The sequence below is a fragment of the Oryctolagus cuniculus genome, chromosome 21 (assembly GCF_051225735.1).
Source record: "Oryctolagus cuniculus isolate XC-2025 breed Fujian yellow rabbit chromosome 21, ASM5122573v1, whole genome shotgun sequence".
Taxonomy (NCBI): Eukaryota; Metazoa; Chordata; class Mammalia; order Lagomorpha; family Leporidae; genus Oryctolagus; species Oryctolagus cuniculus.
In genome coordinates, this window is record NC_142887.1 from 20322918 (window position 1) to 20461801 (window position 138884).

Here is a 138884-nt window from a genome sequence, read left to right on the forward strand (position 1 = left end):
CTTATCCATGGAAAAATTCAGAGAGGGGTTGAATGATTCGCCCAATTCTCACCCAGCAGATACTGGTTTCAGAAATGCAATCTAGGATTACAGGATCCCTTTCAAACTCTATCTCCTTCTCAAAGTGCTTCTCCAAGTCTGTTCCTTTCCAAGGACATCCTGGCTTTGATGAAACAAATAAGTAACATCTCCAATGGTAACACCAATGTAACAGTTTATCATGAAGTTATTTGAAAATGACACAGATACATATTCAGTGACATGGGAAAATATCCATAGAACACAGTGGTGTGAAAAAGCACATTTACAAGTGTAGCATAAACCTACTGAATCCAGGGGCCACCGCTGTGGTATAGCGGGTAAAGCTGCCACCTGCAGTGCCAGCATCCCATATGGGCACTGGTTCGAGACCCGGCTGTTACACTTCCAATACAGCTCTCTGCCATGGCCTGGGAAAGCAGCAGCAGATGGCCCAAGACCTTGGGCCCCTGCACCCACGTGGGAGACCTGGAAGAAGCTCCTGGCTCCTGGCTTTGGATCAGCCCAGCTCCAGCCATTGTAGCCATTTGGGGAGTAAACCAGCAGATGGAAGACTTTCTTACTTTCTTTCTGTTTCTCTCTGTAACTCTGCCTTTCAAATGAATAAATAAATCTTAAAAAAAAAAAAAAAAAAAAAAAACCTCCAGGAGGAAGGATTAAAAAAAATTGAATCCAACATAGACTTAACCAAGTCATTATCTTTGGTTGAATCAAAGGTCGTTTTCACTTCTAAGCTCACTGTGAAGAGGCCAGGGTTCAGATTCCCACTCAACGTGCTCCTCTTGCGGAGCCTTCCAGACGAGAGGAAACTGAGGTCCCGGCTTGATGTGGAACACAGCTGTACAGCCAGATCCAGGGGCTTTGAATATGACAATATAACAAAGGGGAGACACGCACCACCAGGACATGACCACCAGGAGGCAGTAGAGACCCACCCCAACTGTGAGACCGCACCTTCCACTCGCCAGCGGCTCCTGTCGAGGGTCCTCCAGGCCAGGGGTGGGCATGTTAGCTGCACACAGGGAGTGTGCAGAGCCGAGGTCTGGGATCACAGCCTGGTCCTGGCTCTGCTCTCGCACAGCAGGCTGCCTGTGCTTGTCAGCTCTCTTGGGAATTCTTTCAGCTGGTCACTCGCAGGTCTAGGTAAAGATGCCCTCAGGGAACCTAGTGAAAGCACCTATGGGTGGGGCCTGCTCCTATAACTGCTCCCCAGCCTCCTGTCACCATCTTCCCAGGAGACAGCAAAACTCTCACAGGGGCCAGGAAAGACCTGTGACATCCCCAGGGCTTCTGGCTTCAGATAAGGGAATGTCAATTATTTACCGGCAATCTGGTGGTCCTTGGCTCTGGGGAGGGTTTGGTCTCTGCTGGGGCCCCAAGAAATGGCACTTACACAGGTTGAAAATAATGGCAAACTTTATTGGCATACATCACAAGAATTGAAATGGGAAAAGCCAGATTAGAAGTTTACACAGGATAAAAAGATTGAAGTCAAATCATCAGGTAACCATTGACTCGGGGTGGGGGGGATAGAGCACAGAAGCCCCAGCCCCTCTCGGGGAAGGGCCCAGGATGGGTCACTGTAAACAGAGCGTAAGGCCCGCGGGTGGAAGTGGAGACAGCCGACCTTTGGGGGAACCAAGCTCACCTCCCCACACCTCGGCCACAAAGGAGGCAGTGTCTCCCGAGACCCCCGTGCACTCAGCCTCTGCTCGAGACTCATGGTTTGGTCTGCATCTCCCCACTGTAGACCCTCCGGGGTCTCTTTCCTTTGACCAAGAAGCCTGGGCCTGGCTGCTCCTGCTTCAGCTGTGGGAAGGACAGCTCTGGGGGCTTTCTGTGCCTCCAGTGGGGTCCTTTCCCTCTGCCCCAAATCCCATCAGGCCCCTGTGCAACAACTACCTGGGACCTGCTCCTCAGACCGACCAGCTGAGAGCCGGCCTCACCTGTAAAAGGGGAGAAACCCCTACCCAGACTCCAGGGAGGGAAGCCCCAGTGGAACCAAGACCCAAGAGAGCCTTGTGATCTTTAAAGTCAAAATCAGACTCCAGCTCTGCTGAGGACGCACAAGAGCCCAGAGGTGGTGAGGGGGCCGGGAGTGACTGCTGGGGGTTCTCCTTGCGGCCACAGCATCCATGGGGGAGCGGATGCTCCTCGCGGCTTACTCGCACAGGGAGCAGCCCACCAGGGTGTGCCTCCCTTCCCTTCCCCCAGGAATAGGACAGATGAGGTTCAGAAGTTCAGGTCCCAAAGGGCCAGGCACCCTGAGGCCAGCTTTAGCCAAGAGCTCACTGGCCCGGGCAGTTACAGAAAGGGTTTCAAAATACAGCAGTTTATAAAACAGTCCTGGTGAGCTGTGAAGGCAAAGAAGGGGAGGTGCAGAGCTGCTCCCAAGTTCACCTGCTTGTGCTAAGAAAAAATAAAATACAAACTGCTTCCCCACCCCAAGCCCTCAGTACAAAGCAAACTCCCAATCCAGAGCCCCGGTGCCGACGGGCCCAGTGGCGGTGGACAAGGAGGAGACTACAAAAGGGAACATCTTTAAAATCTCTTCAAAATCATTTTGTATAGAGAAGTAAAAGCAACTCGGGAGATTAAGAATTCAAACCTCAGTGTAGAAATCTATCAAAGTCGGCAGATACAGTGTCCAGGACTGCCGGTGCTCCCACCTCACGCCGGCCGTCCCAGGACAGAGGGAGTGGCTATAAAATGTTATTATTGCTGGACAGGCCTTTCTCAGTAGGACCAGAGCAGTTACAAAAGGGCACAGGGAGGTGGGGAGCAGTCACCCCGGCCTGGGGAGACAGAAGGGCGGGAAGGACACGAGGAACCTCCCGTGGCTCCGTGGGCGCTTCCAGCCCTGGAGGGATGGATCGATGCTGGCATTGTCTGGAGAGAGCTGGGGATCCCCCAACACTCTCACCAGGATAGTCAGGTTGGGGTGAGGGGCAGACAAGGATAAAGAGATGCCCCATCTGACCCTGCCTGCCACCCCCTGCTCCAACTCCACTACCAAAATACAAGTAAGAGATGGCTCCAGTGTGGGGTGCTGGCCTAGCCAGGCCGGTCCATGGGGACGGCATGTGGTGTAGGATGGGCCCCAACCTCCACCTCCGGGAGGGGTGCAGGGTGGGCACCTGGGGAGCTCCACAGGAGGAAGAAGGAGGCCCAGAGGTCCCGGCAGGGGCAAGGAGAGGCAGGCAGGCGCCCTCCTGGCTCCTCCCATCCTGCCCCAGCTGAGGATGAGCGTTCCAGTTCCAGTCACGGTCGTTCGCCCCTCACCCCTGGGCGAGGTCTCTGGGTCACAGTAGCAGTCGGGGATGCTGGGCTGGGGGCGATGGCCAGGCGGGCCTAGCAGAAGAGCTTGAGGAAGCAGTTCTGACAGTAGGGCTTGTCGTTCTGCTCCTTGAAGGTGCCCTTGTTGAGCTGCTTGAGGCAGAAGGCACAGACGAAGTGCTCGGGGTGGAACTTCTTGGCCATGGCGGTGATGCAGCGGCCCGTGATGGGCTTCTGGCAGCCGGAGCACAGCGAGCCGCGCCGCTCGTGGTAGTGCACCTCACAGTACGGCTGCCCGTCGTGCTCAAAGAAGCTGCCGTTGACAAACGGCGTGAAGCACTCCTGCCAGGCAGAAGACAGGGGCGGGGGCTCAGGGGCTGTCCATCCTGGCTGGGGCCCTGGCCGGCAGGACAGGGGCAAGAGACGGTCCTGGCTGTCCCACTCGCAGTGACTCCCACTTGCTAATCAGCCCCTGGGTGCCGAGTGCTGTGCTATGTGCTCATTTAGTTCTTCCAACACAGATGGCAACTGAGGCGTACCAGTGAGGTTGCCCTGGGTCACCCGGCTCCTGAACTGCACAGCCTGGGCTCACATGTGAGTCTGACTTCTGGGCACCTACCCAGGTGGCTGTGACAGTGCTCCCGGAATCCCTGACACTGAAAACAAGGGTCTGTACTCAGCTCCCGCTGCTAGATTTGCACTTGGAGATTTGCATCCATGTTTAGGACTAAAAAGTTCTGAGAAGTCCCGCACGGAACAGTGTTTCCCCAGCGAACCCAGTCCAGAGAGCCCGCTGCAGAGTCTGTGGGCTTCACTGCCCACCAAGATGCACTTTGCAAACTGCCTGCCCAATACCTACGCTGTCTCACACGACTCACACTCGGGCCCAGGCCCTCGGCACTGGACTACGACAGATGACATGTCTGCCTGGCTCCTAGTCTGTCTCAGCATCAGTACGAGCCCTGCTCAGGACCTGCTGGACTTGGGGAATGTACCTCCTGCTGGTCACCTCTCGGGGGCCTCCACACTGGACGCGAAGAGTACCACAAGGGAGACGCTTCTCCCGCACTGACTGCTCCAGCCCTCCCCCAACCCAGACGCAGAGGAGGCTCCTTACCCGGCACACAAAGCACTCGGGGTGCCACAGGGTGTTGAGGGCCGAGATGTAGTTCTCCAGGATGGCCCGGGCGCAGCCGCCGCACTTGGGCGCAAACATGTCGAAGTAATCCTTCCGGCAGTAGGCCTTGCCGTCTTTCTCGTGGAACCCTGAGCAAAGGGAGTTCAGGGGCAGAGTGAGGGCCTACAACCTCAGCAGGGCCTCCCAGCCCTGCCTCCCAGCCCGCCCCCAGGAGCTTGAGTCAGCCCACCGGTCAGTACCTTCAGGACCAAAGAAAGCTCCACACTGGGCACAGAAGAAGTGCTCAGGGTGCCACGTCCGGTCAAGGGCTGTCACCACTTTCTGTGAAAGCAAAGTGTGGGGTCATGGCCAAGACTCACAGGCAGGCTGTCCTCCCCACCCCTCCCCAGGCTCACAGCCAAGGAAAGAGAAAAGCACTCTCAAGACCAGGGCCTCTCCCAACAGCTATGCATATCATGAAACCCTCAGATTCACTGGAGGATACAACATGCTAGACTCTCTCGCCTTTACTCTTCACATGGGGTCGAGAGCATAGGTTCCATGTGACTCCAGTTTTCTAAGAGAAGGAACACGGGCTCAGAGAGGCTGGCACTTCCCTAACATCACACAGCAGGAGGGTGAGACAGCCAGCATTTGACTCCATCTATCTGTGGACCGGGCCCTCTGACTCCCAACCCGCTGCTTCCCGGCAGTGAGACTTCGGCATGGGACATGACCGCTTCAAGCCTCCCAAGGCAGCACCTGCACCCTCCGAGAGCTACCACGCAGATGGAAGAGCCAGTGTGGGAGCAGGGCCTGCACTACGGATGCCACCGCTGTCCCTGGGTGCTGCAGGGCGGGCACTCACATCCAGGATGGGCCCGTTGCAGTAGTAGCAGCGTGGGGAGAAGAGGTTGTGATAGTCCTTTTCACAGTAGGGCTGTCCGTCCCGCTCAAAGAAGTTCCGGGATCCGATCTCCTCCTGGCAGTGAGTGCAGACGAAGTGCTCGGGGTGCCACGTCTTCCCCATGGCGGTCACAACCTGAGGAGGAAGACAGAAGGTGGCTTAGGGCTGTGGCCTACCACGGAGCCCACCACCCAGAGGGGCAAAAGTCCCCGGCCTACTGCCCACTCCCTCCTCTTTCTCTCCCCGTCATCACCTGCCCGGCAATAGGCTTCTTGCAGGCCCCGCAGACCCCTTTGGCAACTGTGGCAACGCCCAGCTTGTTCAAGTCAGACTGCAGGCTCCCCAGCATGCTGTCCAGCTGGCTCCCGGGCTTTGGGGGTCCCCCAGGGGGTGAGCTGCTCCCCGTCTTTCCCTGGGCCATGAACTGTGGAAACAGGGACAAGTCAGGACTTCTGAGGCTTGGGGTAGCCCATTTCGTTTACCAGATGAGTGACTATAGCAAAAAGGACTTGACTCTGGGGGACTGGAGAGCCTTCCCTTAAGGCAGGAATGACATTGGCAGGGCATCCTAATGGTTGGGGGGCTCCCAGAAGTCAAAGGGCTGATGGCACCAGGCTGCACCGTCCAGGGGAATACAACAAGCAGAAAACTGAGTGCCCAGCCCTGTCACTGACCCCTCCCTCGTCTTGCCCTTCCGGACTGCTCTGCCGGCCGTTCGGAGGCCAACTGGCCGCCCAGCACAGCTCTCCGTCCACTCTTTGTTCCAGGCCTTGGATCTTAGATAGGGGAGGAGATAAGAAGAAATTTAATTAAACAGGAAAGAACAGGACCTTGTCATTGGGCTGTTGCACACGAGGGGATTCAGGATAGGTAAGAAGATGTTTCCCCCACTGGCAGAACTAAAACCAGGAGGAAAGATCTAGAGTGAAACAGCCCCGAGAGAGAGAGAGAGAGAGAGAGACAGACAGACAGACAGACAGACAGACCGACCAACCCAGGGCGAGATGCAGTCAGGGAGGGAGGTAAAGCCCACCGCAGGCCTGGGACCCCCAGAAGGGGAGGTGAGTGGAGTCAGTAAAGTCAGCAAGTACTGGGCTGCCAGGGGAGAGCGTGAGTTTCTGATTTCCTTTCTGGGAGCCTCTCAGATGACAGCCTGACGCAGGTCCCAGACAGTGGGGGAAGGGCAGGCAGAGGGGAGGCCCCACTAAAGCAAGGGGGCAGCTGGATTCCCAAGGGCTGGGGCCTGGACATCAGATTCAATGGGGTCCAGGGTCAAGTCCTAAGGGACTCTGGCTACTTCATCAGGGCTGTGGGCTCAGAGACAATGTCTGTGTGTGTGTTTCTGTGTGTGTACATTGAGTGGGGGCATAGCCCAGGCATCAGGACAAGGGACAAACAGGTACACCTGGAGCTGGGGACCCCGGGAGGCCTGCCTGCATCGGGGGGAAGAGCGGGTCCTCATCGGTCTGGCAGCCCACGGACCTCACACTGTGAGGTGCAGGCGTGGGGGGGCTGGGGCCCTGCACATCGCCCTGGGGCTCTGCCCTTGCACTCTGGACCCCAGGAGAACCATAGGTACAGGCGGAGAGCCCCAGAGGGGAAGGAGGAGGCAGGCTGGGCAGGGGAGAAGAGCTGCAGGCCGAGGTGTCTTGGTGATGCTGGTGCAAAGGGACAGAAGGAGGAGAAGCCAGGACAGAGGTGGTTCTTCTCAGGGGGATGGGAGAGCCAGGAGGGAAGACAACCTAGGAAGGAGAAAGAAGGGAGAGATGAGGAAGAGGGAAGCAGCTCGGCGAGCACAGGGGGCAGAAAGGTGACGTCCCCAGGCTCTCCCTGGCCCTTCCCACTCTCGCACCACCGTACAAGGCCGCATGATGCAGGAGCCCGCCCTAGTCACCCCCAGTGTCCCTTCCAGCCAGCACTGGGGCTGGGGAACACTGCCGCCCCAGCCTGGTCTAGCCCTCAGCATCTCCTGGCTACCTTCTCTACAAGCTGCCCCCCAGCCTGCCTCCCGCGTGGCTGCACGGTGATGACGATGCCCTCAGTCAGCCAGTCCTGGGCGGGGGCCCCTGCTGCCTCCTCTGCCTCCGGCTGGATGCCCAGCCGACCCTGCAGCTCTGCGATGAGACGCTCCTGGGATGGGGTCCTGCTCAGGGTCGCAGGGTCCAGCCGGCGGCGAGGGGAAGGCTCCCGGGACATGGGGTGTGCGTGGCCTGTCTCCCGGCTCCTCCTGATCACAGAACGGATCTGGGGGGGAAGGGAAGCTGTCACAGTCCCACTCTGGGCTTGGGCACAGCGCTGCTCAGCCCACACTCAGGCACCAAGGGAGAAGGGCAAGGAAGAGCTAAGCTGAGCAGGTGGAGGCAGAGAGCGGCCAAACTGGCCCAGGAGCTCAGGCTACAAGAGATACCTCTGGCCCAGCATTCATCGCCAAGTCAGCTCCCAGCCCCAGGAAACTTAACTTCCAGGGGTCTCAGCTTCTGCATCTGTAAAATGGGGTAACAGTTATCTTCTTGGCTTTCCTCACAAGGTTATTCCAAGAATTACCACAGAGGATAATAGGTAGGTGCTCTAGACAGGACAACAGAATTCTCCCTTGCTTGTATTATAACCTACTTGTTCACACTGTTTTTTCTTTTCTGTTGCTTTGCTTATGTTAAAGGCATAAAGTTTTGATCAAGCAAAAACCAAGCAATAACATCAGATGTGGCTTACTGAGGAGCCAAGTGCTGTGCCCTAAAAATTTTCCAGAAAATCATCTCATTTAATCTTCTAGACAACCTTGGAGGAAAATGGGCCATTACTACCCCAGTTTAAAGATGGGAAAACTGAGGCTGGGAAGGTTCTCCAAGATCACACAGGTAGCAAGTGCTGGAGGTGTGGCTTGTGTCTGGTTCCAAAATCCATGCTTTGAACCATTCATTTCACACACAGACTGTGCTAGGCAGCTCATCTCGAGGGAAAAGGCTTCAAGAAGCAGGAGATGGGTGGTCACAGAGAGAACACTAGGGTCCAGGGAGCTCTGCGGGCCCCAGAGGAACCACTGCCAAGTGCTGGTCATCAGGGTTGCAGGCCATGGTTATCGGAGCATTTTCTGTCCAAGCAGACGTGGGCGGAGTGAGAGGCTGCATGCAGTTAGCAAGGAGTGGCCTACACTCAACCCGCACGGGGCCATGCCTAGCAGCTGTGCGAGCTGGCGCCTGCCTGGCCAGAGGTGGAAATCCTCCCCGTGGCGCTGGGTGTGCCCAGGACCGTGGCGTGTGGAAGCTCCGATTGATCCTTCCTGGCCTCAGCAGTCTCTCCAGTGGTGCCCTTTGGGATCCTTGGGGTCTCAGGTTCCTGGGATGGTCCAACCAGGCTTACCCACTTGGGCACCTTGCCACCCAACTGCTCCTCGTCGACAGGGGGAGGGCAGCTGCTCCCCAGCCCCCTGGGTTGTGTCCTCACCCTCTGCTTCTGTTGGCCACACTCCTCTGTGAGACTCCAGGTGTCTGGGAAGATGGCCTGTCGGTCCATGGCCACAACAGCTGGCTCAGTTACTTCCTGGAAGCTGCAAGCAGCTCCGCGGGTGGTCTTGGGCCTAGACATCTCCAAAGCCCATGGCCACACCCCACTGGCATCCATGGCCTTCTCTGGACACACAGGGTTAGCCAGTGGCCCCCGGGGGTCTCCAAACTCCAGGGAATCTGCACTCCTAGCAGTGGGTGGAGTGTGGCAGGACAGAGCCCCACAGAGCTCATGTGTGGGTTTCAATAGGTCCCTCCTGACTCGAACTTGGCTCTCGGCACCAAACGGCCCCAGGGATCCCTCTGCAGAGGGAGGCCTTGAGTTGGGGGAATCAGGAGTTACCCCAAGGCCAGCCAAATCAAGCCAGCTGGGAGCCCCAGAAGGCAGATGGCCCCGACCGTGTTGCTCAGTGCAGAGGACCTCCTGGGTGTGGTCCTGGCCTGGGAAGGAGGATCTGGAGGCAGATGGCACAGGAAGAGGAGAAGGAGTAGGGGGAAGGGTATGGTGTGAGGACGGAGCTGAGCTGGGCCCCAGGGAGCTCAGGGCCACAGTGGAGGAGCTGGTCTGCAGGAAGAGGAAGACAAAGGCAGAGGGGCGAGGAGAGAGAAAGGGGGAGAAGTGAGGCAGGATGTTCCCAGCAAGGGGCGGGCTCGGCCTTAGGCTCTGAGAGCCACCATTTACACTGACCCAGGTGGCTGCAAAGCTGAAGCCTGGGGACTGACCCCTGAAGAACAGCCAGACCCCAAAAGAGGCCTTTCTGGGCTTCCCATCCATGGGCCTCATGAAACCCAAGTAACAGAAAGCAGCCACTAAGCCACACTTGCGGGCGCTCTCGGTAGGTAAGGGAGAAGAGCCTAAGGTGAGGTGGACAAGAGTGTAACAGTTCAAGTTCCGGCTGCTCCACTTCCTACCCAGCTCCCTCCTAATGAGACAAGGAAAGCAGAAGAAGATGGTCCAAGTACTTGGGCCTCTGTAACCCACGTGGGAGATCTGGATGGAGTTCTGGGTCCCCAGCTACCCCAGCCATTGCAGCCATTTGGGGAATGAACTAGTGGATGGAAGATCTCTGTGTGTCCCTTTGTCACTGTTTTTCAAATAAATAAATCTTAAAAAAATAATAATAATCCAGAAAGCAGCTATAGCCTTTACAGCCCTAGGCCAATGCCTAAATCCAATTTACTTGCTTCTGACTGCGGCTGCCCAGAACCGCTGGCTTAGAGCTGGAGCCTCAGCACTAAGGTCGTGAGCCCAGGCTCCACCTCCTACTCTCAGCCACTGTCCCGCCCACCGTGAACCCCAAGCCGAAGGGAGGCATCAGGGCCGAGAATGCACCGCTGCTCGCTGCCTTTCTCATGTTCCCCAGGTCGTGCCTCAGAGTCTCCAGCTGACCACGTGGAAGGGTAGAGTCAGCAACTGCAGGAGAGGCCTGTCAATATCAATCCCCACCAAGGCTCCACATGCTCTAAATAAAACATCACAGCCTGGCAGGCCCAGAAAGGCCCGCAAGGCGGGGGGAAGGGGCACCTCAGGCAGGGCTGGCCCACTGAGTGGCCTGACCGGTTAGGTTTCCCACACAGTGCGCCTGTGGGAATGCTGAGGAAGAGGGAGAAAGGCTGGAGGCAATCTAGTGAGGGAGGCCAGAGGCAGAAAGAAAGATGTGTTGAAGACGGCCAGCGGCCAGCGTGGGAGGAGATGGGACTCTAGGGCCAGTGACCTCTCAGACACGGGCTCCCATGGCCTAGCAGAGCACACCCTCCCCCACCAAACAGCCACCAACAACAGGGCCCTTTGTCCAGAATCCCAGCCTCCTGATCCCCTGGACCTGGGTGCCTGGGAGTGCATAGGGAGGAAGGAATGTCCCAGCTGAGTGCTTCTCTGCCTTCACTGTCGGCCACAGCCACTCACAGCCACTCCAACCCCCCCCCCCCCCCCAACAACACACACAGACTGGCCTGGCCTCCCTGCCCTGCATCCTGGAATCCTGGCAAGGCCAGGGCATTGCAGGGGCCCCGGCTCAGGGACGAGGCACCTGAACACTGAGGCACTCTCATCCTGAGGTAAGGGAGAAGATTGGGGGGAGGGCAGTTTAGGGCAGGAAGGTGGAGGGGTCCACTTGGCACCTTAAAATCCGACAAGGAGGCCATCAGCTCGTCCAGCTCCCTGGTGGCAGAGGAGGCCGAGATGCGTGTCTGCTGCTGGCTGGACGTGACTCGCTGCGGGCTGCTCATCTCCCCCTGGTTCACAGTGATGGCAGGGCTGCAGGGCAGGCATGGCATCAGTGAGGGACCGAGCCCAGCCACAGGCTTCACAGGAGCTCAGCCCAACACCTGAGCTCGGGCACTGGGGTCCTGCTGCCTCCAACCCTGGGGAAGCCCACGCTGCCTAATCTTCCCTGGAGACTCATCACTGGGAAGGGGCTGTAAGCCAAGGGGCCAGCACCCCAAGAAGAGCTGACTTGGGAGAAAGGACAGAGGTTTCAATGGCCCCTTTCCCAGGAATCCTCCTCCGGCCTCCTGGCCCAGGTGAGAGCTCACCTGTCAAACAGCCCAAGCACCCTATGTGTGTCCTCCTCCACGTTGCGTGCAGGTGTGAGACTGTTACAGCAACACAACAGCTCCAGTGAGAGCTGGACTTCACTAAGCACTGCGTGTGCACCGGGTGCCATGAGCCAGAAACCAAGCTCTTTCCATGTGATGTAGTCTCACCCCTACTGGGAAGATGGTCTTATCCCCATAATCCCATTTCCCCAGACCCCATAACTAAGACTTTAGAGTTTGGCAGAGTCAAGATTTGAACACCATTACATGGCTCCAAAGGCTGTGCTAACCACCAATGAGTTATCGGCAACCAGGTCTGTCTTTTTCCAACTGACAGTGGCTGGCTGAAGGCAGGGATGGTGTCTGTGTGGATCTATACTATACTACACTATATACTTCTATACTAAAAGATAGGCATTTGCAGGAATGGGTGACAGCAGGGCTAAGATGATGGACACTGGAGGCCATGGACTGTCAAGGCAAGACCCTCCCCTCCCCAGGCTGGGCAGAGCCCCATGAACACTCACACGGGGCTGGGCACGGAGCTCTCCAGTTCATCCAAGAGGCTCTCCACACTGGGCCTCACATCCTCCAGGCCCCGGTTCCCATTCCGTTTAGGTTTTTCCTTTGTCATCGGCCCGGCTTTGCCCCCCAGAGGGCTGTTGTTCTCCGGGATGCCATAGTGGGGACTCAGGGCCCCGGGCAATGGAGGGCTGGAGTTGGTCTCATCTTGAGGAGAGAGAAAGAAAAAGACCACTTAGTCCCAGAGCCCTCTGGGGATACAGAAGCTAACAGGTGGGCTGTAGGGTCTGACAGACCCCTGCCCCGGGGCCCCAGTCCTACCTGCAGGAAAGCCTGGGGGGTTATGCTGCACAGCATTCAGTTCCAGCAGCAAGCGGTCAAGTTCAGAAAGGTTGCTGCCCAAGGAGGAGCTCATCACAGTGGGTGAAGGCTCAGCCGACTTCTGCTTGTTGGGGAAGCTTTGGGAAGCAAAGACAAGACAGTGACAGATACACCGTGGCCTTGCACTGGCTTGAAGGTCCCCAAATTCTCAAGGAGAATAAGGGAGGAAGTAAAGTCTCCCCCACCAAGAGGACAGAGGATAGGGAAGGGATGTGGTAAGAAGAGAGGAGGAAGGAAGTCTTGCTCCAGTTCCTCCACTACTCCAGTTCCTGCCTGGGCAGGACACAGAGATGGCAGTGACAAGGTAGACAGGCCAGGCAACAGGCGCATGAGCTGGCCAGGAGCCTTAAGGCCATCTGCGGGTTTAACCAATGCCCTGGAGGCAAAACCCTGGGAGGCCAGCACTGGCCAGGGACCTGAGTTCCAGAGCCGGAGGAGAGGTGCTGGGGAGGGGCTGAGGCTGTACCTGTAGACGTGTTCCTCTTCACCTACTCGAGAACACGGGGAACCAACGCCGTCCTGGGGGTTGGAGGCACCAGAAGTTTTGGCACTGGAGCCGTACACGGGCGATGGGGATGGCGGCTGCAGGAACAAGAATGCTCAGAGGGGACAGGAGCAGCCCGAGTCACTCCCAGGAAGCTCCTGCTCTCAGCAGTCTCACCAGGGAATTTCCACAGTCTGACTGGGATACTGGTGATTAATACTTGGTCACTGCCCCCTTCACGTGGTGGGTGGGAAGAGCAGCATCTGGTTGGCGACAGCCTGGTGCTGATCCTACTCCTCCATGGGCACCCCACACCCTTGCCAAACAAACTCCTGTTGCCCCCAGACCCCAGGAGGCTTCCTGGCCCCTGGCCCCACCTTACCTGCTGGTGGATGAATCGGGAGCCGCTGGGCTGCCACTGGTCTAAGGGGTCAAGGACTGCACCATTGAGGGCCTCGCTGGACGGGGGTGGGGGGACAGGGGGCGGCACAGCAATCTCCTGGTAGGTATGGTTTCCAGTTGGGTAGGAGTAAGGGGGCTCCTCGGACAGGAACACAGGCCGTTTGGAGATGTGGGAGGTGGTAGACTCCAAGTCTGCTAGCAGGGCGTCTGCAGAGAAAGCACAGGAAGCAGGTAAGAGCCGAGGATCCTGGGAACTCTGCTGGCAGTGCCCCGCCTGCCCGCGCCACAGGAGTTAATGTCTTCTGAGCACCTGCCCCACCCAGGAGAGAAATGACCGGCCTCAGGACAGGAAACTGCCAGCCCAGCCCAGCCCCGACAAGAATGGCTCCCAAAGCTGACCTCTTCTCTGCAGCCCAAGACAGGAGGCGCTGGGAGGCTTACCTCTGGGCTGCCCCTTGGAACTTGCCTACCTCCGGGTGGCAGGCGCCTGGCCCCCTGCTCCCTCCCGACACGGCTGTGCAGCTGGCTGGCGTGAGTGAGAAATGCCTGCCTGGAACTCTGACTCCTCAGGGCACGGAGGAGAGAGTGGGAGGGAGGGGCCCCACGTCATGGGGAGGGGACGGGCAGTGCCAGGCCCTTACTTAGCTTCCAAGAATTCACACTTTCTCAGCCCTGGGACCGGAGGGAACACCTGGGGTGGGACCTGCCATCCTGAGCAGGTGGGAGCACAACCCGAGGCTGCGGGCTCTTTGCTAGGTTCCAGGCTATGGAGTGAGGTGTGTGGGGAGGTAGGGGCTGGAATATGGCTGGCATAGTGGCCAGGGGCAAGACTGCTCTGCTCGCTGTTTCTGCTGCAGCCTGGCAAGCAGCCCGGCCCCACAGGCTCGTAGGCTCCTATTCTGCTTTTAACAGCAGCAAGGGAACGGAACTGGCCCTCGAGTGTAAGCTTCCATTACCCAGGCAGCCAGCAGCCAAGTAGGGGCCCGGAGTTTCCCTAGATGGGTACAGCCAGAGGGCCCGGGTGGAACCATTGACCCCTCCCCCCTCCCTTCCTGGGACCCTCAACAGAACTACAGCGCTGACAGCCTGGCCCCAGATGCCACGCCCTCATTCCTGCCATGCTCCCAAACTTGCTCACTCGCAGCTCCCCACGATGTCCTGGCCTTTGGGATCGTAATCATCCAAAGAGGATGGCTATGTTTAGTACCATTCAAGGCATCATACGAAGCGCGTTGCATACGTGGTCTCAGTGCATCCTAACTGTGACCCACCCTTTAGAGAAGAGGAAGGTGGGCTTGGAGAGGAAGGGGACTTGCCCCAGGTAGCAAAGCCAGTGAGTGGCAGGACTTCTGTCTCCTTAAAAGCCCCGAACCCCCAAAACCCAGCCTGCAAGAGGCTATTGTGTCCCAAAGGTGATCCTGTATTTTAAAAGTTCAACTTCTTGAATGTTGGAGGTGCAAGCCTTAAAGCTGCTGGTCGGATCCTTCCTCATGGCCCACACCCTCACTCCCTGGAAGGAAGAGGGAGGCAAAGCCCCCACCCAGGCCTCCATTCACGGGGCCAGACCTTCTCCCAGCTGCCTGCCCTGATCCCTCCCGCCAGGCCTCCACACCTACCCCAGGCTCCTGGTCAGATGGTCAGAGGGAAAGCCTGTTCTGATCTCTGGAACCCAAGGTCCCGGTCTGACTTCCAAGGAAATTCCTGACTTCCGAGGAAGGTCGCTTCCTGCAGCACCCTCCCACTCCAGGTCCTGTGGCGGAGGTCTGGCTTCCTGCCTCCAGCAAACAGGAACCAGAGGGAGTTGATATGTGTCTAGGTAACTGCGGAAAAGGAACCAGTGTCCACAGCCAATCCCAGTGGCCCTTGCAGGGCCACACCTGCTGCTTGGTTTCACACAGCTTCCCTTTTCCCTCCGGGCCCAGCCCAGCAGGGGCGAGGTGCCCTCTTCTCCACTCTGGGTAGAGCCAGCTGGGAAAAACCACAGGAAATGCCCCCCAAAGCAGGCAACTAGCGCAATTCTGGAAGGGATGGCAGGAGCAGCAGCTAAGCCCGAATGCCTACCAGGTACTGCGAGCTTCCCCTGCACTACTGCATGCCTCCTTAGAATACCAGACAGACAGTAAAACTCAGATTCAGAGTCCTTCCCCACAGCCAAGGCCAGCTGCAGTAACCAAGCTGGGCTCTGAGCTCAGGCCTCTCTGGCTACCAACATTCAGTGAGACAAATGGTTAATCTTCCCTGCCCACTCCATCGGACAACCTCCGCCCTCACCCATGTGCGAGTCCAAGTTTGGCTGATTGGCTGACAGACTGGATTCTATTTTATGACTGCAATTTGTTTTTTAATTTTTAATTTACTGGGGCTAGCACTGTGGCATAGCAGGTAAAAGCTGCTGCCAGCTATGCCAGCATCCCAGCTGCTCCATTTCCTATCCAGCTCCCTACTAACGTGCCTGGGAAAGCAGTGGAACATGGCTCAGATCCTTGGGTCCCTGCACCCATGTGGGAGACCTGGAAGAAGCTCCTGGCTCCTGGCTTCAGCCTGGCCGAGGCATGACTATTGCAGCCATTTAGGGAGTGAAACAGCAGATGGAAGAATATATCACTCGCTCTCACACTCTTGCTCACTCTCTCTCTGCCTCTCCTCTCCTCTGTAACTCTTTCAAAGAAATAAATAAATCAATCCTAAAAACAAACAAACAAAAATCCAGAAAAAGATCTTCCTCCAAAGAGGACAGGGTAGGATCCAAAGCCTGAGTTTTCCTCCTAAATCTTTCTGGGTGGATTCTAGGCTAGACATGAAAAGGACAACCTTGAGGAGAAAAGTAAAGCAATAAAGTTAACAAGCATAGCATGGGTAGCTGTTAGGGATAAGACACACTACTTTCCCCCCAGTTTTCCACAAACTGTTGTCAGAGAGAGAGAAGAACCCCAACAAATACCTACAGAAGCTACAGTGTCTCCCTACCCTTCTTCATCCTTGCCTGGTGACTGGGACGTGTTTTGGTGACACTATCCCCCGAAACACCTTCTCGCAAACTCCTCAAGGAAGAGAGCCAGGGACACGGGAGGCAGCCCAGGAGCAGGCTCCGAGCTCTGCTTCAGACTCCGACGGCTGCAAACACCTGCTGTTTCCCCACAGGCTGCACAATGGTTAAGGGCCAAAGTCTCCCCGCAAGCTGACAAACTCCTCCCCTGGCCAAGTACACCCAGCCCAGGGTTATACAAAGGAGTCCACGAGCAGGGAGGGCTCTATTCCATCCGGTTCCCCCAGTTTTCAGATACAGCAATGGCCTTTCACCTTGCTCAAAATACCCCAGGAGCAGAGATTCCCTCTGTTGTACCCCCCAAGGAAGGTGCCCCTCTTCAGAGAAAAATGTATTCACTTGTACCCTGCAAACCAGGAACAATCCTCCGTTCCCACCTGCCAGGAGGTCAGATTCCAGATACTCTGCCTGGAAGAATCCAGGAGTGAGCCCTCATTCGAGCAAAGGAAGCCCTCAAACTTCTTCACATCACTCCGTTAAGGTTCTGGCTCCACCCTCAGACCCAAGTCACCCTATGGGAGGAAGCTCCCCCTGGCCCTCCCATCCCCTTTCTGCACTCCGCAGACTTGGTGCCTTTCTGGGCTAGCTGACCCAGGCCCAGGCACTGGCATTCAGACAGGGACAGCAAGAGTCCCTGGGAGAGCCCATGCTACATGGGGGGGGGGGGGGCTCTCTAGAGGCTGAGGCCAAAGTCCCCAGCAAGCCAGGGACAAAGGCCACAGAGGTGGCCCTGGTAAGGAAGGGGTGCAGAGGTGCAGACTGCCTGTCGCTGTCCACTAGAGGGCACCATTGACCCGACAGCCGCCTGCCACTGAAGAGAAACCACAGGCAACCTCAAGCCAGCAATTTTCCAGAGAGCTGGGGAAGACCTGGGAGCCCCCAGGCCCTGTGCAGTAGTTTCAATTCCTAGAGAACCTGGCTGAGCTGGAAGGATGGAGCAGGCTGCTTAGAAAGAGCGTGAGGTGGCATGGGTGCCAAGACCCTGGGACTGTGCCTGAACTGTCATTTGGAGATGTGACTCAAGCAGCTCACAGGGCCCTGGAGACCACAACCAATGCACATCCTCCCATTCAGTACCCTCTCTGCAAACAAAGCACCCCTGGGTGCCCCTGTCTCAACCCTGCAGCTGCAATAGATCAGGCAGCAGTGACTTTAGGTTGGGAAGAAACCCCAATGCAGGTGGCTGGGCAGCTACAGTACATGGGGGCTGGACCAGGAGGGTGAGATCCTTCCCTGGGCCCCAGCTATTAAACTAGAATAATCCTTAGGTCTGCCATCCAAGAAGGTGGGGCCTGAGGGGCCAGCCCATCTGCATTCCAGAGCACAGGTGGCAGCTGAACCCCTCAGGTTCCCAGCCCACAGGCATAGGGGAGGGGGAGCTTGTTCCCCAGGCCACACCCTGGCGAGCCAGGCTGACACGTGGCACAACAATGAGTTAAAGAAAATTAACCAAATCCTTCCACCCCCACGTACAGTGGAGAAACAACTCAAGGCTCCTTCACAAACCTGGCCACGTCTCACTATGTGATAAGGACTGTCAAGACCAGAGGCTGCAGCTGGACGGGCGCCAAGAGCCATGAGATAAAGGTCCATCCAGGGCGGTGCAAGTGTGCATGTGTGAGAGGAGGACCCAGGCTGCTCCAGTCTCTCATCTCAGGCTCCGCAGACTCTGGCTGCTACTTCTTGCACAGGGAATTCTGACTTGCAAGACTCAGAACTGCCCAGCAGACTGCTTCACTTCTCTTCTGCCTCAGTTTCCTTGTTGCCCATTGGGAACCCCACCATTTTATTCAGAGGATTAGGATTAAATGATGAACAGATACAAAGTGCTTCCGGAGCAAGGTGGAACAGAGCGCCTGGCCAGTAAACTGGAGTTGCAAAGCAGTCAGGGGCTCCCTTCCAGAGAAAACGCCTCCCACTCCATCCTACCCCAGGGCAAAGGAGCTGCAGCCTCGCCCCCAACTGGCAGAAGGGGCACCATTCTGGCAAAAAGAAAGCTGGTGGGAGAAACTTCCCCACCAGGACTTCACTGCCAGATCCACAGGTGGGACGAAGGGGGTCACTGAGGCAGCTTTCTTGTCCCTCCCCAGAGCCCACAGACTCCCCTGCCTGGGTCCCTCGCCACCATGCCCTGGGGCCCAGGAAAACTCCACCTGGACCTGCCTGGTATTCTGCGGCCTGGCTGAAAAGAGGCCCACAGCAAGCACAAGCTCTGTGCAAGGCAGCTCTCCCCCTTCCCGCGGCAGGCCACCTTCACTCAGCTCTGCTCGCCCCAGGCCAGGGCTGGCCGGCTTCCCTAGGAACCACCAGGCACGAGGAAGAAGCTGCGATCACAGCCCTGGAGGCTCTGGCACAGGCAACAGGGTGCTGCCACAGGGGCAGCCGTCCCTGTCTGCCATCTAATACACGTACCCCAGGGAAAACACCAGCTCCACCAGCCCCTGAACCAAGAGGGTCCAGAGAAGCCTGGCTTTGTGGCCAATCTAATCCTCTTGGGCACAGAGGTTTCAGGTCCCTGCTGGCAACCTGAGCAGCCTTGGTGGCCCAGAGTGTCAAACAGGCTGGTAGGCTCAGAGATGCAAGTGGAGAGCAGGGCTCAGCCCTTCCTAAAGAAGGAGCTATATAAACATCGGGACCTGCTCAGCGATGGTCTCATCTCAGCCCCTTCGGTGAGACGCTTCTCAATCAGGAAGGGGAGGACCGAGAGGGTGGGTCTCCCCTTCCCAGGGCTCCAAGTCCCCATCCCCTCCCCCAGGCTGGAGCACGAGAGCAGTTAGAGCAGAGGTAATCTAATCCGCAGCGGGGTGCTTTTCCTTGGTGAGTAACTCCCCAGGAATGGGGAGCCGGGTATATTTATCCTGATAACAGTCCTTGTCCTCAGAGGAAAGGAAGATCCTGGCCAGTAAGAGCCAATCCACAATCAGGCCAGGCCTGCCCTGCCCCCACCCAGCCCAGGGACCTGGACACGGGCTAGGAACTCAGTCTCCTACAGGCCCTCCCTGCCAATCCCGGTTCTAGTCAACTGTCTCCTCAGCTCAGAGGACAGGGGCCTTGCTCCAGGCCATGTCCTCAGCAGCTAGAATGAAAAGTGGTGGCAGAAGGGCTATGGAAGAAGGCAGGGAAGGGCTAAGCGGGCAGAGCAAACAGCCCGTGTGAGCAGGACTCCAGATGCCGAGATTCCAGGCCTGGTAGCTAGGTGCCATCAACGGAGGGAACGCGTAACCTCTCTGGATGTCTTCTCCGTCAGTAAAATGGGCAAAACTCAGATTGTCCCCATTCCTGACAGTGAGCTCCAAGGAGGAAATAAGACAACTGTGGGGCAGATTTATACAGCCCTCTGAGTTCTTGGGGAGTTTGTCTAAATCCAAGACACTACTATTATCCGAATCCCAGGCAGGAACTGCTCTCCCCAAGGGGATGGACGCCAAGTGATCAATACCATAGTGTCATTTAAATATTTAACAGCCATGCCTGGAGGGCATGAACACTCAGCCACCAAATCTCCTTCCGCTGACTCATGCCTCGCCCAACAGGAACTGCCATTTTACTCTCCCAGCCCTAAAGGAAGTGTGAGCTGGGGGCACACACAGAACACCAGGAGGGAAGGGCCCAGAGTTTCCTAATCTGCCCATGGAGGGGAGGAGGTGATCCTTTGGATAGGGCGGGTCTTCCCTGGGCTTCCTGCCAGCCGCTGGAGCCTGTTTCCTGTTTGTCCGGGAGCCCTTCCTTGCAGAGAGTGTGTAGATAGGTTCACTTTCCACCGTATTGGGTGTCTGGCTTTTGCCCAAGGTCACAGAGCACAGGTAACTGGAGATCGGAGAGAATAAAAGCTGAAAGGCAATTCCGGAGGTCACCCTGAGCTCCAGGCAAAAGCCCAACTGTGCTAGGCCCCGTCTGCACTATGCACTCAGCACTCAGGCTGGACCCACTGGCCTCTGGCTGCTGCAGCTCCCCCACCTTCCCAACCCCAACACCCCATCAGGCTCTAGGAAGCCACAGCAGTAGCAGGTGAGAAGAGGTGGTGCCTTTGCTCATGCTGCCGGCCCCAAGAACACATTTCACTCATCAGATCTCATCCCCCAGAGACTCTGGACCTTTTAAGGTCAAGTCTAGGGCCCCACTCCAGGCCCATCCCACAGAAAACACAGATCCACGTACAAAGACAGCCCGACCCCAGGAGACTCATGTGCTGGAAATGCCCTTCCTCAGCTGTTCCAAATCCACTCCACTCCGATCCACTCCACTGCTGCAATCTCAGCTCTTCCAGGCAAGTGGATCTGCTGGAGAGCAGGGCGGCTCCTGGCCTCTCACCCCGCTAATCACCAACAGAGGTTAGGAGGGGCTCAGAGTGAGTCATCTGTCCCACAGAGACCCGAACCAAAAGTTCAAAAGTTTGCCTGGTCCCGGGATGAGCTGCAGCATTTGCACAATGTCTAGGGGTTCCAGGGCACTAGTTATCCGATCCGAATGAGCACCGTCCAGCCCCAGAGGCCCGCAGGAGGGGCCAGCACTTCCCCTTTTCTCAGGCAGCTGGGGCCATTTCCCCAGTCAGCTCTCGCCTGCCCAGCTTCCCCATTCTCCTTCCGCCAGCACCTACAGCAGCTCGGCCCTCTCCTAGCTCCCACATGTTAATAGGTCACCAAGCCGCATCAGTTCCTCCTTCTCCGGGACTCTCCCCATCCTCATATGCCTGTCTTCTCACCACACGCAAACAACAGTGCCAACTGGCATCCAGAGCTTCTTGGACTCACTCACAGCTGTTTGCTCTGCACTGTCACAATCTAGCCCTTCTCAGCGACACCCTCAGCTTGTGTGCACCACTCCCACTGGACTTCAGGCTCTCTATGGGAGGGACTTCCCACAGTCCCCTGCAGACCTCTCATGGAGGACCTGGATGAGTGACAGCCGAGCTGGGGCAGAGTCACGGTATCACCCTCAACGGCTTCTCTCTGCCTACCAGCCTAAGGGTGGCACTATGGTCTTCAGACTCTCAGAACATGGCCCCAAACCAGACTTTACCACCTCCTCAGCCACTCTCTGTATCCCGCCTCTCCAGTCAAATGAAACCCCTCCCCTCCTTCCCCCAGCTGTGAGCCATTCACAGCACGGAATGTGCCATCATCTTGGTGGTGGTGGGAGGGAATAATGGCCTTACCCCCAGGGGACAGATGGAGCCAGGGGTTCAGGAAGCCACCTGGGGATAAACCCCAAATACCTTCCCAGGACCACATTTACTGAAGAGCAAGAAACTTACATCAGTGCCTTAAATCAAAACAAGCAAGGCTACATAATGGAGTCAAACGCGAGATCCAAGTGAATGGTGAGATAAAGAGATTCAGAGACTTTTCCCACAGGCACTTGGGGACTCTGGTGGGCGATTTTAAGCAGCACCACAAAGCCCCCACTGTCCACACATAAAGCCACCCCTGTCCACACCGCAGATTTGGCTGCTCTGGTGTCACTGGGGGCTGGGACACTTGCTCAGCTCTTTGTGCAGCCCCTGGCATAGCAGTGTGGTGGTGTGAAAAGAACGAGCCTCCCAACAGAGGCAGATGGGTTCAAGCCCACCACTCACTAGCCCAAGTGACAAACTGCTAGATCACACTGGGCTTCAGTTTACACAGAGCACATGGTGAGGAATGGTCGAGAAAACATGTGAAAGCCATCATGCAGGCTGGGGATAAAATAAACGTGGGCCTCCCACTCTGACACAGAGGACACACTCAGTAAATAAATCCGCATCACTGATTTTCACCTCCCTTGAGGACGGGAAGGGGAGGAGCCAGAGCCAGGGACCACAGCCAGGGATCCTGGGAGCTGTGACAGGTCGTCACCGACTCTGGCCTTCTTGCTGAGCAAACCACTGACCTCACCCCCTGTGCCTCGGGTTCATTCCAAGTCCTCCTTGGAGAACATCAGCTGAGCCCAGAAGCCTCAATTCACTGCCTAGCAAGGGCAGAGCACGCACGCGAGAAGCTCCCGGCTTCCCCCGTCCCTGTGCTTGCCGGGAAATCACAGCTCAGAGCTCTGTGGCCATGAACCCAGGTTCGTGACAAGAGAAGCAACGGCTCAGGCTCCACAGAAACTCCCAGAGGAACAGGCCAGGCAAGCGCAGCCTCTGCTCCTGCCACAGGGGCCCTGGGCCCAGCAGAAAGCCAGAAAGGGACTAGAGTCAGGGCTGCAGGGCCAGGAAAGCTCAGGGTGGGAGTGGAGTAAGGAGAAGTGTGAAATAACCCTTCTGGGCCATCTGCTATGAGTCCAGCCTCACAACCCCACGGTACAGGTTAGGATTCAGAGGCCCATAACCACACAGTGATCACACCCCACAGGCAGGCTGAGTTCCCCACACGGACAGCAAAATCACCCATGCTCTTCCCAGGACATCCCACGGGGAGAGCAACAATTGCTTTCAGCAGCCACCCCTCACCCCACCTGTCACCACCCTTCGCTTCCATGGTGCCAGTCCCCAGAGCCCCTGCAGGAATCCAAACAGGAAGGCCGCTGGGGTGCCACTGAACCACTGATGAGCTCCGGAATTCGGCGGGCTGCCAAGCCCCTGCACCTTACTGCTGTACAAAGGCAACTTCCCCCTGTGCTGTGTTCACAGTCATCCCTCGGTATCCACAGGGGGCTGGTGCCAGGACCCCCGAGGACACCAAAATATGAGAGCATGGTATCTGCATAGAACCTATACACATCTTCCCACACGCATCACACCAATTCTCAATGACTAACATGACGTACATGTTCTGTTAATGTTGTGATACTGTATTGTTTAGGGAATGACGACAAGGAAAAAGGTGTACATGTTCAGTACAGACACAGCCACTGCAGGGCTAACTACGTGGTGCACAATCTGCAGTTGGTGGAATCCATGGAGCCAGAACCCACAGAGCCAGTGGGCCAACTCTGTAGTATTGATGGTCCCATCAGAGCATCAGGGTGCGAGAAGGGGCTGGCCCAGGCACTGACCCCTGACCTCACTGGTGCAGTTTTTTTTTCTTAAAGGTTTATTTAGTTATTTGAAAGTCAGAGTTAGAGAGGCTGAGACAGACAGAGAGATCGTCCATTTGCTGGTTCACTCCCTAAAAAGCTGCAACGGCCGGAGTTGGGCCAGTCTGAGGCCAGCAGCCAGGAGCCAAGAGCTTTCTCCAGGTCTCCTACGTGGATGCAGGGGGCCCAAGAACTTGGGCCATCCTCCGCTGCTTTCCCAGGGGCATTAGCAGGGAGCTGGATTGGAAGCAGAGCAGCTGGGACTTGAACTGGTACCTATATGGGATGCTGGCACTGCAGATCACAGCACTGGCCCACATACAGTCGTCTTCTTTTTTTTTCTTTTAAAGATTTATTTATTTGAAAGTCAGAGTTACACAGACCGATGAGAGGCAGAGAGAGGTCTTCCATCCAATGGTTCACTCCCCAATCGGCCGCAATGGCCGGAGCTGCAATGATCTGAAGCCAGGAGCTTCCTCCAGGTCTCCCACGCGGGTTGCAGGGCCCCAAGGACTTGGGACATTCTTCACTGCCTTCCTAGGCCACAGCAGAGAGCTGGATCGGAAGCAGAGCAGCCTGGTCTTGAATCGGCGCCTATATGGGATGCCGGCGCTTCAGGCCAGGGCATTAACGGGTTGAGCCACAGCGCCCTGCCGGCCCCTTATCTGGACAAGAGGGAGGAGGGGCCTAGGTTTTTTGCTTCAGGGCACAGGCAGATCAGTGGCTCCTCAGCAACCACAAGAATAGAGAGGTGAGACAGGAACCATGAGAAGAAAGAGGCTCCACTGTATGTACCAAACCAACCAACTAAAGCAGACAGAGATGGCTGGCCTAGACTCTCCAACCCTGTCGCCTACATGTTCCTTCAGTAGACAGCCACCATCTCACCAGGCACTTATTCTACTGAACAACAAGCAGGCAGTCCTGCTCCTTCTGTAAATGCTGTTCCCACTTGCCCCGTGTTTCCGAGCAGGAGGATACAGAGTGCCCCAGTTTGCCAGGGAACACAAGCCTGTGCCTGACTTGCAGGCAATCAGCTGTGAAATGAGCATCACCAGTGCTTGGCTCCCAATTATAGAGAGCGGACAGGGCCAATGCAGTTGCTTTTACTTTGAGAAAATCAACTGAATCAGGTGCCAGCGCTGTGGCACAGCGGGTTAAGCCACCACCTGCAGCACCAGCATTCCATATGGGCGCCGGTTCAAGTCCCAGCTGCTTCACTTCCAATCCAGCTCCCTGCTAATGTGCCTGGGAAAGCAGCAGAGGATGGGCCAAGTGCTTAGACCTCTACACCAAAGTGGGAGACCTGGACGAGGCTCCTGGCTTTGACCTGGCCAAAACTCCAGCCATCCCAGCATTTGGGGAATGAGCCAGCAGAGGGAAGATCTCTCGATCTCTCTCTCTCCCCCTCTGTAATTCTGACTGATAAATAAATCTTAAAAAAAAAAAAAAAAAAAAAAAACTGAATTGGCCAGTGCCGTAGCTCACTAGGCTAATTCTCTGCCTGTGGCACCAGCACCCCAGGTTCTAGTCCCGGTCGGGGCACCGGATTCTGTCCCGATTGCTCCTCTTCCAGTGCAGCTTTCTGCTGCGGCCCGGGAAGGCAGTAGAGGATGGCCCAAGTGCTTGGGCCCTGCACCTGCATGGGAGACCAAGAGGAAGCACCTGGCTCCTAGCTTCGGATCGGTGCAGCATGCCAGCCATAGCAGCCATTTGGGGGTGAACCAATGGAAGGAAGACCTTTCTTTCTGTCTCTCTCTCACTTTCTAACTCTGCCTGTCAAAAAAAAAACCTGAATCAAGTTGTTGCCCTTATGACCATTAACTCCATTCACAAACGTTCCAATGTGCACCCCAAAAGCTGGGAAGTGCACAGAACACCGGAACCCTTCGGGGCCATCTGAGGGTCAGCAGCAGTGGAACTGCTGTCTTAGATAGGAGCTCAGAGAAGAGGAAGGGAGGATGGGCCAGGTGAGCCTCCCCCAGAACGCTCCCCCAGGGGACTCTCAATGATGCTTTCGCTTCCTAGAAGCACCCACACCATCCGGCCCTAGGTCTTGCCACCCTCACAAATTCTGAAAGCCATCTGCTCACTTCAGAGCTCCAGTAAAAGCTGGCGCCCTTGGCAGCTGTCAACACAGACAGCTGGCCCCTCCTAAATAAGGAGGGCCCACTTCATACCCAAAGCTCCACGTCTCGTCTCAGTCCCCCAGCTTCCCAGGCTGGCTCCCTGTGTTCACTCTGGGCAGAAGGCCCGGCCTGACTTGACCTGAAGCCTTGGTGGGACTGAGTAGCTGATCTATAAAGCAAGGATACCTCCAGCCTGAAGACAGTGAGATAACTTCTCTGGCAGCCCAGATCTTTCAACTCTCTGCACTGGGAAATCTGCCTTTTCCGGGACAGAGAGGAAGCAGTCATGCTGGAAAACCACAACAGAGGGGAAAAAAAGAAAAAAAAAAAAAAAAAAAGGAGGGAAAACAGACAACAGACTTTCCTGAAGCAAAAGGCATATTGGGGAAACCTCTGGGCTCTCAGACTGGCTGGCAGAGCTCGGATGTAGAGACACCAAGGTGCAGGGGAGACTGAATAAGACCCAGGAGTCAGTCTGCAGGATGCTCATGAACCCCAGAGCTGGGGCCTCCACTCAGGCAGACACTAAGCTTCCTGGGCACACTGAAGTCCCTGCAGTCTCAGAAACGGGGGAAACAGAAGCCCAAGGAGCTGACTAGAGGAGGGAGTGCCCTGGGGATCACACAGCAAAGAAGGCTCCAGGGTTCCTGCTTGGTTTGGCTGGGCTTGGCTGGACTGGCTTCCCAAATGGCTGCATCGGGCTAATGGCGGTGAGCGAACAGGAGCCACCTCGTCCCTGATTCGGATTTCATCACAGGAGACGCTCTGCAGCTCTGGGAATCCAATCCAGCAGAGCCAGGACAGACGGCCACAGCAACGCCCAGCTGTAACACCCAGAAATGCCACACAGGAAGTCCCTACTGTACATATATGTACATACCAAAAGGCGGTTTGGAAGGCAGATTTTGAACTGTGTAGAACGTCTCCCAACATAAACACTGAGATGACTATACAGGTGGACCGCCCCTATCTCTAGTTCCAGATGCCAGATCCTGCCGTGTTTGCAGGGACCACTCCGCCACTCTGCAGTGTTCAGGCGAGAGGCCAATATGGGATGGGGCCATTCCAAGTGGTGGCTTAACCACAATCCTGCCCTGTATGTGTTTGTGCTTTTTAAGAAATTTGAGGGGGATCGGCATTGTGGCATAGCAGGTAAAGCCATTACCTGTGACACTGGCATCCCATATGGGTGCCAGTTAAGAGATCCAGCTGCTCCACTTCCAATCTAGCCTCCTGCTAACACACCTGGGAAAGCCGTATAGATGATCCAAGCACTTGGGCCCCTGCAACCACCTGGGAGACCCATAGGAAGCTCAAGGCTCCTGTCTTCGGCCTGGCTCAGGTCGGGCCCATGCAGCCACTTGGGGAGTGAATCAGTGGATGGAAGATCTCTCTCTCCCTCCCCCCCGCCCCCAGTAACTTTGCTTTTCAAATAAACAAAAAAATCTTTTTTTAATTTTTTTATTTATTTATTTTTTGACAGGCAGAGTGGTCAGTGAGAGAGAGACAGAGAGAAAGGTCTTCCTTTTTGCTGTTGGTTCACTCTCCAATGGCCGCCACGGCCAGCGCACCGCACTGATCCAAAGGCAGGAGCCAGGTGCTTCTCCTGGTCTCCCATGGGGTGCAGGGCCCAAGCACTTGGGCTATCCTCCACTGCACTCCCTGGCCACAGCAGAGAGCTGGCCTGGAAGAGGGGCAACCGGGACAGAATCCGGCGCCCCGACCGGGACTAGAACCCGGTGTGATGGCGCAGAAGGTGGAGGATTAGCCTATTGAGCCGCAGCGCCAGCCTAAATAAACAAATCTTAAAAAAAAAAAAAAAAAAAGAAAGAAAGAAAGAAAAAGAAATTTGAGTTAGGGACAGGCATTTGGCACAGTAGTAAAGACACCGCTTGGGGCCGGCGCCGTGGCTCACTAGGTTAATCCTCCGCCTTGCGGCGCTGGCACACCGGGTTCCAGTCCCGGTCGGGGCGCCGGATTCTGTCCCGGTTGCCCCTCTTCCAGGCCAGCTCTCTGCTGTGGCCAGGGACTGCAGTGGAGCATGGCCCAAGTGCTTGGGCCCTGCACCCCATGGGAGACCAGGAGAAGCACCTGGCTCCTGCCATCGGATCCGCGCGGTGCACCAGCCATGGCGGCCATTGGAGGGTGAACCAATGGCAAAAAGGAAGACCTTTCTCTCTCTCTCACTGTCCACTCTGCCTGAAAAAAAAAAAAAAAAAAAAAAAAAAAAAGCACAGCTTGGGACTCCTTGACCTCAGATTCCTCATCTATAAATGACTGTAATCATAGCCCCTTATGATGAGGGACTGTGGGATTCCCAAGTCTTGCTTAAGCCAGCTGGACTAACAAACAAGATAATAAAAACGGGGCTGGTACTGTGGCACAGCAGGTTAAACCACCAACCTGCAGTGCCAGCATCCCATGTGGGTGCCAGTTCGAGTCTCAGCTGCTCCACTTCCAAGCTAGCTCCCTGCTAATGTGCCCAGAAAAGCAGTAGAAGATGGTCCAAGTCGTTGGGCCTCTGCACCCAGGTAGAAGACCTGAAAGAAGCTCCTGGCTCCTGGCTTCGGATTGGCTCAGCTCTGGTCATTGCAGCCATTTGGGGAATGAACCAGCAGATGGAAGACCTCTCTCTCTCTCTACTTCTCCCTGTAACTCTTTCGAACAAATACAATAAATCTTAAAAAAAAAAATTTTAAAAAGATAACACAAAGCAGGCATGGCATATCGCAAGGACAGCATCAGTGCCTGTCTCACCAGATGCCCAGTGACAGATGGGAGGCTGAGTCCCACCCACAAAGCTGACATCCCTGACTGCCCTAACCAAACAAGTGTGAGGACACACCAGCACTACAGCCCTGCACAAATGCAGAGAAGGTGCTGAGAAGTGTCAACTGAGCAGCCCAATTCTCCCGTAATGCCCTCAGCTCCATCTGCTGAGCCACTAAGACCAGATCTCCTTTCAACAAGGAGGTCGTGGCTGAAACACTGAAGCTCCACAGGATCCGATTGTAAGACTCTGACTCTGACCCCTCTGGCTGGTTTCAAAGCATCCCCAAGTTCAAATGGTCACCAAGTGGGAGCATCTGGAAGCCCCTGTGTTCAGGTGTGAGGAATTCAGTGCACAAGGGCAACAGGAAGTAGGTCATGGCTGGTCAACCTGGGAGTCTGCTCCAAAGGCCAAGCTCCCAGTCCCGCAGAGGTCCCAAGAAACATCTGCTCTCAACAACGCAAGCTCTGAGGAAGGAGCCCAGGATGGACTCAACTGGGGCCTCTAACCCCTACCGTCTACCACAAGTCAGCCTGTGGGGTGGCATCAATGCTGGCCCACCCAGGCCTCACCCCAGAGGCCCTGAGGATCAAGCCTACAGGCTCAGTATGGATCCCCTGGCCCCACAATCCTCCCTCCTGCTGACTCAGTTCAGCTCCCCACCCACAGGACAAAAGGATTCCCCACTCCCTTTTTGTCCCTTTCTGGGCAAAGGAGAACAACCTCCCACCATCCCCAGAGGTCTGAACCTGGCATCCAGAGATGATCCTCTCCAGGGTCTATGGACCACCTGAAAACACACACGAACATCTCCAGCGTGTCCTCGCTGCTGCCTGGGGAGGTGGCTCCTGATGGTCACAGTCCAAAGGGCTTAGGAATCCACAAAAGGGAAACCACTGTGTGGGTGGGGACGGGCCGTGCTTCCTGCCCCTCTCAGCTCACTACTAGGTGCTATGATGACGTGGGGCTGATGCAGCCTCAACGTGGCCTGAATACCAGATGACTGGGACTTCCGAAAGGGGCAGCACACGCTCCTCTCCAGCAAAGTTAGCACAGCTCGGGAGACACAGAACAGACAGACTTGCCTGGGTATCCAAGGCTAGCCTTGAAAAAAGGGCAGAACTATGTCTACCTGCCTCACTTGCCTCCCCCAAGTCCTTCCATCCCTCCCACTGGGAGCAGACTCCAATTTACCAGTGTTGGCCTCAATCACGTCCAGAGGCAGGAGAGGGACAAAGACAGTGTGTATCCCCAGAGAACACAAACTAATAGGAGACTTCCATGGGCGGTGGGTGCTGAGGGGTCAGCAGAGGGCCAGAGGGAGGGGGGCTTTCCCAGCAGAAGCAAGAAACAATCTGGAGAAGTACCCAGACTAAAGGACTAGGCTCCCAGAGCAAGTCCCAGCTTGGAGGGAGCTAAGGGCCCAAGGCCTGCCGGGGCGTCTGGACTTACAAGGGCAGGTCAGGAAGGCGGTCGGCAGGGGAACACAGGACCAGGCCTGCCTTTTGGATCACTCAGGCAGTGTGTGCAGGAGGGAGGCAGGGCTATACCAGAAGACCGAGAGTCAGGGCTCTCTACAGGAAAGGAGGTAAAATCAGGGAGCCCCACAGCTGAGCAGGGAGGAAGAAGGGAGTGTGGTGTGCTTCCCGCCTGCTTCCTGCGGGACAGAGGAGCAGCCATCAGATGAGGCGGGGAAGGCAGGGGGCGCAGGGCTGGGGGAAGAAGGTCCACGGGAAGGATCAGGGTGAGGAGGGTAACAAGGACCCAGAGTCCAGCAGACAACAAGCAGAACCGCAGGGAAGAATGAAAAGGCCTTTTTCCCCCCTGCCAAGTCACCACTGAGTAGGGGCAGGAGGGTGTGGGGGAGGTGGAGGCTTGTAAAGTAGCAGTTTGGAAAATGATACCGTGTTGCTGCTCAGATATGCCCTTTTCCTCAAAACAAGTTCCTCCTGGCCATTCCCCTGCCCCTTGCTGGGAGAAACTCAGGAGGCCAGGAACACCAAGGGTTTCCTCCCTCTGCCCACTCCCATCTGCACAGAAGTCTGCCTCTGACATCCAAATCCAAAACCAGCTCCAGCTTTGCTCTCCTACAGAAACCCGAGGACCCAGGCCAGGCATGTTACCGGAGGAGCCAGGTCCTCCGCACGGCCAGGATACAATCTCACTCCAAACTCAGGAAAATGCCCTTCAGACCTGGCCCAGAGCCTCCGCTCCAGGTGAGTCCAGATTTTGCATAGATAGAGCTAAACATCCACTGGAGGGTAATAGATGCCCTAAAGGCCAGCCTCATTTCAGCTGTCCAACCAAGGTGATCCCCAAAAGGTCATTCTATAGATAAAGCAAAGACCAATGACTGTCCTTGGCCTTGTGGCTGAGGCTGAGTTTGATTTGCTTCAAAGATTCAACCGAGATGACACAGGGTACCAGTTACAGCCAGAGAGCTAGGCGCACCGCACACGCTGTTCCCTTTCCCAAGACCACTCTCCTTTCTTCTTTACCAGGCTAAATCCCTTCTTATCCCTGGAGACTCCTAACAGCTCAGCTTCCTGTTCTGCTAGATGAGGACAGAAAGGATCACGTTGCCAACCTAAAGAAAAAGGAATGTGTTGTTTCGGGACTGGGGAGCCTCTTCTGTAAAAGACGTGGCCATCTCTGTAAAGTACAAAGGTTTGGGGCTTTTCTAAACATCACGGTTCTAGTTAAAATAAACATAAAACAAAGAGTCGGTTTAGGGTACCATTTCTTCCAGGAAGCCCTCCTTGACCTCCTTCCTTGCACAAGGTTTGAGGTTCCCTCTTTTTTGAGCTTCCAAAGCACCATGCATTTCCCCAGTGACAGCACATGTCACACTGGTAGAAGTGTCTGCCCCAGTGCCAATGTCACACAGCACATGAACAGCCCAGTGAGGGCAGGGAGTGTGCCCATATCCACGTTCACCCTCTGAGTACCTGGCGGAGCCAAGAGCGTGGCACATAACGCTCCATGGATGGCACTGGTGCCGAGATCTGCCTCACCACTTCAGTCTGCCCCAAGCTGGTCCTCCACGAGCTCCCCACGTGCAAAGCCCACAGCCAGGGGCTCCCCACTCCTCTATCCTACGGAATGTTGCATGTACTGTGATCTGGTTACCACTCCACCAGCAACCTTAAAACAAACAAAATCCTTAAGATGTTGAGGCCACAGCACAGTCCCTTGTAGCTACTTCAGGTTTAGGCGCACTGTGCGTCCTGTCTGGCTTCCTTTGTGGATGGGGGGAAGGGAAATCAGTGAGGTGGGCTCAGTGCACAGAGAAGAGCAGCTAGGAGGCTGGGTACCCAGGCAGAGTCAGAGCCCAGGGCTGGGCAGCACTTTGTTGTTGTTTTTTATTTTTTAAGATTTATTTATTTATTTACTTGAACGGCAGAGTTACAGAGAGGCAGAGCCAAAGAGAGAGAGAGAGGTCTTCTACCCACTGGTTCACTCCCCAAGTGGCCACACCAGCCGGAGCTGCCCCAGGGCCCTGTGAACCAGGCCGCACTCCTCACGGAGCAGACACATAGGAGATGTGACTGGAATGTGCCGATTTTCTGAAATGTGCACCTCTGGAATGTGTTAGCAACACCAGCCGGGGGTGACTGATAGCATCATCGATTATCACAACTGAACCTCAGAGCAGGAGGAGCAGAACCGTGAGGCTGAGGCACTGGCAGGTTAGAGGAAGACAGAGGAAGGAGGAGGCACTGGAAGGGAAAGAAAGGGGAAAAAAAATGTTTTCCCAAAGTTGTTGTTATTTTCTTTCGACTTTAAAAGCTTCTCTTTTCTTTACAAAGATACAAGGAATGTCACAAATAGTAAATTTGCAGATAAATGTAAAAGACAGACAGACAAGGTAGTGTGGGTTTGGTAAAATATGTGGAGGTAAAATTTGTAACAACCATCACACAAAGGCAAGAGAGAGAGAGAGAGAGAGGGAAACATAGTTATAAGGTTCCCACATCAAACGTGCAATGATATAATGTGAACTGAAGGCAAACTATGATAAGTTAAACCTGCAAACCATAGAGCAACCACAAAAGTAATTAAACCAATGAAGGATAGCCAAATAAGCCAAGAGTGGAGATAAAATGGAATCCTAAAATATACTGAACAAACCCAAAAGACGGCAGGAAAAGAACAAAGAATAAAGAACAGATGGCAAAAATAGAAAACAAATGGCAAAATGGTAGACTTAAACATTGATAACTGATCATTACTTTAATTGTTAAAAGGTCTATAAGCTCTGATTAAAAGGTGGAGGTTGCCAGATTGGATAAAAAATGCAAAACGTAATATATGCTGTCTACAAGAAACATACTTTATTTTTTTAGACTTATTTATTTATTTGAAAGGTAAATTACAGAGAGAGAGAGACAGACAGACAGAGATTTTTCTATCCATTGGTTTACTCTCCAAATCTCTACAACGGCCAGGGTTGGGTCAGGCTAAAGCCAGGAGCCAGGAGCTTCCTCAGGGACTCCCACGTGGGTGCAGGGACCCAAGTACTTGGGCCATTTTCCACTGATTTCCCAGGTACATGAGCAGGGAACTGGCACTAGAATTGGTACCCATATGGGAAGCCAGCATCACAGGAGGAGGCAAGAAACACACTTTAAACATAAAGGTATCAATAGATTCAAAGTAAATCAATGGAGAAAGACACTCCATGCAAACACCAATAGGAGTATGAAGAAAGTCAGGGTGACCCTGCAGGGATATGCCCTCAGAACTCCTGACTGCTCCTTCCTGCTCCTGTTTTTATGTATTTTAGTTTTTATGTATTTTAGGGTTTTTTGTTTGTTTGAGACAGTGACAGAGCAACAGAGAAACAGAGTTCCCATTCACTAGTTCACTCCCCAAATGCACTTTACACCCAGGGCTGGGGCAGGCTGAAGCCAGGAGCAAGAACTTCAATCCAGGCCTCCCACCAGGTGGCAAGGACCCAATTACCTGAGCCATGACCTGCTGCCTCCCAGGGTCTGGAGTGGCAGGAAGGTGGAGTCAGGGCCTGAGCGGAGGACTGAATCCAGGCATTCTGATATGGGACTGGTGCATCTTAACTGCTGGGCTGGACACTTGCTCCAAAGCCACAGGTTTCAAAGACACCATGGAACCAGAGGTGGCAACCCACAGATTATAATTACCCTGGGGGCTGGTGCTGTGTCGCAATGGGTTAAGCCACCATCTGCAGAGCCAGCATCCCATAAGGGCACTGGTTCAGGTCCTGCTGCTCCACTCCCAATCCAGCTCCCTGCTAATGTGCCTGGGAAAGCAGTAGAAGATGGCCCAAGTGCTTGGGCCCCTGAACCCACATGGGAGACCTGGATGAAGCTCTGGCTCCTGGTTTGGCCTGACCCAGCCCCAACCATTACAGCCATTTGGGGAGTGAACCAGCAGACAGAAATGTGCTCGCTCACATGTGCGTGCGCGCGCTCTCTCTCTCCCCGCCCCCAACTCTGACATTCAAATAAATAAATAAGTAAATCTTATTTTTAAAGATTTATTTATTTGAAACGCAGAGCTACAAAGAGAGAGGTCTTCCATCTGCTGGTTCATGCCCCAAAAGGCAGCAACAGCTGGAGCTGAGCTGATCTGAAGCCTGAAGCCAGGAGCCTGGAGCTTCTTCCAGGTCTCCCAGGCAGATGCAGGGACCCAAGGACTTGGGCCATCTTCTACTGCTCTCCCAGGCCATAGCAGAGAGCTGGATCAAAAATGGAGCAGTCAGGACTCCGACCTGTGCCCATATGGGATGCCGGTGCTGCAGGCCGCAGTTTTTACCAGCTATGCCACAGTGCTGGCCCCAATAAATAAATCTTTTAAAAACTCTAGAATTACCCTGACAAGCTGACATAAAATCCCTGGAGAAGATGAGTGCTGACTTGATCAGAGGTGCAAAGGAAAAGAACCTTAAAGTGGAGGGTAGGTTCAGATGTCCACCAAGACTCAGAATCACTATAGGAAAAACTCCTTGTGGTGAGGGCTCTAAGACACGGGACTGTTTCCAGATGAGAATCCACAAGCGACTTGCTGACCTGCACAGTCCTTCCAAGATTGTGAAACAGATTACGTCCATCTGGACTGAGCCACGAGACGAGGCTGAAGTCATCAGTGCAGATGCTCCAGTCTGCTGTGTTACTAAACTGAACATCAGTTGTTAGAGAAGAGAAAAAAGAAAGAATGCTTCTGTTAGCATCAGACAAGGTAGGCAGACTTCCAAGCAGGAATATCCCCCAGGGTAGAGGGATATCTCACAGTTCTGCACGTGAACATCTAACCATCGCTAAGTGCACACACATCTAACAGCAGAGCTCCAAAGATGAGGCAAAAATTGACGAAGCTGAAAGGAAAAAAAGAGAGAGAGAGAGAGAGAGAGAGAGATCCACAACCATAGGGCAGAGTGGAAACTTCAACTCTGCGAGGGAGAAAACGCTCAAGTGGAGAAAAAAGCCCTCCACCAGGAAGCTGGAAGGAGATAAAAGCCAACACCCCAGGAGCTGGGGGCCAACGGAACAGGGAACCCAAGGGCTCCTGCTCTTTGCTGACTGAAGCAGAGTGGGGCTGGGGGACACAGCCACACAGCAGGAAATGCCCCTCCCTTCAGCGGAGCCCACAGACCTCCCCCACAGGCAGCACACCAGCTCACACCCAGAATGCAGTGGTTTTCAGTCCCTGATACACAGGCAGGGGTCGGGATTCGACAATCTACCCTCCACACACCTGGTTGATGGGTTCCGAAATCCCTGCATCCCCATGCAGATGACTTGCACAGACACACCCCAGCCTGTCCCCTTCTTTTCCCTCCTCCCCAGTGGCACCACCCTCAAGCCAAGAGTTGGCAGCATGATCAGCAGGCTGGATGGGACAGTCCCTGGGTTCTACTCCCTGCTCAGCCGCTTAGCAGTGACTTGCCTCACATGAGTCACTCAGACTGCTCGAACTTCCGTGCACCCGGGGGAACACCTATTTCACACGACTGATATGAGGAAAACAAGGAAGGTCCTTAGGATAGTGTTTAGCACAGGGCAAACACATTAATGATGGCAGTTATTATTTCAATTACATAAATATAAACATACCCAAAAGATTTTACAGAAATACAATATTAATACCATAATTAATAACTGAATGATTACCTCTGTAATTTTTCATTATTTTCTCCTTTGCATATCTCTGTAGTTTTCAACAAGGAACACATACAACACTGATAATCAGTAAAACAACAACAACAAAAAATGTTGAGTATTAAAGGGAACACAGGTCGGTGCCGCAGCTCACTAGGCTAATCCTACACCTGCGGCGCTGGTACTCTGGGTTCTAGTCCCAGTTGGGGAGCCGGTTCTGTCCCAGTTGCTCCTTTTCCAGTCCAGCTCTCTGCTGTGGCCTGGGAAGGCAGTGGAGGATGGCCCAAGTCCTTGGGCCCTGCACCTGCATGGGAGACAGGAGGAAGCACCTGGCTCCTGGCTTCGGATCAGTGCAGTGCGCCGGCCATAGCGGCCATTTGCAGGGGTGAACCAACGAAAGGAAGACCTTTCTCTCTGTCTCTCTCTCACTAACTCTGACTGTCAAAAAAATAAAAAAAAAAAAAAAGGGAACACAAATATAATTAGCCCTTTCAATAGACATTTAGGGGCCAGTGTTGTGGCGCAGTGGGTTAAGCCACCTCCTGCACTGCTGGCATCCCATGTGAGCACCAGTTTGCGTCCTGGCTGCTTCACTTCCAACCAGCTCCCTGCTAATGTGCCTGAAAAGCAGCAGAGGAAAACTCAAGTGCTTGAGTCCCTACGCCCAGCCCACGTGGGAGACCCCCTGGAGTTTCTGGCTCCTGGCTTCAGCCTGGCTTAGCCCCAGTCATTACAACCATTTGGAGAGTGAACCAGCACATGGAAGATTCTCTCTCTGTCTCCCCTTCTCTCTCTGTAACTCCATGTTTCAAATAAATCAAAATAAATCTTTTTTTAAAAAAGTGAAGAGATTGGGGCCGGCGCTGTGGCGCAGCGGGTTAACACCCTGGCCTGAAGCGCCAGCATCCCATATGGGTGCTGGTTCAAGACCCAGCCTGGCTGCTCCACTTTCTATCCAGCTCTCAGCTATGGCTTGGGAAAGCAGCAGAAGATGGCCCAACTCCTTGGGCCCCTGCACCCACGTGGGAGACCAGGAAGAAGCTCCTGGCTCCTGGCTTCAGATCAGCACAGCTCCAGTCATTGTGGCCATCTGGGGAGTGAACCATTGGATGGAAGACCTCTCTCTCTCTCCCTCTCTGCCTCTCCTCTCTCTGTGTAACTCTTCAAATAAATAAATAAATCTTAAAAAAAAATTGAAGAGATTTAAGCCTAAAAGAACTGAAAACAGGTATTAAAATAAATGGCTGCAGAGGAATGTTTGTATGATACAGCCAAGAGGAGAAAACAGCCCAAATGCCCATCAGTGGATGAATGGACACGATGGAATATTACACAGCCATAAAAATGAAGAAAGCACTAACATACACTACAACTTGATACACTTCAGAAACACTGTGCTAAGTAAAAGAAACCAGACAGAAGGCCACATACTACAGGATTCCATGTACATGAAATATCCAAATAGGAAAATCTGTAAGAGCGGAACAGAGTAGTGGTTGTTGGAGGTTCAGGGGAGGTGATAAGGGGAACTGACTGCTCAGTGAGTACACGGACTTCCTTTGGGCATGATCAAAGTGTTTTAGAACTAGAGAGGGGCCGGCGTTGTGTGTAACAGATAAAGCTACCACCAGCGAGGGCGGCATCCATATGGGCACTGGCTGTAATCCTGGCTGCTCCACTGCTGATCCAGCTCCCTGCTAATGGCCTGGGAAAAGCAGTGAAAAGTGACGCAAGTGTTTTGGCCTCTACCACCCAATGGGGGAGACCTGGAAGAAGCTCCTGGCTTTGGCCTGGCCCAACCCTGGCCATTGCGGCCATCTAGGGAGTGAACCAGCGGAAAGAAGATTCTATTTCTCTGCATCTCCCCTTCTCTCACTGTAACTCTTTCGAATAAATCAATAAATCTTTTAAATAAATAAATCTTTTTTTAAAAAAATGAGAGCTAGCTAGAGGTGACGACTGTATGACATTATGGAGGTACTAAATACCACTGAACTGTATACCCTTTACGTGGTTTACTTTGTACTGCGTGAATTTCACTTTGGTTTAGAAAACACAATGAAAGAAAAACGATATGCACGTTTATGCACTTACAGATGCACTGAAAGCGGTTGGGAATCAAACACACTCATCTCCTAACAACAACCCCCCCCCAAAGAAGGAGGAACTTTCACCACATACCTTCTGTCTCCTTTCATAATAAGATACAAAGAAGTATCTTCTTTGACATAGAAAAATTATTGTCAATATTTATTTATTTGAAAGGCAGAGTTACAAAGGCAGAAGCTGAGACAGAGAGAGAGGTCTTCCATCAGCTGGTTCACTTCCCAAATGGCAGCAACGGCCGGAGTTGGACTGATCTGAAGCCAGGAGCCTGCGCTTCTTCTGGGTCTCCCACGTGGAAGCAGGGGCCCAAGGACCTGGGCCATCTTCCACTGCTTTCCCAGGCCATAGCAGAGAGCTGGATGGGAAGTGGAGCAGCTGGGAATCAAACTGACACCCATATGGGATGCCAGCACTGCAGGTGGCAGCTTTACCCACTGTACCAGAGCGCCAGCCCCTAAAAATTTTTAAAACAACTTACCACAAGACTAAGGAGGCCGGCGCTGCGGCTCAATAGGCTCATCCTCCACCTAGCAGTGCCGGCACACCGGGTTCTAGTCCTGGTCGGAGCGCCGGATTCTTTCCCGGTTGCCCCTCTTCCAGGCCAGCTCTCTGCTGTGGCCCAGGAAGGCAGTGGAGGATGGCCCAAGTGCTTGGGCCTTGCACCCCATGGGAGACCAGGAGAAGAACCTGGCTCCTGCCTTCGGATCAGTGCGGTGTGCCGGCTGCAGCGCGCCAGCCGTGGCGGCCATTGGAGGGTGAACCAACGGCAAAAAAGGAAGACCTTTCTGCTCTCTCTCACACTATCCACTCTGTCAAAAAAAAAAAAAAAAAAAAAAAAGACTAAGGAGTGGTAAAGTTGGAGTTTCCTTTTATTTATTTATTTACTTGAAAGTCAGAGTTACATGGAGAGGAAGAGAGAGAGAGAGAGAGAGAGAGAGAGAGAGAGATCTTCTACCCCTTGGTTCACTCCCCAAATGGCTGCAATGGCTAGGGCCCGGCCAGGCCAAAACCAGGAGTCAGGAGCTTCTTCCAGATCTCCCACAGGGGTGGAGGAGCCCAAGCACTTGGACTATCTTCTGCTGCTCTCCCAGGCACATTAGCAGGGAGCTAGATCATAAGTGGAGCAGCCAGGTCTTCCACCGGGGCCCTATGGGATGCTGGCATCACAGGCAGCAGCTACATTGGCCCTGACATAAAAATTTCTATGAAAATAAACAATAATATCAAATACAAACAACATGAGGAAGGTCCCTAGATAAAAAGAAGGCTTAAGGCTAGACTGTGGCAATTGTGGAGTTCTAGAAAGCAGAAAAACTAGGAGCCTAGCAATTTCCAAAAAGAGCTACAAGGAAGAAAAAAGCACTGGCCGGCTGCTACTAAGTGACCTGGACAAGTGCTTTCTCCTTGGAAGATCTGTTTGTTGATGACAGGGTTGACTCTGACAAGTAATAGTTAAATGTTTTTATATTTTCATTTTCAAAATGTTGAAAAGCCACAAAACTCCTTTTGCCATTGTGCTCTTAGCTGGCATTCCAATACACAACCAGACACAAAGTGAGCAGCTCTGACTAAAGATGATGAGCTAGAGACCCCCAGAGACCCCCAACCACAGGAGGAAATGACATTCTAAAGCTTCTTCCAGCTCTAGAGGTGTGGGAGGAGACCAAGGGAGAAGCAGTCCAGGGGTGGGTCAGTGGTCTGGCAGTTAGGACGCCTAGGCCCCACACTGGGAGCACCTCTGTCAGAGTCCTGATTCTGCTCCTTATTCTAACTTCCTGTTAGTGAGCACCCAGGAAGCAGCAGGGATGACTTAAGTAACTGGGTTCCTGCCACCCACGCAGGAGACCTGGACTGAGGCCCCAGCTCCCGGCGTCAGGCCTAACCCAGCCCCAGCTGTTGCAGGCATCTGGGGAGTGAATCAGTAGCTAGCAGCTCGTTCTCTCTGCCTCTCGCGTAATTTTAAAATTTGAAAAAAAAAAAAAAAAAAAAAAAAGAATCTGTCCAGAAACACAGAGGGCAAACATGGACTGGTCATACCCGACAGGACATCTGAGTGAAAGTCTCATAGCAGAGTAGGGAGAAGAGGAAGGACAGAGCCGGGACAGTGCCTAAAGGAGCTGCTACCAGCAATGCCCTCAAGAGCCAGAGACCGCGGCTGGCCTTGTGGTGCAGTGTGTTAAGTGGCTACTTGCAATGCCAGCATCCCATACTGCAGTGCCAATACAGGTTCAAGTCCCAGCTGCTCTACTTCTCATCCTGCTCCCTGCCAATGCACCTGAGAAAGCAGCGGAAAATGGCCCAAGTCCTTGGGCACCCCCACACCCACGTGGGAGACCTGGGTGGAGTTCCAGGCTCCTGGCTTCAGCCTGGCCCAGCCCTAGCTGTTATGGCCATTGAGGAGTGAACCAGCAGATGGAAGCTCTCTCTCCCTCTCACTGTCTCTCCTTCTCTGTACGCCACTCTGCCTTTCAAATAAACTTAAAAAAAAAAAAAAAAAAAAAAGTCAGGAACCAGCAAACCAAGGGCTTCCTTGGGAGAAAATGGACCTTGACACCCAGGCCCCCATGCTCTCCCCAAGTCCAGGCAAAACTGACTCCTGGTCAGTGTTCCTCGGGGCACAAACAGGATGACTCAAAACAGATGAGAAGTGACCACAAGAAACCATGACAACCACCTCCAGGTGACACTCCTCTCCCTTCCCAGCTTATTTCCAGTTTGGCTATCTCGCCAGACCAGGCAGGAATGGACTTCAAATGCTGAATTCCAAAGACAGAGAAGGGGCAGGAGTTCTTGGAAAGCTCAGGATCTGGCCACAGCGGCCTGAGGCAGCAGGGCAGGGAGGAGAGGCAGCTACCCAACAGCTATCTCACCAAAGATGAGGCTGATGCTACCCAGGAGGGGTGAGAAAACCACACACCCGCTCCCAGACAGAGGACTTCAAGACAGGCAGCATGTGACTAAGCAAGCACGCTCAGGAGGTGGCCAAGTCAGGTCTCTGAGGAACAAGCGCGGCTTCCTGGCGCCAACCCCTCCTTCACACCTACCCCAGAGAAACCAGCCCAATCTGGCTGTCCCAGGGAACATCCATGATGAGAAAACCGGCCAGCCAAGCCAGGAGTCCGCAGGGGAAACGGCAAGTTCAGAGGCAAGGTCACGGGACACTCCCACTTCCACCTAAGGAAGAGGAGTGTTCCAGGAAACCGAGACAGGAGAAGCCTGGCTGGGACTCTCTGGGTGTTTACACCAGCAACAGAGGGGCGGTGGCTAGCCTGGCAGTCAGGTCCCTGCTCCTGACCCCAGCTTCCTTGTAACGCAGACCCTTGGAGGCAGCTGTGATGGCTCAAGTAATTGAGTTCTTGACACCCACCTGGGAGACCTGGACTGAGTTCCTGGTTCCCAGCCTGTGTGGCCCAGCCCCAGTCACTGCAGGCATTTGCAGAGTGAAGTAATGGAGTGGAGAGAGAGCTCTTTCTCTCCTCCCTTCCCCCCTTCCACACTTCTCAATAAACAAACACCAACAGAGTCCAGGGTGAGACCAACAGATCAAAAAAAAAAAGGTATGGTCAACCGGGCCAGCTCCCATGTAACAGCTGTGCCACTAATCAGATAACCACCACAGGTCACAGTCCAGAAAGCCAAACTCTCTTTTTTCTTCTGTTACGAGGAGCCTCAGTGGCCAGCCTGCAGCGGGAAGTTTCACAGACGGCAAGGAGCTCCCATCCCAGCATGGGGGTGCCAGGAGAAGCCCAGCAGACCTGCAAGCAGACCCCAGCATGACCCTCTGGTGGTTCTCATAGTATAGTATTAGGTGAGCGATTGGTATAAACCAAGCCACCAAACAACCTCCTCCCTGCACCACTTCCTCCTCAAAGCCACCAAAGAGGCTCAGGGGAAATGCAACGTCACATAACCAAACCCAGCTGAACACCACCAGCACTGGGGTATGACCATTTCACCTTGAGAGTGGAGCTCCAAACATTCTCTAACCCAAAGGGCCAGCCAGAGTCCTCGGTCACATTCTCCCAGCAAATAACCAGAGTCAAGGTCTTCCTCCAGGTGGGTGAACTGCCAAGGAGGCACAAGGGCACCAAATGCCCACCTCCAAGGCCACAAGAAATGCAGCCAGCATATATGTGAAGTTTAATCCTGACAGAGGGACTCGGAAAGCCAAACCCCAGAGCTGCGTCTAGGTGATTCCAGCAATGAACTCATAACAGCACCTACCTACTGAGCACTTTAAAGAATTTTGGGAAATGGGCCTGTTTCACGGCTGGAACTGAGGCCCCTGAGTGTAAGGTGACTTGCTGACAAGGTCTCACAGGTAGCCGGCGGCAGCACTGACACAGAACCAGGTACAGCGATGGCAGAGCCTGGTCCTGCCTGTGGTACTAGGTCGCCTCCCCACCCTTGCACCTAGAGAACTTCTCACTCAGATTCTCCAGGCAGGAAGTGGTTTGCTAGAGGCTCGGCAGCATAGCGGGTGTCCACAACTCATGCCCATTTACTCATCAGCCACCATCAACTGTTTAGTAAGCAACCCCAAAAAGAAGAGAGCAGCACTTGGCAGTCAGAGGTACTAGAAGGCAGAGAATCCCTGTCTTCAAGGAGTTACAGGGCACAGCAGGAGATAAAAGGGCCGGCACCGTGGCTCACTAGGCTAATCTTCCGCCTTGCGGCGCCAGCACACCGGGTTCTAGTCCCGGTCGGGGCGCCGGATTCTGTTCCGGTTGCCCCTCTTCCAGGCCAGCTCTCTGCTGTGGCCCGGGAGTGCAGTGGAGGATGGCTCAAGTGCTTGGGCCCTGCACCCCATGGGAGACCAGGATAAGTACCTGGCTCCTGCCATCGGATCAGCGCGGTGCACCGGCCGCAGCGCACCGGCTGTGGTGAACCAACGGCAAAGGAAGACCTTTCTCTCTGTCTCTCTCTCTCTCTCTCACTGTCCACTCTGCCTGTCAAAAAAAAAAAAAAAAAAAAAATGCCTGAAGAGAGAGAGAGAGATAAAAGGAAGCCCAGTTATGAATACCCACAGTTATTCCTAAATGGGAAGGGCAACAGGTTGGGTGGTGTGGGTTTTTACATATATACATATATATTATATAACTTCTATTTATTTGAAGAGCAAAGTGATAGAGACACAGAGAGAGACCCTCCATCCACTGATTCACTCCCCAAATGGCCGCAATGGCCAACTCTGGGCCAGGCGAAAGCCGGGAGCCCGGAACTCCATAAAGGTATTCTATGTAGGGGGCAGCAGCCCAAATATTAGAGCAATCTTCTGCTGCTTTCCCAAACAGAGTAGCAGAGAAGTGGCTAGGTCGTGCAGCAGTCAGAATTCAAACCGGCACTCCCATATGGAATGCTGGCATGGCATGAGGCAGCTCAACTCGCTGTGCCACAATGCCAGCCCCAGACTGACTGGTTTTAATCTGTAGAGAGTCTTCTCAAAAAGGGGCCAGCACTGTGGTACAGTGGGATGAGCTGCTGCCTACTGCTGCCTAGGACCGGCATCACACATCAAGGCACAGGTTCAAATCCCACCTGCTCTGTTTTTTTGTTTGTTTGTTTGTTTTTAAGATTTATTTATTTATCTGAAAGGCAGAGTTTCAGAGAGGCAAATTCAAAGAGAGAGAAAGAGACAGAGAGAAAGGGAAGGAGGCATGGAGGGAGGTCTTCATCCGCTGGTTCAGTCCCCAAATGACCACAACAGCCAAAACTATGCCAATCTGAAGCCAGGAGCCAGGAGCTTCTTCCAGGTCTCCCAAGTGGGTACAGGGGCCAAGGGCTTGGGCCATCTTCTACTGCTTTCCCAGGCACATCAGCAGAGAGCTGGATCGGAAGTGGAGCAGCCAGGACTCAAACTGGCACCCATATGAGATGCTGGCCCTGCAGGTGGCGGCTTTCCCTGCTACATGACAGTGCCAGCCCCTGCTCTGCTTCTGAACCAGCTCTGTGCTAATGCACCTGGAAAAGCAGTGGGAGACGACCCAAGCACTTTGGGCCCCTGCCACCCATGTCAGAGACCTGGATGGAGTTCCTGGCTCTGAACTTCAGCCTGGCCCAGGCCTGACTGTTGTGGGGGCATTTGGAGAGTGAACCAGCAGACTGAGAATCCCCCTCTGACTCTGTCTCTCTCTCACTCTACCTTTCAGATACACTTTTAAATTAAAAATTAAAATAAATAAGTAAATAAAAATAACATGAATGCTGGCAACTAATTTGGGATTTTTTTTTTTAATTCCACAGGTCTGCAGGTCAAATGCAACCTGTGATTTCCCACTCTGCCTTTGGGCTTCCAGTGTGAAACATCAGACACTGAGTCAGGCCCCAGAAGGCCTAGGTTCAAGTGTCGGCATCATTATCTGGGTTGAGAATCGGTGCGTCCCCTTCCTGTAACTCCTGTGAGCTTCAGTTTAGCTTCCTCATCTGTAAACCAGGGACAGCCACCAGCTACCTCACAAGGCTGTTTGTCAGCATCACATCAGAAATGATGAGCCACATGAAAATGTTTCCTCAACCCTGAAGGCTTCCACTAAAACCCATGATTGAACACAGGCTAGGAGAAGAAGGCGGCAGTAACAGACCAGACAATAGATGAGGCCGCGCAGAGCGAGAAGGAAGTGAGTTGGGTCTTGTTGGCATGCAGACCGGAAGAATCATGACAATAGAATCCACGTCAGGGGTAGAAACAGAAATTTGGGAGTCGCCAGCAAACAAGTTATGAAAGAGGCCATGCCAATAAACTGACTGAGGTACCATACAGATAAACAGGGAGTTCAGAAAAGTCTTTTGGGAAAACACCAAGGTGCACCCCCAACAAAGCAATCAGAGTAAGAAAGCAGAGAAGGAAGAAAAGGAGGTTCCCACTGAGAAGCGAGCAGGGCTGCAGGAAGGGAGGAGAAACACGGCAGTCAGAGTGGGATGTGAGGGCCGGCGCTGAGGCGTAGTGGGTACAGCTGCCTGAGGCACCAGCAGCCCGTATGGCTGCCAGTTCAAGTCCCGGCTGCTCTACTTTTTTTTTTTTTTTTTTTTTTTTTTTAAATTTTTGACAGGTAGAGTTACAGACAGTGAGAGAGAGAGACACAGAGAAAAGTCTTCCTTCCATTGGATCACTCTCCAAATGGCCACTACGGCCAGCGCTGTGCCAATCCGAAGCCAGGAGCCGGGTGCCTCTTCCTGGTCTCCCATGCGGGTGCAGGGGCCCAAGCACTTGGGCCATCCTCCACTGCCTTCCCAGGCCACAGCAGAGAGCTGGACTGGAAGAGGAGCAACCGGGACTAGAACCCAGCACTCATATGGGATGCCGGCGCCACAGGCAGAGGATTAACCAAGTGTGCCATGGCACCAGCCCGGCTGCTGTACTTCTAATCCAGCTCCCTGCTGATGTGCCTGGAAAAGCAGCATAAAATGGCTCAAGTGCTTAGGCCCTTGAACCTATGTGAGAGACTCCAGAACAGATAGAAGACATCTCTGATCTCTCTAACTCTGCCTCTCAAATAAAAATAAATAAATCTTTAAAAAAAAAAGGGGGGGGTGGGTGGGATGTGTGTCCTGGCCCAGAAGAAAAATCTGGAAGGATGGGTCACACTGGTTAAAAACAGCAAAAGGAAAAGAAGTTAGGAAGGGCAGAAAAGCAAAAAGAGGTGGGCCAGGCAGCCCTGCAGATGGAGACCATGAGGCCACCTCAGAGCAGGGCCCCTCTACGATGGCAGACTGGGGACGGAGGCAGGGGTCCCAAAGGTGGAGTGAAGAGGGCACACGGAGAGGCGGCCACCTGTGCAGGCTGTGCCAAGTACCTCTACACTCCTCACTCACTCAGCCTCCCAAGAACACCCAGGTTTTCAACAAGGTTACTCAGTTGTTGCAGGGCCGAAGCCTCCATGGCTCATTCAAAAAGACACAGTGACCAGTGTCCAGATGAGAGGCAAGCAGTCTGAAGTTCCTTGAGCTAAAGGAGGAAGGAGCTCCCAGGAGGCTTCTGCCCACCTTGCTCAGTTCACCCAGGCTTCCAGGATTCAAAACAGCTGGAAACGTGTGCCCCACTCTCCCCAACAAGAAAACAGAACAGAACATGGCTGTTTCTGCCAAGCGAGTTCTGAATAAGCTGCATTCCATTTCATTAAAACAATTACCTGAGCCCCAGCCAAGAATTACATAAAGCTTCCTCCCCACACCACCCCTCCCCCCATAAAACACACATCATGCTGCTTTTCAAATAGGCACAGTACGGCCTGATGCTCCACTCCAAGACCTCACTGGGAAGACCCCATAAGCCCCACCCAGAGGCAGCCAGCCTCAGCATCCCCGCAGGCTGACAGATCATGTAAGACTCAAAGAAGACCCCGACCCAGAGCTCTTCCCTCAAAAGAGCCTGCTGGCTGCCCAAAATGTTTCCAGCAGGCACCGGGGCCCTCAGCTCTGCCTAGAGTCCAGGGGGCTACTGGTGCCAAAACCCAGATGGGAGGCCCAAGTGGCCCAGCACAAACTAGACAAGAAGATCCCAGCACAGGGGATTCCAGGAGAAAGCGTCTGAAGGCTGGAGGACTGCATGGGCCAGATCTGAGCTGCAAGGAGAGTGAGGGCCACCCCAGGCGGGGCAGCTGCCCACATGCTAACGGTGTTCCTCTGGCCACAGATAACAGGTTCATGACACGAAGCAAAAGCACTCGCCTCCCCTTCTCCAGGGCTTGGGCTGCCCTGGAGGATGTTCCTGTATTTTGTAAAGCCTCACTCTGCATCCCACCAGCGCAGACAACCCCTTGCAAACTGCCCAAAACTCAGCATCTCACATGCCCTGATCCTAGTCTGATGAGTGTCACCACACTCAGAGTAACTCCTGAGATGGCCCCCACACTACCATGGAAGCCCACCATTTCTGGCCCTGCTTGTGTTCTGCACAGATCAGAGCAGACAGTCAGTGGTCACTGTCACTTGAGGCCCCACTGGCTCCTGTCTCTGCCCACCCTGTCTTTCTACCACCGTCAGAGAGTCACAGGAAGCTCAAATGTGCTTAGGCCGATCACAGGTGCAGTGACACCAAGTCCACCAAAGCAAAGCAGGAGTTTTCTTACTTTTTTCCAATGACTTAAAAAAAAAAAAAAAAAACTAATTTGTTTGAAAGGCAGTTACAGAGAGAGGGAGGGAGAGGGAGAGATGGAAAGAGAAAGACCTTCCATCCACTGGGTCCACTCCTCAAATGGTCACATCGACTGGGGTTGGGCCAGGCCAAAGCCGGGAGCCTGGAACTCCATCTGGGTCTCCTACATGGGTGGGGGGCCCAAGGACTTGGACAATCCTCTGCTGCTTTCCCAGGCACATCACCAGGGAGCTGGATTGGTAGTGGAGCAGCTGGAACATAAACCAGTGCCCATATCGGATGCCAGCGTCACAGGTAGTGGCTAAATGTCCTGAGCCACAATGCTGGCCCCTCCAACGACTTTTTATGATGAAAATGTCTAAACATAACAAGAAGTTGAAAGAGTATTACAATGAACAGGCGTGTACCTTCCACTTAGCTCCAATTGTTAACATTTTGCCATTTTGTGTAAATGCATGGAGCTCTTGTCTTCTCTATATATTTACAGTGGACCCTCGGTATCCACAGGTTTTGTATCTGTGGGTTCAACCAAATAATTGGGAGGAAAACAGAGCCTGTACCGAACACACAGAAACTTTTTTCCTTACTCCCCAAACAATGCAGTACAACAATTACATACATAGCATTCACTTGGTGTTTGGCTTCAGAAGCAACATAGAGATGAGCTCTTCAGGAGGATGTTCATTTGTAAATACTACAACATTTTCTGTGACAGACTTAAGCACTACAGATTTTGGAACTGTGGAGGTCACAGAACCAGTCCCCCTCAGATACTGAAGAAGGACTGAGTATGTGTGTGCATAGATCCTTTTCTTGTTTTTCACTGTCATTTAAAACCAAGTTGCAGACAGCATGACACTTTACTCCTAAGTACTTTAGCATGCACCTAACAGTAACAATATTCTCCCATAAAACCACAATACCACAATCGCACAAGAAATAAGAATTAAAAGGCCATCGTTAAGGGAAGGCTTGGCCACTGGGGCTGGGCTGCACCCGGCCAACCACACGTTCTGTCTGCCATGGCCCAGAGTCCGGGGCCTGTCTTGGAGAGGCCAGCCCTGAGCCCCGCTGGTTAGGCAATCAACTGGGCAGCTGGAAGATGTATCAAGAGGCGTTATGAGACTTCAGGTCAGATGTGAGGCTGTGCATGGAGGTCCAGGCCTGTCCAAGGGAGAGGACGACCGCCCACACCCACTTTGATGAGATACTCTGTCAGGGCAGCTCCCTCACTCTCTCCCTCCCATGGGACACCCTCAACTCTCCACACAGCGTCTTCAGCAACCTCCTCCTCTGGCAATGGGATTGCTCTGAATGGCTGCGATGCACCTGAATAAAGATGAGGAACATGTCCATGTGGAGCTTCTGATCCCCAGCCAGAGGGGGCGGGACAGGGAATCAGAGGACCACTCCAGCTTCTCCACGGCAGCTGTGCCTTACGCTCACAGCTGCCTCAAGGGCAACAGGGAGGAGTGCGGCCTCCACTGAGCAGGAGGTGCTACCTGAGAGCCCTGTGTTCCTCCTGAGTATGGGTTCCCCAAAAAAGAACAAAGGAGGGGGAAGGAGCCACAGGGAAACCCAACAATGAGGAGCATGGGGAGGAGGAGACAGGAAAGATTTCTGGTATCCTAGAAATGGAAAGCAATCAAACCAGGAGGCAAACAAGAGCACCTCCAGTAACCCAAATAGAAGTGTGAAGAATGGCCGCTTACAAGTCCAGCTCCGGAGTCAGACAGCCTGGATTCAAATCCTAGCCTGTACGGTCACCAAAGGACTTGGGCAAGTGGGTGCATCCCCTCTGCGCCTCTTTCCTCATCTATAAAATGGGCAGAATAGTAAATATGCTACTGCTGCTAACAGTCATGCTGAATGCTAACATGATTCAGTGAAACAACATATGGAAGGTGCCCAGCATGTAGGAACTACATGAACATTACGGGAAAGAGTGCTATAAACATGTTGTACAAAAAAATGAAAAAATGTATGGAGCTAGGAGAAAGTGTGTTCACTCTCTCTGGCCTCAGAACAAGTGGGAAGCCCAGAGAGGCTTCGTAGGGTCAGATGCTCCACACACAACAACTCAACGAGGGACAAGGGCTGCGCAGGAGCTCAGCAGTCGCTAGAGCCTTCCATCAGCCCCTGCAGCCTGGGCCCACCCAGCATCTCCAATGCAGGGCCAGCGCTGGGGTAACTGGAAAAGGAATGTTGAGATGTGCCCTCAGAAGACCCTGACTCTTACAGCCCAAACATCTCCACATGAGCAGTGGCACCCAGACAGCACAAGAAGGTGTACCTGTTTAAGCACCAGATGCAGCAGGCTTGAATCCCACGTCAGCCCCTTACCAGCATCCTGCCCAAGAGAAGCCTGCCGCTGCTGCGGAGCCCACCAGGAGGGCACCCTCTCTCTGCGGACAACCATGGCCTCTGCCACAGGCAAGGCAGCTGGGTGCCCTGACCCTGGCCGAACACACAGAGGCATCACAGACAGGCGAGCCCAACGTCCAGACTTTCCATGGAAACAGGGAGGCTCCTTAGCCCAGAATGCCCCCGGCAACTCCCCTACCCTCGGCACTCTCCCCCCAGGGACAATGAGGCACTGTTTCCCAAAGGGTCCAGACTGCTGAGAAGCTAAGGAGGACACGTCCGGATTCCAGCAGCAACTGGGCACTGCCAACAGCTGGCTGCTCCCCTGCTACACGACGGGAAGGCTAAGCTATCACATCCCAAACTGGCCCCGCCCTTTGTCACACAGGCCTTTTCTTGGACACGGCCCCCAGGGCCGAAATTTTAAACCTAACTGTCAGTTACTCAGCAGGTCCATGGCTCATCCCCGGTTACTCACCAGCACCTTCTACCTTATGGTTAAGATGACCAGACCTGGACTTGATCAGCCCGGATTCAAACCCCAATTCCAGCCCTCAACTACCCTGAGCCCCGGCTTTTGCACCTGTGAGGCAGAGATAACGCACCTCCGTCTCCTTCAGTTGCAATAATCCTCACCAAGCACGGGTACGGTGCTGTCCCCCACCACACAGAAGTGGGCCACAGCTGTGGTCAAGGTCCCCCCGGGTACACTGAGAACACGAACAAGGGGAGAGAGAGCAGCCGGGTCGGGAAGAGTAACCAGAGTGCATCTCAGTGTTGTGGAAACTCTGTCCAGGAAGCTCCGGCCAGAACTCGAACAGAGTGAACTCCTGGCCAAACCAGCCTCCAAACAGTAATGAGAAAAGCCACCGGGCAGCCACCCCACAGCACAAAGCAGGCAGAACACACGGGACGGGCAGGACACACTGTGTTTATGTTTTTCTGCCCAAAGAGCTATAAATTTGTAACTTATTAAACAGCACATGGCAAGTCTGTCACTGGCAGCCATGGGGAGGGGAGGACATCTCCAACTTTTTTTTTTTTTAGACCAAAAAACAATGTCACAGAGGAAGCTTTGGCCTTGCTACAGGCCAGACCATAAACTCTTCACCCGTGTTAGGGACCAGGAGGCTCACAGCTGAGAGCACTCTCAGGAGAAAAATAAAAACAAGAGGCCTGGCCTTTGTGTTCACCCTAACTAAGGAAAACAGCTGACAAGCCCTGTGCTGACCAGCCATCCAGACAGCTGACGGGGCCTGAGCTCAGAGGCAAATTCCTCTCCTCTCCTGCACACCCCACTCCTCCCACCCCAGGCTCCGGTCAGCCAGGCGTGGCCGGCCCCCTGGGAGCTCAGGCCAAGGAAGTCAGGCAGCCTGGATCCAAGCGACTGGCGAGCCTGTGGTGGAGGGTGGCAGAAGTTACAGGTGGCGGCCATCACAGGCTGGGACCCCTTCTCCCAGGGCCTGCTCACCCCCTTCCCAGGAAGAAAGGCCTCTGGGTACACAAGAACTGCGGATCTAAGAGGGGGACTGGGCTTCCAGGCACGGCTTTGTCACTTGGCGGTTTTGCAGCCTTCAGCAAGAGAATCAACCCCTCTTAGCTCATTTTTCTCAATGTGACAAAGGCAGGGCGTCAGGAGAGCAGTGGCCTCAACGGGGAATCTTATACAGGGGCCTTGTGGTGAGCATGAGGCAACGGAGGTGGGGGAGGCCCTCGGTCAACGGCACACTCACGTTCCTACAGTCCCCTCCGCCAGCGCACTCTCTCCTTTCAGAGACTAACTCAGCTTCCTGGCCCTAAATGGAAGACTCAGAGGACAGGAATTCCCGACTTCAATTGCGAACTCTACAAAGGACTTTCTCATTTCTCAGTCCCTCCAACAGCACAGGGACTGTCCAGAAGCAACAGAACAGCACCAGCGCCTTACAGGCTGCAACCTTGCTCCCGGGTCCCAGCAGGAAAGCCCTGAGACTTTCAGATCCTCACTCCCCAGCCTCCTTTCAGCTTAGTTATTCTTATGTGAAAAAAATACCTGCCTGGAAGCCATGCCAACCTTGAATGCATTAGAAAAGTGGGTGCCAAGCCTGACCCAAAGGCAGAACTATGCTTGGCAGCCACTGCACTATGCAAAACAGGCAAGCTCCTGCACGACCCCTGCCCCCAGGCTTCCTCAGGGGCACCCTCATGCCACAAGGAAGCAGCCAGGCCCAGCGCCTACAAACAGCCTGAACTCAGGGCCCTGGGCTGCCTGTTGAATCTGCTCTGAGCGCCTGGACAGACGGAGAATCAGCGGTCACACAAGCCACCCACAGTCCAGAGAGGGAAGACAAGGCTCCTACAGAGAAAAACTTTATCCTCGCTCCTCTCCTCCCCGGTTCACAGCCCTCCAGCTACAAGCATGCCGGGGAGGGTGAGACAGGGACTTCTCCCACTTCAGGGACCCACGCCACTCCCGGCATCCCTAGAACCTCCCGGCACCAGCCACCCTGGGTCTAGAGTTTGCTTCCAGAACAAACTTTCTGTCTCCTGCCCTAACACCAGATCAAGACAGGACTGAAAAGGGCAGGCGCGGGGCTCTAATGACAGGGAAACAGTGAAACTCTGTTCGGGGCACCTTGTCTTCCTTACCTGCTGGGCTCCCAGCAGCACCTGTCTGGGGGGCAGGGAGACTGCCAGGCAGGATGAGCTCAGACACGGCCGTACCTTTGGAGGCCCCTTCCCACCGCATTCCCCTGGCGTCTGACCAGGATCTGGGGGTGGGGGCCAAATCGTAACCCCCAGCCGGCCCTTCTCGGCTTACATACGAAGGGGGAGGGGCTGGACCACACGGTGGGGAAGGAGAGCAGGCAGGCAGGCGAAGGGGGTGATGTGGGGATTGGTGGGCAGCACTTGGGGCACTTGTCTTTGAAATGGGGGTGTGGTCCTGGCAAGCTCACCTCCAGCTTGCGAATCTAACCCAGGACAGGAAAGGGACAGTCTTGGAGGGGCTCTCCCCGGAGTGGGGGTGCCAGCCTGTGAAATGGGGGGTGGGAACAGTCCTGGAAAGGAGGCACCAGCTCATGAGATGAGGAAGCTGCTCGCTGGGCTGGGTCCACCCATGCGGTGGGGGCGGGGAGCGGTCCGTGAAGTGAGGATCCCGACGCTGAGGAGGGGTCTGGTCCGGGGAGCCGTTTTCTCGTGCCTGAGGCGGACCGGTTTGGGTCCCTAAGGGTCGCGCGGGTCCCAGGGCCCGGTTTAGGAAACCGAGGTGAGTCGCCGAGGAAGGGGGTCCGGAGGTGGGGCCGTCCCCAGGCGGCGTGGCTGGCCTGGCTCGGGACTAAGGCCCAGTGCGGGACCCTGGTCCCGCGGAGCCCTGGCTGGCAGGTACCGGAGCCGGAGCCCGCGCCACTGGGGGTGGGATCCGCGGCCCCCCCGACACATGCTCGCTCCCGCCCGGCCGGCCCGGGGCCGCGCGCCCCTCGCCGCCGCCGCCGCCTCCTCCCTCGGCCTCCCGCTCACTCACCGAGGTCGTCCATGGCTGGGCCGCAGCGCCCGGAGCCGGCTTGGCGTCGCGCTCGCAGTCCGTCCCGCGGCCTCTCCTCACCGCCCCGCAACTTTTCCGCCGCGAGCCTCGGCCCGGAACAGAACGCGCCACCGCCGCGCGCGCCCGCGCCCCGCCCCCCGCCGCCCCCGCCCGCCCCCGACAGCAAGCTGGCCCCGCCCCGTGCGGCGGCTGGCCCCGCCTCCTCCGCCCGGCTCTCGCGGGGGGCGGCGCTGGGCGGGGCGGCGGCGCCCCCTCGCGGTCGAGGGGGGCAGGTGGGCGGCTCCCGGGCCTTCGGCCCTTTCCCGTTGGTCTTTTCTGTGGCTCGCAAAGTCACTTGCTTGACCTTCCGGCTGACGGATCTGTCCACAGTCTAACATGTGTCTGTCCATCAGTCACCCGGTCGTCACGTGTCTGTACCCTGGAAAGTGATCTGTCCACCTGTCCGTCTGTCTCCCAGTAGGTCACCTTCCAGGAGGATCCTAGGCAAGGCTGGGAGCCCTTGGGAACCCTTCCTGGGGTTGTCCCCTGGACCCTTGGCAGTGCAGCCCACAGCCAAGCCTTTGGGACCTAGAGCCAGGAACTTGGAAGCTTGTATCCCTTAATCGTCCACGTGTCCACCCTTCCTGGAGACTGTCAAAACTCTGCCTGGGAAAGACACAGCGTATTGGACACTAAACAGAAAGAAATGAAGAAAAGGCAGCAAAATCACACCCGGTGCTTAACACAGTGCCTCTGCCCCAAACAACAGCTGATATTTACTGAAAGAATAGACTGTACAGCTCCTGTCTTAATTTTTTTAAAAAGATTTATTTATTTGAAAGAGTTACAGAGAGGCAGAGAGAGAGAGAGGTCTTCCATGCCCTGGTTCACTCCCCAGATGGCTGCAACAGACGGAGCTGGGCCAATCCAAAGCCTGGAGCCAAGAGCTTCTTCCGGGTCTCCCAGGTGGGTGCAGGGGCCCAAGGACTTGGGCCATCTTCTACTGCTTTCCCAGGCCATAGCAGAGAGCTGGATAGGAAGCAGAGCAGCTGGGTCTCGAACCGGCGGCCATATGGGATACTGGTACTGCAGGCGGCAGCTTTACCCACTACATCCTTTACTCTTGTCTTAATTCTAAGAGAAGCGGTTACTCTATCACCAGTCCTTCACCACCCTTGGGGGTGGATGATGCCAGTGTATAGTCCGGGCCCCAGATTCCTCTGCAGGTGAGATACAGTGAGAAGTAACACCTGTGAAACAAAAAGGGGCAGGAAGCAGGATTGAGCAAGGAGAGACTCAGATCTGTCAAAGATAGGCCAATCCTTCAGGAAGAAAAGGCAAGGAATCCCCACTGGGCAGACATGTCCAGGCCCCAATACGGTTACTGTGTTCAGCCATTGGCTGGGGAGACTCAGGAAGCATTGATTCTGTAAGTTGTCCCTCCCTGACCTGCATCACAAGTTTGTTTGTTTGTTTTAGTATTTATTTATTTATGGGGCCAGCACTGTGACACAGCAGGTTAAGCCACAGCCTGCAGTACCAGCATCCCAAATGGGTGCCAGTTCGAGTCCCAGCTGCTCCACTTCTGATCCTGGGAAGGCAGTGAAGGATGGCCCAAGTGCCTGGGAGACCTAGAGGGAGTTCCGGGCTCCAGGTTTCAGCCTGGCCCAGATTTAGCTGTTGCGGCCATTTGGGGAGTGAACCAGCAGATGGAAGACCTTTCTCTCTGTCTCTACCTCTCTCTCTCACTCTCTCTCTCTAGCTCTGACTTTCAAATAAATAAATTTTAAAAAAGATTTATTTGGGGGATGGCGCTGTGGCGTAGTGGGTAAAACTGCCACCTGCAGTGCCAGCATCCTATATGGGCACCGGTTCAAGTCCTGGCTGCTCCACTTCCCATCCAGCTCTATGCTATGGCCTGGGAAAGCAGTAGAAGATGGCCCAAGTCCTTGGGCCCCTGCATTTGCATGGGAGACCCAGAAGAAGCTCCTGACTCCTGGCTTCAGATCGGCACAGCTCTACCTGTTGTGGCCAATTGGGGAGTGAACCAGTGGATGGAAGACCTCTCTTTCTGCCTCTCCTTCTCTCTCTGTGTAACTCTTTCAAATTAACAAATAAGTCTTTTAAAAAAAGAGATTCATTTGTTTATTTGAAAAGTCAGAGCTACAGAGAGAGAAGTCTTCAATCTGCTGGTTCACTCCCCAAATGGCCACAATGGCCAGGCCAAAGCCAGGAGCCAGAACTTTCTTCCAGGTCTCCCACATGAGTGGCAGGAGCCCTAGCATTGGGCCATCTTCCACTGCTTTTCCCAGGTCATTATCAGGGAGCAGGATCGGAAGTGGAGCAGCCAGGAATCCAACCAATGCCCATATAGGATGCCAACATCACAGGCAGTTTTATCTGCTATGCCACATGCTGACCCTGGCAAGTTCTTTTTTGAAGGCAAATCCAAGCAGGTCATCTGTATCTGCCTTATTCTCCTATATTAAAATTTAAGATCTGGGGTGGGTGTTTGGCACAGCAGTTAAGATGTAGCTTGGCAGGCCGGCGCCGCGGCTCACTAGGCTAATCCTCCACCTAGCGGCGCCGGCACACCGGGTTCTAGTCCCGGTCGGGGCGCCGGATTCTGTCCCGGTTGCCCCTCTTCCAGGCCAGCCCTCTGCTATGGCCAGGGAGTGCAGTGGAGGATGGCCCAGGTGCTTGGGCCCTGCACCCCATGGGAGACCAGGAAAAGCACCTGGCTCCTGGCTCCTGCCATTGGATCAGCGCGGTGCGCCGCCCGCAGCGCGCCGGCCACGGCGGCCATTGGAGGGTGAACCAACGGCAAAAAGGAAGACCTTTCTCTCTGTCTCTCTCTCTCTCACTGTCCACTCTGCCTGTCAAAAAAAAAAAAAAAAAAAAAGATGTAGCTTGGCACAGCTTGGTGCTGTGGCGCAGTAGGTTAATCCTCTACCTACAGCACCGGCATCCATATGGATGCCGGCTCTAGTCCCAGCTGCTCCTCTTCCAATCCAGCTCTCTGCTATGGCCTGGGAAAGCAGTAAGATGGCCCAAACGCTTGGGCCCCTCTACCCGTGTGGGAGATCCAGAAGAAGCTTTTGGCTCCTGGCTTTGAATCTGCCCAGTTGCAGCTGTTGTGGCCATTTAGGGAGTGAACCAACGGATAGAAGATCTTTCTGTCTCTCCCTCTCACTGTCTGTAACTCTACCTCTCAAATAAATAAAATCTTAAAAGGAAAAAAAAAAAAAAAAAGATGTAGCCTGGGGGGGACGGCATCGTGGTGTAGGGTGTTAGCACCAGTCTGTGGGTGAGACAGAGACCATGGCTCATGAGGAGGTCTAGGAGGAAAGTGCAGCGGGGAATCTGAAGTGGTAGTGATAATTGGGGGGGGGGGGGTGGAGGAATCAGCAGGGGCTCTTACTCTGGGTCAGACGTGAAGCAACAGCTGAGAGAGTCAGAACGAAGAATCTATAATTAGTCAAAAACTTGGTTGGCCCTGGAGCTTCTGGGATGAACAGGATACCATATCTGTAACAGTGGAAGACAGCGCAGTGGGGATGTAGTGTTATATTTTCTATTTTCTTCTGAGAAAGCATAGTGAGTTCTCCTTAAAACAATGATACAGTAACAGTCATAACAGGTGTTGTCAATATAATAAGGCCGCTGGGGTGAGGTGCTTCCCATGTTTTTGGGTTTTGTTTGTTTGTTTGTTTGTTTTGCATTTAATCTTGGCCACAGGTCTAAGAAATGAACACTCTTATCCTATTTTACAGCTGGAAAAATTGAAAGGGACACTGAGTTACCCAAGGTCCTATAGCTGGTAACTAAGAAACTGGGATTTGGACCTGGCTGGGCTTCTGCCAAGGCCTGTGCATAAAACAGAGGGTAGGGGTGCTCTCCCTTAGACCAGCTTCAGGGCACAGGTGTGTCCTTCCTCCAAAGGTCTCTAACTTTCCCCTTCCAAGCAGTGTTTCCTGGAGGAGACACCAAGGCCTCCACTGCGTGGGCAACTGTATCCCTGGTGTCTGGAGTTCTAAGGAGAACCAGAGCTGCAGAGCTTAGTCCTGGTACCCTTGGACGCCCAGGTCCCTCCCGGGGTCCTCCTCATGGAAACAGTCCCCAGACTGCATCTCCTCCTCGTTTTCCTCTCCTCCTCACCCTCCCCCCGCCCCAGTCCCTTACCCCACAGGGATCAGACCTGGTATCTTAGTTCAAGGTGCCCTAGGTCGAGTGACACCCTAGGTCAAGTGACTTCCAAACAACAGAAATTTCTTTCTCACAATTCTGCATGCTGGAAGTCCAAGCTCAGGGCACCAGCAAGGTCAGGTTCCGCTGTGAGGAGTCCTTCTCTGGGTTACAGAAGGCCGACTTCTTGTTGCACCTTTGCAAGGTAGACAGTTTTCAGGGTTCCCTTGCATAACGGCCCACCCTCGTGAACTCATCACCTCCCAAAGCCCCTACCTCTGAATACCATCACATTGGGATTAGAGTTCTACATAGGGGTTCTGGGGAACACATTCAACCCACTGCATTTGATTAACTCCATTGGGTTTTTGAGGCTTCCTAAAGTTTAAGTGATACTGACAGGGCAGATGGACAGCCCTGCTGACTTCCAAACTGGCTCCCTCCTCCCCATAGGGGGAATAAAGACCCCCAGGACAGCAGATCCTCCCTGGGATCATTCCATGGCCAAGTGAGCCAAGGCTCATATAGTCAAGACAATGTCAGTCTTTGCCCGTGTGCTCTTCTGCCTGGGTTGCTCTGGGCAGTAGGAACACGCGCAGACCAAGAGTGGTCTCCAGCCAGACTCCAGTCCTAGTTTTTTTTAAGATATTATTTATTTATTAAAAATTATTTATTTATTTGGAAGTCAGTTAGAAAGAGAGAGAGATATCAATCTTCTATCCACTGCTCCACTCCCTAGATGGTTGCAGTAGCTGGAGCTAGACTAGGAACCAGAAGCTTTTTCCAGGTCTCCCAGGTGGATGGCAGGGGCCAAGCACTTGAGCCTTTTCTGCTGCTTTACCAGGTGATTAGCAGGGATCTGGATCAGAAGTGGAGCAGCCAGGACACCAACCAGTGCCCATATGGGATGCCGGTGTCACAGGCAGCCACTTTACCCACTATGCCACACACTGGCCCCCTAGTTGTGCTTCTTGCTAGTGGTTAATCTTTAGCAATTTACTCTGTCTCAATTTCCTGTCCTATAGAAGGAAGATTAATAAGAGCTACCTCTCAGAGTCATCACAGGATTAAATGAGATACTACATGTTTAGTCAGTAATTGGCCCTCTGAACTCAGCATTATACATTAGACACAGAATTCAAGCCATGTATGCAATTAAAACTTTAATATCTGCTACATTTTAAGAAGAATAAAAAGAAATGGGTACTATTAATGATACAGTTTATCTAATCCACTAAATGTATCCTAAATGTTAGCATTTCAACTTATAATCAATATTTTAAAAATTAATAAGATACCTCACCTTTTTTGAATAAAGTCTTTTTTTTTTTTTTTTTTGACAGGCAGAGTGGATAGTGAGAGGGAGAGAGGGTGAGAGAGAGAGAGAGAGAGAGAAAGGTCTTCCTGTTTGCCGTTGGTTCACCCTCCAATGGCCGCTGCGGCCGGCACGCTGCAGCTGGCACACTGCGCTGATCCGAAGGCAGGAGCCAGGTGCTGCTCCTGGTCTCCCATGGGGTGCAGGGCCCAAGCACTTGGGCCATCCTCCACTGCACTCCCTGGCCACAGCAGAGAGCTGGCCTGGAAGAGGGGCAACCAGGACAGAATCCAGCGCCCCAACCGGGACTAGAACCTGGTGTGCCAGCGCCGCAGGCGGAGGATTAGCCTATTGAGCCGCAGCACTGGCCGAATAAAGTCTTTGAAATCTAGTGTGTATCTTACATTTCAATTTGACTAGCCATTTTTCAAGTGTTCAGTAGCCCCATGTGGCTAGTGACTATAGCATTAGTGCAAGTTTGTTTATTTTTGAAAGGCAGAGCATGAGAGGGAGAGAGAGAGAGAGACTTTCCACCTGTAGGTTCAGTCTCCAAATGCCTGCAACAACTTGGGCCAGGTCAGGCTGCAGCCAGGAACTCCATCCAGATCTCCCACATGGGTGGCAGGGACCCAGGTATGTAGGCCATCATCCACTGCCTTCCCAGGTGCATTAGCAGGGAGCTCGATTGGAAGCGGAACATCCAGGACTCAAATCAGCACTCTGATATGAGATGCCACCATTACACTCTGATATGGGATGACAGTTTAACCCACTGTGCCACAATGCTGGCCCCTGGACAATGCAATTTTAAATGTTAGCTGTCATGTATTTCATGAGTTTCAACCTAAAACTCATTGCTTCAGAAAACCATTCCTGACCTACTGGATTATGTCAAGACCCCTGTTCTGGGGCCGGCACCATGGCATAGTAGGTAAAGCTACCGTCTGCAGTGCCAGCATCTCATATGGATTCTGACACAGACTCACTCATAGAATGCTTAAACACACATTGGGATAGTTTTACACACAGTTTTGAAACCTGCTTTCTTCACACTATTTTGCAAACACCTTTCACCTTTCACGGCACTCAATATTCTTCTGAAACATCATTTCCTTGGGCAAAATAACATGCCATCCTATAACTACATCAGCATCCACTCAGCCTATCTCCTGGTTAAATTTAGTTATTTCCAATTTTTTCACTAAAATCAGCAATCCTGAGAAGAACATCCTTGTAGCTAAATCTTGGAGCACACCCTTAATTATTTCCTGAAGCTCAATCCCTAGAAGGAGAAGTGCTGTGTCAGAGGTAAAATGTATGAGCGCTGTCAAGTTTTTTTGCTAGATGTAGGCAAAGTGCTGTCTCTAACAGTGGCATCTATAAAAATAACCACAGTGTATGAGGATATTTCTATTTTTTTTTTTTTTGACAGGCAGAGTGGACAGTGTGAGAGAGAGACAGAGAGAAAGGTCTTCCTTTGCCGTTGGTTCACCCTCCAATGGCCGCCGCGGCCAGCGCGCTGCGGCCGGCGCACCACGCTGATCCGATGGCAGGAGCCAGGTACTTATCCTGGTCTCCCATGGGGTGCAGGGCCCAAGGACTTGGGCCATCCTCCACTGCACTCCCTGGCCACAGCAGAGAGCTGGCCTGGAAGAGGGGCAACCGGGACAGACTCCGGCGCCCCAGCCGGGACTAGATCCTGGTGTGCCGGCGCCGCAAGGCGGAGGATTAGCCTAGTGAGCCGCGGCGCCAGCCTGTTCATGAACTTGTTGAACACCCCTCCTGTCTCAGGAGCACCAGCTTGATACACAGCACTGCAGGATGAGCCCACATGGAACCCCTCAAATGTGGTGTGAGTGCCCAGAGTGGAATGAGTGAGGTCTAAGTGGAACATGGGTGAATATTTCTTATTTTAATAGATATTTATTTATGCATATAAGAAAAATACCTAACTGGCGCAACAAACCTGGGATAGCTCTAATTTTAGATAAGCTAAGGTTAAAAAGCAGTGAAGAGGAAGTTTTAGCATAACAGTTAAAACACCATGTTCCGCCCGCGCCGCGGCTCACTAGGCTAATCCTCCGCCTAGCGGCGCCGGCACACCGGGTTCTAGTCCCGGTCGGGGCGCCGGATTCTATCCCGGTTGCCCCTCTTCCAGGCCAGCTCTCTGCTGTGGCCAGGGAGTGCAGTGGAGGATGGCCCAGGTGCTTGGGCCCTGCACCCCATGGGAGACCAGGAAAAGCACCTGGCTCCTGGCTCCTGCCATCGGATCAGCGCGGTGCGCCGGCCGCAGAGCACCGGCCGCGGCGGCCATTGGAGGGTGAACCAACGGCAAAGGAAGACCTTTCTCTCTGTCTCTCTCTCTCACTGTCCACTCTGCCTGTCAAAAAAAAAAAAAAAAAAAAAAAAAAAAAAAAAACACACACACACACAAAACACCATGTTCCGTATTGGAGTGCCTGCATTGCATCCCAACTCCAGCTTCCTGCTAATACAGGCCCTGTGAAACAGCAGGGATGGCTCAAGTACTTGGGTCCCTGTCACCCTCACGAAAGACCTGGATGGAGTTCCCAGTTCCTGAATTCACTGAGGGGATTTGGAGCGTGGACCCATGGATACGAAACCTCTCTGTATCTCTCTCTCTCCTTCTCTCTTTCCCTCCCTCCCTCCTCTCTCTGATGTCTCTCTGCCTCTCAAATAAATAAAAATTTTTTTAAAAAAGGATCTACTTAAAGAAAATTATTGAGTTCCTGGTTCCTAGTTACAGTAAAAGTCATAAAGGACCACAGAGTGACCAGGCTTTGAGGCACTTATGGCCTATATAACTACTCCCTGAGAGGGCAGAGTAGTGGAAGAAGGCAAACTGGGGCAGATGAGCTCACAGGAGAAGCTACACAACACAGCAGAAAGTAGGGCTTGAGCCGGAATCCCAGCTCTCCTGGGTCCCTAAGTCAGGGATGCTGGAAGTCTGCCTGCGCTTCAGTGTTCCATCTGTAAGGTGGGGTTGCTAAGGATTCTTCTACATGTGACACTCCTGCCCAGGCCAGGAGGGCTTTGAAACAAAGAGTTGTAGAATCAGAAGGATCGCAAGTGATTATGCAGGAGGCTGTCTTTGTCCCCAGAGCTGCTCCATCCTCATGGTCCCCATATCCTTAAAGGGCCCTAACTGTTGACCACACACACACACACATCTGAAAGTCACCTTAATGCCCCCCCCCCATCCTCACCTTCCTCGGCCAGTCCTGCCTGCCAACCTGATTCCCCCCTGCTTTCCGCCTCCACTATCACTGCACTGGCAACAGCCGAGCCACCCCCTTCTCTGGCCTCCGATTCCTGCATTAACCTCCAAGTTGGACCCCTAGGGGCTGTTTTCCATCTGGAAACCAAGGTTATCTTTTTTAAAAATCAGCTTTATTGAGGCATAATTTAGACCCAGTAAAATGCAACCCTTTCAAGTGCTCAACTCAATGAGCTTTGGCACGTGTGTTCATCCACCCACGTAACCACTCCCTCACTCCTCAAAGCCCCTTTTGCAGTTGGTTTTCTCACTGCTGGCCCCAGGTAACAACCCATGTGCTTCCTGTCACTCTACAAACATGGGGTTTTCAAGAAGGGCGGGCATTTGGCGTAGCGGGATACCCACATCCCATACCAGAGGACCTGGGTGGGAGTCCTGGCTTTGCTTCTAATTCCACCTTCCTGAGAGGCAGAGCTTATGGCTCAAGTACTTGTTCCCTTCCACCCACGTGCAAGACTCAGACTGAGTTCCTGGCTCCTGGCTTTGGCCTGGTCCAGCCCTAACTGTTGCAGGCATTGGAGAGTAAACCAGCAGATGGGAGATCTCTTTGAATGTCTGTCTCTCTACCTTTCAAATAAATAAAATAAGAATCGAAGAAAAATTAAGTTCATGGAAAATGTGTATTATTTTAAAAAACTACACAAGTTCAGGCTTTTTCTTTGTGTGCATCAAAATACACTTATCAGGGCAGGTGTTTTGCCTACAGTTAAGATGCTGGTTGGCATCCCACATCAGAGTGCCTGGGTGCCAGTGCGGTTCTACTCCTGTCTCCAGCTTCTTGCTAATATGCAACCTGGGAGGTAGAAAGTGATGGCTCAAACACTTGAGTCCATGCCACCCATGTACCAAGCACAGATTGAGTTTTAGGCTCTTGGTTTTGGCCTGGCCCAGCCTTAGCCTACTGCAAACATTTGGAGAGTAAACCATTAGATGATAGTTCTCTATCTCTCTAATTAAGTAATTATTAATTCCAAATATTTGAAAGAGTGAAAGACAGAGAGAGAAATATCTTCTATCCTCTGGTTCACTCCCCAGATGCTCACAACAGACAGAGCTGGGCCAGGCCGGAGACAGGAGCCATGAGCTTCCTGGTCTCTCACCTGGGGGGCAGGGGCCCAAGTTCTTAGGCCATCAACTACTGCTTTTGAGCAGCCAGGACTCAAACCAGCACTCCAACATGGAATGCCAGTGGCACAAGCAGCAGCTTAACCTACTGGGACACAACACTGTCCAGTAGTTTCTTTAAAAATTCGTTTAAAATTTACTTTTGTGTATTTGAGAGGGAGAGATACAGAGAGCACTACCATCCATGGGCTCATCCCACAAGTGCCTACAACGTTGTGGTGGCAAGGATCCAACTACCTGAGCCATCATCACTGCCTCCCAGGGGCTTCGTCACCAGGAAGCTGGAATCAGGAGCTGGAGCTGGGACTTGAACCCAGGTACCCTGGTGTGGGATGCAGGTGTTTTTAGTTATTGTTGTTGGTTGTTTTAAAGATTTATGTATTTGAAAGGTGGGGGGAGGGGGCTTCTAACTGCTGGTTCACTCCCCAAATGGCTGCAATAGCTGGGACTGGGCCAGGCCAGAGCCAGGAGCCAGGAGCTTCTTCTGAGTCTCAGGGACCAAGAACCCAGGCCATCCTCTGCTGCCTTCCTAGGCAGAGAGCTGGATCAAAAATGGAGCAGCCAGGACTCAAACCGGCACTCACATGGGATGCCGGCACTGCAGGCAGTGGCTTTGCCCACTACACCTCAGCACTGGCCCCTTCCTGGATCTTTTCTGTGGCTTCATGGCTTTCTATTGCCAGACTGTGCTTCTGTAATTTATTTAATCACTCCTCCACTGATGGGCATTTGGGTTATATCCAGCCCTTTGCTCCTAGAACTAGCGCTGCAGTTAAGAGCCCTGTGCCATCTTGGTTTGCCAGTACTGGGAAGCTCTGTGAATGGCTAGCGTGAGAAGGAGAGGCTTGAACTGGGGGCCAGGACCCTGGGGTTCCTGTCCTGATCCTGCAGTAATCTCGGCAGCCCAGGGAACTCCTTATTTATTTGTTTTGTTTTTAAATATTTATTTATTTATTTGAAAGGCAGTTACAGAGAGAGAGAAGAAGAAGAAGAGACAGAGACAGAGATCTTCCATCTGCTGGTTCATTCCCCAAATGCTGTAATGGCCGGAGCTGGGCCCACCTGAAACCAGGAGCCAGGAGCTTCTCTGGGTCTCCCACATGGGTGCAAGGGCCAAGCACTTGGGCATCCTTCGCTACTTTCCCAGGTGCACTAGCAGGGAGCTGGATCAGAAGCATCCGGGACTCAGGATTCGAGCCAGCACCGATAGGTGTGCTGGTGCCTCAGGCAGCAGTTTTACCTGCTATGGCACAGCACCTACTCCAACCTGGTTAACCCCTTGTATGTCCATGGCTCCCGGCCTTCGTTTGGTATCTACGGAGCACCTGCCATCCTAGACACTGGTGAACAGCAGCAAACAAGACAGATGCAGTCCCTGTTCTCATGGCTATGATATGTTCATATCAGAAGGAGAGACAGTTGATAAACAGGCAAACAAATGCAGAGCATAACGGCAGTGGGTGGAAGCAATAAAACCAAGCAGGACAGGGGACAGGTTCAGGTGGAGGGTAGGGGCTCTCCATGAGATCCCAGGCCATGCTGAGGTGTGAACAGCTATGCCAAGATCTTTGAAGCACCTTCCAGGAAGAGAGGCCCAGGGCTTGGAGGGCCCTGGAGTCAGCAATAAGTTGCAGTGGGTGATCAAGACACATGCAGGGCCGGCGTCGCGGCTCACTAGGCTAATCCTCCGCCTGCGGCGCCGGTATTCCGGGTTCTAGTCCTGGTCGGGGTGCCGGATTCCATCCTCGTTGCCCCTCTTCCAAGCCATCTCTCTGCTGTGGCCTGGGAGTGCAGTGGAGGATGGCCCAAGTGCTTAGGCCCCGCACCCGCATGGGAGACCAGGAGAAGCACCTGGCTCCTGGCTTCAGATCAGCATCGGCCGCAGCGGCCATTGGAGGGTGAACCAACGGCAAAAAGGAAGACCTTTCTCTCTGTCTCTCTCTCTCACTATCCACTCTGCCTGTCAAAAAAAAAATTAAATTAAATTAAAAAAAAAAAAAGACGCAGAAGGTGAGTGTGGCCTGAGTACAGGAACCAGGGAGGCTGGAAGAAGACAAGGTTGGAGGCACAGCCTCAGAGAACCTTGTTTAGAGCCAAGGGCCACAGGAAACCACTGGAGTGGCTAAACAGGGGAATGAGGAGACAGAATTTACATTTTTCCAACATTACTTTGCAACCCAGCTGTTGCACACTTAGGTGTTTATCTAAGAGAAATGAAAACATATGTCTGCACAGAGACTTCTATGACCATGTTCACAGCAGCTTTACTGACAGTGCCTCCTAGGAGAAACACGACCTTAATGTCCAGCCGTGGGATGAAGAAGAGACAAGGTGTGGTACAGCCACACAGCAGAGTAAGACAGCAAGAAAAGGGAGCAAGCTGCTGTTGGATCTCTTCTTTGTTTTGGACCAAAGAAGCCACACTTCCTCACCCCACCTCCCCCGGCAACCTCTGGAAGAGACATGACCTACAAACGATTCCATCTGTATAAACGCGTTACAGCAAGTGCAAACTAAACTACAAGGGGACTTCAAACAGTTCATGGAAAATGAAATCAAGGGACAAATCTAGGGGTGGGCATTGCGGCACAGTGGTTTACACTGCCTGTTGGTATGCCTTCATAACTGTTCAAGTCCTGGTTACTCCGCATCCAATCCTGCTCCCTGCTGATGTGCCTAAGAAGCAGCAAATGATGACTCAGGCACTGGAGCCCCTCCCATGCATGCTGGAGACACAGAAGGAGTTCCAGGCTTCTGGCTTCGGCCGGGCTGTTGCAAGCATTTGTTATGTGAGTGAACCAGTGAGTGAAGATCTCTCGTACTCTGTCTCTCTCTCTGTCACTCTGCCTTTCAAATAAATGAATATATATATATATATATTTAAAAAGATAAACTTTTTCTTAAAATTGCTAATTAATTAGAGAGGCAGAGACAGAGAGCTCCCATCTACAAGTTCACTCTTCAAACATATATAAACAATACACAAAGACCAGTGTCACCTGGCAGGGGGTGAGGTGAGAGAACAGGGTGACAGGGGGTCAACAGTAGGGAAAATTTCACTAAGTCTCTTGTGACTCTTTTGAATTTTGAACCACATACATGATTTACCTATTCCCAACACGAACTGCTATTTTGAAAATAAAATAATATGAAAATAAAATATAACAAAAGGAAAACACTTTAATAATTAACATGAGGGGAGAGGGAATCAACCACTTAAGAGCGATTCGAAGGAGACTTGGAAAATGGTTTCTGGAAAACAGCAAGCTAGTTCTGACCTGATTTTTGGAGAATGTAAGACTGCGGGAAGAACATTCCAGAAGGAAGGGCTGGTATTCAGAAAGGTATGCCCAGGGCCCCCGCCTAGGGGCAGCTGCAGTTTGCAGCTTTCCCTGGCTTATCCGCATGAGGAGCCAGGTGGCTCAGTGTGGGTCCCAGCAGGGCCTTGGACCCTCTGGAGGAAGCCCCTGGAGTCCAGGAATCCCAGGACAGGTAAGGGTTCCAACCCTGGCTCTGCTATGTGCCAACCACACAGTCTTAGGGCCTGCTGCCTCACCTACCAAAGCTGCGGTTTTCCCCGCAGTAAAAGGGGAGTGAGGCTCTGCTACTGGGTAGCTGTGTGGCTTGGAGCAAGAGGCTGAACCACCCTGAGGTCCCGCTGCCTTAATAGCACACTCCAGATCATAAGCCCACCCCTTCCGTAGCTGTTATGTGGATTCAGCAGCAACAGTAGAAATCTGTGAGCGGAGTGGGGCAGTGGTAGTTATCCTCACCCAAGAGCCCAGGTGAGACTAGAAGCCGAGGAGGGAGAAAGGGCAAGATTCACCGAATCAAGGCTGTGTCTAAGAATGGTTATTGTGGGGAGCATGTCTTGTTTACCATGTGGCCGCACTACTGAATTCTTTTTACCTCATTATTTAACTCTTGAAGAAAAAAAAAAAAGTGTGTGTGTGTGTGTGTGTGTGTGTGCTGGCACTATGTAGCAGGTAAAGCTGCTGTCTGCAGTGCCAGCATCTCATGTAGGCGCCAGTTCAAGTCCCAGTTGATCCACTTCTGATCCAACTCCCTGCTAATGTGCCTGGGAAAGAAGCAGAAGACGGCCCAAGTGCTTGGGCCCCTGCACCCACGTGGGAGACTCAGAGGAAGCTCCTGGCTCCTGGCTTTGGCATGGCATGGCGTAGCCTTGGCTGTTGCAGCCATTTGGGGAGTGAACCAGCGGATGGAGGCTCTCTCCCTCATCTTTCCTTTCTCTATAACTCTGCCTCTCAAGTTAAAAAAAAAAAATCCCATAAAGGTTTTAAGCCTATTTCACAGGTTAGGAAACTGAGGCTCATAAACAAAGCCACCAGCCCGCAGCTACACTGCCAGGATGTGGACGTCAGGATGAAAGCCTGGGACTGACTGACCCTGTGCTGGTTTGCTGGGGACCTGAGGCTGGTGCCTCAGCCCCTTGCCAAGCCCAGAGTTTCCAGCTGGTTTGCACACATGCCTCAGGTTGGCCCTGTTTGTCTCTGAATTTGAGGGTCTGGGTCATTATCCTGCTTAAAACCTTCACTAGAATAAAACCCAAAATTATCTGTGACCTCTGACCTTATTAAAGGAACTAGTCCTCCATGCCTCCTCCTCCTCCAATCTCCTTATTTCCTCCTTTCTGATCTCCTGTCATAGGAAATGACTTTCAGTGCTTCTGAGAGGCCACATCTCCTGCCTCCAAGCCCCTGAAGGTCCTGTTAGTGCTGCTAAAATCATGGCTCAGGCACACCCTCCTCCAGGAAGCCTTTCCTGACTACCAGGGAAGTTGGATAGTTGGTCCTGACCCCCCAACAAACCAGGCACCCACAGAAGCATTTTCCCCATATTATCCCATTTAATACCCTCTGGCGGTGTGTCTCATCCTTGGGGACACACTGGAATTACCTTGGAGAGTTTAGAAATATTTTTTTTTTTTGCCCAGACCCAATCTGTAAAAATTCTGGTTGAACTGATCTGGAATGTAGCCTGGTGGTCAAGTCAGGTTCCCCGCCCCCCCCCCTTTTTTTTTAAAGGCAGAGAGACATAGAGAGAAAGAGAGAGAAAGATCTCTGTCCTCTGGTTCACTGCCCAAATGACCTCAATGGCTGGGGCAGGGGATGAGCCAGACCAAAGACTCCTGGCCTTTGAGATAAATAAAACCATGACTCCTTTACAGACAGGACACTAAGATACAGAGAGGTTGAGTGAGTGGCCTGGGATCACACAGCTAGGGAATGGTGGGGCAAAGATTTGAACCCCATCATCTGGCTTCAGTTTCACAGGGGAAAAACAAATCAGTTGGCCTCTGTTCATTTCCCCAGTGGTACAGGGGCCTTGGAGCTCTGAGCCAGCTCTGTTCTGAGCCAGACAGTGAGGGCCCCTCAGGCATGGGATATTTTTAACCTAGAAGCTGGTGAGTCTTGCAGACATCCTGCAGTGACTTGAACACTTAGCAGATTGTTCGGGGCTGGTGGGCCCTTTTCCCTCTGAGACAGCCCCTGAGCCAGCGGGGCCGTGCGGGCACAGGCATCAGGGTGGGAGGGTGCGGTGGGGGTTGGGCTAACGTTTCTGAGGATACTTCCTTACATGGTGGAGAAGGAGAAGGTCAGTTTGGGGTGGGCCCAGATCCTTGCTCCCTGCCAGACAAGGATTACCTCACCCAAGCCGGCCCCTCTCCTGCTCTCTGCCGAGACAAAGAGTGAAGGGCAAGCAAATACCACGGCTGCCTGGCAGGGCCAGGGCCTCGGGCGGATGGGTGGTAGCTCGCTGCCTGCCTCCTGAGCCATGAGAGCCACAGGAAAGCTGCAGGACATTTCCCAACGAGCTGTCAGCTCTGTTCCACATGGCCTTGTAGGCAAATTTGGGGCTCATAAACCAGCACTGCCGTAGGGATGCCACATGACAGGTGGGCAGTAAGCTCAGCAGCAGGGCCGGTGATGTGGTGTAGCGGGTAAAGCCACCGCCTGCAGTGCTGCCATCCCATACGGGCGCCAGTTTGAGCCCCGGCTGCTCCTCTTGCCATCCAGCTCCCTGCTGATGGCCTGGGACAGCAGTAGAAGATGGCCCAAGTGCTTGGGCCCCTGCACAAATTAGTTGGCCTCTGTTCATTTCCGAGGGACACCACAAGAGGCTCCTGGCTCTTGGCTTCAAATTGGCCCAGCTCCAGCTGTTGTAGCCATTTGTGGATTGAACCAGTGGGTGGAAGAGCTCTCTCTCTCTCTGCCATTGTCTCTCTGTAACTCTGCCTTTCAAATAAATACATCTTTAAATAAATAAATGCTCATCCTAATCGCTGGTTATAACACCCGTGTCCCATGTCAGCATACCTGGGTTCCATACCCAGCTCCTATTTCTAATTCCAGCATCTATCTGTCTTTCTTTCTTCTTTTTTTTTCTTTAAGATTTATTTATTTGAAAGGAAGAATGACAGAGAAAGAGAGGTAAAAAAAGATGGGTAGGGCCAGCTTTATGGCACAACGGATTAAGCCACTGTCTACCATGCCAGCATCTCATATGAATACTGGTTCGAGTCCTGGATGATCCACTTCAGATCCAGCTCCCTGCTGATGCACCTAGGAAGGCAGTGGAAGATGGTCCAAGTGCTTGAGCTCCTGCACCCACATGGGAGACCCAAATGCAGTTCCAGACTCCTGGCTTCAGCCTAGCCCAGCCCCAGCCTTTGCAATGGATGAAATATCTTCTTCCTTCTCTCTAACTCTGCCTTTCAAATAATTGTTTTTGACAGGCAGAGTTAAACAGTGAGAGACAGAGAGAAAGGTCTTCCTACCATTGGTTCACCCCCCAAACGGCTGCTATGGCTGGCACGCTGCGTGAATATGGGCCGGTGCCATGGCTCACTAGGCTAATTCTCTGCCTGCGGCGCCAGTACCCTGGGTTCTAGTCCCAGTTGGGGCGCCGGATTCTGTCCCGGTTGCTCCTCTTCCAGTCCAGCTCTCTGCTGTGGCCTGGGAAGGCAGTGGAGGATGGCCCAAGTGCTTGGGCCCTGCACCCGCATGGGAGACCAGGAGGAAGCACCTGGCTCCTGGCTTCAGATTGGTGCAGCCCACCGGCCGTGGCGGCCATTTGAGGAGTGAACCAATGGAAGGAAGACCTTTCTCTCTGTCTCTCTCTCACTGTCTATAACTCTACCTGTCCAAAAAAAAAAAAAGATGGATATGATGTCATTAAGCTATATTATCTATGGGCCACCATTATATACATGGCCTCTCACTGATTGAAATGTCAACTGAAACAACCCAAATGTCCATCACTAGGGGACTGGTTAACTGTGGCAGCAGACAACCCTGTGGGAAGGGAGGGAGCAGGATGCTGACATTAAAAACATCCATGACATATTGCTTAGCAGAAAGAAAAAGGAAGTCACAAAACTATATCTAGAGTATAATGCGATTGGTGTTCATCATCATGCTGTGGTCTCACCTGCCCGAGGCTAACTTCCAGGGGCGGAAGCGGAACCACAGCGAGGTTCTTAGAAGGGGTGGGCATCTGGTGCAGCAGTTAAGGCACCAGTCGGGGGGCTGGCGCGGTGGTGTAGCGCTTAGAGCCGCTGCCTGCAGAGCCGCCATCCCATATGGGTGCCGGTAAGAGACCTGGTTGCTACACTTCTGATCCAGCTCTCTGCTAAGGCCTGGGAAAGCAGTGAGGATGGCCCAAGTCCTTGGACTCCTGCACCTGCATGGGAAGACCCAGAGGAGGTTCCTGGCTTCAGATCAGCGCAGCTCCAGCCATTGCAGCCAGTTGGGGAGTGAACCAGCAGATGGAAGATCTCTCTCTCTCTCTGCCTCTCCTCTCTCTGTGTAACTCTTTCAAATAAATAAATCTTTAAAAAAAAAAGACACCAAAAATCCATATTGGGGTGCCTGGGCTCAACCACCACCTCGGCTTCCAATTCCAACTTCTGGACCTCAATGACCATGCACCCCGGGACGCAGCAATGCGGGCTCAGGGACTTGAGTCCCTGCCAATCACGTGGGAGACCTGGATTGAGGCCTGGAGCTGAGCTACTGTGGGCTTTTGGAAGTGAACAAGTGAATGTAAGAGCTCTCTCTTTTTGTCTCTGTGTGTGTATGTGCATGTGTTTGCTTTTCAAACAAAAATGAAAATAAATTAAAATGAAAGTAAATTTTAAATAAATGAAAAAGTCACATTATTTTTTTTTTTTGTTTTTATTTATTCGAAAGGCAGAGACAGACAGCAAAACACAGAGTTGCCATTCACTGGTTCACTTCCCAAATACCTGCGTCAGCCCCAGACTGGGACCAAGGCAGGAAAACTGGAACTCAATCCACGTGGGTGGCAGGAACCCCACATGAGCCATCACTAGCAAGGGTACGTGTTAGCAGGAAGCTGGAACTGGAGCAGAGCCTGGAACCCAGACTGTCCAATGTGGAATGCAGGCATTCTAACTGCTGTCTCAACTCTAGGCCAAACACTCACTTCTGGTTTTCTTTTGAATTTTGTTTTTTGAGAGGCAGAAAATCGAGAGAGAGAGAAAGAGAGTGCTCATCCACTGGTTCACTTCCCAGTTTCCCAATGTCTGCAGTGGCCCCAGGGCCGGGTTGGGTTGATGCTGGGAATTGAGAGAGTAACCCAGGTCCCCCAACAGGTGGCAGGAGCCCAAGCACTTCCGTATCACTGCTGCCTCCCAGGGTCAGCTGATGCAGGAAGCTGGAGTCGGGAGCCAGAGTCAGGAACTGAATCCAGGTTCTCCAATGTGAAGTACTAACATACTGAAGACAATGCTAGGCCCAATGCCCACCCCACCTTTAAAAAAAAAAAAAGATTTTATTTATTTATTTGAGATGTGGAGTTACAAACAGTGAGCGGGAGAGACAGAGAAAAAGGTCTTCCTTCCATTGGTTCACTCCCCAAATGGCTGCAATGGCCGGAGCTGTGCTGATCTGAAGCCAGGAGCCAGGAGCTTCTTCCCAGTCTCCCATGCAGGTGCAGGGGCCCTAGCACTTGGGCCATTTTCTACTGCTTTCCCAGGCCATAGCAGAGAGCTGGTTTGAAAGAAGGGCAACCAGGACTGGAACCAGCACAGAAGGCGGAGAATTAACCTACTGTGCCATGACGCCGGCCCCCACCTTTCCTTTTTAACAGTGTTTTTGCTTCCCTTGGGCTATTTGTTCATCTTTTCAGTGGTTGTGTTTGATTTTTGTCACACTTGTCTTCTGTTTGCTTAGAAGCAAGTAGATGCTTGCTCACACACACACATACACATGCACACACATACACACCCCCCTCCACATGCCTCGAGAGTGCCAAGGGTTGGGGAAGCGGGTCAGACCATCTACAAGTGGCTTCACAGAGGAATTCTGGAGGTGATGGAGCTATTCAACATAGTACTAGGGTAACGGATGCAAGATTTTGTGATTTGGTCAAGAATGATACAAAACAGACTTTTATGGGGGCACTCATCCCATCGAATACTTTGCAGCCATTGAAAAGAATGAAGGGGCAGGGGTGTGGGTGCTTGGCTTTGGGGCTAAGCTGCTGCTTTGGATGCCTGCATCCCATACTGGAGTGCCTGGGGTTGGGTCCTGGCTCCACTTCCTGCTTCCTGCTAATGCAGATCCTGGGAGGTAGCATGTGATGGCTCAAAAACTTGAGTCCCTGCCACCCATGTGGGAGATCTGGATGGAGTTCCTTCCAGGCTCCTGGCTTCTGCCTGACCTAGTCCAACCCTGGCTGTTGTGGACATTTCGGGGAGTGAACCCACAGATGGAATCTCTCTCTTTCTATCTGCCTTCAAATAAATAAACATTAAAAAAAATGTTAATAAAGACAGGCGACAGGCTCTAGGGGCCAGCACTGTGATGTAGTAGGTTAAGCCTCAGCCGGCGGCACTGGCATCCCATTTGGTTACCAGTTTGTGTCCCGGCTGTTCCTCTTCTGATCCAGTTCTTTGCTATGGCATAGGAAAGCATTAGAAGATGGTCCAAGTGTTTGGGCCCCTGCACCTGCATAGGAAACCTGGAAGAAGCTCCTGGCTCCTAGCTTTGGATCTGCTCAGCTCTGGCTGTTGAGGCCATTGGGGGAGCGAACCAGTGGATGGAGGACCTTTCTCTGTCTCTCCTTCTCTCTGTCCATAACTGTACCTCTCAGATAAATAAATAAAACCGAAGGAAGGAAGGAAGGAAGGAAGGAAGGAAGGAAGGAAGGAAGGAAGGAAGGAAGGAAGGAAGGCCCTAACTCTTGCCTTTGCATGCCTCCATTCGCCCCAAAGCAAGTATTTATCTTAATTACTGAGTCTTTGGCGCCCCCTTGAGTTTCGCGTTCAAGGTGAGTATGTGACTCACCTCAATTAGCCCCTGTCTGGAGCTGGAACCGTCAGGGCATCGCAAATCTTTTTCACAGTGGTTTTACAAGATGACACCCCTGCAAGCAAAGCATAAGAGTTCATGCTCCTGTACTATTTTACTTTTCTAATAAAAAAAAAAAAGAGGACTGAATTGACATTTAGCCTAGGAGTTGGCCTGCAACCCCCTTTGCACTACCAGGGTTCGAGTCCTCACCCCACTCCTGATTCCAGCTTGGTGTCAATCAGACCGCGGGAAGCAGTGATAACTCAAGCGACTGGGCTCCTGCCACCCACATGGTGGGACCTGGGGTTGAGTTCCTGTATCTGGCTTTGGCCTTTGCCCAGCCCCCGCCACTGTGGGTACTCAGGGAGCAAGCCAGTAGATGGGAGAGCTCTCTCTCAAATAATAAATAAATTAAAAAAAAAAAAAAAACCCTTTCTGTGGGGGCCGGCATTGTGGCACAGTGGGTTCATCACCACCTGCAACGCTAGAATCCAATATCAGAGCACTAGCTGAAGTCCTCACTGCTCTGTTTCCAATCCTGCTCTCTGCTAATGTGCCCAGGGAAGGCAGCGGATGATCGCCCGAGTGCTTGGACCCCTGCCACCTATGTGGGAGATCCAGATGGCCGCAATGGATAGGACTGGCCAGGCTGAAGTCAGGAGTTTCATCCAGGTCTCCCACATGTATGCAGGGGGCCCAAGCACTTGGACCATTCTCCGCTGCTTTCCCAGGTGCATTTACAGGGAGCTGGATTGGAAATGATGAAGCCAGGATTGAAACCCATATGGGGGGCTGGCGCTGTGGCACAGCAGGTTAACACCCTGGCCAGCATCCCATATGGGCGCCAGTTCTAGTCCCTGCTCCTCTTCCCATCCAGCTCTTTGTTATGGCCTGGGATAGCAGTAGAAGATGGCCCCCAAGTTCTTGGGCCCCTGCACCCACATGGGAGACCCGGAGGAAGCTCCTGGCTCCTGGCTTTGGATCGGTGCAGCTCCAGCCACTGTGGCCAACTGGGGAATGAACCAGCAGATGGAAGACCTCTCTATCTCTACCTCTCTCTGTAACTCTTTCAAGTAAATAAAATAAATCTTAAAAAAAAAAAAAAAAGAAAAAGAAAGAAACCCATATTGGGGGGCTGGTGCTGTGGCACAGCAGGTTAACATCCTGGCCTGCAGCGCTGACATCCCATATGGGTGCCGGTTCGAGACCCGGCTGCTCCACTTCCAATCTAGCTCTCTACTGTGGCCTGGGAAAGCAGCAGAAGATGGCCCAGGTCCTTGGGCCCTTGCACCCATGGGGGAGACTCAGAGGAGGCTCCTGGCTCCTGGCTTCGGATCAGCACAGCTCCGGCTGTTGCAGCCGTCTGGGGAGTGGGCCAGCGGATGGAAGACCTCTCTCTCTCTCTGCCTTACCTCTCTCTGTGTAACTCTGACTTTTGATTAAATAAATAAATCTTAAAAAAAAAAAAAAAAACCATATGGGATGCTGGCGCTGTAGTCAGTGGCTCTACCCATTACACCACAGCACCAGCCCCAATAAAATAAATCTTTTAAAAAAGTGTATGTTTGTCATAAATATTTTATTTAAAAAAGGCCAGAGGGTGGACATTGTGGTGCAGCGGGTTAAACTGCCACTTGAGACGCCGGATCCTGCATCACAGTGCCCAGGATTGAGTCTCCTGTGCTTCCAATTCAGCTTCCTGCCAACCGGCATTCTGGGAGGCAGCAGGTGATGCCTCAAGTATTTGTGTCTCTGCTGCACACATGAGACCAGGGTGGAGTTCTAGGTTCCTGGATTTGACCTGGTCCAGCTCCACCTGCTGTGGGCATTTGGAAAATGACTCAGTGGGTGGAAGATTCTCTCCTCTCTCTCTCTCTCTTGCTCTGCCTTTCAAATAAACAAAAGACATTCCCAATTAAATTGTTAAAAGGAGAGCGATTAAGAATCCAGCCATACTGAATTCCAAATGTACGGGCAGGGAGTGAGTTGAGAGAGGATTCCGGTGTCTGGATCACCAGGGCATCATCTGACCTCCTGATCAACACAAAATAAGCTGGGGGGTGGGAGGGTTCCACCCTCAGTTTTCTCCAGGCTTCTTTTACACCCAACCAGTGGGTAAACCACTGGAGTGGATCTTCAGACCTCACACTCAAGGAGATCACAGTTCCTTGAACTGTCACCGTCTGGGCAGCACACTGGCTCCTCCTGCAGTTTCCATCATGTTTGGGGGCTCTAGGACACCCTTTTAGTTCTCATCAACTCTCTCTTTCCATCCCCTTCATTCAGTTCAGACACACTGGTTTGTCAGGGAACATTTCTCGACTACTTTGGGCTGCCAGGCCCTGAATCCTTCCCGGGCCTAGAATACCTGTGCTGGGTTCCAGAGAAGCAACACTGATTTATCTTAGCCCTACAGGAAGCAGTTTAGAGGAGTTGTTGTAAAGTAAAGGGATTCACTATGAAATGGCTCCTATGTCAGAGGTTGTTCATTTCAGATTACTGCTTACAGGGATAGCGCTGTGGCACAGCAGGTAAAGCCACTGCCTGCAGTGCCGGCATCCCATATGGCGCCAGTTTGAGACCGGCTGCTCCATTTCTGATCCAGCTCCCTGCTAATGTGCCTGGAAAAGCAGCAGAAGATGGCCCAGTTCCTTCTGGCAACCCATATGGGAGACCTGGAAGAAGCTCCGGCTGTTGCAGCCATTTGGAGAGTTAACCAGTGGATAGAAGACCTCTCTCTGTCTCCCTAATTTTGCTTTGCAATTACATTAATAAATAAATCTTCACATACACACACACGCACACACAATCAGATGAAGCCAGAATGTGGGACAGGCTACATTTCTTGGACTGTTCAAAATATCAGTGTTGTGAAGGGAAGAAAAAAAAAAAAAGCAAAGGAACTGATCTAGATTTTTAGTTATTTGAAAGACAAAGATCTTTCATCCAACCTGTTCACTCCCTGAATGGAGACAATGGCCAGCGCTGGTCCAAACTGGGGCCTGGAACCAGGAATTCCATCTGTTTGCTTGGTAGTCGTCTATCTCGACTGTGAACTCTGAAGCAAGGGCTGGGTCTAATTTACCCCTGGAGCTATCCTGCCCAGTGTGGCTCACAATGTGGGTACCGCTGCGACCACCTTAGTCACTGGTGACCACCACATCCTTTTGCCTCAGGTCAAAGGAGTGGCCGGAGGGTGGAGGACAAGAGCAGTAGCAGCTAGAACTGCCATGGCCAGGGGTACAACTCCTGAAGCCCTCTGAGCCGCCTAATGGGACAGGACTGCAGGAGGCTGGTGTAGTAGAAACTCTAACACCAGAGGTAAGCCCACTTGGTTCCAGCTCCAGCTCCGCCAGTCCTCTCCTGTGCCCGTGTGCAGCCAGCCCTTTCGAAAACAAATGAGGAGATCGAGCAGTCCACGAACCAAAAGTGTCAGGCCGAGTTCTACCAACTTCAACAGCAAATCACATTACAACCACATACACAGAACACCACCGACACACTGCTTTCAAATAACTGAAAACCCTAAACAAGCTCACAGAAGCTAAACCGAAATTCTCAATTCTGGCTTTTCACCGAATAAAGCTCAGTCTCCGTAGAGACTGTCAAAAATTGCCAATGCCGACTATATTTCAAGTCGTCACGGCGGGGTATTGGGAAAAGTTTTCAATTAGCAATAATCGCGCCTCGGATAAACCTCATTGGCTACGATACTGCCACTGCGCAAAGCTGAAGAAACGGACCGCCCACCCCGCCGTCCCAGGGACGCCAACAGCCTTCACAGTGACGGTGAGTAGCTTCCCTCGCGCCCGCGGACGTAGGACGCCGCCACTCGAGCAGCTCTGTTTCAGTTCCAAAGCCCCGAGTCGTTTCTTATTATTGGCTCACCAGCTGGGTCGGGAGTCTGATTTTTGTAACCGCCACAACACTCGCGTGGGATGCCGGGGAATCTTATGCAAATAACAATGACGTCACACAGGAGGCAGGGCTGAGGAGCGAACTCTTAGGGGACGGTTAAAAGGTAAGCACCGTACTGGTTCAATCCGAAACCGCGGAACTGGGAGGGCGAGATGGAGAAGAAAGCCGGTGTGTGAGCACAACTGACCCTTACAAGGCAGCATAGTAGGATGGACCACTAAGTACATCGCTGCATGTGTGAAACATCAACTACAAGAATTGTCCACCACATGACAGAACCCAGAAATACCATATCTGATGAATTTCACTAAGCCACACTAATAGCTAAACCCACGGGAAAATCTGCTTTTAAACAACACAAAATATTCAGTCTCCGTAGAGACTGTCAAAAATTGCCAATGCCGACTATATTTCAAGTCGTCACGGCGGGGTATTGGGAAAAGTTTTCAATTAGCAATAATCGCGCCTCGGATAAACCTCATTGGCTACGATACTGCCACTGCGCAAAGCTGGCAACTACCCCGCCCCGCCACCGTCCCCAAGCATCCGCGTTCCCGTTACAGAAAGGCGACTTTGCGGTTCACGGAAAAACCCCAATTATTGTTCCTTTGGCATTAACATAGCACACGAAAACGCTCTGGGAACATAAAGGCGGTTTTTGGATATTCGGCTGTGGTTTCACGCAACCAAATTTTGGTGTGGAGGAAGCAAAGTATTATGGGAGAGAATATGCTAATAAGCAACTTTGAGGCGGCGGGGGCGCTGGCCGGTCGCCGCGGGCTCGGCTCCGCTTTTCCGGGGTCACGATCCTCATCCCTGAGGTTTCCCCGTTTCTGGAGGGGCGTTTTTATTCCACGTACGGTGAAAGGTGTGGGAGGCGTCTGTCACGTGTCACTTACCTGTTCTCGGCGGCTGCTCGGGGGCACTGGACGCACGCACGTCTCCGTGTGGGCAGCGCCGCGTCCGTCTCCCGAGCCTGCCTTTTCCGGCCCTGCCGCGTGTCCCCGCCTCAGGCGCCCCTACGCCGTGTGCCCCCCGCCTCGGGCGCCGTGTACCCCCCGCCTCAGGCGCCCCTACGCCGTGTGCCCCCGCCTCAGACGCCCCTACGCCGTGTGACCCCGCCTCGGGCGCCGCGTACCCCCCGCCTCAGGCGCCCCTACGCCGTGTGCCCCCCGCCTCGGGCGCCGTGTACCCCCCGCCTCAGACGCCCCTACGCCGTGTGCCCCCGCCTCAGACGCCGCGTACCCCCCGCCTCAGACGCCCCTACGCCGTGTGACCCCCGCCTCAGACGCCGCGTACCCCCCGCCTCAGACGCCCCTACGCCGTGTGCCCCCGCCTCGGGCGCCCCTACGCCGTGTGCCCCCCGCCTAGGGCGCCCCTACGCCGCGTGGCCCCCGCCTCAGGCGCCCCTACGCCGTGTGCCCCCCGCCTCGGGCGCCGTGTACCCCCCGCCTCGGGCGCCCCTACGCCGTGTGCCCCCCGCCTCGGGCGCCGTGTACCCCCCGCCTCAGACGCCCCTACGCCGTGTGCCCCCGCCTCAGACGCCCCTACACCGTGTGCCCCCCGCCTCAGACGCCGCGTACCCCCCGCCTCAGGCGCCCCTACGCCGTGTGCCCCCGCCTCAGGCGCCCCTACGCCGCGTGCCCCCCGCCTCAGACGCCCCTACGCCGTGTGCCCCCCGCCTCGGGCGCCGTGTACCCCCCGCCTCAGGCGCCCCTACGCCGTGTGCCCCCGCCTCAGGCGCCCCTACGCCGCGTGCCCCCCGCCTCAGACGCCCCTACGCCGTGTGCCCCCCGCCTCGGGCGCCGTGTACCCCCCGCCTCAGGGCCGCTACGCCATGTGCCCCCCGCCTCAGACGCCCCTACACCGTGTGCCCCCGCCTCAGACGCCCCTACGCCGTGTACCCCCCGCCTCGGGCGCCCCTACGCCGTGTGCCCCCCGCCTCAGACGCCCCTACGCCGTGTGCCCCCCGCCTCAGACGCCCCTACACCGTGTGCCCCCCGCCTCAGACGCCGCGTACCCCCCGCCTCAGGCGCCCCTACGCCGTGTGCCCCCGCCTCAGACGCCCCTACGCCGTGTGCCCCCCGCCTCAGACGCCCCTACACCGTGTGCCCCCCGCCTCAGACGCCGCGTACCCCCCGCCTCAGGCGCCCCTACGCCGTGTGCCCCCGCCTCAGACGCCCCTACGCCGTGTGCCCCCCGCCTCAGGCGCCCCTACGCCGTGTGCCCCCGCCTCAGACGCCCCTACGCCGTGTGCCCCCGCCTCAGACGCCCCTACGCCGTGTGCCCCCGCCTCAGGCGCCGCGAGCGCAGGCTTGGAGGCCCCCGGCCCTGCCTTCTCCCTGAGCCGCGTTCTCGTGGGTGGGAGTTTGTTTATCCGCGCGTTCTGTGGACACTCGCGTGGCTCCCGCCTTCCGGCTCTTGCGGATCAACGCTCTTGGCTGTGCGAGCAGCGGTGTGAGTTTCTGGTCGTTTGAAGATGTGCTTATTTACTTGAAGGGCAGAGTTAGAGAGAGGGTGCATTTCGGTTCTTAATTCCTTTGTGCACCTAACCGGAATAGCTGGGTCAAGTAGCGATTCTCTGTCTAATCCAAAAAGGCTTCCGTTTTCGTCTCAGGGGAGGCTGAAAGTCTGTTTCCAAAGAACCGTCCACGGCATAGGAAATCTGAAGTGACCCTCACCGCTGCTGCCTGTTCACCTGGGCCAAGTGGGAAGACGGCCAGAACCCTGCGTTTGGGCTTGTTTCCTTCCTGAACCATGTGTTCCAAATTACTTTTTTTTTTTAATTTAATTTAATTTTATTTATTTGAGAGAGAGAGTTACAGACAGTGAGAGGGAGAGACAGAGAGAGAGGTCTTCCTTCCGTTGGTTCACTCCCCAAATGACTGTCACGGCCGCTGCTGCGCCGATCCGAAGCCAGAGCCAGGAGCTTCTTCCAGTCTCCCACACGGGTGCAGGGGCCCAAGGACTTGGGCCGTCTTCTGCTGCTTTCCCAGACCATAGCAGGGGGCTGGATCAGAAGAGGAGCAGCCGGGACTAGAACCGGCGCCCATATGGGATGCCGACGCCACAGGCGGAGAATTAACCTACTGCGCCACCGTGCTGGGCCCCCAAATTATTTTGATTTTGATTTTTGCTAGTCATTAAGAGATCTTCAACTCCAAGAAAGTGGTGTTTTCCTCACTGCTTTATTGTGTAAAAAAAAAAAAAAAATTCCAAACACAAGAATTTGAAAGACCTGCTCAGTGAGGGTTCATGTACTCCTCATCTAGGTATGAAACTGCTATTCCTGAATGCCTGTTTGATGCTGGTGTGTATTCATTTATGCCTCAGCACTAACTGCCCGGATAGGAAAAACCAGCAGAAGAAAGAGCAGCGATCTGGTTAGTTTAGATTATTTTACTGTGATCCTGCTGAGGATTTATTGATTCTGGATGATTATGAGGAACAACAAAGACTAAAGACTAGGGCGGCGCTGCGGCACAGAAGGTTAAGCCTCTGTCTGCAGTGTTAGTATCCCTTGTGGGTGCCCATTGGAGTTCGGGCTGCTCCACTTCTGATCCAGCTCCCTGCTAATGGCCTGGGAAAACAGCAGAGGTTGGCCCAAGTGCTTGGCTATGTGGGAGACCCAGAAGAAGCTCCTGGCTTTGGCCTGGCCCAGCCTCAGCCATTGTGGCCATCATTGCTGCCATTTGGGGAGTGAACCGGCAGATGGAAGATCTCTTTCTCTTTTGCCTTATCTCTGCCTTTCAAATAAATACAATAAATAAATCTTAAAAAAAAAAAAAGTACTAGTCTCTCAAGGGTATCAGAGGAACAGCCCAGCCCTTGAGACTGTCTTCAGTGCATGGTTTATTAAACTCTGCCAGTAGCTATCTCAGGAAACTGTTTCACCCACTGTCTTGGACGACTCCAGTCTCCATGCATGACTTTTCAGCACTATAAGAAAACAGACCCAGGGAACTTCTTCCCAGAATGTGAGATTCCGTGGGGCCTGTATTCCCAGCCAGTGTCTGTTAATGATGCTCATTCTACTTGGGGAATTTGAAAAATAAGACAGTTTTGGGCCGGCGCTGCGGCTCGGCTCGCTAGGCTAATCCTCCACCTGTGGCGCCAGCACCCCAGGTTCTAGTCCCGGTCGGGGCACCGGATTCTGTCCTGGTTGCCCCTCTTCCAGGCCAGCTCTCTGCTGTGGCCCGGGAAGGCAGTGGAGGATGGCCCAAGTGCTTGGGCCCTGCACCTGTATGGGAGACCAGGAGGAAGCACCTGGCTCCTGGCTTTGGATCGGCTGCGCCAGCCTTAGTGGCCATTTAGGGGTGAACCAACTGAAGGAAGACCTTTCTGTCTCTCTCTCTCACTGTCTAACTCTGCCTAATAAAAAATAAAAAGACAGTTTTGAAATTTTTCATAATGAAATTGGGGTGGGGCCTGGGTTGTCAGAGAGCAAGTTAAACTCCCTCCTGCAACACCAGCATCCTATATGAGAGCCGGTTTGAGTCCCAGCTGCTCCACTCCCCATCCAGCTCCCTACTAATGTTCCTGGGAATGCAGAGGAAAATGGACTGGGCCCCCATCACCACCTGGGAGACCTGCATGGAGCTCCTGGCTCCTGACTTGGGCCTGGTCCAGCCCCAGCGTTGTGGCCATTTGGAGAGTGAAGCAGCAGACGGAAGATCTCTAACTCTCCCTTCCTCTACCTTTCAAGTAAATAAATGAAAAAAAATTAATTAAAATGGATTGGGGAGGAGAATGTCAATGTTTTGATGTTCTTGTGTGTGTGTGTTTTTTTTTTCCCTAAATATTTATTTGAATTACAGAGAGAGCAAGAAAGGAGAGAGAGGCCGGCGCCGCGGCTCAATAGGCTAATCCTCCACCTTGCGGCACTGGCACACTGGGTTCTAGTCCCAGTCGGGGCGCCGGATTCTGTCCCGATTGCTCCTCTTCCAGGCCAGCTCTCTGCTATGCCCCGGGAGTGCAGTGGAGGATGGCCCAAGTGCTTGGGCTCTGCACCCACATGGGAGACCAGGAAAAGCACCTGGATCCTGCCTTCAGATCAGCGCGATGCGCCGGCCACAGCGCAGCAGCCGTGGCGGCCATTGGAGGGTGACCCAACTGCAAAAAGGAAGACCTTTCTCTCTGTCTCTCTCTCTCTCACTGTCCACTATGCCTGTTAAAAATAAAATAAATAACTAAATTTAAAAAAAAAAAAAAGGAGAGAGAGAGGGAGAGGCAGAGAGGGAGAGAGGGAGAGGCAGAGAGGGAGAGGGAGAGGGAGAGAGGAAGAGGGGGAGAGGGAGAGAGAGAGAGAGAGCTTTCATTAGCTGGTTCACTCCCCGACTAGCCTCAACAGCTGGAGCTGCACCTATCGGAAGCCAGGAGCTTCTTCTGGGTCTCCCACATGCATGCAGGGGCCCAAGGACTTGGGCCATCTTCCACTGCTTTCCCAGGCCACAGCAGAGAGCTGGATCAGAGGTGGAGCAGCTGGGACTCGAACTGGCGTCCATATGGGATGCTGACACTGCAGGCTGGTGGCTTTACCTGCTACGCCACAGCGCCGGCCCCTCTCATGGGTTTTTATCAAATACTGATGAGAACTGAAAATGCCATCAGTTTTTTGACTACCATTTTGTCCTTTCAGCCAATGTGGTCAGGGTAACTAGAGCAGAAATGTGTATCAGCCTATGCTATGGATCCTGACTTGTCCCAACTGCTGCTTGGAGCTACTGTTCCCGAACTGCTGCGTTGAGTCATTTACCAATATTCACCTCCCTACATAAACAAGAGGACTAGCAGTCAAACAACCTAGCAGTCAAACAACCATATTCCTCCTCTGGGCTTCAGTTCGCTGTGAAAGGGTAGGTGGAGCCAAATCGCCACAGGATTACCCTCTAAAACACTAACAGGGACAGGAGTTTGGTGCAGTGGTTAAGCCACCACTTAGGACGTCTGCATCCCATTTCAGAGTGCCTGGGGTAGAGTCCCAGCTGCACTTTGGGCCCCAGCTCTGTTTCTGATTCCAGCTTCCTGCCAACGTGCTCTCTGGGAGGCAGCAGGTGATGCCACAAGGACTTGGGTCCCTGCCACCTGCATGGGAGACCTGGATGGAGTTCCTGGCTCCTGGCTTTCGCCTGGCCCAGCCCTGGCTATTGTGGCCATTTGGGGAGTAGAAAATCTCTGTCTTACTGTCTCTCTGCCTTTCAAATAAACAAGTATTAAAAGTTTAAAAATTTTTAATATATATATTTTGATTTTTTAAAAATGTTTTTATTTTATTTATTTGAGAAGTAGAGTTACAGACAGAAGGAGAGACAGAGAGAAAGGTCTGACTTGGGCCCCTGCAACCCGCATGGGAGACCCTGAAGAAGCTCCTGGCTTTGGGCCAGCCCAGCTCTGGCTGTTTTGGCCATTTGGAGAGTGAACTAGCAGATGGAAGATCTCTATTTCTGTAATTCTGCCTTCCAAATAAATAAATCTTAAAAATGCAATTAGATGAAGCTAGAATGTGGGACAATCTGCATTTCTTGACCTTTTCAGAATATCAGTGTTGTGAAGGGGGAAAAAAAAGAAAACTGATCTAGATTTTTATTTTTAAATTTTCAATTAAAATTAATTTTATTTTAATTGACATTTCATCTCCCATCTCCCATCTAGCTGTTCACCCCCTGAATGGAAACAATGGCCTGGAACCAGGAACTCCATCTGTTTGCTTGGTAGTCATCTCTCTGGGCTGGGAACTCTGAAGCAAGGGCTGGGTCTAACTTACCCCTGGGGCCATCCTGCCCACTGCTGTTTTTGGACTGTGGGTACTGCTGCTACCACCTTAGTCACCGGCCCTCTGGTGAGCCGCCTGCTCTTCCTAATAATCAAGACTACGAGAAACCGGGGTTAGGGCAGACCAACACAAAGAGAACTTCGGTCCACCTAGAACTGGAAAACAATTAAACCAATTCTTAGTCCACCAGCGAGCTGCGTAGATACCTACAAAAACAACCCTAAAAGCAGACACAGAACAAACAGTAACAACATGCTTCTCTAGTTTTTGACCAAGTATATCCAGTCCCCGTAGGGGACTGTCAAAAATTGCCAATGCCGACTATATTTCAAGTCGTCACGGCGGGGTATTGGGAAAAGTTTTCAATTAGCAATAATCGCGCCTCGGATAAACCTCATTGGCTACGATACTGCCACTGCGCAAAGCTGAAGAGACGGGCCGCCCACCCCGCCGTCCCAGGGACGCCAACAGCCTTCACAGTGACGGTGAGTAACTTTCCTCGCGCCCGCGGACGTGGGACGCCGCCGCTCCAGCAGCTCTGCTTCAGTCCCGTGTGCCTAAGCCGTTTCTCGTTGTTGGACCCCCAGCCACGTCGCGGAGTCGGTCTGAAAGGGGAGACAAACATCCAACGCTACCTCAGGAGTGAGCCGGGCCTCAGGAACCAAGGTTCAGACTCTTACCAGGAAGGGTCGACAGGGGGCGCTCCTGGACGAGCGAGTCCCTCAGTGGCGAGGCCCAAAGGATTGTGGGGCTTGTAGTTTTTCTGGTGTCACTTCAGCCTGGTGAACTACACTTCCCAGAATGCACCATCTAGCCTGGCCGTCCCGCTGTCCGAAGAGCAGCTGTGGAAGGTGAGTGTGTTGTGTGCGGTCCGCAGGTTTCCTCGGCCCGTGGGTCTCGGGGCGCCGGGCTCTGGTGCGCTTGGTGGCTCGGGTGTCGCTGAGGAGTGTCCGAGGGAGGCCGGACCGTGCGTGCAGCCTGGTTTTCACGGCTGCGGAAGCCCGCGCGCGGGGCGCTCGTCTCCGCGCCGAGTCTGAAGCGGGGTCTGCGGTGAGGGCTGAGCGAGAAACAAGGTGGAAGAAGATGAAGGATGGGGTGTCTGTGGGCTTAATGGCCCGCATGGAATCCAGACGTAACAAATGCGCTGCTCGTACTTGTGGAGAAATGTGGGCACTTTCGTTTACGAATTTAGGAAGGGGGCTTGTATAGGACCGCACCTCCACCCCGCAGGGATGTGTTACTGCACGAATACATCTTGAGACGTAGTCGTGATAGAGCAATGCAAAGGGTCCTGGGATGAGCCGTTAACAGGGAACTCATCTGACATCAATTATTTTCTTCCTTACATCGCCCCCCTCCCCTGTTTATAACCAAAATATAGTTTCCCGTGGCTACTCGGATTCCCAGCCATTTGAAGCTAATTTCCACTTGAGGGATGTGGCAAGGTACAATTCTGGCACAGGGTCTTTTTTTTTTTTTTTTTTTTTTTGACAAGAGTTATAGACAGAGAGAAAGGTCTTTGTTCCATTGGTTCACTCCCCAAATGGCCATCACAGCCGGTGCTGCGCCGATCCGAAGCCAGGAGCCAGGTGCTTCCTCCTGGTCTCCCATGCGGGTATAGGGCCCAAGCACTTGGGCCATCCTCCACTGCCTTCCCGGGCCACAGAAGAGAGCTGGACTGGAAGAGGGGCAACTGGGACTAGAACCCGGCGCCCATGTGGGATGCCGGCACCCCAGGTGTAGGATTAACCAAGTGAGCCACGGCGCCGGCCTGGCACAGGTTCTTAAGAGCTCTGGAAGATTGGCTTATAGTCCAGTGTGTAAGCAAGATTTCATTGTGTGGAAGGTATTGGAGATTCTTGACCAAAAACGAAGGATTCAAAAGATAATGACAATAATAATAATTTTTAAAAAGGTGGGTTTGTTATTTCAGGTTGAACTTATAGGATCCAGAAGGGTGAGGGTGTGCTGGAATCAGTCTGTACTGGGGGACAGCCAGTTAAATGCTCACAAATTCAATAGCCATTGGTGGCCTGTAGCCTGAAATTGGCCATGGTTATTTTCTATGAATTCTTTTTAAAGATTTATTTATTCATTTGAAAGTGTTACACAGAGGGAGAGGCAGAGAAAGAGAAGTCCTCCATCCGTTCACTCCCCAAATGGCTGCAGTAGTGGAGCTGGACCAGTCGGAGGCCAGCAGCTTGGAGCTTCTTCCAGGTCTCCCACATGGGTGCAGGGGTCCAGGGACTTGGGCCATCTTCCACTGCTATCCTAGGCACATTAACAGGGAACTGGATCGGAGGAGGACAGCCGGGACTCGAATTGGAGCCATATGGGATGCCAGCACTATAGGTGGAGACTTTACCTGCTATGTTACAGCGCTGGTTCCTCGATACATTCTTGAGTTAGATTTTTTTTTTCTTTTTTTTTTTTTTATTATTTTTTTATTTTTTGACAGGCAGAGTGGACAGTGAGAGAGAGAGACAGAGAGAAAGGTCTTCATTTGCCGTTGGTTCACCCTCCAATGGCCGCCGCGGCTGGCGCGCTGCGGCCGGCACACTGCGCTGATCCGATGGCAGGAGCCAGGAGCCAGGTGCTTTTCCTGGTCTCCCATGGGGTGCAGGGCCCAAGCACCTGGGCCATCCTCCACTGCACTCCCTGGCCACAGCAGAGAGCTGGCCTGGAAGAGGGGCAACCGGGACAGAATCCGGCACCCCGACCGGGACTAGAACCCGGTGTGCCAGCGCCGCTAGGCGGAGGATTAGCCTAGTGAGCTGTGGCGCCGGCCCTTGAGTTAGATTTTGAAGCTGGCTCACATCCTTCCAAGTTTTGCAAAGGATTGATTTGGATTACAAAGTAAAATTATAAATTTTATAATTTATATAAACATATATATAAGATATGCTTGTTCCTTGTGGGATCAGTTGAAGGTACTGAAGTGGTTTAATTCAGTATCAGTAGGTTGTTCTGCCAAGCATGCCATCCTGCCATCTGGGAGCAGTGTGGTCAGGACAGATCGCTTTCTTAGTTGACATGAAAACCTGTGCTCCTCTCTGGATCTCTGCTCTGGTGCCTGGATATTCTTACCCTCTGTGAAAAAGCACTGCATGCATTTCTGACAAATTCTTACTCTCCAGATCTTTATCAGTGTCTGTTGGCTCTTACTACCCTCCTGATATTACTGTTTCAATGACCAACTTCGCTGATTTTTTTTTTGAAAATATTTATTTAGGGGCCAGCACTATGCCATAGAGGGTAAAGCTAACGTCTGCAGTGCCGGCATCCCATATGGGCACCAGTTGGAGCCCCGGCTGCTGCACTTCCGATCCAGCTCTCTGCTGTGGCCTGGGAAAGCGGTAGAAGATGGTCCAAGTCCTTGGGCCCCTGCACCCATGTGGGAAACTCAGAGGAAGCTCCTGGCTCTTGGCTTCGGATTGGCCCAGCTCTGGCTGTTGCGGCCATTTGGGGACTGAAACAGTGAATGGAAGACCTCTCTCTCCCTCTGCCTCTGCCTCTCTGTATCCCTGCCTTTCAAATAAATGTTTATATATATATATATATATATATATTTATATATAATATATATTTATATATATATATATAAACTCAGTGAAAAAAAAAGATTTATTTAGTTGAAAGGCAGAGTTAAAGAGAGGGAGAGACAGAGGGATTTTCTGTCTACTAGTTCACTCTCCAGGTGGCTGCAATGGCTGGTGTTGGGCTAGGAGAGCTAGCTCCAAGAGCTAGGAGCTTCATTCAAGGCTTCCACATGGGCAGTGGGAGTGCAAGGACTTCAGCTGTCTTGTACTGCCTTCTCAGAGCATTAGCAGGGAACTGGATCAGAAGTAGAGCAGCCAGGTCTCTAGCCAGCATTCGTATGGGATGCCAGTGTCGCAGGCAGTGGCTCGACCCATTTTACCTCAACACCCAACTTTGCTGATTATTAGTGCCTTTAGGTTGGTGGCTTACTATATATATAAATTGTAAAGGTCTTCCAATCTCACCAGAAACCTGCTCCCAAATGCAATTTAGTGTGGACTGTTTACAGGAAATAAGGAAGCTACCCAAGATTTTCTTTATTTGTGGATTCTTGCTGGAGACTTTCTTCTTTCTCTCTTTCTTTCTTTCTTTTTCTCTTTGTGTGTGTGTGTGTGTGTCTCTCCCCCTCTTCCTTCCTTCCTTTTTCTTTTCCCTTAAGATTTATTTATGTATTAGAAAGTCTGAGTTAGAGAGGAGGAGAGAAATTTTCCAACCACGGGTTCACTCCCCAGATGGCTGCAATGGCAGGGGCTGGGCTAGCCCAAAGCCAAGAGCTTCTTCCAGGTCTTCCACGTGGGTAGCAGGGGCCCAAGCACTTGGGCCATCCTCTGCTGCTTTTCCTAGGCCATTTGCAGGGAGCTGGATTGGAGTGGAGCAGCTGGGACATGACCTGGCCCCAACACTGTTTTTAACTTGAGTACATTCCTTTTCTTTGCTTCAGTCATCTCCAGCCTATGGTTTCAAGTTTGTCTATATATATATATATATATATATATATATATTTTTTTTTTTTTTTTTTTTTTTTTGGACAGGCAGAGTGGACAGTGAGAGAGAGAGACAAAGGTCTTCCTTTTGTCATTGGTTCACCCTCCAATGGCTGACGCAGCCAGTGCGTTGCGCATCGCGCTGATCCGAAGGCAGGAGCCAGGTGCTTCTCCTGGTCTCCCATGCAGGTGCAGGGCCCAAGCACTTGGGCCATCCTCCACTGCACTCCCGGGCCACAGCAGAGAGCTGGCCTGGAAGAGGGGCAACCGGGACAGAATCCGGCTGCACGACCAGGACTAGAACCTAGTGTGCCAGCGCCACAGGCGGAGGATTAGCCTAATGAGCCGCGGCGCCGGCCTGTGTATATTTTTTAGATCTAGTCCATGTTTCTCTCTGTACTGTTGATAAGTATGTGACCTCGCTTCTTACTTTTGTTTAGATGTAGGGCAACATGAAGGAGCTACACTCAGAAGTCACTTGCCCTAGCTTACTTTGTACATTTAATTTCAAATATGTCTTTTCCAAATACTGTATGGCTACTGATATGTCTAGATATTGGGATTCTGTATACCTTTGGGATAAAACATTCCATGCTTTTGCTTCTCTTTAAACTTATTCCCATTCTTTTCTTTTTGTCTTCTTACTTTATTATCATGTATTATCTCTTAAGCTGCTAAAATTCAAAGCATTTTTTTTCATCTCATGGTTTTGGCCTTTCTGACCTTCCAGTCTCTGGGTACCCCAGGGCATCTTCAGTGTACATATGCCTCTGAGAGGCAGAGCGAGTGCTCCCATCCGTCATTTCACCTTCCAAATGCCCACAATGGCTGGAGCTGGGCTCTGAGGCTAAAGCCAGAAGCTGGAGATGCAATCTAGGCGTCCCATGTGGGTGATACGAGCCCAGCCACGTAAACCATCACTGCTGCCTCCCAGGGTCTGCATTAGAAGGAAGCCAGTCAGGAGCCAGAGCTGAGCATTGAACTCAGATACTCTGACAGGGACATGCAGATAAATGGGGACAGGGACACTAGGATAAATGCCCACTGCGAAGAAATTACTTTTTAATGTTTTTTTTTTTTTTTTTATTTTTTTGACAGGCAGAGTGGACAGTGAGAGAGAGAGACAGAGAGAAAGGTCTTCCATTGCCGTTGGTTCACCCTCCAATGGCCGCCGCGGCCGGCGCACCGCGCTGATCCGATGGCAGGAGCCAGGAGCCAGGTGCTTTTCCTGGTCTCCCATGGGGTGCAGGGCCCAAGCACCTGGGCCATCCTCCACTGCACTCCCTGGCCACAGCAGAGAGCTGGCCTGGAAGAGGGGCAACCGGGACAGAATCCGGCGCCCCGACCGGGACTAGAACCCGGTGTGCCGGTGCCGCAAGGCGGAGGATTAGCCTAGTGAGCCGCGGCGCCGGCCCCCTTTTTAATGTTTTAAAAATTGTTTTGTAGTCCCAGCCATGAACCCATCACCCAGTGTCAACAATGAATGTTTCTTGCTTAATCTTTTCCATTTGTATATTCCTTTTTTAAAATTAATTTATTTATTTGAAAGAGTTACACAGAGAAGGAGAGGCAGAGAGGTCGGTCTTCCATCTGCTGGTTCACTCTGCAATTGACTGCAATGGCCGGAGCTGCGCTGATCCAAAGCTGGGAGCCAGGAGCTTCTTCTGGGTCTCCCACATGGGTGTAGGGGCCCAAGGACTTGGGCCATCTTCTACTGCTTTCCCAGGCCATAGCAGAGGGTTGGATTGGAAGTAGAGCAGCTGGGACACGAACCGGCGCCCATGTGGGATGCCAGCACTGCAGGCTGCGGCTTTACCCACTAAACCACAGCACCGGCCCCCATTTGTGTATTCCTAACTACTTTGTTCCCCATACTCCTTATATTATTTTGAAAGAAGTCCTTCCATATACATCATTTCATCCAAAACTGCAGCATGTTACTCCATAGAATGAGGACATTTTTTTTAAGAATCATAATACCATTTGTTAGACATTTTAAAAACAGTAATTTATTAATATTAATATCCAGTTAATGTTCAATTTTCCAGTTGTCTTTTAAATGTCATTTTTAAACTTCCTTATTTATTTTGAGAGGTGGAGAGAGAGAGACCACACTCCCATCTGCTGGTTCACTCCTAAATGTCCCCAACAACAGTGGGGGTTGGAAGACAGCTGGGAGCTGGGAAATCAATGCAGGTTTCCCATGTGGGTGACTAGAAGCCAACCAATTACTTGAGCCATCAGCACTGCCTTTCAGGGTGAGTATTAGTGAGAGGCTAGAATCAGGAGCCAGAGCCAGGTATCAAATCTGTGCACTCCAGTGTGGGTTCACTCCCCAAATGCAAACAATAGCTAGGTCTGGGCTGGGCCAACTCAGTCTGGGCCTCCCATGGGGGTAGCAGGGACCCAACCACATGGGCCATCACCTGCTGCCTCCCAGGGTGTGCATTAGCAGGAAGCTGGAATCAGGAGCAGAGCGGGGACTTGATCCAAAGCACTTACCTTCCCTTTATTGTGTATGTTTCACAGAAGTGGAATTAAATTTGTAATTTTGTGACTGACTTCTTTTTTTTTTTTTTTTTTTTTTTTTGACAAGGGGGGCAACCGGGACAGAATCCGGCGCCCCGACTGCGACTAGAACCCGGTGTGCCAGTGCCGCTAGGTGGAGGATTAGCCTAGTGAGTCGCAACTGCAGCGCTGGCCATGACTGACTTCTAACACTTAGCAAAATGTATTTGGTGTTTATCTGTGTTATAGCATGTAACAGAAGTTCATTTTTACAGCTGGATAATATTCCATTGTGTGGATAGACCACAATGTGTCTACCCTTTCATCTATTGCTGGTTACCTTTGCTTTTAAAACCAGTTTCTGGGACTGACACTGTGGCATAGTGTGTTAAAACACCACTTCCAGTGTCAGAATACCTTATCAAAACACGGTTCAAGTCCTGGCTGTTCTGCTTCTGATCCAGCTCCCTGCTAATGTATCTGGGAAGGCAATGGACTGATGGCCCAAGTACATGGGCCCCTGCTTCATGTGGGAGAACAGGATGGAGTTCCTGACTCCTGGTTTCGGTCTGGCCCACACTTGGCTGTTGTAGCCTTTGTGGAGTGAACCAGTAGATGGAAATTCTCTCTAATGCTCTGCCTCTCTGCCTTTCACATCAGTAAATCTTTTTTTTTTTTTTTTTTTTTAAGATTTTGTTTATTTATTTGAGAGGTAGAGTTACAGACAATGAGAGGGAGAGACAGAGAGAAAGGTCTTCCATCTGCTGGTTCACTCCCCAAATGGCTGCAACAGCCAGAGCTGAGCCGATCCAAAGCCAGGAGCCAGGAGCTTCTTCTGGGTGTCCCACATGGGTGCAGGGGTCCAAGGACTTGGGCCATCCTCTACTGCTTTCTCAGGCTAGCAGAGAGCTGGATCAGAAGAGGAGCAGCTGGGTCTAGAACTAGCAACGATATGGGATGCTGGCGCTGCAGGTGGAGGATTAACCTACTGTGCCACAGCACCAGCCCCTCAGTAAATCTTTTTTTAAAAATATATGAAACTGTCAATAGGCTAATCCTCCACCTTGCGGCGCCGGCACACCGGGTTCTAGTCCCGGTCGGGGCGCCGGATTCTGTCCCGGTTGCCCCTCTTCCAGGCCGCTCTCTGCTATGGCCAGGGAGTGCAGTGGAGGATGGCCCAGGTGCTTGGGCCCTGCACCCCATGGGAGACCAGGAAAAGCACCTGGATCCTGGCTCCTGCCATCGGATCAGCGTGGTGCGCCGGCTGCAGCGGCGGCCATTGGAGGGTGAACCAACAGCAAAGGAAGACCTTTCTCTCTCTGTCTCTCTCTCTCTCACTGTCCACTCTGCCTATCAAAAAAAAAAAAAAAAAAATGAAACTGGGCCGGCGCCACGGCTCAGTAGGCTAATCCTCCGCCTTGTGGCGCCAGCACACCAGGTTCTAGTCCCGGCCGGGCACCGGATTCTGTCCCGGTTGCCTCTCTTCCAAGCCAGCTCTCTGCTGTGGCCAGGGAGTGCAGTGGAGGATGGCCCAGGTGCTTGGGCCCTGCACCCCATGGGAGACCAGGAGAAGCACCTGGCTCCTGCCTTTGGATAGGCATGGTGCGCCAGCCGCAGTGGCCATTGGAGGGTGAACCAACGGCAAAGGAAGACCTTTCTCTCTCTCTCTCTCTCTCACTGTCCACTCTGCCTGTCAAAAAAAAAAAAAAAAAAAAAATATATATATATATATATATATATATATATATATATATATGAAACTAGTTTCTCACATGAGATTTCTTTTTCTTTAGAATGCGAATGAGCCGTGGGTTGACTTTCAGGTCAGGAAAAGGCCATTGGATCCCCAACCTCAGCCGGCAGTGCTCACATGGATCCGTTGAGTTATTTGTGCCACCAAGTCCTCCTCTGGATCCTGAAAAGGTCAAAGAGTTACAGCGCTTCATCACTCTTTCCAAGAGAGTCCTCGTGATGACTGGGGCAGGAATCTCCACCGAGTCGGGGATTCCAGACTACAGGTCAGAGAAAGTGGGACTTTATGCACGCACTGACCGGAGGCCTATCCAGCATAGCGACTTTGTACGGAGTGCTCCTATCCGCCAGCGGTACTGGGCGAGAAACTTTGTGGGCTGGCCTCAGTTTTCCTCCCACCAGCCGAACCCTGCACACTGGGCTCTGAACAAGTGGGAGAAACTTGGAAAGCTGCACTGGTTGGTGACCCAAAACGTGGATGCCTTGCACACCAAGGCAGGGAGTCAGCGCCTGACTGAGCTCCATGGATGCATGCACAGGTGCAGGATGGTCTGAATTGCTTGAACACAAAGATGCCTGTTGTTTCACAAGAGCAAGGGACCTTGGCTGTCTTGGTCATGGTTGTCTTGGTTTGACCTTGAGAGAGATTTGGGGGCAAGTTGTGTTTTTGGAGTTGATGCCAGTAAACTCAAGGATTGGAAACAGAACAGGGAAGGGAAAAAAAAAAAAACCTAGAAAGAGTGCATTTATGAGTGAGCTGCTGCTTTGGGGAGCTGACGCTCAATCCTGTGAGTGACCCTGTTTTAGTCCCTTTTCTGTTAATGAAACAAGATACCTGCAGTTGAGTCACTTATGAAGAAAGAAGCTGGGGTCTGTGTGTGGCACAGTGGATTAGGTTGCCGCTTGGGGCCGGTGCCGCGGCTCACTAGGCTAATCCTCCGCCTTGCGATGCTGGCACACCGGGTTCTAGTCCCGGTCGGGGCACCGGATTCTGTCCCGGTTGCCCCTCTTCCAGGCCAGCTCTCTGCTGTGGCCAGGGAGTGCAGTGGAGGATGGCCCAAGTGCTTGGGCCCTGCACCCCATGGGAGACCAAGATAAGTACCTGGCTCCTGCCTTCAGATCAGTGCGGTGCGCTGGCCGCAGCGCGCCGGCTATGGCGGCCATTGGAGGGTGAACCAACGGCAAAAAAGGAAGACCTTTCTCTCTGTCTCTCTCTCTCTCTCTCTCTCACTGTCCACTCTGCCTGTCAAAAAAAAATAAAAATTAAAAAGAAAAATTAAAAAAAAAAAAAAAGTTGCTGCTTGGGTCACCCATATCTCATTTCGAAATGTCTGGGATGGAGTCCTGCCTCTGCTTCCAATCCAAGTTTCTGCAAATGCTCACTGTCAGAGGCAGCAGATGATGGCTCAAATACTTGAGTGCATGCCACTCATATAGGAGACATGGATTGAGTTCATGGCTTCTGGCTTTGGCTTGACCCAACCCTGGCCATTATGGGCCTTTGGGGAGTGAACCAGCAAGTGAAACGCACTTGCTCTCTGTCACTCTGCCTTTCTCTCTCTCTCTCTCTCTCTTTTTTTTTTTTTTTTTTTTTTTTTTAAGATTTGTTTATTTATTGGAAAGGCAGAGTTACAGAGAGGCAGAGGCAAATCAGAGAGAGAAAGGTCTTCTATTGGCTGGTTCACTGCCCAAATGGCCACAACAGGCGGAGCTGGGCCCAGGAGCTAGGAGCTTCTTCTGGGTCTCCCACGCAGGTGCAGGGGCTCAAGGACTTGGGCCATCCTCTACTGCTTTCCTAGGCCATAGCAGAGAGCTAGATCGGAAGTAGAGCAGCTGAGACTTGAACTGGCACTCATATGGGATGCCGGCACCGCAGGCAGTGGCTTTACCCGCTACGCCATGGCACTGGCCCCTGCCTGTCTTATTAAAAAGATGCTAATTTAGTTTATAATTTCAGAGGCTGAATGTCCAAGACCTGTGGCCCCCTTGGTTTAGCCTCTGATGAGGGCCCAGCAGTGGATGGTGTCATGGCAGGAGGGCTTGTGCGAAGAAGTCACAGGACCAGACAGGAAGCCAAAGAACAAGGAGGGCCCAGTAATGAACTCCCACTAGGCCCCACCTCTTTTTTTTTTTTTTTTTTTGACAGGCAGAGTGGACAGTGAGAGAGAGAGACAGAGAGAAAGGTCTTCCTTTGCCGTTGGTTCACCCTCCAATGGCCGCCGCGGCCGGCGCGCTGCGGCCGGCGCACCGCGCTGATCCGATGGCAGGAGCCAGGAGCCAGGTGCTTTTCCTGGTCTCCCATGGGGTGCAGGGCCCAAGCACCTGGGCCATCCTCCACTGCACTCCCTGGCCACAGCAGAGGGCTGGCCTGGAAGAGGGGCAACCGGGACAGAATCCGGCGCCCCGACCGGGACTAGAACCCGGTGTGCCGGCGCCGCTAGGCGGAGGATTAGCCTAGTGAGCCGCGGCGCCGGCCTAGGCCCCACCTCTTAAAGGTCTCATCATTGTCACACTGGGACCTACCTGCCAGCACAGGAACCCTTTGGGTACTAACCACACCCAAACCATGGCAGCTCCTGACTGTCCAGGATTTGCACTGGAATTTTCTCCCTGGAAGTCAAGGAAGCTGAGGTATTAATCCACCACCTCCCATCTCTCATTGGTCACTCTTAGGAACTTGGTTCTGTAACACTTTGATTGTGCTTCTCCCAAGGAAGCTTCCGCATCTAGAGAGCATCCTAAGTGAGGGAGGTGGAGGAAGCTTCAAAGAAAACTGTGTACAGCTGACTTCCAGGGAGACTGAGGAGGATATGAGCAAAACACCAACAGCACCTGCTAAGATGGCAGGGTGTCTGCTGCCTCCACACAGAGAACACAGTGTGGCCTCTGGCAGGCAGTCAGAACTCCATACATATAGATGACCTGAACACATAGGCAGGGTGTCATGCCTGCATCCCTGGCAATGACTTGTAACTAATAGGAGAGCATTAAAAAAAAATTTTTTTTATTTGGAAAAGCAGAGAGATCTCCCACCCACTGGTTCACTCCCAAATGCCCACAACAGCCAGGGGATCATAACTGCTTTCCAAGGGTGCACTATGAGTAAGAAGCTGGAATTGGGAGCAAAGCTGAGACCTAAACCCAGGTATTGATATGGGATGCTGACCCTAAATGCCCTATCCTGGAGGCCACTTTTTCTTTTCTTTTCTTTTTTTTTTTAATCATTTTAGGCCCAAGAGATGCTGCTCTGAGGACTGAAATCTGTCTGCCAATCTAAAACAGTTACACGGTGTTTTATGTATGGTGTATATTGGTATGCTATTACGCAGGGATCACAATTAAAGTATAAAATGTGGTTGGGAGTATGTTAGCACAGTGGGTTAAACAGCCAGTTGGGATGCCCACATCTCTGAGAGCCTGGTTCAAGTCCCAGATACTCCTTCACTACAGCTTCCTGGTAATGCACACCCTGGGAGGCAGAAGGTTCAAGTACCCACATGGAAAGAGTTCCTGCTACCCACATGGATAAGAGTTCTGGGCTCCTGGCTCAGCCGTGGTCATTGCAGCCATTTGGGGAGTGAGCCAGCAGATGGACGATCTCTTTGTCTCTGCCTTTCAAATAATCGTTTTAAAAAGGTGGTCTACTTCATATGTGGGAACTTTGTAATGTTTCAGGAGGGCACAGAAATAACATGTTTAACATTAGCAAATCAATGCAGTTGTTATATTTTGTGGTCCTTGCTGTATGTGCTGTGTATGTTCAAAGAACCTGACTTAGTAAAGATTGGAGTTACTGAGAAAGCCTGTATGGATAAAGGGAAGCTTGAAACTGGCTCAAGTGTGATTGGGCTAAGGGGGAAAAGAGGGCTTTCATGGTGGGGAATCATTTGGTCTGGCCCTGCCAAGGCAACCACAGGTGAGAAATTCAATAATATACAGCAGGCTAATTTCTAAGTTGATAATTCTGAATGGCTCACGAATGAAGTCATAACTATCCAGCTGGCCCTTCGAAGAACCAAGGCTCCCCACCCGTGTAGCTAAATGAACAGAGCCTGTAGAGCCTGCATGAGTCTGGCCTGACCTCTGGAGGGTGTGGACTGGGGACGAGTATGAAATCCAACTGTCTGGGAAGGCTAGGCCCGAATCGTGGTTGCATTTGAAAATCAGTGCGGTGTGGGTCTGTTGGGAGACATCAAAGGGGACTGTGAGTAGTTTCTGAGCAAGAAAAGTGCAGGATAAATATAGCATTTGAGGGCCGGCGCCGCAGCTCACTAGGCTAATCCTCTGCCTTGCGGCGCCGGCACACCGGGTTCTAGTCCCGGCTGGGGCGCCGGATTCTGTCCCGGTTGCCCCTCTTCCAGGCCAGCTCTCTGCTGTGGCCAGGGAGTGCAGTGGAGGATGGCCCAAGTGCTTGGGCCCTGCACCCCATGGGAGACCAGGATAAGTACCTGGCTCCTGGCTTCGGATCAGCGCGGTGCGCCGGCTGCAGCACACTGGCCACGGCGGCCATTGGAGGGTGAACCAACGGCAAAAGGAAGACCTTTCTCTCTGTCTCTGTCTCTCTCTCACTGTCCACTCTGCCTGTCAAAAAAAAAAAAAAAAAAAAAAGGGCATTTGAGGAAGCCTGGAGGGGACCAGAAAGAATGGGTCGGGAGGTCCGCCTGAAAGAGTCAGGCTAAGGTGCTGTTGGAGGAATTAGAGTTAATGATGGCTAGCGGCTCATGAAATTTTTTTTTATGAACATTGCAAGAATTCACAAAAGCCCATATGCCTTCAACCAGATTCAAAGGTTTAATCATGACATTCTCCACCTCAATCTTCTTAAACATTTTTTTCCAAATTTTTTTTTATTTATTTGAAAGGCAAAGACAGAGAGAGAAAAGGAGGGAGAGGAAGAGAGATGTTCTATCTGCTGGTTCATTCCCTAAATACTTGCAACAGCCAGGGCTCAGCCAGACCAAAGCCAAGAGGCAGGAACTCAACAGGTTTCCCTGTGGGTGGCAGGGACCCAAGTACTTGAGCCATCACTTGCTTCTCTTAGGGTATGCATTAGCAGAAAGCTGGAATCAGGAGTGAAGCCTGCCTTGAACCCAGTCATTCTGATATGGGATATGGTCTTCCCAAGTGGTGTCTCAATCCCTGTGCCAAATGCCTGCCCCTCCCTGTTTCTTCCTCAACATTTTAAAACAATTCAAGACATCTTGTCATTTAATAGGGGGCCTTTAAGGAAGAAAAATAAACATAATCTGATGGTTTACAAGATTAAAAGAAAAATGAGGAACATTTTTTCCCTCAAGGGTTTTGGAAGATAAAGAAGTTAGGGAGGGAATTTTGAAGGTAGAGACTAAGCTTGAAAGACAGTCAAGATCTGGAGATAGAACTAGGGCTTGACAGTCATACAAGAGGGAACCCTTACACAAGCACTGAGGCAGTGAGAAATAACTTTCTGGATTGGTCTTTTTGTTGTTGTTGCCAATAACAAAATACAGAGACCTGTGAGTTGTTAAGAAAAGGGGTTTAGGCTGGCGCTGCGGCTCACTAGGCTAATCCTCCGCCTGTGGCACCGACACCCCGGGTTCTAGTCCCAGTCGGGGTGCCAGATTCTGTCCCGGTTGCCCCTCTTCCAGGCCAGCTCTCTGCTGTGGCCAGGGAGTGCAGTGGAGGATGGCCCAAGTCCTTGGGCCCTGCACCCACATGGGAGACCAGGAGAAGCACCTGGCTCTTGGCTTCGGATAAGCGCAGTGCGCCAGCCGCAGCGTGCCAGTCACAGTGGCCATTGAGGGGTGAACCAACGGTAAAGGAAGACCTTTCTCTCTGTCTCTCTCTCTCACTGTCCACTCTGCCTGTCAAAAAAAAAAAAAAAAAAGGGGGTTTATTTCAGCTCATGAGATCCAAGGTTGAGGGCCCACGTATGGTGATGGTCTTCCTGCTGGCAGACTTCCCTGGTGGTTGGTGCAGGGCACTACAGGGCGGGAAACACAGTAGCAAGTTGTCTCTTCTGGTCTCTCTCCCTCTTGTACAGCCAGTAGAGGATGGTGACAGCAACAATCACAGCAAATGAACAGATCAAAGACTAAAGGGGGTGGGGGGGAGCACTGGTTTTTGGTATCAAGGAGATCACTTGGTAAAGCATTTAAATCATGTTCAGGACAAATGTGAGTTAGCTGAAAGTGAGAGTATGTAATAAGGAAATAGACATTACTTATTCTACAAAGTTGGCAGTGGAAGGAAGGTGAGAAACAGGCCAGTAAGCTAAATAGATCCTGAAAAAGTATGCTTAAAATAGTGGGGAAGTACAGGCATTTGTGGTTCAGACACCACTTGGGACGCCTGTATCCCATGTCAGAGTGCCTGGGTTTGAGTCCTGGCTCCACTCTTTTTTTGAGATTTATTTATTTATTTATTTACTTGAGAGGTAGAATTATGGGAGAGGGGGACAGAGAGAAAGCTGGTTCACTCCCCAGATGACCACAACAGCCAGAGCTGAGCCAATCTGCAGCCAAGAGCCAGGAGCTTCCTCTGGGTCTCCCACGTGGGTGCAGGGGCCCAAGCACTTGGGCCATCTGCTGCTGCTTTCCCAGACCACAACAGAAAGCTGGGTGGGAAGAGGAGAGTGGGACTCGAAGTGGTGCCCATCTGGGAGTCTTGCCCTGCAGCAGACGTTTAGCGCACTGCACCGCAGTGCAGCCCCCTGGCTCCACGTGATCCCTGCTGCTGTGCCTCCTGAGGCTCTAGTAGTTGGGCCCCTACCCCCCACAAGGTAGACCTACACATGGTAGTTCCTGGCTCTTGGCTTCAGCCTGGCCCTAGCTCTGTTATGGGCATTTTGGAAATGAAACAGTGAATGGGAGATCTCTTTTTTGTCCTCTCTCTGCCTTTCACATAGTAAAAATTAAATAACAATGGGGCGGGAGCACTGCCAATGGGAGGTGGTGCAGTAGGTTAATCCTCCGCCTGCAGCTCCTGCATCTTGTATAGGCGCCGGTTCTACTCCCAGCTGCTCCTCTTCTGAACCAGCTCTCTGCCATGGCCTGGGAAAGCAGTAGAAGATGGCCCAAGTCCTTGGGCCCCTGCACCCACATGGGAGACCTGGAAGCTCCAGACTCCTGGCTTTTTTAAAGCCCAGCTCCAGCCATTGCAGCCATTTGGGGAATGGACCAGTGGATGGAAGACCTTTCTCTCTGCCTCTCCCTCTGTCTGTCTGTAACTCTTCATTTCAAAGAATAAATAAAAATAAATAAATAAACAATAACAGGGAAACTGTGAGTGTGAGGAAAAGCAAGCAGTGATGGAGGAACTGAGAAATGGTTGGGGTGAAACGTCTTGGGTACTGCATGGTTTCCAGGACAACCTGTTAGCTGGCTCTTCTTTGGTTTTAGGGTCCTCTGCTTGGATTGTGGTGAGCAGACTCCCCGGGGGCTGCTGCAGGAGCGCTTCAAAGCCCTGAATCCCCACTGGAGTGCTGAGGTCCACGGCCTGGCTCCTGACGGTGACGTCTTTCTCTCTGAGGAGCAGGTGCAAAGCTTCCAGGTCCCAGCCTGCATCCGATGTGGAGGCCCTCTGAAACCAGATGTTGTTTTCTTTGGGGACACAGTAAACCCTGACAAAGTTGATTTTGTGCACAGACGTGTAAAAGAGGCTGATGCCCTCTTGGTGGTGGGATCATCCTTGCAGGTAATGGACTTGGTCCTTTAGGTGGGGTGGGAAGTCCTAGAGGTTCCCTGTTTGGTTTGTCTTTTTTCACGTATAGATCTCTTACATAAATCTTCTCCCCGGGGCAGGTGTACTCTGGTTACAGGTTTGTCCTCACAGCCCGAGACAAGAAACTGCCAATTGCAATACTGAACATTGGGCCCACACGGTCAGATGACTTGGCATGTCTGAAGCTGAATGCTCGTTGTGGACAGTTGCTGCCTTTAATAGACCCACACTGACCACAGCCTGATGTTCCTGATCCAGAAACTGGGCCTTTCAACTTGAATCTGCTGCCAAAGGTAGGTGCCTTCTCAGGTCCTAGTTACCACGTGACTAAGAGTAGGAAGGTACACTGACAAAACAGAGAAGGCCCTAAGCTTTTGATGTATGGCCACTCTGAATGAAAACTGATTTCTTAATATATATTAAGCTATAGTGTACAAAAGACTCTGGTTTTCAAATTCTTGGCACATGGATATTTAAAACACTAAATGGTCTAGAATCTGCCATTGCTTTTCCTCTGTTTTTTAAAATAACAGCTCTATAGAAGCAGAATTCACATACCATAAGTTTATCCTTTAAATGTATACAATTGACTAGTTTTTATTACACTCACAAAGTTGAGCACTGATCAGTGCCATCTAAATGGAGAACATTTTCATCATCCCAGGGAGAAAGCTTGCACCCAGCAGCAGTCATGCCCTTTTCCCCAGCCCCTGGGACAACTCATCTTTCTGGACATTGATACAGCATGTGCCCCTGTGTCTAGTTTCTTCACTTAGCATAATGTAGTCAAGGTTCATCCATATTTTAGCATGTTTGAGTGCTGCATTCCTTTTTATGATTGCACAGTCCACTGTGTGGGCACACCATCTTATACATCCATCAGTTAATGGATAGTTGCAATGTTTCCACTTATGGGCTATTAGAGTAATGTTGCTTTGCACATCTTTGCAGAAACTGATTTGGTCAGAAGGGTAACTGCCACTTTTGCAGGATGGGGAGTTCTAGAGGTTCCCCATTTTGTTTATCTTTTCCTGATCTAGAGAGCTCTGACATGTGTGTTCTCCCTGGGCAGCTGTACTCTGGTTACAGGTTTAACCTCACAGCCTGGGAAAAGAAGCTGTCAATTGCTATAGTGAAGTGGGCAGTAATGAACAGTACAAGTTTTTGTGTAGAAAGACTTTTTTAAAAAAAGATTTATTTACTTATCTGAGAGGTAGAGTTACAGAGAGAGGGAGAGACAGAGAGAAAGGTCTTCCATCTGCTGGTTCACTCTGCAAATGGACACAATGGCCAGAGCTGGGCTGATCCAAAGCCAGGAGCCAGGAGCTTCTTCCTGGCCTCCCATGTCGGTGCAGGGGCTCAAGCACTTGGGCATCTTCTGCTGCTTTCCCAGGCCATAGCAGAGAGCTGGATGGAAAGAAGAACAGCCAGGACTAGAACTGGAGCCCATATGAGATGCCGGCACCATAGGCAGAGGCTTTGCCTGCTAAGCCACAGTGCCTGCCCCTAGAAATGTTTTTACTTGCTGAGTATATATCTAGTTGAGGAATTGTTGGATCAAATGGTAACTGTGTTTAACTTTTGAGGAGGGGTGGCATTGGCCTTGTGGTGGGGAGTGCCTGTAATCAAATGCTGTCTCTACTTCTCCACTTCCAGTCTAGCTTCCTGCTTATGCACACTCTGGGAGACAACAAATCACAGCTCAAGTACTTGGGTCACTGCTACCCACCTGGGAGCCCTGGATGGAGTTCCTGGCCCATGGCTTCAGGCTGCCCAGCCTCAGCTGTTGTGGGAATTTGAGGAGTGAACCAGCAGATGAAGATCTCTCCCTGCCACTCTGCCTTTCAAATCAAACTAAAAAAATTTTTAATGCTGAGAAAAAAAAACTGGCACATCACTGTTTACAAGGTTATATCTGAGTTGAAAAAATTATCCTCCCATCACTGCTTTTTTTCCTCTAATATTTTAATGTGATTATACTTGTAGATTAAAATATTTAAAGGGGCTGGCACTGTGGCACATCAGGTTAGGCCACCACCTGGAATGCCAGTATCCTGTGAGCTCTGAGTCCTGGCTGTTCCACTTCCAATCCAGCTCCCTGGTAATGTGCCTGGGAAAGCACCTGCTGGCACCCAAGAAACTCTTGCTGCACAACCACTTAATAATGTACTTCTTTTTTTTTTTTTTTTTTTTTTTTTTTTGACAGGCAGAGTGGACAGTGAGAGAGAGAGACAGAGAGAGAAAGGTCTTCCTTTTGCCGTTGGTTCACCCTCCAATGGCCGCCGCTGCAGCCGGCGCACCGCGCTGATCCTGGCAGGAGCCAGGAGCCAGGTGCTTTTTCCTGGTCTCCCATGGGGTGCAGGGCCCAAGCACCTGGGCCATCCTCCACTGCACTCCCTGGCCATAGCAGAGAGCTGGCCTGGAAGAGGGGCAACCGGGACAGAATCCGGCGCCCCAACCGGGACTAGAACCCGGTGTGCCGGCGCCGCAAGGTGGAGGATTAGCCTATTGAGCCACGGCGCCGGCTCCAATAATGTACTTCTAAACTAAATTCCATATTCCTTGAATAATACAAATTTATTCTAGAACGTTTAGATGGGGACTGGTGCCATGGCATAAAACATTAAGCCTCCACCTGCAGTGATGGCATCCCATATGGACGCCAATTCAAGTCCCAGCTGTTCCACTTCTGATCTAGCTCCCTGCTAATGTGCCTAGGTAAGCAGAAGATGGCCCAAGTACTCAGGCCCTTGACCTGTTCCAGCCCCAGCCATTGTGGCCATTTGGAGAAAGAACCAGTGAAGATTCTCCCCACCTCCCTTCTCTCTCTGTCTTTCAATTTCAAATAAATCTTTAAAAAATGACATAGAAAAATAAGGTAATAGGGGCCGGCACTGTGGCACAACGGGTTAAAGTCCTGGCCTGCAATGTCTACATTCCATATGGGCACTGGTTTGAGTCCCAGCTGCTCCACTCCACTCCAGTATCCCTGCTGATGCTCCTGGGAGAGCAGTGGAGGATGGCCCAAGTCTTTGGGCCCCTGCACCCAAAAGGGAGACCCAGAAGCAGCTCCTGGCTCCTGGCTTCAGATCTGGGAGTGAACCAGCAGGTGGAAGACCTCTCTGTTTCTCCGTCCCTACCTCTCTCTGTAACTTTGTCTTTCAAATAAATAAGATAAATCTTTAAAAGGAAAAAAATATATATAACCCCACCACTGAGATAGTGAAAATTTAACATTTAACTAGAATTGTTTTTACAAAACTAGAACAAGCTGTACTGAATGTGTTATTAATTCTATTTTCAAGCAACAATATATAGTGGGCATCTTTCCATATCCTAAGTGCTGTGGATTTCTGAATGGAAGGCTGATGTTCACATTTCCTTTTTTTTTTTTATTTTATTTTATGTATGTATGTATTTGAGAGGCAGAGAATTAGAGAGGGAGAGATCTTCCATCTGCTAATTTCACTCTCTAAATGCCCACATAGCCAGAGCTAGGCCAGGCTGAGCCAGGAGCCAGGACTCCATCTGGGTCTCCCACATGGGTGGCAGACAGAAATACCTAAGTCATCATCAGCTGCCTCCCAGGCACATTAGCAGGAAGTAGAAGCAGGAACCCGTTCCTGTGCAATCCAGTATGGGATGCGGGTCTCCCAAGCAGCAGCTTAAACCACTGTGCACCAACACAGTCATTCCCTTTACCCCACTCCCAGCTTATCCTGGCATTAACTCGTTTCATTTCTTTTCAGATCCCTAAGAATTCATCCCCTTTTCCTCAAACTAACTGAAGCTCACTGACTGCAGGCTGTAGAGAGCAGCAAACCAACATCTCTGCCAGCCCATCCTAAACCAGGAGGGTTTCAGAGGCAGGAAGGTATTCTGCACGCTGATGAGATCAAAGCAGCAGCTGCTCTTGATGGAAAAATGCGTTCACTTCCTTGTCATGCTGTCTGGCGGAAGAAACGGCCTGGAAAGTGTGCAGGCCCCATTAGTCTCTAGAGTGCTAACCCAGGGATCTCACTGATTTAGAGGGTTAAGGCCCAAGGACTTGACTTAATGTAATATTCCAAATGGTTAAGTGGCTTTAACTGAACCATTTTGATATTTTTTTTTTTGAAAAGATGAGCAATGGCTTCAAAGAATGTTTTACTAGCCAATGAATAAAGGAATTATTTTTAAATCACACACTAGTGGCTGTATGTTTATATATATGCATTTTACTCAGCTAAAAGAGAATGGCCCTTTATGATCAAGTTCTCTAAAAACTTCTACTATTTGATTTCACCTTTTAGAATAGGATACCTGCCTAGAACCTGGTTTTTAGAGAGGAAACAGTTAATTCCCAAGTGAGCCTTAATTAAGTTGATTTGTTTCTGCTGAGGAAAGTAGCTAGCCTTGTTTGATTACTGCTTTAGCCCAAGAGAGTCAGTGTACCCTGAAAAGTGAAGCAGATTAATCTCACAGCCTATTCCAGATAGCCTTTTGTCTAAAATTAGGGCAGGCAACACATGCTCACCCTGCACCTGCCTTGGGAGCAAACTTCAGTTAACTGGGATAAGCCACAATCTTAAAAACTCAAGAGTTCTGCTGTTGGCACTGTGGCGCAAGGGTTAAACCCCTGGCCTGAAGCCCCGGCATCCTATATGGGCGCTGGTTCTAGTCCCAGCTGCTCTCTTCTGATCCAACTCTCTGCTATGGCCTGGGGTAGCAGTAGAAGATGTCCCAAGTCCTTGGGCCCCTGCATGCATGTGGGAGACCCAGAAGAAGCTCCTGGCTTCAGATAGGTGCAGCTCTGGCTATTGCAGCCATCTGGGGAGGGAACCAACAGTTGGAAGACCTCTCTCTCTCTGTCTACCTCTTTCTGTAACTCTTTCAAATAAATAAAAATAAATCTTTAAAAAATAATTAGGGCCGGCGCCGCGGCTCAACAGGCTAATCCTCCGCCTAGCGGCGCTGGCCCACCGGGTTCTAGTCCTGGTCGGGGTGCCGGATTCTGTCCCGGTTGCCCCTCTTCCAGGCCAGCTCTCTGCTGTGGCCCGGGAGTGCAGTGGAGGATGGCCCAGGTGTTTGGGCCCTGCACCCCATGGGAGACCAGGATAAGTACCTGGCTCTTGCTTTTGGATCAGCGTGGTGCAGTGGCTGTAGCGCGCTGGCAGCAGCAGCCATTGGAGGGTGAACCAACGGCAAAAGGAAGACCTTTCTCTTTGTCTCTCTCTCACTGTCCACTCTGCCTGTAAAATAAATAAATAAATAAATAAATAAAAAAAATTAGGGGCCTGGGCTGTGACACAGCAGGTTAACGCCCTGGCCTGAAGTGCCGGCATCCCATATGGGCACTGGTTAAAGACCGGGCTGCTCGACTTCCGATCCAGCTCTCTGCTATGACCTGGGAAAGCAGTAGAAGATGGCCCAGGTCCTTGGGCCCCTGCACCCATGTGGGAGACCTGGAAGAAGCTCCAGCCATTGCGGCCAATTGGGGAGTGAACCAGCGGATGGAAGACCCCTCTCTCTCTCCCTCTCTCTACCTCTCCTCTCTCTGTGTAACTCTTTCAAATAAATAAATAAATCTTTCAAAAAAAAAAAAAAAAATACGGGGCCAGTGCCATGGCACAGTGGGTTAATCCTCCGCCTGCAGCACTGGCATCCCATACGGGTGCCAGGTTCTAGTCCCAGCTGCTCTTCTTCCAATCCAGCTCTCTATGGCCTGGGAAAGCAGAAGATGGCCCAAATCATTGGGCCGCTGCACCCGCATGGGAGATGGGAGAAAGTACCTGGCTCCTGGCTTCCAATCAGCGCAGCTCTGGCCGTTTCAGCCATTTGGGGAGTGAACCAAAAGGAAGACCTTTCTGTCTATCTCTCTCTCTGTCTGTAACTCTGCTTCTCAAATAAATAAATAAAATCTTAAAAAAGCCAATGTCAGCCATTATAATTACAGTATGGCAGCAGGTAAGGGAGGTCTCTGCCCCTAATGAGAATTCCTTTACCCCAACTTCACAATGATTTTTCTCAGAGGAGCATTTTTTTTTTTTAATCACAAGGGCCATTGTTCTTGCTCAGTGGGTTTGACACTGGCATCCCATATCAGAGGCCAGCTGGAGTCCCCGCTGCTCCACTTCAGATCCAGCTCCCTGCTAATGTACCTGGGAAAGCAGCAGAGGATGGCCCAAGTGCTTGGGTCCTTGCCATCCATGTGGGAGACCCGGTTGTAGTTCCTAGCTCCTGGGTTCGGTCTGGCCTAGTCCTGCCTGTTGCAGCCATTTAGGGAGTGACCAAGCACATAGAAGATCCATCTCTCTCTCTCTGCCTTTCAAATAAATAAATCTTAATTTTTTATTAAAAAATTAGAAATAAAAATCTTGGTGTCATAAAGCTTAAAGAAATGTAAAGCCTGTATTCTCTCCTACCCCTTAGGAAAACAATATTTCGTGAACATTTATCAATAGCTGTTCGGCAGGAAGCATTTTATGCACATTCTCTTACTGAAATCCCACAACCGTATCATTTCTTTTGAAAAATGAGGAAGCTTGGAGACATCATTTATTCAAGGTCACCTAGGGTGACCAGGCCAGGAATCAACTCGCTCCACCGCTCTGAACACCTTGTGGGGTAACTGGACAACCGTACCAGAGGAAGGACACGGTTCAAGAAATGTCCAGAAGTGGCCTAGGCTGGGTCTTCGGAGAAGAACATGCGTCCACCAGGCGGGAATGGGAGCGCACGCCAAAGGAAGCTCACGCCCACCACCAAAGCCAATGCTAACGCGTGGTTAGCACCGCACGGGCCTTCACTCCTCTCTCTCTCCAAGGAGCGGGTGGAGTTTAAGTGCGGACTTTTTAATTTTTATTATTATTTTTTGACAGGCAGAGTTAGAGAGAGAGAGACAGAGAGAAAGGTCTTCCTTCCGTTGGTTCACCCCCCAAATTGCCGCTACGGCCGGCGCTGAGCCGATCTGAAGCCAGGAGCCAGGCGCTTCCTCCTGGTCTCCCATGGGGTGCAGAACCCAAGCACTTGGGCCATCCTCCACTGCCCTCCCGGGCCACAGCAGAGAGCTGGCCTGGAAGAGGAGCAACCGGGACAGAATCCGGTGTGCTGGCGCCGCAGGTGGAGGATTAGCCTAGTGAGCCGCAGCGCCGGCCTAAGTGCGGACTTTGGGGAAGCCGACATCCGCTCGCCTCTCCTGACCTCCCCCTGGCCACCCCACATCTCGGCTCCCCTTTGCTTTCCCGCGCCCCACGTTCCCTCCCGGGCCCCTCACCGCTCAACGCAGCACTGACGCTCTGGGGTTGCCAACCGGAAACTGCCGGTGGACGGGTTAGCGGCCCTGAGGTTAGAGCAAAGCAGGAAAATTGGCCCCAGACACCTACGCGAGCCCTTTTGTCATACGCTGTCCTTTCAGGCTCCGGTTCAGGAGGAAACCGCCACCTGGAAGCCAGGAACCCGCGCACCCAGCCGCAGTCACCTCACGGACACGCCGCCAGCAGCTAGCGAGACCAGTTACTGCGCCTGCGCAGTTCAGGCGCCGAGGGGGGCGGGGCCTGGGCCTGGCAGGCACGGGGTGGGGGGTTAGAATAGAGGCTGGGCCACTGTTCACCAATAGAAAAGCGCCTAAGAGTCACGTGCTCAGACGCTGCCCAGTTACACACCCTACCCTGAAATCCCTCCGGCAGTGGGGCTAGAGGCGAAACATTGACTGGGGTTGGGCGCCAAGTGTCACGTGACGTGAGAATGTAAATACAGCCACGTGGCTGTTTTCTCGTCTGCTGAACAGGCTGCGCCAAACTGTGCTTTCTTCAGGGACTTATTTTAGGAGCACGTGGCACGCGTTAAGCACTATGAAAATACTGTGGCTGCTGGAATGTGAGCCCGTCGTCACATCACTCTAAGTCCAGTTAGGTTTTTTTCATTTAAGTCAGCTTAGCCATTGTATTGTACTTTCCATTACCCATTTCCCATAAAGAGCACCCAGCGCATGCTCTTTAAAGTACTGTTAAAACAATTTGTTCTCTGCCGAGCCCTTGGGATAATGAAAAAAAAAAGTATATTTTTACTCCAAAGGGTATTTTAGGGCCCAGCTACAGCCTTTTGTACCCGAGTCTTTGTTTTCTCCTGTTTGGTCATCTAGAAAAATAAGTGGATTGAGAGTATAAGCACTCATTTCCTAAAAGACCACTTTTCTTCCATGCAAACAGAGACTTTCCGTTTCTTTCTAGTGATGAAAGACTTTATGGTCTGGGCTGGTGTTGTGGCCTAGTGGTGAAGCCACGGCCTGGAATGCTGGCATCCCATATGGTGCAGCAGATGGAAGATCTGTCTCTCTGTAATTCTATATTGTCAAAGATTCATTTATTCATTTGAGAGGCGGAGTAACAGAGAGGGAGAGGCAGGGAGAAGCACGCACACACAGAGAGAGAGAGAGAGAGCAAGAGAGAGAGACCTTCCATCTGCTGCTTCACTCCCTAAATGGCTCCTACAGCTAGGGCTGGGCTGGGCCAGGCCAGATCCTGGAGCCAGGAACTCCATGCACGTCTCCCGCATGGGTGGCAGGGGCTCAAGCACTTGGGCTGTCTTCTGCTATCCTCCCAGATGCATTAACGAGAAACTGGATTAGAAGCAGAGTATCAGGGCCGGCGCCATGGTTCACTAGGCTAATCCTCCGCCTGTGGCGCCGGCACACTGGGTTCTAGTCCCGGTCGGGGCACCGGATTCTGTCCTGGTTGCCCCTCTTCGAGGCCAGCTCTCTGCTGTGGCCAGGGAGTGCAGTGGAGGATGGCCCAAGTGCTTGGGCCCTGCACCCGCATGGGAGACCAGGAGAAACACCTGGCTCCTGGCTTCAGATGGGCTCAGCGCCGGCTGCAGTGGCCATTGGAGGGTGAACCAACGGCAAAGGAAGACCTTTCTCTGTCTCTGTCTCTCACTGTCCACTCTGCCTGTCAAAAAAAAAAAAAAAAAAAAAAAGCAGTGTATCGGGGACCTGAATTGTCACTCAGATATGGGATGCTGGCATTGCAAGCTGCGTGTTAACCAACTGCGCCACAGTGCCGACCTCTGTTATTGGTTATTATATTTGATTACTATAACATGAAAATCAGCTTGCAGAGGATGGTGAAGTATTTGAACAATTTAGAAAAAAGAATTGTAGGGAGAAACAGCTTAACGCATTGGAAATAAAAACAGGAATGAGAGCAGGTGAGAGCTGGCACATACTAAAGACTTCAATACATCAGGGAGGCAGTTAACAGCATGTGTTCTGGAGTGGGTGCCGTGGCACAGTGGGCTGAGCTGCCGCTTGCGATGCCCATACTTCTGTTTCAAGTCCTGGTTACTCTGCTTCTGATCTGACAGGTGATGGCCCCAGTGCTTGGGCAACTACCCACCCACATGGAAGACCTGGGGGGAGTTCCTGTCTCCTGGCTTCCACCTGGCCCAGTCCTGGCTGTTGCAGGCATTTGGGGAGTGAACCAGTTCATGGAAGATCTGTTTCTGCTTGTTTCAAGTGTATGAAAATAGATAAACTTAAAAAAAGAAGGCAGGCGGCATTGGCACGGCGGTTCAGTGTTCAGCCCTGCCATTTGTGGAGTGAACCAGCTGATGGGAGATCTCTGAGTCACTAATATTAAACAAGGGTGTATGTTCAACTCCTTTAAACACGAGCGAGGTTCAGCTCCTTTCTCTGCCGCTCACTAGATGATATCACTGGGCAAGGAACTTCTCCCACCAAACTTGAGTTTGGAAAAATAAGTTTTTTTTTTTCTTTTTTTTGACGGGCAGAGTTAGACAGTGAGAGAGAGAGAGAGACAGAGAGAAAGGTCTTTCTTTCTGTTGGTTCACCCCTCAAATGGCTGCTACGGCCGGCGCACTGTGCCAATCCGAAGCCAGGAGGCAGGTGCTTGTCTTGGTCTCCCATGCGGGTGCAGAGCCCAAGCACTTGGGCCACAGCAGAGAGCTGGACTGGAAGAGGAGCAACCGGGACAGAACCCAGTGCCCCAACCGGGACTAGAGCCCAGGGTGCCGGTGCCGCAGGCAGAGGACTAGCCTAGTGAGCCGCAGCGCCGGCCTGAGAAAATAAGTTTTTTCTTTTTTTTTTCTTTTTTTTTTTTTTGACAGGCAGAGTGGACAGTGAGAGAGAGAGACAGAGAGAAAGGTCTTCCTTTGCCGTTGGTTCACCCTCCAATGGCCACTGTGGCCGGCGCACTGCGGCCGGCGTATTGCGCTGATCCGATGGCAGGAGCCAGGTAGTTATCCTGGTTTCCCATGGGGTGCAGGGCCCAAGCACTTGGGCCATCCTCCACTGCACTCCCTGGCCACAGAAGAGAGCTGGCCTGGAAGAGGGGCAACCAGGACAGAATCTGGCTCCCCAACCGGGACTAGAACCCGGTGTGCCGGCCCCGCAAGGCAGAGGATTAGCCTAGTGAGCCGTGGCGCTGGCCGAAAATAAGTTTTTCTAATAGTGCCAGTGTCTCAGAGGGCTGTGCAGGGGACTTAGAGATGCACAGTCCTCCGGCGCCGCGGCTCACTAGGCTAATCCTCCACCTTGCGGCGCCGGCACACCGGGTTCTAGTCCAGGTCGGGGCGCCGGATTCTGTCCCGGTTGCCCCTCTTCCAGGCCAGCCCTCTGCTGTGGCCAGGGAGTGCAGTGGAGGATGGCCCAAAGTGCTTGGACCCTGCACCCCATGGGAGACCAGGAAAAGCACCTGGCTCCTGGCTCCTGCCATCAGATCAGCGCGGTGCGACGGCTGCAGCGCGCCGGCCGCGGTGGCCATTGGAGGGTGAACCAACGGCAAAAGGAAGACCTTTCTCTCTGTCTCTCTCTCTCACTGTCCACTCTGCTGTCCAAAAAAAAAAAAAAAAAAAAAAGAGAGAGAGAGAGAGATGCACAGTCCTGACACCACCACAACACTCAGCAGGTGATGACTGCTCGTCGTTATTCAGGCTTTGCGTGCTTGAATCCTGCTAATTCAACTTCAGTCTCCAAGGCTGGGAGGAGTGATGTTCACAGAAGACGTGGCAGAGACCTAGTGATGTTTAGGATCAGAGATTAAAGCACTCTCCAAACACGAGGTCTTGCCAGCAAGTGCTTTATTGAAGGGCTCAGTGTAAGGTGAAGCCAGGGAGGCAGGTGAGGATGATGCTTTCCGTGGTGACTGGTGCACCTAGCAGTACTTGGAATCCAGGTCCTTGTACTCCTTGTTGTAGGGCGCCTTGGAAAAGCAGATGGCAGCTTTGCGGTCGCAGTCACAAATGAAGGCCTCACATTCTTTGTTTTTGCCTGGAGAGGGACAAGAAGAAAGGACTGACCATGTGGGCCCTGCTTTCTACCACCCAGAGACAGGAAGAATTCATTGGAATAAGCTGGTGATCATTCCATGGGTGCACACTTGGGACTGATCAATTAAGCAAAGAGGCTGGCATTGTGGTTCAGCAGGTAAAACTGCTGTCTGTGATGCCCTTACCCCCGATCAGAGCAGTAGTTCCATTCCTGGCTGCTCTGTTTCAGATCCTGCTCCCTGCTAATGCTCTTGGGAAAGCAGCAGAAGATGGCCCAAGTGTTTGGGCCCCTGCACCCACATGGGAGACCAGAGTGGCACTTCAGGCTCTTGGCTTCAGCCTGGCCTAGCCCCAATTGTTGCAGCCATTTGGGGGCGTGAATGGAAGTGGTCTCCCAGTGGATGGAAGACCTCTATCTCTGTCACTCTGCTTTTTAAATAAATAATAAATCTTAAAAAAAAAAAACCACTCTAGTGTTTCACCATATGTGCTGCATAACTTAGTGGATAAGACCAGAATCTTTGAAATACGAGAAACTGTTTTGGACAATAGGGTCTTTTTTTTTTTTTTTTTTTTTTTTTTTTTTTTTTTTTGACAGGCAGAGTGGACAATGAGAGAGAGAGACAGAGAGAAAGGTCTTCCTTTTGCCGTTGGTTCACCCTCCAATGGCTGCTGCGGCTGGCACGCTGCAGCTGGCGCACCGCGCTGATCCGATCGATGGCAGGAGCCAGGTACTTATCCTGGTCTCCCATGGGGTGCAGGGCCCAAGCACCTGGGCCATCCTCCACTGCACTCCCTGGCCACAGCAGAGAGCTGGCCTGGAAGAGGGGCAACCGGGACAGAATCCGGTGCCCTGACCGGGACTAGAACCCGGTGTACCGGCGCTGCAAGGGGGAGGATTAGCCTAGTGAGCCGCAGCGCCGGCTGACAATAGGGTCTTTATAACATTCCTGGAAAATACACATGATCAAAAATGATGCATGGCCAGCACCGCGGCTCACTAAGCTAATCCTCTGCCTAGTGGCGCCGGCACACCGGGTTCTAGTCGTGGTTGGGGGTGCCTTATTCTGTCCCGGTTGCCCCTCTTCCAGGCCAGCTCTCTGCTGTGGCCCGGGAGTGCAGTGGAGGATGGCTCAAGTGCTTGGGCCCTGCACCCCATGGGAGACCAGGAGAAGCACCTGGCTCCTGCCTTCGGATCAGCGCAGTGCGCTGGCCGCAGTGCACCAGCCACAGTGGCCATTGGAGGGTGAACCAACGGCAAAGGAAGACCTTTCTCTGCTCTCTCTGTCTCTCTCTCTCTCACTGTCCACTCTGTCAAAAAAAAAAAAATGATGCATGGATTTAAAAACCTTTTTTACACCAAAATAAATGTATCTTTCAATTTAATGTTTCAGTGGGCTTTCTACATGTTTTTAGCTTGACAGCTGGCATGTAGTAAGAGCCTCATACATAGTAGCTCAGACTTCTTCTTAAATAGGAAGTTTGCATAGCATGACAGTTAAGAGCAGACGCCTTTCAGTCACGTAGAGTTGTGTTCAAAAGCCAGACACCACCGCTTATGAGTTGCATGACTTTGGGCTCAGTCTTGTAAGTCTCAGTTTCCTCATCTGTAAAGTGGGGATAATGAGAGTACCTATCCCATAGGTTGTGACGAGGATTTAAGGGAGACACTGCCCAGCACCCACAGAACCGTCAGTACATGGAGGCTGTCGTCAGTAGGCGGCCTCCTGGAACCTGTCGGGTAAGAAAGAGGGAAACCTACTGCTGCATGTGACGGTAGTGCCGGAGCACGAGTAGGAGTAGGAGTTGGTGTAGGGGTTGTCCACCAGGAACGAACAGCTGCTCAACTTCTTGGCCTGGGTGTAGCACTGGTCGTGTGTCTGGCAGCACCTGGAGAGGAGGGACAATTGAGGCAGGAGCCGCCCTCATCCGCTCTCTCGGAGGAGCAGGTGGAGGTGACTTCGGCAAGATGTCCCAGGAGAAGTGGTCCTATGGCTTGGGAAAGATGCAAGTCCTTTTATCACGGGCTTATTGAAAGTCTTAGCATGACTGCAGGAGCACAGGAAAGTCATATACGGGGTACCCTGGGGACCGGCTCCAGAACCTCTCATGGAAACCAAAATCTCCCAGTGCCCAAGTCCCTTCCACTGACTGGTGTAGCATTGCATATGGCTGATGCGCATCCTGTTCACACTAAGTCATCTCTAGGCGGCTCTGAAGTCTTCAGTGTAGTTGCAATGCTATTTTGTTGAGGTGGAAATGACAAGAAAAAAAAAAGTCTGGAGATAGTCAAGCCAGACTCAAGCTTTTTGTGAATATTTTCAACTTGTGGATAATTCAATGGACAAGGTGGGAACCATAGACAGGAAGGACCAGTGTGTTCCCAAGCCACCATCCTGACACAGGCAGGGCTACAGGGACGCTTAGAGGTAAATGTCCTGTGTTGTCACATCCTGCCACTAGAGGGCAGGACCATCCGCTACGTGTCTCACATCCCTAAGAGAGAGTGCCAGGTGTCTTCATGGGACAAGGGGTGAATAAAAGTCCCTTTTCTGTGCCTCAAGGGGGCCTTGGCTTGTGTCCCTCCCCCATCTCTCTCCGTGTGTACCACTTACCTGTCCAGTTCATCCACAGGCGTGCCTGAGCCACCCAAGCCACAGTAACAGCCGTAGCCGTTGAATTCCAGGTAGGGGGAGCTCCCGGGGATCGTGCACTGGATCATGCCTCGGAACTGCCACAAGGCTCGTGGTGAGACGCCGCTCGCAGCTGTGCCCGCTGCAGAAACACACAGCGGAGTTCAAGTGGGCCCTGGCCGGCTCCACCTGCTCCCAGGGGGCTCCCTGGCTTGCCCCGCTGCCTCCCTTGCTCCAGACCTGCTGCCTCCTGGGAACGGGTCTAGGACTCAGAACCTGGTAAATGAGTAGGAATTTTTTTTTTTAAAGAAAAGTTTTTAAAAAATGTATTGACTTTGGGGCCAGCGCTGTGGCATAGCAGGTAAAGCCGCCGCCTGCAGTGCCAGCATCCCATATGGGTGCCAGTTTCAGTCCCGGCTGCTCCACTTCCTATCCAGCTCTCTGCTATGCCTGGGAAAGCAGTGGAAGATGGCCCAAGTCCTTGGGCCCCTGCACCCATGTGGGAGACCCGGAAGAAGCTCCTGACTCCTGGCTTCAGATGGGCACAGCTCTGGCCAGTGCAGTCAACTGGGGAGTGAACCAGTAGATGGAAGACCTCTCTCTTTCTCTCTTTCTCTCTCTCTGCCTCTCCTTCTCTCTGTGTAACTCTTTCAAATACATAAATAGATCTTTAAAAAAAGTATTTAAAAAACGTAAATTACACCATTTGAATAATTCAAGATGAACAATTCGGTGGCTTTTAGTATTTTCACAAGTTGTGCCACCATTGCCACTGATTCCTAAACATTTCTGTCGCCGCCAAAAAACCTCCATGTCCAATTAGCAAGCAGTACCCCCTTTCTCCTCCCAACCTCTGGCCACCTCCAATTTGCATTCTGTCTCTGGATTTGTCTGTGCTGGACCCTTCAGAGAAATGGAGCCTTCCAGTCTGTGGTCTTTCCTGTTGGACTTCTTTCACTTAGCTTCATTTTAAAAAAAGCTTTTGTTTTATTTTCATTTTATTTGAAAGGCAGAGAGAGACAGAGGGAAATCTGCCATTACTGCTTCACTCCCCAATGCCCACAACAGCCAGGGTTAAGCTGGGATCCTGGACTTCCATCTGGGTCTCCCTTGAGGGTGGCAGGGACTCAAGTACTTGAGCCATCACCTGCTGCCTCCCAGGGTGCTGCATCAGAGACAGCTGGATGGGAAGCAGAGGCAGGACTTGAACCCAGGCACTCTGATACAGGGTGTGGACGTCCCAAGATGCGTGGGATGTTTTTAAAAAGAGTATTTATTTGAAAGGCAGAGTTACAGAGAGAAAGAGAGAGAGAGAGAGAGAGAGAGAGAGAGAGAGAGATCTGCTGGTTCACTCCCCAAATGACCACAAAGGCAGGAGCCTAGAACTTCTTCCAAGTCTCCCACGTGGGTGCAGGGGCCCAAGCACTTGGGCCATTTTTTGCTGTTTCTCCCATGCACATTAACAGGGAACTGCATCAGAAGTGGAGCAGCTGGGACTTGAACAGACGTGCATATGGGAAGCCCATGCTGTGGCTGGTGACTTCAGTCACTGCACCAGGGCACTGGCCTCGATGTGTGGCGTCTTACCCACTGTGCCAGGGAGGCAGCAGGTCACTATCTCCTAGAGCAGCCTTCCCTGTGGTAGCCAACAGAAGCTGCGCCCAACAGCAGAGACTGCTCACACAGTAGAGTGGCCGACCTGCCCTGGCCACTCTCCAGATCTCTCTCTTTCTCCCTCTCCCTCTCTCCCTCTCTCCCTCTCTCTCTCTCTTATCCAGCCAGCTCTGCAAAGGCCTGTTTTGCACAAAGACACTGCTCCTCTGTGTGTGTGTGTGTGTGTGTGTGTGTGTATGGCTTGTTCACTCTGGGTTCCCAGTCTCAACCCAGAGCTTGGTATCTTGGATGTCTCCATCAATGGAGGATGGATGAGAGAGGTGGGTTAGAATCCCAGTGCGTCTGACGCCACTAATTCTTTCAATATGTGGTGCCTATAGCACTACTCCTGTTTATGGAGCCCATGGTTTGAGGTGAGTAGAACAGAAAAGCATAAATGAATCAACAAGATAAGAATTTGGGGCAAGGGTGCATGGGTACCAGGAAGGGGAGGAAGAAGGGGGACTTGTTTACCGTGGGTGGGCCGGCTAGACCTTTCTGCATGGGGTCACCGGAGTTCATACCATGGGGGGATTTGAGGGAAGAGAAGAGAACCCCAAAACAATGAGACTCCAGGTGGGGCCCACCTGTCGGCCATGACTGTGGGGCCCCACGCTGGTGGGGGCGGGGATCACAGTGCATACCCAGGGGCAGGGGGTGCCTACCTGTGAGCAGAGCAGCCAGGACAAGGAATTTCATCTTGAAGTCAAGGCAGTGAGCCAGAAGAGCTGAAGAGGCCGGTGACCACGCTGCTTATAAACCGTGGCCCCACGCCCCCAAGATAACACTGTTTACATTGCTTTCAGTCTACTCTGAGTTGGCCTTGAGTTTGTTGCAGGAATAAACCATGAGGGATCACTGGAAACAATGACATAGATTTGTGTAGCCAAAGGTGATATCTGCAGGTTGCAGATCTCAGAATCTTGGTTGTCCCACACCCGTGCCTTGAAACTCAACTCAGGGTGGCAGAGCATAAGCCGTCAGCCCAGCTGGACGAGTGGGCAAAGGGGGCTGCCTCGTGTCTGTGCTGTGAACAGTCCCATCGCTCTCCCACTTTGCCAATGGGGAGACAGGCTCGGAGAAGTGAAATAACTTATCTGAGGTCCCACAGCGAGCCACCAGCATAGCAGGGTGGTCAAGCTTAAGTCCGTCTGATTGCCGGGTACCCGTTTTGTTCCCCCCAACCACCCCAGTACCACAGCAGTACCACTCCCTTCCTTGCTGCCTGGTGTGGAATTGTGAGAAAATACTGGACTTTGGAATTCCAAAGGTTTGGGCCTGACTTGTAGAATAATAAAGGGTTTTCTAGGTGAAACTTCGGGTAACATAACATGAACCACTTTGAAGTGAATGATTCAGTGGCTCTTAGCTCACGCACAGTGTTGTGCAATCGATGCTTCTTCTAGTCCCGGAACATTTGCATCAGTTCCAGCAGTTTCCTTATACCCATCAGCAGTCTCTCTCTCTCTCTCTCTCTCCCATACCCTGGCGAGTACTGACCTGTTATCTGCTCGGTAGATTTTTATTTCCTACACAGACTGAGCAACCCTCACCGAAAATCCAAATTCTGAAATGCTCCAAAGTCTGACACTTTTTGAGCACCATCATGATGCCACAAGTGGAAAATTCCACATTGGACCATATGTGATTGGTCACAGTAAAAACACAAGAGCACCAGGGGCCGGCGCTGTGGCGCAGTGGGTTAACACCCTGGCCTGCAGTGCCAGCATCCCATATGGGCGCTGGTTTGAGTTCCGGCTGCTCCACTTCCGATCCAGCTTTCTGCTATGTCCTGGGAAAGCAGTAGAAGATGGGCCAAGTCCTTGGGCCCCTGCACCCACGTGGGAGACCCAGAGGAAGCTCCTGGCTTCGGATCTGGCCATTGCGGCCAATTGGGGAGTGAACCAACAGATGGAAGACACCCCCCCCCCCCGCCTCTCCTCTCTCTCTGTGTAACTCTGACTTTCAAATAAATAAATAAATCTTAAAAAAAAAAACCACACAAGAGCACTAAAATATCATGTACAATTACCTTCAGGCTGTGTGCAGAAGATGTGTATGAGGGCCCAGTGCTGTGGCAAAGCGGATAAAGCCACCACCTGCAGTGCCGGCATCCCATATGGGCGCTGGTGCCAGTCCTGGCTGCTCTACTTCTGACCCAGCTCTCTGCTATGGTCTGGGAAAGCAGTGAAAGATGGCCCAAGTCCTTGGACCCCTGCACCTGAGCGGTAGACCTGGAAGAAGCTCCTTGCTCCTGGCTTTGGATTGGCCCAGCTCCAGCTGCTGTGGCCATTTGGGGAATGGCCTCTGCCTTTCTGTAACTCTGTATTTCAAATAAATGAATATATCTTTTAAAAAAAAAGTGTATGAAACATCTGTGAATTTCATGTGTAGACTTGGGTCCCATCCCCAAGATATCTCATTATGCATATGCAAATATTTGTACATCTAAAAACTTCCAAAATCTAAAACTCTTCTGGTCGCAGGCATTGCAGACTACAAATACTCAAGCTGTACTGTGTAGTATTTAGAATCGAACCACCTCTCTGCACTTGCTGCTCTTCTTGAGTTCTTAAGTGATTTCTACAACAATCTGGAGTTGGGGAGGGCCTTGTTAGTTATTTCTGTTTTATTTTAATTATCTGTTCATTTACTTCTTTTTATTTATTTTTAAGTATTTATGTATTTGAAAGACAGATATATATATACATACATATATATATATATATATATATAGAGAGAGAGAGAGAGAGAGAGAGAGAGACAGAGAGAAATATCTTCCATCTGCTGGTTCACTCCCCAAATTGCTATAAGGGCCAGGGCTGGGCCAGGCCGAAGGCAGGAGCCAGGAGTTTCTTCTGGGGCTCCCACGTGAGTGGCAGGGGCCCATGTACTTGGGCCATCTTCCACTGCTTTCCCAAGTGCATTAGCAGGGAACTGGATCGGAAGTGGAGCAGCTGGAACTCGAGTGGCACCCATATGGTATGCCGGCACTGCGGGTGGTGGCTCAACCTTCTATACCACAGCACCCATTCAGCATTTACTTATTTTTATTGAGCCAACAGTTCCCACCTCCCTCTCCCCAGTTTCCCCTATTATTATTATTATTATTATTATTATTATTATTTTTGACAGGCAGAGTGGACAGTGAGAGAGAGAGACAGAGAGAAAGGTCTTCCTTTGCCGTTGGTTCACCCTCCAATGGCCGCCGCGGCCGGCGCACCGTGCTGATCCGATGGCAGGAGCCAGGAGCCAGGTGCTTTTCCTGGTCTCCCATGGGGTGCAGGGCCCAAGCACCTGGGCCATCCTCCACTGCACTCCCTGGCCACAGCAGAGAGCTGGCCTGGAAGAGGGGCAACCGGGACAGAATCCGACGCCCCAACCGGGACTAGAACCCGGTGTGCCAGCGCCGCTAGGCGGAGGATTAGCCTAGTGAGCCGCGGCGCCGGCCAGTTTCCCCTATTATTAACATTTACATTGGTATGGTACATTATTTATAGTCAATGAAGCAATATTAGCATATTATTATTATTATTGCCAATATTAGTATTAATAAGCTCATGCTCTTTCAGATTTCCTGAGTTTTTACTGAGTGTCTTATTTTATTCCAGGATCACATCCAGGATTGCACATTATATTTAATTTGAAGCTTTTAAAATTAACTAATTAATGAATTTTACTTATTTGAAAGGCCAAAAGAGAGAGAGGCAGAGAGAGATCTCCTGTTTTACCCCCAAAATGCCCATAACAGCCGAGGCTGGGTAAGACTGAAACCAGGAATCCAGGGCTAAGTCTGGGTCTCCCCGGGGGGTAATAGGAACTCACGTACTTGAATCCATCCCTGCTGTCCCCAGGATGTGCATCTGCAGGGAACCGGAACTGGGAGCACAGCTGAGACTGAAACCCAGGCACTCGGTCTGGGACAGAGGTGACAATGGAGGCTGAGAGAGGCTAAGCAACTGCCCCAACATCACACAGCAGGACCAAGCTATGTGCTGGATCTGGCGGTCAGGATGTCGCAGCACCATCTCTGGACAGGGAGTGAAGAAAGCCAAGGTGGCTGAGTTCAGGAGGGACTGAGTCCCACCTGCCACCTCCCTCCTTCTCTGGCCCTCTCCCAGCCACTGGAAGTCTTCCCCAGTGCAGTCTGGTCAAATTCTCAGGTGCTGGGGCTCAGGCAGAGCACCTGGGGGTGGGAGTGTTGTGGGTAGGGGCCTGGCTGCTACCACAACCTTTCCCTCCTGGAAGGAGGGCATGCTAACTGCAACAATGCAGAATGTGGCACAGAGGCCATAGGAAGATAGACCTGTGGGGGTCATGGGCTAGCTCCCCAAACCTCTGCACTCTTTGTACCTTGACCTTTGGCTACCCGGGCTCCACGCACAGGTGTGTGAAGCACACACGTGTCCCAGCCTGGGAAAAACACACTCGCCAGTGGAAAAAACAGGTAACGATAGCTTCTGGATGCATTCAGGTGACGGCGTACCCACACTCCTGCAAGGTCATCATCGGCGCGGCCCCTGGAGGACAAGGCTGCTGATCCCTGGAGATATTTAAAGCTGCTCCCAGCTACTGTTTGCTGAGTGCTTCTCATACACTGAGTGCCTTGCAGCCTAATAGCAACCTTGTGACACAGTGATTTTCCATCCCTTGCAAAACAGGGGTGGAACAAGTTCAGAGAGCTTGCTCAGATTCCCACAGCTTGAAAGTGGTGGAGAAAGGCTGGCGCCGCAGCTCAATGGGCTAATCCTCCGCCTGCGGTGCGGGCACACCAGGTTCTAGTCCCGGTCGGGGCACCAGATTCTGTCCCGGTTGCCCCTCTTCCAGGCCAGCTCTCTGCTGTGGCCCGGGAGTGCAGTGGAGGATGGCCCAGGTCCTTGGGCCCTGCACCCGCACGGGAGACCAGGAGAAGCACCTGGCTCCTGGCTTCAGATCAGCATGGTGCACTGGCTGCAGCAGCCATTGGGGGTGGTGGTGAACCAACGGAAAAGGAAGACCTTTCTGTCTGTCTCTCTCACTGTCCACTCTGCCTGTCCAAAAAAATTAAAAAAAAAAAGTGGTGGAGATGGGTATCCCTGATCCAGAACTCCCTTCGGTGGTAGCAGCAATATCAGCAGCAGTTAATATGCCTGGAGCACTATGCTAGGAAAGATACTAAGAACTTTACACAGGAGAGTAAACTGAGGCAGTACACCAAAGTAGTTAAACTTCTCAAAGCCATCATTCTCAGCATCCAAATCATTACAACAGCCTCCCAACTCTAAGCAGTGCCCACTCCCTGTACTCCCACCTATTCAGAGAAGGGGTGTGATGTGTATGTGGTCGGTGGTCCCCAAACCCCAGCGACTCCTGGGAAACTTAAAGTCTTGGAACACAGGACATGGGTTGGGAATAAGAATGTGAAATTGTGCTTTAAAAAAATCTGTTTAGCTACACAATTTTTTGTTTATTTCCTTGAAGGGCAGAGAAAGACACACAGAGAGAAACAGTGATTCCCCCATTCACTGGTTCATTTTCCAAATGCCCACAATAGCTAAGGCTGGGCCAGGTTGAAACCAGGAACTGGGAACTCCATCCAAGTATCTTGCATGAGTAGCAGGGTTCAAGTACTTGAACCATCACCTGCTGCCTCCCAGGCTGTGTACTAAGAGGAAATAACAGGATTTGAACCCAGGCACTTTGATATTGGATGTAGGCATCTCAAGTGGTAGCTTAACCTGCAGAACCACAACACCCACCCATGTGCTTTTTAATTTTTAAAAAATTTCCTATGGGTGGGACTTTTGTGCAGCAGTTAAGATATCCCTTGGGATGCCCACATACCGCATCAGAGGCCTGGTATGAGTTCTGGCTCCACTTCCAACTCCAGCTTCCTGTTAACATACACCCTAGAAAGCAGTGGTAATGGCTCAGGTACTTGGGTCCCTGCCACCCACATGGGAGACCTGGATTGAGTTCTGGGTTTTTGCCTGACCTAACTCTGGCTCTTCTAGGCATTTGAAGAAGGGACCAGCAGATAGGAGAGCTCTGTTGCTGTCTCTCTCTTTGTCTCTCTGCCTTTCAAATAAATAAAATAAATTAACTAATAATATTTATTTTTGACAGGCAAAGTGGACAGTGAGAGGGACAGAGAGAAAGGTCTTCCTTTTCCGTTGGTTCACCCCCGAATGGCCACTGCGGCCAGCGCACCGTGCTGATCCGAAGGCAGGAGCCAGGTGCTTCTCCTGGTCTCCCATGGGGTGCAGGGCCCAAGCACTTGGGCCATCCTCCACTGCACTCCCAGGCCACAGCAGAGAGCTGGCCTGGAAGAGGGGCAACCGGGACAGAACCGGCACGCCAACTGGGACTAGAACCTGGGGTGCCAGCGCTGCAGGTGGAGGATTAGCCAAGTGAGCCGCGGCGCCAGCCAACTAATAATTTTTTTTAAAAAATTCCCTATGTGAAGCAAGCAGTGCAGTGGGTTAAGTCGCTGCTCCAGGGCCCCATGTGTTGTATCTAAAGTGCCCATTCAAGTCCTTCCTCTGCTTCTAATCCAGCTCCCTGCTACTGCTCCTGGGAGGCAGCAGATGATGACTCAAATGCTTGGGCCCCAGTCATCTATGTGGGAGACCCAGATGTAATTCCAGGCTCCTGCATTAGCCTGGCTCAGACCTGACGGTTGGAGCCATTTGGATAGTGAACCAGCAGATGGAAGATCTGTCTCTCTCTCTCTCTCTCTCTCAAATAAATATTAATAAAAATATTATCTTGGCACAAAAATCCTTGAGTTATGCATATGAGGGATCTTCAAAATGATGATGGAAATGAGTATTATAAAAAACTTATGCATGGATTTCAAACTTTTTTAAAAATATTTATTTATTTGAAAGGCAGAATGAGAGAGAGAGAGAGAGAGAGGATGAGAGAGCTCTCCCATCTGCAGGTTCACTCCCCAAATGGCCACAATGGCCAGGGCTGGGCCAGACTAAAGCCAGGAGCCAGGAGCTTCTTCTGGGTCTCCCATGTGTGGCCAGGGGCCCAAGCACTTCGGCCATTTTCTGCTGTTTTCCCAGGTGCATTAGCAGGGAGCTGGATGGGAAGAAGGGCAGCTGGGACTCGAACCAGCATCCATATGGGATGTTGACACTGCAAGTGGAGGCTTAACCTTCTACGCCACAGCACCAGTCCCTTGATTTCAAACATTTTTGCACCAAACTGTACTTGAGGTGGGTATTTAGCCTAAGGAGATGCTGGCTAAGACACCTTCATCCCAAATCTGCATATCTGGCTCTGGCTCCTGATAGCAGCTTCCTGATGCTACAGACCCAGAGAGGCAGTGGTGATGGCTCAAGGACTTGGGTCCCTGCCACCAAGTGGGAGACCTGGATTGAATTCCTGGCTCTCGTCCCAGCCCAGACGTGGCCGTTGTGGGCATTTGGGAAGTGAGCCAGTAGATAGGAGTTTTTCTTTCTCTCTGTATTTCAAATAAGTAAATAAATAAACGTATCTTTTAATTCCATTTCCCATGAACTCCATGGGAGTCCTGTCATCAGGTAACCGATCCTCCTTTGGGTCATTTCTTTATGAGGGCTCTCGCCACACGGAATAAATGTGTTTGTGTTTCTTTTGCTCATCTATCTGATATCAGTTTAATTCTTGGACCCAGCCGGGCCCCTAGCAGCATGCAGTGGAGCCCTGTTGCCTGCACAGCAGGAAGATGAGGTGTCCCGGGCTTACCTGGATCTGAGTGCACACAAAGATGCAGATACTCAGCCACAGCACCATTTTCAAATAATTTATTAGGAATTTAAAACTGAAAATAAAACCTGGAAAAAGAAGTCACAGATGTGGAGAAGAGACACCGGTGGGTGGTAACTTGCTGGCTTCAAAACACCATGTAACATCTTTAAAAAAAAAAAAAAAAAAAAAACACAAAACACAGAAAACGGAATTCCAGGGCCCTGAGCCCACCACGGCAGGGCCCGGTAGAATGGGAGGGGGTCACGGGTGGGGGAGAGGAGGGGAGCAAAGTCCATCAGGACTCAGCTCAAATGTGTAGAAAATCAAAAATAAAAACCAATAAAATGCAGCTTCTCTTTTATTAGGAAACATTTAAAAAAAAAAAAACCAAAAACACAAACAGCCGCGCATCTCAGTAACAAAGATTATTGCTTTGTGTTCTCAGGGCTAGTAGGTTAAGCACCTCACACAGACGGTTAACTCTCCAAAGGGGGCTCTCGGGGGGCGGGCACCGGCACAGGGAGGGGCGCGGAGGCCCCCCATCTCAGGCCCGGGGGCGGAGGGGGGTCCCCCGAGGGGCTCGCCCAAGGCAGCGGGCGCCCTGCCAGCCAGGGCCCCCGCGTTCCCGAGTCTCTCCTCTTCCTCTGAAAGGGGCTCTGGCCACGGGACCATCCCGGCGGGAAACTTCGGTGAGAGAATGTGGGGGTTCCCTGAGCAGCCCTTGGCTTCCCCTGGGGGCGCGCCCCTCGCCCAAGCGCCCCCCGCCGCCGCCACCCAACCGCGGGGTGCAGCACGGCTCCGAGCGAGCGGAGACCTTTGGAGAGTTCATTCCTTTCCAGCCGCGGCTCTGGGCCGGCCCTCTCCTCGCTCGTCCCCACACTGGGGCTGTGGGGTGAGCAGGCCGAGGCCTTGACCCCCAGGGCCTGGGGGAGTGGGCCTGCCCGGAACCGCGAGCTTACAGTAACGGTGTCTGCGGAGTGGACAGAGAGGGTGGGGCGAGGCGGGCCCTCGCCCGGGGTCTCCGCCTCGCAGTATTTACATATGATACAGGTCGGGTTGTTCCAGGGGCTCGGCCTGGCCTCCCCGCAGCCCGGCCTCCTCTCTGCGGCCAGGGGCCCGCGCCTACAGGGACGCTTTGTTCTCAGCTGGTGGGGGGGCACCTGGCCCCTTGCCCCCTGCGGCCTGGGGCTTCACATTCACAAACCTAGAAATAGTTTAAAAACGGCTTCTTTAAAAAAGAAAAAAGAAAAAGAAAGAAAGAAGAAAAAAAAATAAAAGGAGGGAAAAATCTGAATAAAAACCTCGGGGTTGGGGTGCAGCCTGTAGCAGGCGCCCTCGCCCTCACTCTAGCTATGCACAAATACAAAAGCCTTCTGGGGAGGGGGCGTCCGGGGCGGGGGGGAGGGCTCAGCGGTCGGTGTTGGGGGGAAGGGGCACAGACCCCAGGCAGGAGTTGGGTGGGGGGACCGGCTAATCCAAAATAAATAAAAGCGGGCAGGGAGCGGGGCAGGTGAGCAGGGCGAGGGCGAGGAGAAGGCGGTTAGTAGGGGAGCCAGACGCAGTCGGGGCGGCAGGGCAGGGGCCGGGCCCGGGGAGTGGGGGCAGGCAGTAGCGGGTCCGAGTCGCTGCGGGGGAGGGGGCGGCGGCTGCGGCTGAGGTGTCCCCACCCCCTCGCTGGCTCACTCGTGGTCCTCAGTCAGCTGCAGGCTGGGGGCTGGGAACAGAGCGGGCAGTTAGCAGGGGTGGGGTGGGGGGCGCTCTGACCCCACCCAGCCTCTCTCCTAAGGCTTCTTTAACCCCTCTGGGGAGAGCTCTGCGCTCGGATTTTGCATTCTCTGTTCCCTGCTCGGAGGGCTGGAATTACACAGACGTCACCCTAACACACACACACACACACACACACACCCCTACCCCAATGTGGAATTGTCCCGGTTCTGTCTGGAGAATGACAGAGAGCCTTGTCGGTCTCATTCACTTTGAATAGTGAATGTAGAAGATGCCATGGGGCTCACATCCTCCCAGACCCCACTGTCTCAGTACATGGGGGTGGGTGGGTGGGAGTGGGGGTTGTTTGTCCCAGGGGGTGGGGGTCCCAGGTGTCAATGGTCTCCTGTTTGAACAGCGGTATCCTATTCCACCTCTTTTATGTAACAGCTCCCCCTTTGGATGGACACTTCAGTTACGTGCAGTTTTTAAAATAAAAGCCTAGAAGTGGAATCCTTGGGTCAAAGGGCATGAATGTTTAAAATCGCTGCCGCCACGAAGCCTGAGCTTCCCCCTCACCTTCACCTTCACCAGGCATTCTGCATTAGAACAGTCCTGGCCAGCCAGAGAGGTAGGAGGGGATGCCTTGTTGCTGTCTGAATTTATATTTTAGAAGGTGGCAGATTGAGTGACTTTTCAGTTGTTCACTGGCCTCGGAGGGTGTGACTGACTCCCTTGGAGGGGACAGGGACAGGGTCTGTGCCCCCGACTGGTTGGGCTTCCCCAGGGCCACCCTCTTCCCTTGCCCCTCCCTGCCTTCTCACCTCCTGCCACCTGTCCCCTGCTTCAGTGGTACCCATTGGTGAAGGCTGTGGCAATCAAGGGGCCCTGAAAAGGAAAAAAATTTGAATCCTAGATTCCCAGACAAAGCAGAGAGGATCTTGGGGCTCCTCCTGCCTCCCGCAGGACACCTGATGAGAGGCACAAACCTTTCTCCACCTTGCCCTTGCACCCCACCTCCTTCTCCCCGACCCCTCTCCCCCCGCAAATTTGCTGGAAGATTCTATGGGGCGGAGCCTGGGAATCTGCCTGTGGCCAGTACCCTGGTTAAACCTGGGTGCCCCTCAGCTGGCATCTAGTAGGCAGGGATGGGCGTCCCAGGGCACAACAGCCCCAGAGTGCAGCTGACAACTAGCATACCCAGCCTTAAACACTCCGCACAGCAGTGCCGACCCCCATCCTCTCCGCCCTGCTGTCTCCCGTCCCACTCCCCTTGGCCCCAGAGGCCTAGTCCTCTCCCTCCCCCAACTTTGGGATCTCCTGTGGTGAGGGGTTAGGTGGAGACCACCAGGCTGGCCTGTCCACTCACCCCAAGACTGTGGCCAAAGCCAGTGCTGGGGGCAGGGCTGGCGGCGCTGATGTAGCTGCTGACCCCCGAGTCCTGGTTGGCCGCCCCGTAGAGCTCAGCCATGGGGCCAGGGCTGGTGGTCCCCAGGAAGCCCCCTGTGCGGCTGGGAGTCGAACCTGGAGGGGGAGCCATCGTCCAGGGGTGAGAGCCTGGCAACCCAGAAAGAAGACAGTGATAGCCCCGGCGCCCATGGCTGCCCACGCCATCCCCTCAGACCCACCCACCCTGGCCTTGACCTCTATATCCCAGCAGGTCCTCCTGGATCTCCTGGAGATCTCGCCAGGTCCTTCCACCCCACCATCCCAGGCCCCCATCACCTCCTGTCTAACCACTCTGCAGCCTCCCCTCTTGAGCCCCCCTCTCTACCTGGAGCCAAGGGCAGTTCCTAGACCCTGACACCTGCACTGCACCACTGCTCGGAACATCCACTGTCTCCCCAGGCCTGGCTCTTTCTGCCTCCTCTCCACTTCCTTGCTCTGACCTCACTGACCCCTGAGCCTTTGCACGTGCAAGTCCCTTGGCCAGCAACACTTTTCCTCCTCTTTGCCTTCACATCTAAAACTAAGAGGCTCTTCCTCTTGGCAGCTCCCATGACCCCCTGCAGCATAGCAGCAGTGGCCTTAAGTGCCACTGCCCATCTAATATGTGGGCCCCACCAGCCTGGGAGCTTGGGAGGGCAGAGACCACCTGTCAGTCTCTTTCTTGGCTGGCCCGCCAGGGCCTGTACAATGCCCAGCACACAGCAGGTGTTCAGGTAACAGTGCTAGGTGAATTAATCGATAGGTCCTTCAGCCACAGGGTGGTAGTGGCCACCTCCTCTTCCCTCTGGGCTTCTCTGGTCCCCCTTCCCCTTGCTTCTTGCACCCCACAAGTCCTCACCTGTCCCTCGAACCACAGCCGCCGCTGCCGCCGCCGCCGCCATGGGTCCGTAAGCAGTGAGAGGAATGGCTGAAACGGAAGGCACAGGCACCTCAGTGTGGCTGGCGAGGGGTGGGGGTGGGCAAAGGAGGCCCCTGCTTTGGGCAGAGCCTCTCAGAGGGGTCAAGGCAGGAAGAGCTGCCTCGGGTCCCTCTGTGTGCCCTGTCCCGCGGGAGGGAGGAGAGTGATGGCTTCCCAGGGAGCAGCCTGCCTCAGTTTCTTCCCTGGTCTCAGGAATGCACTTGAGCAACCCATGGAGCCCAGAGGCACTTGAGGGGTTGCAACCCATAACTGGCATAGGTCCAGAAAGCCAGGCCGGTGGCCTGGGGGGGAGGGGGCAACTCTGGGGCAGCTGAGGCTCCGGAGCGCCCCCTGGCGTGAGGCTGAGGTTTTTACCCTGTGGAGGCCACAGCTGCACCTGCAGCCCCTTCTGCTGTGTGTCCTGGGTCCCTCGCGTCCCCTTTCTCCCAGAGCACCCGGCCAGAAACCACCACTCCGTCCTCCACCCTTCTCTGGCATACTGGGGCCTGGCTCCTCCCTAGACTGTTGTTTACCTCCCAGGCAGCTACAGGGAGTTTAACAATTGTCGGCAGCAGCAGGACTAGGAGAAAGTCTACAGAACTAACGTAGTCAGCTTGAGCCTGGAGCTCCCCAGCGCCGAGAGGTGAGCGCCCCCTACTGCTTGGCTCTGTTGCTGCAGACCCAGAGAGGCTCCAGCCCCTGCCACGGGAGAGGGTCTTCAGGGTTTGCATTTGGCAAGGCTTCAGGAACGCCAGTTAGGCTCCCAGCTCAAGATGCACCCCTCTGGGCTGCTTTGGTAATCCTGGCCCTAAACTGGAAAGGAACTATCTTGGGGCTAGGGAGCCCAGACAAGATGCCCTGGAAAAACCCTTGGCAAGGCCACTGAGGAATCAAGTCCAGGCAACCAATCATCTTCCAGTTGGCTCCTCCTCACTTGTATGTCACCTCCTCTTAGAAGCCTCTCATATGGGGGCAGCACTGTGGTGTAGGGAGTTACGTGATCTGCAGCGCTGGTATCCCATAAGGCCACCTGTCTGAGTCCCAGCTGCACCAATTCCCATTTAGCTCCCTGCTAACGTGCCTGGGAGAACAATGCAAGATGGCCCTGCTTGGGGCCCTACACCCACGTGGGAGACCTGGAGGAAGCTCCTGACTTCTGCCCGGCCCAGCCCCAGCCCCAGTCCATGTGGCCATCTGGTGAGTCAATCAGCAGATGGAAGACCTCTCTCTATATATAAAACTCTGCCTTCCAAATAAATAAATAAATAAAAATCTTAAAAAAAAAAACAAAACAAAAAAACCCTTCCTTGACCACACTCCTCTTGCCCCCTACCCCAACACCTCGGCAGTCTCTGCCTTATTTTCCTGTGGAATCCCTCACCCTCGGGAAGTATCTAAGTGTCTGATTACCACTTCCCTGCTGCCTCCCTCCTCCCAGCTGGGGGGAAGACAGGGACCTTGACCTTGTCTGTCTTGTTCTCTCTTGGACCCCAGCGCCTGGCCCAGCTCTGGCACAATCAGTCTATGGAGTATGTAAAAGAAACGCCTGGGTCTCCCCCCGCCCCGCCCCGCCCCGCCCCTGCACAGGGGGCAAGGTCAGACTGCGAGTGCCGGAGAACTGCTGAGCCTGAACCCCCTTCCTCTCCTGACAGCGTCTGCCAAGAGGGTGCTCCCCTCAGCCTTCAGCGGCAGGGGCTGGGCTTGGGGGTCTGTCTTTGGTTCACTGAGGCATTTTCACAAAGAGTAGCCCACGCCAGCCCACACCACAACTGTGATAAGGATGACTTATTTATGGGGCAGGTGTTTGGCCTAGCAGGAGAGAAATCACTTGGGCTGCCCACATCCCACACCGGAGCACCTGCGAGGCAGCACTGACGGCCCAAGTAGCCGGGTCCCTGCCACCCGCACGGGAGACAAGGATGGATTCTCAGCTCCTGGCTTCAGCCTGGCCCAGCCCCAGCTGTTGGGGACATTTGGGGGATAAACAAGCAGATGGGAGATTTCTTCCTCTGTGTCCGTCATATAAATAAAACTAATAATAATTAAAAATTTTTTTTTTAGTTCTTATATGGCTAGAAAGGGACTCCATTCCAAGTGTTGGTCAGGTGCCCCTCGTCACCTCCACCCCCAGACCTCGCTCCCTCCCCTTCCTTCACCCGTTTTCCTCCCCAAGCCCCCATTTCAGGGGAACCCTGAGCACCCCTTGGAAGGAAGGCCTCCTTCAGAGCCACGTCCATGCTCACATCCTCCACACACAGTCAGGCTGGGGGTGGGGTGGGGGGAGAGGCGGGGTGGACAGAGAGACCCCTGGAGGCCCACATCGCTGGCCCTCAGCCCCACGTCCACTCCACCTCTGAGCTGGGCGGCCCGCGGGGAGCTCCCAGCCAGAGGATTGACTCTCAGCTGGTCAAGCACCTTCACCCTGCTTGCCCAGAAGTCACGAATGGGTAACCTCAGGGCCAAGTTCAGCCCTCAGATGTGTTGGGTTAGGCACCCGCAGGGTTTTACAAATTTGTTGCCGACATTTGAAAATGATTGAAAAATTCATCTGGAAGCGAGCGTTGGGTTTCTGGCTTCTCCAGAAAAACGAGACCTGGGGGTACGGGGTCTGCACCCCGTTTCGGCCCGGGCCAGCGGGTACCAAGTGTTGCAGGCATGCCCACTCCAGTCTGCAGGAAACCCCACCCAGCCTACTCTGCTCTGAGTTGGAGACCCTGGCTTGTTCACTGTTGGATCCCAGAACCTCCGTGGTGCCTGGCACATGGAAGGTGCTAGATAAATATTTGCCAAGTGGATGAATGAGTGACTTTTGCTTCCATCTGCTTGGCTTGGCCCTATGCCCCCCTCCCCTCCAGGGGCCGTGGAGCTATCCAGACTGGCCAGCCCCCACACAGTGTGCCGTGTCGCCACAGCAGGATGGCTGGTGCGCAGGGGGAAGGGGTCCCCTCGATTTTCCCAGGAATGTCCCTGGCCCCCTCTCTTCCTCCCCACGAGGCCTGTGAGGTGTATGAAATCCGAGCGACTGACCTGTGAGCTCGGGGAGGACTGGGGCGCTCGGGAGAGGGGTCCGCTCTACACGGAATTCTAAAATGAAACGTAAAACAGCTTAGGCAGACGTCGGGGGCCCCTTGGGCGTGGCCCAGGGAGGACGAACGTACCCATGGGGACACCAGGTGAGGGGACAGGCCATGCACAGGAGCCAAGAGCTGGGGGTGGGGACAGCACGGTCCCCAGCAGGCAGGGGAGGGGACGGAGAGACACGGAGAAGACAGACAGAGCTGGTGGAGTTGCCACGTCCACCCCGGGGTGACACTGGAGCTTCGAGCCCGGGGATTGCTGAAAAGGCTTGGGATGGCACTGAACCAGCTCCCAGAATCCTCCTCTCCCCCTGTGGTGTGGGGGCTGGGGAGGCGGCTTGATGCAAGGCCACACCCTGGAACAGGTTGGGCTCGGGGCCCTGGGCTCGGCCACGTCCTGCGTGGGTCTTCTCAACAAGTCATCTCCCTCCTGGAGCTGTTTCCTTGCCCATGAGATGGGGCAACTGCCCCTCCTCCGTGCCGTTACAGAGAGGATTCGATGTCTTAAGGCACGCAAAGGATTCCAAGCTCAAAAGCCACAGGGGTTGAGGACTCAGCATTAGGGACCCTCCACATAAAGAAGATTAAAAAAAAAAGAACTTGTAAAAGTTTGATACTTGATATTAAAAACAAAAACAGGGCCTGGCGCTGTGGCTTAGTGGGCTAAGCCTCTGTCTGTGACGCCAGCTTCCCATATGGGCACCAGTTCTAGTCCCAGCGGCTCCTCTTCCGATCCAGCTCTCTGCCATGGTCTGGGAAAGCAATAGAAGATGACCCAAGTGCTTGGTCTTCTGCACCTATGTGGGAGACCCAGAAGAAGCTCCTGGCTTTGGATCGGCCTACTTCTGGGCATGGCAGCCACTTGGGGAGTGTACCAGTGGATAGAAGACTTTTCTCTTTGTCTTTCTCTCTCTGTAACTCTACCTTTCAAATAAATAAATAAAACCTTAAAAAAAAAAAAAACAAAAAAAAAAACCAGGGGCCGGTGTTTTGGCACAGCAGGTTAACCTGAGATGCCAGCATCCCATATCAGTGTCCTGGCTGCTCCACTTCCAATCCAGCTCCTTGCTAATGCACCTGAGAAAGCAGCAGAAGATGGCCCAAGTGCTTGGCCCTGGTCCCTGACAACCATGTGGGAGACTTGGATGGAGCTGCTGGATCCTGGCTTCCGCCTGGCCCAGCCCAGGTCGCTGCGGCCATTTGGGGAGTGAACCAGTGGATAAAAGATCTCATTTGCTTTCTTCCTATCACTCTGCTTTTCAAGTAAATAAATAAATCTTAAAAAACAAAAACAAAAATCCACTTAAAAATCCTTGCAGCAAAGACCAGCCCTTTGCTGGGCTTCCCGCGACTGGCTCTCAGGTCCTGTGAGATTTCCACGCAGGATCACAGATGAGGGTAGTGAGCAGACTGATCCAAGATTGCTTTTCAGCATTCAGTGTCTCAAAAGTCTTGTCTGGCCTAGAAAGCATTCAGCATAGCGCCCGGGCATGACAGGTGTATCCGGGAAGACGCAAGCAACATTGGCCCTGGGCGAGGGCCCTACCACAAGCCCAATGCCCTCCTTGGTGGAAGTGGCAACCCAGGTTGAGGTTGGGAGGAAGGAAGGTGGGACACAGGCGGAGCGGGGCCTGGGAGAGAAGGGGGCCATGCAGGGCCCATGCTGGGAGCTCCCACCCGCAGATTCTGGGGAGGAGCAGGGAGGGTGGCGAGTTGGGAGAGGCCCTCTTTCCTCAGACGTCAGACGCGCGCTTCCTTCCAAGCCTGCAGCAGCCAGCCCCCCAGCTGTGCACCCCCAGACACCACCCAGGGAACGGGGACATGCAGGCAGCAGCTAGACACCAAACAGGACTTACCGGGGAACTGGTAGGTGTAGCCAGGGGCGAGGCCTGTGTAGCTCCGGCTGGCGTAGGTCGTGGCTTGGAACCCTGGGTAACCTGATGGGGCAAGGGGGGCAATGTCAGATGCCTCCCCCACAGCACAGACCCTACTCAGGGGGATGCATCTAAGCCACTTACTGCCCCCACCTGCACCCTGTATCATGATTCATACACAGTCCTCTCCGATACTCGTCCTGTGCCAGGCCCTTCATCATCTTATTAAACCTCACAAACACCCCAACATGTAGGTATTGGGAGCCCCATTTTTACAGACAAGGAAGCTGAGGCTCAGGGAGGTGATATTTCTCGGCTGAGAATAATCCAGAGCCCCTCGTGCTCTGGCTCCTGCTTCCTTCCTGGTCTCATCTCCTACACTCTGTGGCCCCTCCCCACTCCCACTGGCATCAGACTTGCCAAGTTCACTCCCACCCCAGGGCCTTTGCACATGCCCCAGCTCCTGCCTGGAACGCTTCTCCAGTTACTGCATGATTGACTTCTCACTGGACAAGCCTCAGGGAGGTCCTTCCACAGGAGTCCTCCTTCCTGTCAATCACAGTCTGTCACGCAGTCCTGAGTTTCCCTCTCATCGCACTGATGATAATGATCTGAACTCATCTCCTATTTTTCTGTCTTCCCAAAGAAAAATCATACGGTGAGAAATAATTGCAATCAGCATTCAAATTCAGATCTGGCTGGCTCCAAAGCTCTTAACCACTAGTTTCACTACTTATTTAAGGTTTCGGGGTTTTTTTTCCTGTTTGCTTTTTTTGACAGGCAGAGTGGACAGTGAGAGAGACAGAGAGAAAGGTCTTCCTTTGCCGTTGGTTCACCCTCCAATGGCCGCCATGGCCAGTGCGCCAGCGCACCGCACTGATCCGATGGCAGGAGCCAGGTGCTTATCCTGATCTCCCATGGGGTTCAGGGCCCAAGTACTTGGGCCATCCTCCACTGCACTCCCTGGCCACAGCAGAGAGCTGGCCTGGAAGAGGGGCAACCGGGACAGAATCCGGCGCCCCGACCGGGACTAGAACCCGGTGTGCCGGCGCCACAAGGCAGAGGATTAGCCTAGTGAGCCTAGTGAGCCGTGGCACCGGCCCTGTTTGCTTTTAAATGGAAGTGGACCTGGCTCATGAATCACCTTTAAGAAAAAAAAAAAAAAACTTTCTCAATGTTTCAGATCAAAGGAGGTTAAAGAGACAGGACAATGAAATCCAAGACCTCGTTTTAGCCTGCATCTTATTCTGGAGGGCGAAAAGATGCTGGATATATTTTTGGGTTAACTGATAAAACTGCAAATAGATTAGATAATAATATATCAATATAAATTTATGAACTTGACACTAGACTGTGGCTTCACAAAAGCCAAGCTCTCACCTCAGGGATACTGGGGCAGGAACACAGCGCCTGTTATTACCCTCCAATGATTCAGGGATAGTCCCAAGTGTATGTATGCATGCATGTGCGTGTACACTCACGCAGAGAGAAAATGTCAAAGGAAACAGGGTAAAATGCTAACAACAGGTGACCCTGAGGAAAGGGCGTATGGACACTGGGCATTTGGTGCAGCAGTTTAACATGCTGTTTGGGGGGCCAGTGCTGTGGGGTAGCGGGTAAAGCGGCTGCCTGCAGTGCCAGCATCCCATATGGACGCCCGTTTGAGGCCTGGCTGCTCCACTTCCAATCCGGCTCTCTGCTATGGCCTGGGAAAACAGTAAAGATGACCCAAGTGCTTGGGTCCCTGCACCCATGTGGGAGACCTGGGGGAAGCTCCTGGTTCCTGGCTTCGGATGGTCTCAGCTCCAGCCAGTGTGGCCATTTGGGGAGTGAACCAGCAGATGGAAGATCTCTCTTTTCTCTGCCTCTGTAACTCTGCCTTTCAAACAAATAAATAAATTTTCAAAAAAAAAAAAAAAAATGCTGTCTGGGATCCCACCTCCCATCTCAGAGTGCCTGGGTGCTGATCCAGCTTCTTACTAATGCGTACCCTGGGAGGCCGCAGGTGATGGCTCAAGTAGTTGGGTCCCTGCCACCGACGTGGGAGACCTGGACTGAGTTCCCGGCTTTGGCCTGACCCAGCCCTGGCTGCTGCAGGCATTTGGGAAGTGAATCGCCAGATGGGAACTCTTTCTCTGTTTGTCCCTGTCTCTTTCTCTGCCTTTCAAATAAAACTAAATTTTGAAAAATCTTGCTAGCCGGTGCCGCGGCTCACTAGGCTAATCCTCCGCCTAGTGGCGCCGGCACACGGGGTTCTAGTCCCGGTTGGGGTGCCGGATTCTGTCCCGGTTGCCCCTCTTCCAGGCCAGCTCTCTGCTGTGGCCAGGGAGTGCAGTGGAGGATGGCCCAGGTGCTTGGGCCCTGCACCCCATGGGAGACCAGGAAAAGCACCTGGCTCCTGGCTCCTGCCATCGGATCAGCGCGGTGCGCCGGCCGCAGCACTGGCCGCGGCGGCCATTGGAGGGTGAACCAACGGCAAAGGAAGACCTTTCTCTCTGTCTCTCTCTCTCACTGTCCACTCTGCCTGTCCAAAAAAAAAAAAAAAAAGAAAAGAAAAATCTTGCTTAAAAGTATGTGGATATTCTTTGCATTATTCTACCTTTGCCACTCTTCTGAGTGGCTGGAATTACTTCCAAATAAAGAGTTAGGTAACAGCAAACTTCAAGACAAGCCTGTGCCCCGCCTGGCAGGTACTCACCTCCCTCACCTCGTCCTTGACCCCTAGGTCACCCCACAGCGCCTCTCTGTGCACCCCTCCCCTGTGCCTGGCAGGAAGCCCCCTGGTGTTGCTTTCTTTCTGTGTGCACGCATGTCACCTCTCCAGGACACTGACCCTCCAGGGGCCAAGGACAAATGTCCCACCCTTGCTCCTGGGTCCCAAACACAGCCCAACTTCCACGGCTCATGGCAGCCTTCGCCTCCCTGCCTGTAATCACTCTGTGGTGACAGTGAGCACTTACTCCTGCCTCCCCTTGCAGGAGGAAGTCTTGCCTTCCCCCGTGAGGGCAGGCCTTGCCTCTCAGAGGCTGCCAGACACATCTCAGTTGAGTGAATTAGAAGAGGCAGCCTTCTGTTTGCTTTTCCAACGGGTCTTTGCACATGCTATTCCCTCGGCCCACGACACTTTCCCCTTCCCTTCTCCCCTGGCCTCTCATACCTGGCTCCTACTCAAGCCACAGACTCAACTTAAATGTTACTTATCGTCTGGCTTCTCCAAGTCTACGTCAAGTTTCCTATGACCACACTCCCTTGGCAACCTATATGCCGTCATAAATCTATTTATTTTCCTAATTGTCTTCCCAGGCCATAAAGCTCAGGAACATCATCGTTGTGATGCCTGGAATAGTACCTGATATACATGGCTGCTCAATAGCTATTTACTGGATGGATGGATGGATGGATGGATGGACAGACTGATGGACGGACAGAAGACCAATAAAAGCAGAGTAGCTGGACCATTCTTATGGCTACCACCAGAGGGCAGCATGCCACAACCAAACCACCCCACCTAGGGTAGGGCTGCCAGACCTGAGATCCCTGGTCTCCGCTCCTGCCCAGTGACTCAGACAGGAGAGCAGACCACAGACGAGTTGAGGCACCCTCGCAGCCACACGTGCAGGCCTAGCACGTACCCAGCATGCCGATGCCCAGCATGAAGGCATCCATTCCATAGGGCATGACTCGAGACCTCCCCCGGGCTGAGCCCGTCGGCGACATCACCTCCTTTGGCTGAGCTTTCTTACATTCCACCTGCAAAGAGACCTGGCGGTCAGTCCTCCCTGCAGATCTGGGTCCCTGCCCCGCCTGTTTCCCAGCAGGCACTGTGTAACCAGCTTTGCAAGCAGCGGTTCATGGAGTGCTAATTACGCCGACCCTGTGACTGGGGTGCTGTTGCCACTCCCCTTTTTATAGATAAGGAAACTGAGGTTCAAAGGAGGGAAGTCATCTGCCCAGTTAACCGCCAGGTGACACTGCCTCCCTGTCTAGGTTTTCAGAGGGTAGGAGAACGGCCTCTGTCCCTCTCACTGGGAGCCCCCCGCCAGCTTCATTGAAACCCCATCCTCTCTCTCTCTCTCTCTCTCTCTCTCCGTGCTGCTGCCCCCATCCAATCCCAGCTCACCATTTTGTTGTTGATTTCATGGAAGTGGATTTCACACACTTTCTCCACGATGTCTTCGCTCTCAAACGTGACAAACCCGAACCCTAGAGGTTGCACAAAGGGCAGAGGCAGGGTCAGAAGCAGGGCTCAGGGTCAACCCCCAGCTCCAGGTCGCACTAACACCACAGCTCCACTCTTGCGGGCGAGTGTCTGAGAATTGATGAAAGGCTCTGCCCACAGCCAGGAGCGTCTCAACCACCTGCTGAGACAGGGTTTAAAGTTCCAAATTACACACGGGCTGAGAAAAACCAAGGCCCAGCGGAGTGAAACAACTTGCCCAAGGTCACACAGCAGGTTAGAGAGTGGCGAGTTGGTACCCAGTGGGATTGGTTCCAGGAATCCTTACAGACCCTAAAGTCCGTGGATGTTCAAGTCACTGATAGACAATGGCATAGCAGGGGTCGGCGTTGTGGCTCAGAGGGTTAACCCGCCACTTCTAATGCCAGCAGCCCATATCCGAGTGCCAGTCCCAGTCCTGGCTGCTCTGCTTCTGATCCAGCTTCCTGCTAATGCACCAGGGAGACAGCAAGGGGACAGCCCAAGTGTTTGGGTCCCTGCTACCCATGTGGGAGACCTGGATGGAGTTCCTGGCTCTTGGCTTCAGCCTGGCCTACTCCTGGTGGTTGCAACCATTTGGAAAGTGAACCAGTGGCTGAAAGATCTCTCTCTCCCTCTGTCTGTCTGTCTTTCAAATAAATAAATAAATCTTTAAAAACAAAAAAATCAATAGTATTAGCATAGAGCCTACACACATCCTCCCCTATATGTTAAATCATCTCTAGGCTGCTTATTGTACCCGATACAGCATAACTGTCCCAGTCGTTGTTATAGGGTGTTGTATAGGGAGTCATGACAAGGAACAGGTCTATCTGTTCAGAACAGACACCAGTTGTTACTGAATATTTCCCAGCCAGAGCTGATGGCGTGTGTGGACGTGGAGCCCACAGAGGCAACTGTACCTTCCATGGGCCTTTTTACCTTTCCCTGATGCTTTCCAAACAGGGGACAAAGACATCCACAGATACTCACTGAAACCTATACAAAGGGGGGCCCAACCAACTAGACACAGACACAGACACACACACGCACGCACATACACACCACAGCAGGTAGGAGCACACACAGGGACACACAGACACACACCTAGGTATCCAGATCTCCCACAGACACTCAGTGGTGCACCCTGACCTTGCACCAGACATCCACAAATATGAGGGGTCTTCAAAAGGTTCATGGAAGAGATACTACGGGGAAAAACAACAATGCAGGGATTTCACAATTTTTTACATGAAAATCAACTTATTCTTTCATTCTATCTTCCCACGAACGCTTTGAAGCACACTTGCTTTCAGTTGTGGACATGTTCACACACACAGATACAAACCCACACACGTATACAAATACAAATCACATACATCCCACTCCCCAAAGGCCTAAAAGGCTCCCCTCCCCAAGCCCTGAAACAACCAGAGAAACAGCCCTGCCCCCTCCAGGGTGTGCTCCAGGGGCCGGGCCGGGCTGGGCTCAGAAGGCAAGGCCCTTGGGAAAAAAAACAACACAGGCAGTGACACAGTGTGGCTAGTGGTGTGGCTCAGAAGCACACAGGTTCAGGGGCAAGGGGCTGGGGGCGGGGCTCAGCCCCAGTGCAGGGGCAGTGCTGGAGCAGATTGTGGGGCCTTGGGGTTAGCCTGACCCTGGGGCTGCCTGGCCCAAGCTCTGGTTACCAGGGACAAGGTGAGCGCCAGCCAGAGGCAGACCCCGGGGAGGGAGGGGGTGGCGGGGCTGCTCCTCTGCCCCCTCTTGGGCAGTCAGGCAAGTTTCTCTGCACAGGAAATGAATGGCAGGACAAAAGCCTTCTGTAAGGCCAGGCCGGGGAGAGGATGCAGATCCTTGGGGATAGGATGTCAGGAGGCGAGATGAAAGGGCAGCTGTGACCTGCGCCCCCCCCCACCCGCTGACCACGGCCCCGGCCCAACACCCCCCTCACCTCGGTGCCGGTTGGTGGTTTTGTCAAACATCAGCATGGCATCGTCCACCTGAAACAGAGCCTGCTATGGAGAACACCCGGACGCCAGGGGACTCCACCCAACCCACTCCACTCCCCTCTCATCCACTACGGGCTTTTGTCTCCAGCCTGCTCCCTGGCAGGGGACCACTTTCCATCTGCAACCTCACTAGAGGCCGCAGCAACCACCAGATTCTCAAGGGGCTAGCCTGCATTTATTAAGCTCCAAATGTATGCCTGGCACTTTTGCCCCCATCGTCCTCCCCACAGCCCCTGCAGGGTTGGGGTCCCATGGAATAGATAAGGAAACGGGCTCGGGCTCGGAGAGGTGAAGCCGCCTGCCCAAGGTCACACAGCAAGTCCTAGACCAAGCTGGTGAGGAGGAAGAAGCACGGAGCGGGTGCCAGAGAAAGAAATATGAGACGGGGAAGCAAAAGCCTCTTCCCTTTCTGCAAAAGGCCAGGCGGACAGCAGCCAGACTCAACTCCCCTCTCTTGGTAGAGCTCTGTTCCTCTAATTGAGGTTTCCTTTTGCTGGAGGCTCTAATTAAAGCAAGTAGTGCTCAGTGCCTGGGCTGCTCGCCTCCCACCAACTGGGGGAAGGGAAAGGGACGCAGGAGGGCCTAGAGCCTACCTCTCCACCCCCTCTGGGACCCTCTTCATATACTCCCCCAAGACATCCCCCAGAGGGACAGCCAAGCCT

The 138884-nt window shown here is 52.7% G+C and overlaps 4 protein-coding genes, 2 long non-coding RNA genes and 3 other non-coding genes across 24 annotated transcripts in view; 1 reads left to right on the forward strand and 8 right to left on the reverse strand.

The window, feature by feature from the left end:
- Positions 1-1437: 1437 nt before the first annotated feature.
- PXN (paxillin) lies at positions 1438-52474 on the reverse strand. Of its 11 annotated transcripts, none has more exons than XR_016227244.1 (16): positions 52310-52474; positions 13150-13376; positions 12750-12865; positions 12224-12360; positions 11908-12109; positions 10964-11099; positions 8784-9407; positions 8541-8675; positions 7345-7583; positions 6773-7081; positions 6014-6115; positions 5593-5763; positions 5301-5474; positions 4693-4774; positions 4433-4581; positions 1438-3657 (listed from the first exon to the last, which is right to left on the reverse strand). XR_016227244.1 is itself a non-coding variant. In XM_070065990.2 (16 exons), exons 1-16 carry the CDS (start codon positions 52320-52322, stop codon positions 3391-3393), a joined length of 3111 nt encoding a protein of 1036 aa, XP_069922091.2. In that variant the 5' UTR covers positions 52323-52473; the 3' UTR covers positions 1438-3390. The 11 variants fall into 11 exon arrangements, 10 of the variants coding, with proteins under 10 accessions (XP_069922091.2, XP_069922094.2, XP_051682815.3 ...); XM_070065990.2 differs by having other exon boundaries at positions 7317-7583; positions 52310-52473; XM_070065993.2 differs by having other exon boundaries at positions 7317-7583; positions 8784-8840; positions 52310-52471.
- A 643-nt stretch (positions 52475-53117) lies between these two features.
- Positions 53118-77524, reverse strand: LOC127484761 (uncharacterized). Its single transcript, XR_016227245.1, has 3 exons — positions 77390-77524; positions 72567-72645; positions 53118-53559 (listed from the first exon to the last, which is right to left on the reverse strand). It is a non-coding gene; the product is annotated as an uncharacterized LOC127484761 (long non-coding RNA).
- Positions 76163-76303, reverse strand: LOC127484769 (U4 spliceosomal RNA). The gene has a single exon (XR_007911980.1). It is a non-coding gene; the product is annotated as a U4 spliceosomal RNA (small nuclear RNA).
- Positions 76861-77001, reverse strand: LOC127484768 (U4 spliceosomal RNA). The gene has a single exon (XR_007911979.3). It is a non-coding gene; the product is annotated as a U4 spliceosomal RNA (small nuclear RNA).
- Positions 77525-83548: 6024 nt separating the features above from the next.
- On the reverse strand, positions 83549-83689 carry LOC127484770 (U4 spliceosomal RNA). The gene has a single exon (XR_007911981.1). It is a non-coding gene; the product is annotated as a U4 spliceosomal RNA (small nuclear RNA).
- Positions 83666-103931, forward strand: SIRT4 (sirtuin 4). 2 transcript variants are annotated; one of them, XM_002719815.6, is made up of 6 exons: positions 83666-83747; positions 83850-84113; positions 92087-92584; positions 99425-99719; positions 99827-100039; positions 103496-103931. In XM_002719815.6, exons 2-5 carry the CDS (start codon positions 84064-84066, stop codon positions 99977-99979), a joined length of 996 nt encoding a protein of 331 aa, XP_002719861.4. In that variant the 5' UTR covers positions 83666-83747; positions 83850-84063; the 3' UTR covers positions 99980-100039; positions 103496-103931. The 2 variants fall into 2 exon arrangements, with proteins under 2 accessions (XP_002719861.4, XP_089179410.1); XM_089323284.1 differs by having other exon boundaries at positions 92087-92311.
- LOC149119848 (uncharacterized) lies at positions 100908-107276 on the reverse strand. Its single transcript, XR_016227246.1, has 2 exons — positions 107111-107276; positions 100908-101153 (listed from the first exon to the last, which is right to left on the reverse strand). It is a non-coding gene; the product is annotated as an uncharacterized LOC149119848 (long non-coding RNA).
- A 3529-nt stretch (positions 107277-110805) lies between these two features.
- Positions 110806-116027, reverse strand: PLA2G1B (phospholipase A2 group IB). Its single transcript, XM_002719793.6, has 4 exons — positions 115963-116027; positions 113627-113786; positions 112774-112901; positions 110806-111012 (listed from the first exon to the last, which is right to left on the reverse strand). The coding sequence occupies exons 1-4, from the start codon at positions 115994-115996 to the stop codon at positions 110897-110899; spliced, it is 438 nt and encodes a 145-aa protein (XP_002719839.1). The 5' UTR covers positions 115997-116027; the 3' UTR covers positions 110806-110896.
- Positions 116028-123052: 7025 nt separating this feature from the next.
- The window catches only part of MSI1 (musashi RNA binding protein 1), a 24498-nt gene continuing 8666 nt past the window's right edge, over positions 123053-138884 (reverse strand). The window contains exons 7-15 of one of the 5 annotated variants that reach the window (XM_051826859.3): positions 138165-138213; positions 136139-136221; positions 135651-135768; positions 132001-132081; positions 130095-130151; positions 127008-127076; positions 126090-126244; positions 125545-125608; positions 123054-124730 (exon numbers count right to left, since the gene is read on the reverse strand). In XM_051826859.3, the coding sequence (XP_051682819.1) occupies positions 125567-125608; positions 126090-126244; positions 127008-127076; positions 130095-130151; positions 132001-132081; positions 135651-135768; positions 136139-136221; positions 138165-138213 (654 nt within the window). In that variant the 3' untranslated portion in view covers positions 123054-124730; positions 125545-125566. Of the gene's footprint in view, positions 124731-125544; positions 125609-126089; positions 126278-127007; positions 127077-130094; positions 130152-132000; positions 132082-135650; positions 135769-136138; positions 136222-138164; positions 138214-138884 lie in introns of all 5 variants that reach the window. The other 4 variants (XM_070065965.2, XM_051826858.3, XM_051826861.3 and 1 more) reach the window with 4 other exon arrangements.

Bases quoted from the DNA above. Each gene is read 5' to 3' on its own strand.
- PXN (XM_051826855.3), bottom strand. The intron at 4,775-5,300 runs GTGAGTGCCCGC...TTGCTTTCACAG, and splicing joins GCAACGGGCCCATCCTGGAT to AAAGTGGTGACAGCCCTTGA. The intron at 4,582-4,692 runs GTACTGACCGGT...CCCTTTGCTCAG, and splicing joins AGCTTTCTTTGGTCCTGAAG to GGTTCCACGAGAAAGACGGC.
- PLA2G1B (XM_002719793.6), bottom strand. From the start codon at position 115,996: ATGAAATTCCTTGTCCTGGCTGCTCTGCTCACAG. The intron at 112,902-113,626 runs GTAAGTGGTACA...CCTCCTCTCCAG, and splicing joins CCTGTGGATGAACTGGACAG to GTGCTGCCAGACACACGACC. The intron at 111,013-112,773 runs GTAGGTTTCCCT...GTCCCTCTCCAG, and splicing joins CACTACCGTCACATGCAGCA to GCAAAAACAAAGAATGTGAG.
- SIRT4 (XM_002719815.6), top strand. From the start codon at position 84,064: ATGCACCATCTAGCCTGGCCGTCCCGCTGTCCGAAGAGCAGCTGTGGA. The intron at 92,585-99,424 runs GTGCAGGATGGT...CTTTGGTTTTAG, and splicing joins CTCCATGGATGCATGCACAG to GGTCCTCTGCTTGGATTGTG. The intron at 99,720-99,826 runs GTAATGGACTTG...TCCCCGGGGCAG, and splicing joins TGGTGGGATCATCCTTGCAG to GTGTACTCTGGTTACAGGTT.